The 126,584-nt window shown below is 52.8% G+C and overlaps 3 protein-coding genes and 1 long non-coding RNA gene across 5 annotated transcripts; 2 read left to right on the forward strand and 2 right to left on the reverse strand.

The window, feature by feature from the left end:
- Nucleotides 1–292: 292 nt before the first annotated feature.
- On the reverse strand, nt 293–50,457 carry SMIM35 (small integral membrane protein 35). Its single transcript, XM_042906010.1, has 7 exons — nt 50,419–50,457; nt 50,108–50,360; nt 6,283–6,399; nt 5,272–5,305; nt 4,735–4,789; nt 4,482–4,614; nt 293–3,818 (listed from the first exon to the last, which is right to left on the reverse strand). The coding sequence occupies exons 1-7, from the start codon at nt 50,455–50,457 to the stop codon at nt 3,757–3,759; spliced, it is 693 nt and encodes a 230-aa protein (XP_042761944.1). The 3' UTR covers nt 293–3,756.
- On the forward strand, nt 43,347–45,397 carry LOC122199464. The gene is made up of 3 exons (XR_006193516.1): nt 43,347–43,628; nt 44,344–44,486; nt 44,960–45,397. It is a non-coding gene; the product is annotated as an uncharacterized LOC122199464 (long non-coding RNA).
- A 5,448-nt stretch (nt 50,458–55,905) lies between the features above and the next one.
- Nucleotides 55,906–96,814, forward strand: TMPRSS4 (transmembrane serine protease 4). The gene is made up of 13 exons (XM_042906417.1): nt 55,906–56,119; nt 71,118–71,151; nt 74,690–74,803; nt 77,294–77,446; nt 78,546–78,675; nt 80,704–80,805; nt 81,721–81,761; nt 83,926–84,085; nt 84,836–85,002; nt 85,782–85,880; nt 86,067–86,209; nt 87,371–87,520; nt 96,599–96,814. The coding sequence occupies exons 1-13, from the start codon at nt 56,096–56,098 to the stop codon at nt 96,674–96,676; spliced, it is 1,395 nt and encodes a 464-aa protein (XP_042762351.1). The 5' UTR covers nt 55,906–56,095; the 3' UTR covers nt 96,677–96,814.
- A 5,098-nt stretch (nt 96,815–101,912) lies between these two features.
- Nucleotides 101,913–117,793, reverse strand: SCN4B (sodium voltage-gated channel beta subunit 4). Of its 2 annotated transcripts, XM_042906684.1 has the most exons (5): nt 117,726–117,793; nt 109,581–109,753; nt 108,361–108,589; nt 105,843–105,972; nt 101,913–102,322 (listed from the first exon to the last, which is right to left on the reverse strand). In XM_042906684.1, exons 1-5 carry the CDS (start codon nt 117,784–117,786, stop codon nt 102,229–102,231), a joined length of 687 nt encoding a protein of 228 aa, XP_042762618.1. In that variant the 5' UTR covers nt 117,787–117,793; the 3' UTR covers nt 101,913–102,228. The 2 variants fall into 2 exon arrangements, with proteins under 2 accessions (XP_042762618.1, XP_042762619.1); XM_042906685.1 differs by lacking the exons at nt 108,361–108,589; nt 109,581–109,753 and having other exon boundaries at nt 117,726–117,786.
- Between the last annotated feature and the right edge of the window lie 8,791 nt (nt 117,794–126,584).

Genomic DNA, 126,584 nt, shown 5'->3' on the forward strand with positions numbered 1-126,584 from the left:
AGAGACTGGGAGGCCCCCACGGTGCCTGGCACAGTTCCTGGCCTATTAGAGAAGCTGTGTGAATGAATGAATGAATGAATGAATAGAAGGGAATAATCAATAATTCAGTTAAGGAAGCCAGAGAGTATTTGTAATTAAATTTGAGAAGACAACAAGACCCACCAGTGGGGAAGTGAAAACAGAGCTGGCATAAAGAAGGGGCAGAATTTGATGATTTGGAGGCTGAGGTTGGAGGCTGGGGTGGGGGGGGGGGGGTGTAAGAAAAAATAAAAGGAAAACTAAGGAATGGGTCAATGAGAAGCTCAGAGCTGAGGACAGGGCCCTTTCTCACCACACCAGAGGACCCGGGAAAGAGATCAGAAGCTAGTGGGAGGGGCCTGCTTCCTGGGGGACCAGGGACTCAGGGAAGCTGCCAGCTTGGACGGAGGCTCAAAGTGGCTGACAAAGGATTATAAAGAAAATACATTCTTGCTTGGCCTTAAGCAAATCCTTTCACCAGACCCTGATCCTCTGTTCCCTCCCCTGTGAGGATGAAGGGAGATTGTGCGTACAGAGCCCCTGCCCGCCCTCACAGGTGCTCAGCAAACATTAGTTTGCTGATAAAGAAGTTTCGGTTGGGAATGGTCCAGTCTTAGATGCTGGTCAGAGGCTGAGTAATATTTTGGATCCTAGACCACTGGAGTCTAAAGGGGCTACAGGAGTCACGTTTTACCACCCACCTCCTAAGTTAGAAAATCAGAACTATATACTTTGTATTTGCATCTTTTATTGAACACCTACTATGTGCCAGGTCTCACGCTAGACACAACACAGAGAGAAAAGCAACAACAAAAACAGACGATCCTTTTGCTCCTTCAGGTAAGAGAGCAGAGCCTTAGAGAAATAGTCCGATCCCTCGATTTCCAGATGCAGAGACACAGATCCATGGTGAAGTGACGAGCCCGTGGCCCCACCCAGCACGGCAGGGCAGGCCAGGGCTGGACCCTGTTCGACAGTGTTCATTCGTCAGCCCACTAAGCCTGTGGGTCAGGCTCCATCTGTGAGGCCTCCAACTCTACTCAGGCTCCGGGACAGTCAGCAGCTGTGCAGCCTCAGGTAAGGCAGGCTAGCTCTCTGAGCCTCAGTGTCACCAGAGGCAGTATGCGGCCACTGCTAGACTCCCCACGTCACAAGGCTGCCACAGGGTTTAAGTCGCAGCGACGCGCGTGAAGATAATTTGTCCTCTGCACATTGTGCTGTGCAAGCAGTGCGGCTCTTCCGGTCACTGGGCGTCTTTCTCTAGGACAAGGCAGCCCTCCGGAGCCACACTGGGGGGTTCCTACTGTATTCTGGAGCACTTCCTACGTGGCCTATTTCCGGCAGTTACTAAAGACCTATGGGACAATAACCCTGCCCACAAAGGGCTCACCCTGGTTGGGGAACAGCACAAATGGAGGACACACGGCCACCTCCCATCAGGATCTAACGGGTGACAATGAGCCGGGAATCCTGAAGGAAGCCACAGGGAAGAGGACACTTGAGGCAACCCTGGAGACTAGCTGTGGCTAGGAGGGGGTCACAGGGAGGGAGAAGACATTTCCGGAAGCCCTGGCAAAGGCACTAAAGAGGAACAGGGTGGCAGAGGGACCGGGAACGGCCAGCCCATAGAACTGCTGGCTCTCCTGACTGCATCCTGGCTCTTGGGGCTGGCAGAAAGGATCGTCAAGAGGAAGAGGAGGCTGTGGGGGAGGCCCCGGCAGGGCCATGGGTCTGAGTGCCCAGCCCACCCGGACCAGTAGCCAGGTTTCCAGGCATCTGTTCCCTAATCGTTCCTGAATACGCTGGAAGCCGCCACTTCAGGGCTCTCAAAAAATTCAGGGCAAATCCTTGGGTGAGGCCCGGGGTCAAGGCTAAAGCTGTGTTAGCCCCGAGGACTGCGGAAGTCAGGAAAACAAGAAGGAGGCAGAGGGGACAGGGAGCACGTCAGAGGACCCTAAAAGAGGAAGTAGCCCGGTCTCAGTTCCCCTCCCAAGGATGGGAAATACCCTCCGTTCTCCCAGCCCTCAGCAGCTGCTCCTGCCTCCCTACCTGAAGCCACCAAACCTGGGGCAGGACCGCCTGGGCCCCGGGCCCCAACCTTTCATGTTTCCCCAAAGTTGCTGAGGTTGCTGAGGCCCTGAGCACATTCAGGGACCTGTACGGGCTGCAGACCCAGGATCCATGCTGAGCAGGGCATTGTCGAGAGTGTTCTTGAGGCTGGACACCCCATGAGTTCAGGAATGGGGCCCAGCCTCAGAACTGAAACCCAAGAAGGATGTCAAAATCAGCCCATCCAAACCTCCTCACTGCTCTCCCACCACTCTCCCAATAAAGCCCTCAAGGGAGAGAGGGACACAAAGCCTGTGAAGGCTCTACCCGACTCTCACCAACTCAGGGATAGGAGAGTTGGGGCCCAGATCAAGACCTCCAAATCTAGAGATCTGGTTTACTAAGTCAGAGCTTGGCTACGCTGAGAGCATGGCCCCCGGATCCTGGCAGGGAGGGAGGGCACAGGGGCTGGTAATGCCCCCTCTCCTTCCTTCCTTCTTTCTCAATCGGCTAGAACCCAAAGCAAGAAAGAAACCATGCCCTGAGGAAGCAAGGACAGGAAGACGAATAATATGACTTCTCTCCTCCTCGCCTATCACCGTCCTGGGCTCCGGCATCGTATTGGCCTTGGTCCTGGGACGTCGGCAGGTTGTTTTCACTCAGGTTTCAGCACTGGCAGGGCCTCTCTCGGGCTCTGCTCTGTCCACAGCTGCCCCAGGAGCTCAGTCTCTCTGGATTGAACGACTCTGCATTAAAGGCCTGCTAAGAAGACACCCCAGGGCAGCCTCCACCTCAGGTCGAGTAGGGCACAGACCAGAGGAACAAGTAATGACTCCCAAGGCAGACAGCTCTACCGTCCATCAGCCTACACTTGGTTCGTGACTTCCCTCGCGCATTAGCTGGGTTTTTTGTTTTTTGTTTTTAGCCTCGCCTGGTTTCCTCCCCGACTCCTACCATTTCTGGTCTGCCCTCCCCATCACAGGTCAAGCCTTGCACAGGAAATGCAGAACACAGGGAGAGTTCTCCACCACCAACGCGTGCCCACCCATTGCAGGAGCCTAGAAAATCGAGTAAGATCATGTTTCTAGACTATTTTAAGTAGTGACCTCCAAATTATTTGGGAGGCACGGTGGCTGGTCAGCAGCAGGGAAAACAGACCCAGGTGGCGGACAGGGGCACGGGAGGGTTGAAAAGCACCAGAACTGAGCACAGAGCGGGGAAAGGCAGGGCAAAGGCCAAGCTCAGCCTTGAGCTGTTAGAGGAAGTTGGTTTATGGTAGGAAGGTTAAAAACAGTATCTGGAATCACCTCCACTCCCACATGACTTTGCCTGTTGAAGATCTGACTGGTTTTCCGGCCTCTGGAGTCAGCCCTTTAAGGGGAAGTGACTGGGGACGCCCCATGCAGAGCACCCTTCTGGGTCTGCAGGCCCTGGTCACACAGGGCTGAGCTGGGAGGGCTTTGTTCTCCAGGACACCTGGAACCCCTCCACAGGCTCAGGAACCCCAGGGACACCTAGGAAGGAGTCTTTACTCTTAGGCAATGCCTGCCATTTTGGTTTGTATGAGAAAGCCACTGCTACTCTACCAGACTGTCTCCAGAGCCCAGACCCCTCTTGGGGGTTCTCCCAGGTGCACCCAGAGTGACTCCTCACTGTCCACAACAAGGGACCAGGCCAGACCTTGAAGACCTAGGAGGGTAAAAGTAGCCCGGGGACCCCGGAGGAGCAGGTGCTGAGCCGGGAGCCTCCTCCTGCAGAAAAAGCAAAGGGAGAGCAACAAAGAGATGAGGCTTGGGAAGAATTCCTCTAAACCACTGCACCAGGCGAGGCTTTTCCCAGGCAGGAAGAGAAGCTGAGAGAAAAAGGGGGGGGAGGGTCCATGAGGAACTGCTCGAGGGAGAAGGTGGATGGGAAAAAGCAACTGCAATGTGGAGGGGGAGGGGCTTGAAGGCAGGCGGAGGGAAGATGTGACCCAAGGGCCAGCCAGCTACGAAGCAGAGATGGCTCCTAGGCATTCAGTTCAGAAATGACACTCTGGAGCGGTGCTTCTTGGAAAGAGTGACCACCTAGAACCTTTGGCTCAGAGCAAAGAGTTGAGATAGAAAGCCTGATTCTAGAAGCTGCCATCTGATTAGAAACAGAACCTCCCCAGGAAGGGAAGGCAGGACACGGGTTGAATGCACAGGTGGAAAGGAGTTGTCTGGTGTTGGCAGGTGGTGGGGACAGTGTGACGCTAGGCCTTGGTTCCTGAGGTCACCTCCCAGAGACCCCACCCCTCAAGAAGTGGGGAGGGATGAAGACAATCACCTCTTGGTTTCCGAGCAGTGCTTGGTGCTAGGCTTGGGTGCCTGGACCATCTGTGGAACTGACCAGGACAGGAGATTCACCCAGGAGCTCACCAACCTTCCACTCACCTCTCCAGGGCTCCAGAGGCTGACACTCCCCCATCAGACTAGCCTGTCGGAGAACTTCACGTAGCTGCCATCTGAACTGCTGACGTGGCCACTGATGGTGAAGGGTGGACCCACCTCCGGCTCCTTCAGGTTCCTGAGAAAGATGATCCGATCGGCTTTTGGGGGCTGAGAACCTGATCTCTCCTTGGGACCACAACTCCCTAGACCAGCGCATGGGAAGAACTTCCCGGCAGTGACTCCCAGACTGACTTACGTTCCAGAACAGGAGTAGGACCATTACTTGGGGCCAGAGGAGGAGGAGGCCGGCCCTGTGGCAGAGAGTGGACAAGACGGCTCGGGAGGACTTTCTGACCCCCACTCCCTAAATCCCTGGTGGTCTTCATTTGTTCCTTTCCTTTGACGTCACACTGTGCCCGAGGTTATCTGATTTGTAGTCAGGCCTGTGTCCACCACCAGCAGTGAAATGGCTGAAGACAGAGACCACGCTCACTGTACCCCTAGACACTAACTCCACAGCCCCTGTGACAATAGATCCTTCCTGAATAAATGATGAGTGAATGAAGGAATGGATGACTGGTTCCTGCCAGGGGGTAAATGCTAAGAGGGTCACCATCAGCATGGTCTTACATAATCCGGTCCAAGTTCAAGTTTTCATTCGTGACACTTTGTAAACAGACCCTGGCTCCTTCCTTTTCTCTGGTGTGCTTAGGGGGATGGGGAAGGGACAAGGAAGAGAAACCCTAAGTTTTGGCTCCGTACCTAACCCCACCCCTGCCATGGATCTACTTACCGGATCTGATACAAGTTGAAGACAAAATTGGGCCCTAGGAAGACAGTCAGAAAAGAGAGAGTTAGTACCTCCAGGGAGATCTGCCCATCAGCTGTCTGAGAACATCTGGTGCTCCCTCACCCCATCTGGGAGGAGGGGGGTGGCTGGGCTGGACCTCAGGATGCTGTGGGAGGGCCCCACGCCCATTGGTGCACCCCATCTGCCCAGACAGAGCCACCAGTTTTGGGGGGCAGATCCTGCCGCTAGGCATCCCCCCCTCCATTACCGGTACTGATTATCCTGGGAAGGAGACAGTCCTAGCTTAGAGTCCAAAAGAAGGAGAGCTGGGCTTGAACCTGGACTACGCCTGTCTCTAACCCTGTGACTTCGGCCCTCCACCTCGTCTATAAAAACCAGAGACTAAGAATCCCATCCTTACATGGAATTTTAAAGAAAATCGTATTAGGCGAAAGCGCGTTGGCACATAGTAGGTGCTCAACAAACATTTATGGACGCTGTGGGCATCCGCTGCAGACCTGAGAAATGTTCTCTCCCTCTGGGGATTCCCGCATGCCCTGCCAACTCTCCCCGGTCCTGTGGGAAGCACAGATGTGGCTCAGAGCTGGGGGTCCCGCAGCAAATTCCAGGAGACTCCCAGGGAAGCTGAAGCAAACTCGGGAGGGGGGTGCCCAGGACCCACGGGCAGGGGAAAAGAGACACAAGGAGCCCGAGTGGGGCCCCTGGCCTCGGGCCCCACACGGGCCTTGGGGATGGACTCCTGTGGGCTCTGAGGGAAAAGAAAGGCAGCTACCCGCTGGGTAGGAGGAGCCCTCACTCCCTCAATAAAAGCCCAGTACCCCACACCCCCCTCCTCAAGCGCTCAGCCACTGCCACTCAAGTCTTCAACTAATGCAGCCACCACAGGAAATATCTTTGCATGATGCCACGCTGAAGGGTGTGCAGCCGCACCCGAACTTGCCCACTGCGACAGGAGAGGAGGGGCTGGGATGGCAGGGTCCGGCGCTCACTCACCCTCCCAGCAGTACCCACGCTGGTACCACTTGGCCAGGCTGTAGCCCAGGACGGACACGAGCAGCAGCGAGAGCCCCACACCAAGGATCAGGCCCAGGGTGCTGATGGAGTCCTCACCTGCAGAGACACACACGGCACCCTTGGTCGGCTGCCCAGAGCCCTCTCCCAGTCCCCCGCCCCATGTTCCAAGTCTCCTCCCCTCCCTCCCCGCCGCCCCCTAGGAGTCTTGACCTGAGCTAGCTAGATGAGCCAAGTCATACTAAGACAGCAGAGTCTGATACTGGAGATTTTGAGAGTTAGCCCGTTTACCCAAAGGAACAGCCCTTGACAACAGAGACAGTATGGAGCTGGGAGGGCCTCTTGAAGCCACAGGCCTTCTGCTTGTTGGAAAAGGCACTGCTGTTTGGGGGGAGAGGCCAGGAGGTCTCTGTTCAGCCTCACTGGGCGGTGGAGAAGGACAGCCCAGAGACCTCAAAACCTTCGGTACCCTCCCTGCAAAGCCTGTGGCCCCAGTGGCAGGGTGTTTACTTTTAAACTGTGTGCTGCTTATACTTATCGCTTCTTCTTCCCTTTTTGTGGTATGAGCTAAATTTATGTTTTATTTGTAAAGCCAAACCCAAGGGAGAAAGGGAAGAAAGAGGGAAGGTGGAGGGAGGGGGGGAAGGGGAAGCAGGGAGTGGGGGCGGGAGGGGGGAGGGGGGAAGAAGGACCGGACACCTCCCGGGAAATGACGTGGGCCTGAAGCAGAGAGGGACGCCAGCTTTCCAGGAAGAGGCTGACAACAGGAGCACCATGGAGAGACCCGTCTGCCCGGCCAGGGAGGGACGAGAAAGGCCAGTGCCATTCTTGCTGGATGAGTGCCAGGAGCGTGGAAGAATCAACCGACCCCCCCATCTCCATGGCCCCGGGTCCCGAGGCTCCGGTGGGGGGAGAGGGGCGGGGTGCCAAGGGGCCAGGAGGTTAGTGGCTAAGCACAGCCTTCTGCACGGCAGGCTTGCTTCCGAAGCCCAGGTCCGTTATTTGCCAAATGTGGGACCTGAGCAAATCCCTTTCCCTCACTAGATTTCAACTTGCCTTTATGGGGAAAAAAAAAAAAAAGGCATGAGAACGTATACCCATGGAGTCGTTGTGATGGTTAATGGAGGCATCATACGGACAGCACTCGGACGACTCCGGTGAACGTTAACGACAACATTATTGTTGTCGGTATTATCGTCACATGGCGGGACTGTATTTTTTAAATACTTCACGATCTCCCCTGCCCTAGCCTTTCCTTTCTCCCATGCCCCTTCTTTCCAGAAAAGCATCCTGGTTATTACCAGTGAGCATCTACTCAGCAAAGAGAAAGGGAGAGCCCAGTGCAGAAAGAAAGGGCCCGTCCTCCTAGTTTTAGATTTCAAAAGCCCAGGCCCTTAGAAAGATGGGACGGATTCACAACTTGGACAGGAGATGAGCCAAAGCAAGACGGCCCTCCTCGCCACACCAGGGAAAAAAGTCTCCAGCCTGGGGGAGGGAAGGGAAAAAGCGAGATCCAGAAAAGGGGAAAAAAAGCACGGGAAAATATTGAAAAGATGTCAACAGGGTCCCAGAGAGAAAGTCCTTGTTCCCTGAGTCAAAGGCAATAGAACGTCCAGGCAGAGTTGTGGGATCTGAGAGCCAGAACTGTGCCCCAGAAAAGACAAGAGCCCAGCAAGGAAGAGTTTCGTGGAGCACCTCGGCGGATGGAGCCTCAGACGGCCTTGAAGTGTTGCTGTGTCCCCTCGTGGCACGGGAGCAACCAAATGGTTTGTGTGTCCCCAGGAGAAGCAGAGGGGTCACGGAGAGACCCCCTCGAAGGAGTGGAAGGAGTCACACAGCTGGGATCTCAGGGATCTCAGGACCCCACACAGCTGATACTCAAAGCCCAGTGCAGGTGATGGCCATTGCCACAGGTGCCAGCATGAGCAGATGGCACCCAGGGCAATGCATCCTTCCCCCAGTCTCTAAGTTCCCCCAAAACGGGGCGACAGGGATCCCCAAAGCCACTAACGGCACCTTCTCTGTGCCAGGCTCTTGTTCTAGACACTTATATTCTTTTCAATGTTTATTTTTGAGAGAAAGAGAGAAAGCGAGCACAAGCGAGCAGGGTAAGGGCAGAGAGACAGGGAAACACAGAATCCGAAGCAGGTTCCGGGCTCTGAGCCGTCGGTTCGAACACGCGAGCCGCGAGATCACGACCTGGGCCGAAGTCGGATGCTTAACCGACTGAGCCGCCCAGGCACCTGTAGACACTTGTATTACGGCAATAAGTAAAACGTAAAAATCCCTGTCCTCAAGGACCTTATATTCCCGTGGAGAGAGACAGACAATAAACAAAGTAAATACATAAAGTATAGCATACCAATAGGTGGCAGGGAGAAGGAAAGAAAGCAGAGGAAGAGACGGAAAGATCTGTGGGGATGTGAGTACAGTGTTAAATAAAGCAGTCAGGGGCAGGCTCGTGAAGAAGGGGACAGTTGAGGAGAAGGTGCCACAGAAGCTGAGGAAAGGAACACGCCACGTGGGTAGCTGCAGTAGAAACACGCGAGGCAGAGGGGGCAGTGGATACAACCGAGGCAGGGGCACGCCAAGCAGGTTCCAGGAGGGTCGAGGGGGCCCAAGTGGCGGGCAGGGGCAGGAGTCACCAGAGGATTTGGAGCAGAGAAAGGACACGACCTTGTATTAAAAGGACACTCTGCCGGCTACCGTGTAAAGAACAGACCGGAGCGGGGTGAGGGGTGTGATGATGATGATGAAGGGAAACCAGTCAAGAGGCCACCGCGAAGCTCCAAGCAGGAGACGCTCATTGGAGGAAAGTGGTGCGAGAAACCCAGAGGCCGAAGTCGGAGAGAGGCCATCCGAGGGGACAACAGAGAACGTGACGACGACCCAAGAGCTCCAGTCTTCGGGAGCGAGGGGGAGCGACCCAGAGGTGAGTGGATGGGTGACTCAGCAACGTGGTGTTCGTGGAAGCTGAGATTTGCAAGGGTTTCATCACAGAAAAGTACCGGGAGGAAAGCACCAGAAGGGAAATCACAGGCCTTCCGGAGACCCAGCTGGTGAGGAAAGGAGATGCACCAGCTCCGTGGCTGCGATTCTGTCCCCACCAACGGTGCCTTCTGGCTTAGGTAGCTTCCAGACACAGTTACCACTCTCTTTCACTTCTTCATCTCTCTGGGATGCTCTGGAACTAATATTCTGTACCTAGTCTCCCTTTGGTGTACCTTTCCATTTTTCTTAGACTTCGCGCACACAGAAACTGCACAGAATAACATGGTGAACTTCCATGGACCTCCTAGGAAGCTTCAAAGAATCCTAAAGTTCTGCCATTATGGTCTGTCACCTTAATTTCAGAGTAGCCTTCTCCCACCTCTCCCTCTAAGACCCCGTTCTCTCAAATTTGATGTTCAGCTGCCCTAGGCATTTTTTATGCCGTTTCATTTTTTCCCATTAAATGTGTTTGTGTCTGTGTATCTATCTGTATCACTGTTCTGCTTTTCAAACTTTACAAAAATGATGGTAGGGTTACTTCCACTTCTGGCCGTGGCAGAATAAGAGAGACCGGATTTACTCCCCTCCGCCCTTAAATCACTAGAACACCAGACAAAAGTAGGTAAAATAATGGAGAAAAGGTCACGCCAGAGGATGGTTCCCAAGAGGCAGAGATGAACTGAGGTATACTCTGTGACTGCCCAGCTTACTGCCTGGGGTCGGCTCCCACCTCCAAATACCGGGAGGTGAGACCCAAAGAGAGTCCAATAGTCCAGGCTGAGGGAAAAAAAAAAAAAAAGCTGGCATCCAGGAGACCACCACAGTTCAAATTTATGGGACCAGAACACCAGAGAAGAAGGCTGGCTGCAGAGAGAGATCTCCAGAAGTCTGCAAAGGGGTCCCCTGGTGTCTCTGGCTGTGATTTGTCCTTTAAACTTGCTTGGGGGGGTGGGGGTGGGGGGGGGGGAGCGCCTGGGCGGCTCGGTGAGTTGCGTGTCCAACTTTGGCTCAAGGTCATGATCTCACGGTTCGTGATTTCGAGCCCCACATCGAGCTCTCTGCCGTCAGTGTAGAGGCTGCTGCAGATTCTGTCTCTAAGAAATAAACATTTTTAAAAACATAAAAAACAAATTTGCTTAGGGCAGAGTTGTGGTTTTCAAACTCTTATTTAAAAGAAATCCATCTCTGCTCCAAGGCCCCTACTCCTTAGTTTTCTACTACAAGTTTTAAAGTTACGTTTTTCACAGAACAGTAATCTGCCCGGAATTCATGTCTTTGGCTACATTGCAAGGTAAGGATCTAAGTTTTATATGGAAAATTATTTTTCCGTACTTTTCCCTAATGGTCTTCGCTGTTGTCACTTTCGTGTATGAAGTTTTCCGTACACGTATGTTTCTTTTCCTGGGCTTTCTGATGCCTTCTATTGGTCTGAATGTCTATCACATTAACACCCCTACCTTATCTTAATTACTACGGCTTCAGAATAAACATGGAGGCCATTTCTCTCAACTCCCCACTCTTATCGATAAGAGACAGATTTGTGTATGGCTCAGTGGCCATATAGTCAAAGGCTAATAAGGAGTCCATATTACAATATTTTATTAGTCTGATCACACAAGGACCGTGGGGCTCTAAGGAAAGAGATGCATTCAAGACTACCCTTGACATCTTCTTTTCCAACCTACTTTACTACCCCCTGAGTCAGGCTGACCGGCCCAAGTTCCCTACTGGGCTGGGTCAGTGAGTGCCAAAAGACCATGGTGATGGCTGTCCTGCTCCACTTCCTCCTTCCATGTGTCTGGAGCAGTAAGGACCCAGTCTATCCATCATGCGTCCCTCATTTAGGCTCAGGCACTCTCCTTACAACAGTTCCCTGTCCTTACAGGCCAGAGCATGCTAAGATTCTGGATTTGGATTTGGATTTGGATTTGGATTTGGATTTGGATTTGGGTAAGGAGGAGGGGGGAAAAAATGCCCCAAGCATCTTCAGCCAAGTTCCCACCAAGTTTGCAAGTTAGACCGGTGGGGACTTAAGACACAAAACCTCTAATATGATATTACTTTATCTTACTTTAACATGTACCTCCCGTTTCTTTATGGACATCTTGGAGATTTTGTGTCATCTGTGGTAGGGCTTCTGTATCTCTGGATATGGCCAAAAAGTCATCAATTCCTTAAAACGCCTTTTAAAAAACCTGTACACGCTGACTTCACAAACAAGCCTATGCTTGTCCTTATCTAAAATATTGACCTAGGAAACTCAGGTTTTTGGTAAGGAAGAAAACTGGCAGAAAATATACTTGGAAAGGTGAGGAAGAAAGAGGAAAAAGTGAGAGAGGAAAAAAGAATCTGGGAACAAAGAAGAGTGAGAAGTATTAAGGAGGTAGGGATGGAGAGAGAAAAAAGAGAATTAAGAGAAGATGAAGAAATGAGTGAATATATAGAGTTTGGGATGAAAATCGTAATTTCCCTTTTTGAAAACAGAATCATGATGAAGAATACAGTCAGCTGCCATTATGTCAGACAAATATAATGTCGGGACTTAGCCACCCAAATCAACGGCATAGCAACCACACATGCAAAGCGTAGCATAAGTATATAAATGAAACCAAATGCAAAGAAGGGACCAAAACCCCAACCTAGAACAGAACGTTACTCAAAAAGTAGGATGAAACTCTTCAAAATAGTTTCACTCTTTAGAAGCACTTACTAAAAGCATGCATTAAAATAAAGGAAGGTTACAGGGGAAGAAAGATTAAGGAAACAAATTGAGGACCATATAAGATCACAATGGAGATGATATATTCAACAGAAACAGCAAGGAATAGAATCGATATTATTAAAAAGCACACTGGGGCGCCTGGGTGGCTCAGTCGGTTAAGCGTCCGACTTCGGCTCAGGTCACAATCTTGCGGTCTGTGAGTTCGAGCCCCGCGTCGGGCTCTGGGCTGATGGCTCAGAGCCTGGAGCCTGCTTCCAATTCTCTGTCTCCCTCGCTCTCTGCCCCTCCCCCATTCATGCTCTCTGTCTCAAAAATAAATAAACGTTAAAAAAAAATTTTTAAAAAAACTACATTACTGACATAGAGACAACGCCTAAGAAAAGTATGGAGGTTTTTGGACACTGACCCTTTATCTGATATGTCATTTGCAAACTCAACACCCAAAAAAACAATAATCTAGTGAAGAAATGGGCAGAACACATGAATAGACACTTTTCCAAAGATGACATCCAGATGGCTAACAGACACATAAGATGCTCAACATCACTCATTATCCAGGAAATACAAACCAAAACCAAAATGAGATACCACCTCACACCTGTCAGAATGGCTAAAATTAACAACTCAGGAAACAACAAATGTTAGCAAGGATGTGGAAAAAAAGGGGAATACTTTTGCACTGTTGGTGGAAATACAAACTGGGGCAGCCACTCTGGAAAACAGTAGAGAGTTTCCTCAAAAAGTTTAATAGAACTACCCTACAGCCCAGCAATCGCACTACTAGGTATTTATCCAAAGGATACAAAAATGCTGATTCAAAGGAGCACATGCACCCCAGTGTTTATAGCAGCACTATCGACAATAGCCAAAGGATGGAAAGAGCCCAATGTCCATCAACTGATGAATGGATAAAGAAGATGTGGTACATATATACAATGGAATATTACTCAGCAATGAAAAAAATGAAATCTTGCCATTTGCAACAACGTAGATGGAACTATAGTGTATCATGCTAAGTGCAATAAGTCAGAGAAAGACAAATATATGATTTCACTCATTTGTGGAGCTTAAGAAACACAACAGATGAATACAGGGAAAGGGAAGGAAAAATAAGACAAAAACAGAAAGGGAGGCAAACCATAAGAGACTTTTTTTTTTATAAGAGATGCTTAAATACAGAGAACAAACTGAGGGTTGCTGGAAGGGAGGATGGGGGGGGGGGGATGAGCTAGAAGGGGAATGGGCATTAAGGAGGATACTTGTTAGGATGAGCACTGGGTGTCATATGTAAGTGATGAACCACAGGGTTCTGCTCCTGAAATCAATACTAAACTTAGGATAACTCACTTGAATTTAAACAAATTGAAAAAAAAATTAAAGAGAAAGAAAAAAAATAGAAAAGCATGGAGGATGGGGAAGAAAAACTCAGAGATTAAAGCAATTAGAGAAAAAGCTAACAGTTATGGAAGACAAAGATAACCCAATCAAAGGAAAATTGGTAATTCTGAGGTTGAGCACCCAATAAATTAAATAGAAAATATTTGCAAAAATAGAGGACACAAGAGGGGTGGCTGGGTGGCTCAGTCGGTTAAGTATCCAACTTCGGCTCAGGTCATGATCTCACGATTCGTGGGTTCGAGCTCCGTGTCAGGCTCTGCTCAGAGCCTGGAGCCTGCTCTCTGCCTCTGTCTCTCTCTGCCCCTTGCCCTCTTGCCCCCTGTCTGTCTCTCTCTCTCTCAAAAACGAATAAACAGTAAAAGAAAAAAGGTTTTTTTAAAGGACACAAGAGAATTTCCCTGAAAAGTCTGGGTAGCATATGAAGACTGAGAGTATACTAGGCTCCAGGGAAAAAATTGATTGGAAGCACTCAAGATCAATGTATATTCTAATTAAAGTGCTGTTCCAGTTATTAAGCTATCGTGTCTCAACCTCAAGGCCAGTCCCCACATTCAGCTTTGTGACGATGCAGTTGGGACCCTGCAAACCACATTTCTCCTTTGCCAGCTGGGGCAGGTTCTGCCAATAGGGAATGATGGGAGGAGACTGAACGGCTAGGGGGTAACTACTTCCCACCTGTCTCCTTCCTGCTGCACTGTCCTGTCTGCTTCTCACCGTCTTCTCCTGGAGTTCCTCCTCCTGTCAGCACCACCCACCGCTGCCTCATCCCAGCTGTTTCTTCCACAAGCCACTGGGTCTGCTTTGCAATTTTTCAAATTCATAAAACCAGCCTCCTTTCTCCCCACCCGCCACTCCAGAAACATGAGCACCAGACTATCAAAGCCCCCTCCCCCCGAGGTCTGAGGTTCCCCTCAAAGCTCTGTTTTAACACTTCCAAGTTCTTGCCTTTGGTCTCCCAGTCAGTCCAGAGGGTAGCGGCTGCCTCTTGTGACTGCTACCTCCGTGACAACTTCGCGTTCTCTACCTGCCGCTTCAGTTACCTACTTCGCAATCCTCTGGGATAAACTCTGTTACGATACTTGGTGTGATTTCTGTTTCCTTATTGAACCCCCCCCCCCCCGACGGGCAGAAATATAAAAATCTCTTGGGGGAAGAGCAAGAGGATAGAACATCGTTTAGGCTGACCTCAGACTTCTTCACAGAAACTTAGCCCACACCAAGTGAGTTGAAAAGTCATGATGGGGCAGCCCGACAGGAGGCGTCAGATCCCAAGCAGGGTGATAAGAGGATGGGGACAGACAGCGGGTGGGTAGCAGTATGAGCAAGTGAATACATCCAGGGAATTAACCAAATAAATAAACATATTAATAATCGAGGCCGGATTTCTCACTCTTGGATAAAGGAGTTACACACACAAAAAGGGAGAGATGTAACATCTCTCAGCACCCTCTGGTGCTGTGCTGAACTGGAGCTATTGATACAAATTCAGATTTTCCACACACGAAAAGACAGAGAAATAAATGGAAACGCGTATGTATGTAGCTCGGTCCTCTAAGAGGGCTTGAGAACAGCAGTGCCCCAATATCAATGAACACATCTATCACCAAAATCTTGGTTTCTAAATACCAGTCTGTGCTCTAGGAAAGCAGGGCTCTTTGGATAAAAGGCTGATTCCAGGGCTGGCATGCAAAGCACAGGATGAACTTATAAATCTTCTGGTCTCCTGCTTCCCCACAAAAGAAAAGGGCCTAAAGAATAATTGGGACGTGTCAAAAGGACCTGGACAGGGGTACCCGACTGACTCAGCAGCAGCACTTGCAACTCTTGTCCTCAGGGTCATGAGTTCAAGCCCCACCTTGAATGTAGAGCTTATTTTTAAAAAAGGGAGGGGACACATAAGCCAGCTTCTACTGGCCAAATCGTGAAAACTTGAGCATCAAAAGAAATAACAGCAGTAACAACCCCTTGAAAAACATAGAAATCTACATCCATATAGATATTAACTAATTAATTAAAAGTTTAGTGCATAACAGGATATGTACGCGGTTTCAAAGTCCCTCCTCACAAATACTTATTAATTACAAAGAGAAAGAGGAGTAAGTTTAAAGAGGGGAAGCCTGGCAAACACCACTCTAATCAAGCGATAAAGCAAACATCATCAGCAATCTCACACACACACACACACACACACACACACACACACACACACAGTGCATCCTTCCTGCCAAAGATGCGGAGCCGGAGTCTAATCACAAAGAGACATCACACACAAACCCACATGGAGGGCATTTTACCCAAGAGCTGGCCTGCAATTGTCAAGTGTAACAGTCACAAAGTGCAAGAGGCATGCTCCGGACTGAAGCAGATTACAGAGACAGGACAGCTAACCGCACCCTGTGATTCTGAACTGGGTCCTCCTGCTATAAAAGCCATGGCTGAGCAACAGACAAAACCGGAATCATCTGACAAAAGTAATTAATACTGATACTACTTTTCTGATTTTGATCAATCACTGTATCATGGTTATGTAGGGCAGCATCTCTGCAGGAAAACATACTCTAGAGTGTTCAGTTGTGACGGGGGCATCAGGTCAGTAACTTACTCTCAAATCATTCAGGGAAAAAGTTGTGATTTGCTTCATATGTCGGTATATTAGTTTCGACTTTCCTATAAGCTTGTAATCATGTCGAAAAATAGTTAAAATTTTTGAAAACACAGTTGGCCTCTATTTACTGGTTTATAAGATGGCCAAGGCATTTTAAAAATGAAAAAAGCAAAACTTAAAAGAATGTGGCATGTCTATGTATATGTCTCACACGTTTGTACAAATATATTTATATATTTTGATTTTCAAAGGAATATATTTTTTCTTACGTGTGTATACTTTGTACATACATTTGCACATATACATTTATATACTTTTGGTCTATTTTTCGCAAGAATATATTTTGTTATGCAGGTACACACAGTTTTTCTGGAGAGATGCAGAAGAAAAACAATGGGGTGACCTAGTGGAGAGACTGGGTGATGGTGGGAAGATGCTTTTATTTTTTATATCTTCCTGGATGGTTTACCTTTTATTACCATATTAGTCTAATTTAGAAAAAAAAAAAAAACAACAGCAGAAGTCTTCTGGAAAGTGAGATGATGCGCCATTTTTGTTTCTATTTTTTATGCATTCAAATGAATGAATAAATATGTTAAGCACTGGCACGCATACACTTTTAAAAGTGTCTGTAATTAGGGTGAAGTTTAAACAAGGATCAGACATCTTCAATTAAGTCAAGTTTTGAACAATTTTGGCAGCAGAAAGACTTTACCCGGTGTTTTATTTAATTTTGGCTTTTTAATTTAGAGATCTATCCGAGGAATTTCTCTCAGTGACCAGTTAGCAAGGATTCTAGAACGTGAGGACTTCAAGGCAGTTACCACGTTGCTAAGAAAAGAAGCCTCTTTTTTTTAATTTATTTATTTTTGAGAGAGAAAGACAGAGCCTGCGAGCACGGCAAGGCAGAGAGAGAGGGAGACACAGAATCCGAAGGAGGCTCCAGGCTCCGAGCTGTCGGCACAGAGCCCGACGCGGGGCTGGAACCCATGAACCGCGAGATCATGACCTGAGCCGACGTCGGACGCTTAACCAACTGAGAGCCACCCAGGTGCCCCAACCCTCTCATTTATTAATTTAAGTCTGTGCTTTCACTGATTATCTCCCCAAAACCTCATCCTGTAGATAGGGTTTCAAACCTACCCTCCTTTTGGTTCTAAGACCTTTGAGAAGCATTTTCCCAACTTAAAAGATTTTAGAGGTAGTCAGTTTAAATAGGGCTTAGATGAGACAAAACCCCTGCGTGTTCTCTTCCACCTTTGTTTACGTGCTGCCTTATTAGTACAGTCAAGGGGCTTTTCCTACTGTTTTTGTTGTGTTTGGCTTCCTGATAACGTCCGTGTAAAATCAAGAAAGTCTAGAGTAAGAAAGTCTACTCAAACACAGAAAGCTTCGAAGAGATTTTAGTTTTCAATGATCTCATGATAAGAGATGAAAAGAAAACCTCCCTCTCTCGAGGCACTTACAGGTAGAAGTTTCAAAAGGCACTTCAGATGAAAGTTCACATAAGTTTCAGGAGACCGTCAGACAGCAAGAAATCACTTACAGAACTCTAGAATCCCTTGGCAATACAGAACAGAGGTTAAGAATTTGACTGCTGGTGCCTAACAGACATGAGTTTGAATCTCTACTCATCATGTGTCTTTGAGCCAGGTACTTAATGTCTCCAAAATTTAGTTTATTTATCTACCCAATGGAAATAAAAGTGCCTACTGCCTGAAATTAATATAGATTGCTTTGAAATAATATATGTCTATCACAAAGAGCACACTTAAAAGTAGCAATTATAGTTGTTGTTGTTGTTGTTGATTACTTTTTTTAATAAAAATCATCACTGTCTCAATCTATATTCCCTACCTCACGATTCCAAATCTGAGTTAAAGCAGGCTCAGGGACCACAGTGTCAAGGGTAGAAGACCCTGGGTAAGACCAGGTTGCAGTCATGAAGGTAAGTGGCAAGGAGCGTTCTTCTGAACTTTTCCTCTGGTCCCCTATCAAGCTCCACGTCAAGCCCCAGGACCACCCTCCCATACCTGGCATTCTCCGCCCGCATACAGCATTCATTCCCACACTCAACAGTATTTATGGAGTCCCTACTCTGTGCCAGGGGCACTGGGCATAGAGTGGTCAAGACAGACAGGATCCCTGCTTTCACGAGTTCGTGTTCTACAGGGAAGACGTAGGCTAAATAACCATCCTAGTAATCAGTTGATCAAAAACACACATTCTAGGAAATATGGTGTGTCAGAATGCCATCAGAACAGGAGGACCTGAGCTATTCTGGGAGGTGAGGGAAGCCTCCTCAGAGGAGGTGACATTCAAGCAAGACTGAATCAGAAGTTAAGAGAAGCTGAAGGCAAAGAGAACTCTGGGTGCAAAGGGCCTGAAATACAACACAGCAAGGGAAGTGCGCAATAGAAACTGGAAAGGCTAGTTGTGAGACTAGAGTATGTGCTGGTGTGGGATGGGGGGAGAAAAGCAGCAGGAAGTGGGGCACAGAGAGAAAGGGGCACAGGAAGAAATGGAAGAAATAAATGGGGTCTTGTAGTACACGGTAAGGATTTTGAACTTCAGTGTTAAGATGGGAAACCAATCAAACATTTAAGCGGTGTAATGTCGTAACCAAATCTGTCCTTTCTAAAAACCATTCTGACTGATGTGTGCAGAATAAATTAGGGGAGAGCAAACAGACAGGCAGGGAGACCAGAGAGAGGGGGGCTTGAGTAATTATCATCTCGGCTATGGAGTACACGGAATCAGGAATCCGAACACCCAGCAGTCGAACAGGTAGCTTTGCTGGAAGAGGTACAGTATTAAGGCTTATGTTCAGTTAATTAGGAGACTAGATTGGGCCAAAACAGTATTTGATTGCCTTGGTCCAGGAGCTCTGTAGCAGCCTCTTTAAGGTTGTTCCAGAATAAAGAAGTTAGAGACAGAAAATTCTAGCCTGACAGCATGAGAAGATCCACTGATCCTTCTCCAACGAAACTGATGAAAAACTAAAACAACAACAACAACAACCAAAAACATGTAAAGCTCTGGAGATGGTTCTAAGGGCAAACAGCCAAGGACGAAACACCTACGCAAGAAAATCTACGAAAATTTGGTAAGAAAGGCAGCGATATGTGCTATTTGAACGAAGACCACTGCCTCCCTCCCCTCTCTCTCGGCTCAGCAGACACTCCAGACCCGACTGCTGCATCCAGAAACATAGGGCTCCCTCTCCCATCGAGCCCAGTTAGAGGGCTTTCTTCCCAGGAGGAACAGGACCTCAGCACTTCTCATCCTGTCCCTAGCCACTGTTGCTGAGGCTAAGTTCTGGGTGAGTGCAGTTGAGAAGTGGACGGGCACGACATGCTGAGAATATGGGGGGGTGGGGCGCCCTGATGAGGAACAATAAGGCAAGCTGAGGGCCAAGCACAAGCTGGCATTACCCCTACCCCCCGGGCGGGATATGTGTGACATCCCTCAGGTGCTCCTGGCTGCCCAAGGATAAAGGAAAGGACCGAAAACAAACGGTTAAACTCCAGTCTCCACCAGTTTACAAATGCCTCGGCAAATTACGAGAAAACAGCAATCTTATCAATAGCCTAATCTCCAGAAACCTACAGACTCAATTTCCTGGGGCCCCAACATCACCCCTCCACAGTGACAGGGGGAACAAAGGCAAGAAGGAAACCAGCAGGTAAAATTCAAGTTTCTTATAACCTGCAGCCCCGTTGACAAATACTTGAGGCAAGTATGGAGTGGAACATTTCTCCAAGGACTCCCCACTGTCTTAATGTTGTTAATGCTTTGCTAGAGGGAAAAACCACCTGAGCTTGACAACAGCTAGGCCTCCAATCATCTGTAAGTCTGTAGCCTATGAAAGACTCTTTGGAAACTTCTCTTTTGACTTTACTTCCCCCAAAGTCCACGGTAGGTAACCAGCCATTCTACACAACGCCAGGGCAGCTCTTCCTGCCCACGGGTCCTATCCCGGTGCTTTAATAAAATCACCTTTTTGCACCAAAGACATCTTCAAGAATTCTTTCTTGGCCGTCAGCTCTGAACCCCATGAACCCCACCGTCTCCCCCAAACCTCATCCCCCCGATTACTCTTGGCTCAGTTTTTGAGGGAGAGCTTCCACACCAGGAGAGGCAAACCAAGAGGACCTCAGGCTGCTGGTGCTTGGCTCCCAGAGGCAAGGTGGCGCTCAGAGAGGGATCTGCCATCGTCCCCATCCCCAGCTCCATAGCCTTGGCTCAGATTCTCCCCAGGGGGGCGGGGGCATAAAACAGCTCATAGTATTCTGCCCACAGGAGCAGACTTCCTTTGCAGCAGAACCTGATGGGAGTTCAAACCTAAGATCTGCTCTCTACACAAGTGGAGTCCGCAGAGAAATGCCAATGGAGAGAGATTCAGGGACTTACTGAAGATAATACAGCTCGACTGCAGGCTAGCTAGCCTGCAGGACTAAGACAGCTGGGAGAAACCTTTGCGGGGCCCAACCATATTTCAAACACAGACCTCAGACACTATTCCTTCCAAGGAGCCACAATTTGATTGGATTCATTTGTAGGGCAATTTACACCTCTGAGCGTGTTGAAAACAATAGAGCCATCAACTAGCCATGAGTGGAGCTGAACAGTTGGGCGTGGTCAAGAAAAGCGAGGAAGAGAGCGTTATAAACACCAGTCATCCCAGGGTAACTGTGGTTGTACTCGAAGCTGCGTCTCCCTGAGGAGCAAATGGCATCAGAGGCTGGACGCTAGCAGGGAAAAATAGGCTTCACTCAAATAATCCAGCCAATCACTAAGAAATAAAGAAAGAAATAGGGACTCCTGCAGGTTAAGCGTCCAACGCTTGGTTTCGGCTCAGGCCACGATCTCACGGTTCCTGAGTTCGAGCCCTGCGTGGGGATCCTTGCTGATGGCGAGGTGCCTGCTTGGGATTCTCTCTCTCTGTCCCTCTGCACTTCACCCAATCTCTCTCTCTAAATAAATAAAACTTTAAAAATAAAAAGTAAAGGAAGATATAACAATGCCCCACAATATAGAGAATACTAATAGGGCAACAGAAACTATATAAAAAAGAGTCCAACTGAAATTGTGGAGGTGAAAAGTACAAAAACTGAAATCAGAAGTTCATTAGAAGGGCTCAGCAGACTTAAACCAGCAGAAGAATTAAAGAACTTGAATCGCGAGATTGGTAGAGATTACGCAAACTGAAAAACAGGAAAAAAAAAAGAAAGAAGAAGTATGAACTACGCCCAGAGAAATAGAAGACACCAAAAAGTGCATCAACATACATGTAATAGAAGTACAAGGATGAGAGGCAAGAAAAAGCAAAGAAAACATTTTTTTTCACAATGGCAGAAAAACTTTCCAAGTTTATTGAAAAATAATCTATACGGCGCGCCTGGGTGGCTTGGTCAGTTAAGCGTCCGACTTCGGCTCAGGTCATGATCTCACGGTCCGTGAGTTCGAGCCCCGCGTCGGGCTCTGTGCTGACAGCTCAGAGCCTGGAGCCTGTTTCAGATTCTGTGTCTCCCTCTCTCTCTGCTCCTCCCCTGTTCATGCTCTGTCTCTCTCTGTCTCAAAAATAAATAAACGTTAAAAAAAATTAAAAAAAAATAATCTATACATCCAAGAAACTCAATAAACCCCAATATGATAAACACCAAGTGATCCACAAATATGCTATGAATAAAAAAAAAAAAAAGGCTGTAAGTCAAAAACAAGGAGAAAATCTTGAAAGCATCAAGAGAAAAATGACTCGTCACCTGCAAAGGACTCCCAAAAAGATTAGCGGCTAGCTTCTCAGTAGAAGCAATGAAGGCCAGAAGCAGTGAAATAACAATATTCAAATTGTTCAAAGCAAAAAAAGCATCAGCCAAGAATCCTATATTTGGTAAATCTATCTTTCAAAAATGAAAGCCAAGTAAGGATTTTCCCGGATAAACAAAAGCTAAGACAATCTGTCATTAGCAAACCCACCTTACAAGAACTATTAAAAGATGTTCTTCAGGCTGCAAGGAAATGATCCTACATGATAATGTGACTCCACACAAAGAAAACAAAGGTAATTATGCACGAATAAAGGTAATTATGTTTAAAGTATTAGTGCACATTTCTGTCCTTCCTTCTTTTAACTAATTGAAAAGCAACTGTAGGAGTTAACATGTTGGGCCTATAACATACAGAAATGTGATATTTGTCAATCACAACACAAAGGAGATGGGTGGGAGCAAAGCTATATTGGGCTAAGGAGATGACTGCAATTCGTAAAGTAACATGACAACATATACTTGGGTTTGTAACGGTAATAGATGTGATGGGTATAACAATAATACACAAAAGTGGGGAAAATGGAATACAGCTATATAGAAATAATATTTCTATGTAGTATGTAGAAATGTACTAGGTCACTACCATTAAGCTAGTGTAAATCTGAAACTGATTCTGGTGAGCTAAACTGTGTATGGCCAACCCTAGAGCAACTACTTTAAAAAACTGGAAAAACAGGGGCGCCTGGGTGGCTCAGGTAAGCATCTGACTTCGGCTGGGGTCATCTTACAGCTCATGAGTTCAAGCCCCATGTCAGGCACTGCGCTGACAGCTCAGAGCCTGGAGCCTGCTTGGGATTCTGTGTCTCCCGTTCTCTCTGCCCCTTCGTCACTCGCGCCTCTATCAAAAATAAACATTAAAAAGAATTTTAAATCGTGAAAAAACATTAAAGAAACTAAAACGCTACATTAGAAAATATCCATTTCGTGCAAAAGGAAGCAGTAAAGGAGGACTAGACAAGCAAAGAGACACAAACCACACAGAAAGCAAAAAGTGAAAGGGCTGACATAAATCCAACTGTCTCAATAACAGCATTAAAGAGGAGTGGATGAAACAATCAAAGAAAAAGGCAGAAATTGTCAGACTGGCTTAAAAATACAACATGGTTCAACTGAATGTTGTCTACAGGAGATAGCATTTCGATTTAAAGAAAACAAATAGTGGAATACAGAAGGATGGAAAAAGATCGTACCAAGAGCAACTAAAAGAAAGCTGAAGTAGCTATACTCATATCAGATAAAACAGACTTAAAAACATTACTAGAGATAAAGAGGGACATTGCGTAATGATCCAAGGGTCAATCTATCAGGAAGGTATAATAATTATAACAGAGCACCAAGATACATAAAGTAAAAAACCGGAAGAAATGAAGGGAGAAATGGACCACTAAACAGTAATAGTTGGACACGTCAACGTCCTACTTTCAATACTGGATGGAACAATTATTTATGAAAATAAAGACACAACATACCAAAACTTATGGGGTGCAGCGGAATCAGTGATTAGAGGGAATTTTGCAGTTGTAAATGCATACTTTAAGAAAGAAGAAAGATCTCAAATTAATAGCTTAATCTTCCACTTTAAGACAGTGGAAATGAAGGACAAACTAAACCTAGATCAAGCAGGAGGGAGGAAATTCTTGAAACAGAAAACAGAAAAATAGACATTGTAAAGGAAACCAGAAGTTGGTTCTTTGAAAAGTCCAACAAAATTGATAAACCTTTAGCTAGATTAACCAAGAAAAAAAAATTACTCAATTACTAAACGCAAATGACTAAAATCAGAAATGAACAAAGGGACAAGCCCAAATATCTTCGCTTCAGAGTTAATAACCGTTCTTTACCAACTCTGCCCCAAAAACAGAAGGGAAGGGAATACTCCCAACTCATTTTTTAAATTTTTTCAATGTTTATTTATTTTTGAGAAAGAGACAGAACGTTAGTGGGGGAGGAGCAGAGAGAGAGACACAAAATCCAAAGCAGGCTCCAGGCTCTGAGCTGTCAACACAAAGCCAGACGTGGGGCCCGAACCCACCAACTGCAAGATCACGACCTGAGCTAAGTCAGACGCTTAACTGAGTCACCCAGGTGCCCCTCAACTCATTTTTTAAAGCCAGTATTACCCTAATACCAAAACCAGACAAAGATATCACAAGAAAATTACAGACAAATATTCCTTATAAACATAGACACAAAAATCCTCAACAAAATACGAGTAAACTGAATCTGGCAACATATAAAAAAGATTATATGCCACATCCAAGTGGAATTTATCCCATGAATGCAAAGTTGGTTCAATATCTGAAAATAAATTAATATAACACATAATGTCAGTAGAATTTTTAATTACATGATTATCTAATAGATGCAGAAAAAGCATTTGACAAAATCCAACACCATTTCATGATAAAAGCACTCAACAAACTAGGAATAAATGGGAACTTCCTCAACTTGAAAAAACCCTTTATGAGAAACCCACAGCTAATATGAGATTTAATGGTAAAAACAACGAATGCTTTCCTCCCAAGATCAGGAACAACACAAAGATGCCCATTCTTACCACTTCTATTCAACACTGTACTGGAGGTACTAGCCAGGGCAGGAAAGGCAAGGAAAAGAAATATAAAGCATCCTCGGGGTGGCTGGGTGGCTCAGTCGGTTGAGCATCCAACTTCAGCTTAGGTCATCATCTCGTGGTTCATGAGTTCGAGCCCCGCATCGGGCTCTGTGCTGACAGCTCAGAGCCTGGAGCCTGCTTCCGATTCTGTGTCTCCCTCTCTCTCTGCCCCTCCTCTGTTCATGCTCCGTCTCTCTCTCTCAAAAATAAATAAACGTTAAAAAAATAATTTAAAGAAAAGAAATATAAGGTATCCAGATTGGAAAGGAAGAAACGAAACTATCTCTGTTCACAGATGACATCATCTTACATATGAAAAAATCCTACGGAATCCACTAAAAAATTATTAGAAGAAACAAGCTCGGCAAAGCTGCAGGATACAAGATCAATAAATAAAACTGTTGTATTTTTATACACTTGAAATGAAAAGTGCAAAAACAAAATTACAGGGGTGCCTAGGCGGCTCAGTCAGTTAAGCATCCAACTTCAGCTCAGGTCACGATCTCATGGTTGGTGGGTTCCAGCCCTGCGTCAGGCTCTGTGCTGACAGCTCGGGGCCTGGAGCCTGATTCCGATTCTGTGTCTCCCTCTCTCTCTGCTCCTCCCCACAGCTCTCTCTCTCAAAAAATAAACAAACATTAAAATTTAAAAACAAAAACAAAATTACAAAACCCATCATTCACAATAGCATCAAAAAGAATAATGCGCTTTGGATAAACTTAATTAAAAGTAGTGTAAAACCAAACTCTGAATATTCCAAACCACTGTTGAAAAAAAAAGAAAATCTAAACAGATGGGAAACATCTCACGTTCAAGGAGAAGATTTAATTCATTGTTAATGGCATGTCATGGCAATACTCCCCAAACTAACCTACAGATTCAACACACACTATCAGAATTCCAGATGACCTCTTTGTAGAAATTGACAAGTGGATTTTAATATTCACACGGAATTACAAGGGACCCAAAATAGCTAAAACAGTCCTGAAAAAAGAAGAAAAAATAAGATCCATACTTTCTGATCTCAAAACTTACTATAAAGCAATGCAGCCTTGCACAATGATAAATATATAGATCAATGGAATATAGCTGAGAATCCAGAAATAAATCCATGCAACCATAATCAACTCATTTTTTACAGAGATGCCAAGACGATTTAATGGGAAAAGAACTCTTTTCAACAAGTTGTGCTGGGACAACTGGATAGCCACATGCAAAAGAACACAGTTGGACCCTTACCTCACACCACATACAAAAATTAACTCAAAAATGGGTCAAAGACCTAACAGAGCTAAAACTACACAATTTTTAGACCAAAATGAAGAGGTAAATACAACCCTGGATTTGGTTAAGGATTCTTAAATAAGACACCCAAAGTGTGAGTGAGCATTTCATGAGCTATGAAAGAAAAAAATTGGACCTCATGAAAATGAAAAACTTTTGTGCTTCAAAGGACACCACCAATAAAGTGAGACTACCCACAAATTGGGAGAAATTATGTGCAAATCATCTATCTGATAAGGGATTTGTATCCAAAACATATAAAGTACTCTTACAACTCAGGGGCGCCTGGGTGGTTCAGTTGGTGGAGTGTCTGACTTCGGCTCAGGTCATGATCTCACGGTTAGTGAGTTTGGGCCACGCATCAGGCTTGCTGCTGTCAGCACAGAGCCCTCTTCGGATCTTCTGTCCCCCCCCCCCCACCCCTCCCCTGCTCATGTTCTCTCTCTCAAAAATGAATCAGCGTTAAAAAAAAAAAAAGAACTCTTACAACTCAACTATAAAAAGGCAAACAAATCAATATAACAATAAGCAAACTATCTGAATAAATATTTCTATAATGAAGATATACTCAGGGCCAATAAGCACAAGAAAAGATTTTCTCAACATCATTAGCCACTGGGGAAATGCTCCTCAAAATCACAGAGAGATACCGATTCACATCCCCTAGAATCACAGAGTCAGGTTAGTGTTGGTGAATTCGTGGAGAAATTAGAAAGCTCAGGCAATGCTGACAGAAATAACATGGTGCAGCCTCTTTGGAAAAGAGTCTGGCAGTCCTTCAAAGCAGAGTTACCACAACCCGGCAACCCCACTCCCAGGCAGAAGCCCAAAATGAAAACATAACATACCCACACAAAAATAGGTACATGAATGGTGACAGCAGCCCTGTTTCTAATAGCTGAAAGACATTAACAACCCAAATGTTCATCAACGACACACGGAAAAACATAATGTGTTATATCCATACAATGGAGTACTATTTGGCCATAAAAAGGAATAAAGTACTGATACATGATAAACTACTTGGCTGGACCAAGGGAAAGGAGGCAGTCACCAAAGTCCATATTATACAGTTCCATTCATATAGAAGTCTTGAATAGGGAAATCCACTGAGGCAGAAACCAGTCATTGGTTGCTTAGGGGTACGAGGTGGGAGGGACGGGAAGGTAAGGGGGTTTATAGATAAAGGATATGGGATTTGGTGGGGGGGGGGGTCTTTTGAAGTGATGAAAACGTTCTAAAATCGACTGTGACTATAGTGGCAGATACGTGTGAATACACTAAACATCACCGAGTTACACACTCCAAAACAGCGACTTGTATATTATGTAAATTACATCTAAATAAAGCTGTTTTTAAAAAATGAAATGCCAGCTTACATTTATCTCTAATTATGCCCTCTCGCAGCTGGAAAGAAGAGGTCCCTAAATCCTTAAACTCGAAGAAACGCACTAACATGGATTTTGTATGATCCAGGTATCGTGCAGGCACGTAACATTTCGAGCCCACGCAAGAGGCTGAGGTGCCAAAATCGTTACAGTTAGGGTCCCACCTGTTCATGTTCTACGAAGAGGCGTCCCGGTCACTGGGAAATCCGCCAGGATTGGGGAGACGCAGCTATGACTCTTTATGCAACACAGTGCTCCCTAAACCACGCAGATGAATCGACCCAAAGCCACCCAAGTTTGCAAATGGTTAGCCCACCCACCTACACCATGATTTTCCCTCCAGATTCTCCTCCAACTCCCAGTTACCAATTTATTTTGACCAAAAAAAAAAAAAAAAAAATTCCAATTTGATCAATTAGTGGGAAGCTCTAACAGGTAGTTGGGTCTCTCTAGGTTTTAGCTTCCTGTGGCCAGGGGCTTAAAAACAAACAGTAAAATTAGCAACCGCATCAAACAAAATCAGACCGAAGAGTTAAAATTCAAAATTTCGGTATAATGAACCCTAGTGGCAAGACCCAGGCTTCAGTACTCGGATTAACGGTGAAAGCAGCCACAAAGGGCAGCCAGGGTACAGCTTTGGCAATAGAAAACGAGATGTTTAGACCTCCGTGGACTTTTGGTAAATCTGGTTCCCTTTGCTTCCCCATACATCAAGTTTTGTGTTTTTTTTTTAATTTTTTTTTTAACGTTTATTTATTTTTGAGACAGAGAGTGACAGAGCATGAACGGGGGAGGGTCAGAGAGAGGGAGACACAGAATCCGAAACAGGATCCAGGCTCCGAGCTGTCAGCACAGAGCCCGACGCGGGGCTTGAACTCACGGACCGTGAGATCGTGACCTGAGCCGAAGTCGGCCGCTCAACCGACTGAGCCACCCAGGCGCCCCCCCATACATCAAGTTTTATGGAGCCTACACTTCGCAGTTGGAACCCAGAGTGCCCCCCACTTGTTTTCATTGTTCCTGTTATCAAACAATGCTATAAAATGATGCAAACTTCAGCTCTTTTCTCTCCATCTGTTTAAACTCATTCTGAACTGTGAACCCTAAAATTTACACCCGACCCTTGAACAACCTCAGGGCTAGGGGTGCAAAGTATCATTTTTGACTCCCCCCAAAACTTAATAGCCTATAGCTGACCAGAAGCTTTACCGATAACATAATTAACACGTGTTTTGTACATGTGTTATATACGTACATATGTATATACATATATATGCACACGTTGTATATAACACGTATAGATTGTATTCCTACAATAAGCTCGGCTTAGAAAAAAATATGTTAAGAAAACCATAAGGAAAATACGTTTGCAGCACGGTGCGGCAAAAAACAAGCAAACAAATCTATACAGACAGTGTGACCCTAGGTCCCTCAGGTCTGTCTCTTGCTGCAACAGTATTTGGACGGAACCCATCCAGGGACATCCCTTCTTCCAGCCTCCAACCACCCACCAACCTCCTCCATAGGAGCTACCTTCCCGACCACCTTCACTGCCCCCTGCCTCCGGGACCAGCCAACACCAGCTTTTGAGCTTTGTCCCTTATCTGCACCAGCTACAAGAGCTCCCAGATTTGCAGAATTATTCCACCCAAGTGCCAGCCATGGTCAGCCCCAGTCTACCTGCATCTGCGGGCCTCCTACCCTCCCTCCCTCCCAGCTTCTATTTCCACCGTGACGGTGTGGCTCTGGAAGGCTGGGGCACTTCCTCCGCCAGTGGGCAGAGGACCAGCGCCAAGGCACTGAGAGCCCCTCGATCCCAACCCCGCATCGCGGCTGTGCCCTCTTCCAGGACGAGCAGAAGCCTCCCAAGACTGACAGGGCCAAACCCTGAACTCAGTGGAAGCCGCCCCAACCCAGGAGAAAACCCCCAAGCAGGCCCTTCTGGATCTGCAAGCCCCGCCCACACACACTCTGGGTCTTGCAGGAAACCCGGATCCTAGAGGAGCAGGTGAACCTCGCCAGGAAGATGGGGTGCACTTGCCTGAGCTCCGGGGGCCGGGCTGCGCAGCGTCTCTTCCAGAGACTCACCCTCCTGCCCCCTAGCAGCCTCCGGAGCTCACGGCTTTTGAGGGGCCCTTCTGCACCCCCTGGCGTGGGGGCTTCTGCCAGAGCCTCTACCCGCAGCCTTTCTAGCCCTGCCCAAGCCATTAACCAAATGGAAACAGTATAGCTTTTGGCAGGAGAAAAAAAAAGAAATCTGCATATAAGAGGACAGAGGCTGGTCAAACCTGTGTTGTTCAAGGGTCAGCTGTATTTCTTTTTTACTTCAATTACTCCAAATTAAAGCCAAATTAAAAAGACAATTCCATTTTTAAAAGACCAATCCAAGTCACAAAAGGATACATTATGATCCTATTTATACACACACTGGTGCGCATGCACACACAGAAAGGACACTCTAATTGTGTGGGAGTGGGGTAGGGGTAGGAGTGAAGAGAGATTTTCAACGTTGCCTTTGTATTAAGTGAACCACATAAAATTGCCATTTTTGTAAGTTAAGAACAGATATCAGCAATTTCATAAAATTTAATTAAGAAAAAAAAAAAACACACAATGATACGTTTACTGCCCCTCAAACTTTAACCTTTCTCCCATTCTTTTGATCCAGTGGCCCGAATGAGCAGACAGATTTCAGATGGCTCTTCCTAATTCTTGGCCACCAGAGTACTCGCTCTAGTGATATGACATTATGGCGTGAGAGCACCAGGCCATCTGCAGAGTGAAACATTGTTACTTTGAACAAGATCAAGTTTCAGTCCTTGCCTGTATCAAAGTGGACATAAAAATATTAACTTCCAATGGCTATTGTGGAGATTGAAAGGAGGTATGTGGGAGAATGGGAGGTAGTAAGATACATACACGTACTGATACCTAATAGATATTCAGTATGTTACTTTCCTTCGGAAGGTCAAATCTGGAACAGCATTAGAGTGAGCAGCTTTGCACTGATCTATCTTTGCATTTGACCCCCAGGACAGAAATCAGCTAGGCACCAAGCCACATGAGCCCACACAGCAATCACCATCTGACGACATTGTTCAAAAGCCTGCCTTTGATTCCAATATAAGAATGAGGGTAGGCAGAAATGGTCTCCAGACGGATCACCATCTCACAGGACCTACAACAAGGCTGAGTGGTGGGGCCCTTGCTCTTTAAGTGACGCCACATGATTTGATGCCACTCTTAGATTAGATGGATACAGTCTCTTTCCAAAGCACACAGGAAGATAACCATCACCCTTTATGGTAATGGTAGGGTTTATGGAGGAGGAAACCTCAACAGCTTCTTAGTCCTGGTAACCAACTGCCCAGGCAGAAATGCAATCTTGACATCAGCTGGTTCCCTGCCTACTCAGCCCTGGGCCTCAATACACCCCTGTGTAACAAAGACCCCAGCTCAAGGCTTGAGTCAAGTTTTCTCCAAAATTTAGGCAAGCCAGGGCAAGTGGAGAGCAGATGCCCCCAAATGCTTCAGAGTCCCCTAAGGATCCTTCCAAGAATGGAGCTACCTGGAACCCATTCCAGACCTGTCTACTCAAACTCTGCAGAGTGGGAGCCCAGGAATCAGTAATTTTCAATAAGCCCCCAAGGGAACTCTCTTATAGGCAGACTGCCACCATTTGGGTGTGAAGGACAGCGCGATGGGTCCACCAAAGTCTATTATATGAGGGCATAGGGGGTTCCCAAAGAAAATCGTTCTGGTTACTTCACACCGAAGAGGAAGAAGGTGACGAAGTCATAGTGAATATACTTAAGGTTGGACACAAAGAGGTTTAGGTTTGTAAATGTATTGTTTTCAGTGAGCCTTTAAGATAAACAGCTATTTAGGTTTCTTGATAGATTCTAGTCCCAAGAATACTTGGTTTTAATACTTCTCTGAGCAAGATAAAGTCAATGAGAAAGTTAGAAGCCAGCCCCATTTCTAATAAGCGAATGTTACGAGCACACAGACTACTGAGAGCTAGCTCCCACTTCCTCACGTGGCGATCTTGAGAGAAGGGATCCAATGGGTATCTGATGACAGAGACAGAGAAAACGTAGACGGAGCCCTGGCCCTGAGCTAGGGTGGTAAGGTTGACATTCTAGGGCCTTTGTGACAAATGACACCCAGAAGCTCTTGTGGTCTGAACAGAGCCTTGATGGTGTCCCAGTAGAGCCAAAACATCATCTAGGGGGAGGCATCATACATCTGCAGCCAGTCTCAGCCAGTTTGAGGTATAAGCTGTGGTCACTCACCTTAGGGGACTCAAGGCCAAGGTGCCATTACATCAGCTTAAGTAAATGACTGCCGTGAGCTGGGGATCACTGTAGCCCTCCACCCCCACCCCGGGGCACCAGTTTCAGTGCCTAAGGTTTGCTGGACAGGGTCTGTGTCTTGGGACGTGTGGAATGGCGACAGCATCCCTGAGTGTTTCAAGACTTGTCAACGGTGTTCTAGGAGGTGGCTCTTGGGTTCAGACGGAACCTGGCCAAGGATTTCCCCACCGCCCCACCACATCGGTCTTCCCCAGAGCATGGGTGCACCCACGGGCGATCAGGAGGGGATTATGCCGGTACCTGGTGCCATGTTTTTAATAGTCGTGCATGTATCTTAATGTGTTTAAGAAGAGAAATTAACACAGCAGGTCTGGATTTTGTGGAGTTCGTGACTTAGGACAAGTTTCAAGAAACAAGAGATTTAATTCTTGCAAGTGAGCCAGGTTTAAGAAAAAAAATGAATAACAGTACAAGTGGCTTGGGGGTAAGGCACAGGTGACAAAGTGGCTGGAAAACCACAGCTCTGGATTAAGCTTATGAGTAATGGCCGAACACCAGGCCAGCCCAGAAGACAGAGAGATGCCCTCTGGGAAGGAAAATGTCCTCAAGGAACAATATGCCACAGGCCCTGGGTAAGGTTAGGGAGGGGAAACCACCCCTCACATTTCCTTCCGCCCACAACTCATGCCTGCCTCCAAGCTGAAGAGCTGCAAAAAAGAACAAGTAAAAACCACAGCAGTTTTGTCAATAATCATAACGTGCTACTTTTGTAACAAGTATTATTTTAGCTTTAAAAAAAAAAAAAACAACAGTGCCGTTTCACTCAACTTTCCATGGGACATTGCAAGCAGGAGCCGTTGGGGCAACAGGAGACAAGTGTCTCCCTGATGCTGTTAGCAGGCTCGGGACATGAGAGCCCTACCTCAAGGGCAGGAGTGTGGCCACTGCCCCGGCATGAGCTGCAACGGGGATGACGCCACGGTGAGCCAGAGAAGGGAACAGCTCTGGCGGGGGGAGGAGGTGGCCGAGAGGGCAGTCCACAGAGAGTGAAGGTAAACCGCCCTCGCCCTCTGGGAGCGTTTCAAAGGAAGCTGTAATCCTGTATTCTTGCATGTTTGTCCCATCTTTCTCCTGTGGGTGTGTGTGCGTGTGTGTGTGTGTGTGTGTGCGTGTGTGTGTGTGTGTTGTGTGTGTGTGATTAATGGCCATTTATACTAGAGCATAATACAAATATAATTTATAAATACATAAATATCCAAGCGTATACTCAAAATGGCTTATGGGTGGGAGGTGGGATCAAAAACCGGGCAGGATCTAACTCCACCTGCCCGGATTGCCGTCAACACTTCCTCTGCGTAAACTGTATCTCCCCGACCAGATGCTGAGGGAGGGAGGGAGGGAGGGAGGGAGGGAGGGAGGGTGGGTTTGAGGAGCTGTTGGGGGCACCCGTCCCACTGAGTTCACACTACCTTCTGCTGCATCAGGGTCTCTAGGGACTGGAGGACCCAGGCTTCTCAGGAGCAAAGGGTTTAGGGAGGCTCTGTAAAGTCCATTCAGAGTCCCAGAAGGAGCACAGAGCTTACCTTCCGAGGGAGGAACCCTGGAGCCCCAGCACACACTAGTGTGCAATCCTGGGTGAGCCACTGGGAACTTCAAGCTCATCTTCCGTCAAATCAAGAGCTAATAACTGATATATATATACCTTGTGGCACTGTTGAGAGACTCATACGAGGGAAGACAAAAGGGCTTTGGGAAATCACACAGCATTTTCTTTCTCCCAGGTATTATCCTAGGCATGGGGTGGCCCCAGAGGTCCCAAAGCTCCAAAGCCTGCAAAGAGCAGGTGCTGCAGGGCCAGCCAGGGGTACCTGCGCTGAGGCCCCTGCCCAGACAAAGCCAGGCCCCTGCTCAAGTGGACCAGAAGTCATGCACAGCCCAGGCGAGCTAGAGCACTGGCTCTCAGCCACTCATACCGACCATCAGCCACCTCTGCTGTCTCCAGGCTCCCGCAGCTTCTGGGAAAGTTCAAGGGCAAGGAGGCTTTCGCTCTTTGACTCTTCTTGTTGATGTCTGCCAGATGTTTAGGGGGAGAAGGGAGGAGGGGAGACAGCTGACACACACACAGAGGCAGGTACTCATTCTGAGCACCCCAGGGGTCCTCTAGCCTCAGAGGTGATCCTTATCACCCAAGCCTCTTGCTTCCTGGCCACAGCACAGGCTGAGTCATGCATGTTGCAGAGAACACACTAAACTTGGGCTGTTTTGTATGGTTGCAGGTTCGGAGGCTTTGGGGTTTTCTGCATCTGGCCTTGAAGCATCTAGAAACACTTGAATCCTTGGGTGATCCCCCCCCCCTTTTCTCTCTCTTGTAGCCCTACTCACCCTGATGTGTACGAAACCCCACACCAGAGGCTCCCAAACCTTTGTGCAGCCTTTGGAGAAAATGTCTCCACTGACCTCCCCTGACCCATTCCCATCCTATTTCCTTAAGTCCCTGCCAAAGAACTCGTCCAGGAGCAGAAATACACTTGCACTCCACATACTTCACCATTTCTGATCCTTGCCATTAGGGGAAGCAGGAGAGAGACAGAGCGAGGAGGCTCTACTCTACATTTTTGTGACGATGGTCAGAGGCTCATCTCTGCCTGTGTCTGGGGCCAAGAATCAGGGCAGGTCAAAGCCACTGCTTTTCACTACAGCTGATGGCACGAGAAGCAGGGAAACTGTCCTTCCCAGTTTTGTAAAGATGACGTCAGGCCTTTTCCTCTTCTCTGCTGACACCCTGAAATACTCCGTGAGCTTCTCGTGCACAGACACACGGCTGGCTGCTCGTCCACGTTCCCGTCTCCCCGCCCAGTTCCGTACCCGGAACAGGCAGATGCCGGAGCGAGCCGCGAGGACAAGGTGCGGCTGATTCAGCTCTATCCTTACGGGGCTCGCACAGTGTCTAACACAGCAGATGCTTCGTACTGCTTGCTTGACGAAAGCCGCTGGAATGAGCGGCCACCCCTCTCCTGGCCCTGCCCTGGCTGAGACGCCCAAATTAAATACAGGCTTCAAGCCACCTAGGAAATCTTGCAAATCAGTGCTGAGTCTCAGAGACCTGTTGCACGGGTGACAGCCCGAGATGGAGAGGTCACCCAGGTGTGAGCGCTCCCATCAGCCCAGGAAGGGGGTAAAGGTGAGAACGTGCTCTCACCACCGTGTCGACACAGACAGGGTCAGAAAGGCGGTCAAGCTCCACCCTACCTGTGCGTATGCCTTTACCATCAAAACACAGCAAGACAGGAGAGTATCAAAGCCAGCCACATCATTTGTGGTTTCACTTCCATGGTGAATCATTGCCCTGTGCAGGTGCCCAAGGAAAGCGATCTCGGGGTTAAGTATCTGGTCGAGCTGACGGCGAGCCAGAGGCAACAGGGTGAAGCAGCGAGGGCTCCGAGCATGAGGTCCACCCGCCAGGGTACAGCACGCCAGGTATCCTTGGGCCAATCATGAGCCTTCTGCGGCGGGAACGGTTTACCTGCCCTTCACCCGGGTGCGGCGAGGTGTGAAAAGTGCTTGGGCCACAGAAAATGCTCCACACCTGTGAATTATTTAAGGTGTTAACCTGGACGGAGTTACAGACGCCCCGTGGAAAAACTGTGGGCCACTATTTGCATAGACTGGGTGTGAAAAGCCATCCCCAGCCCCCTCCCCCAGCAGAGCAGTGCGGCCTCCCTGCCTCCAGGAGAGCCCCGGACTCTGGTTTCCTGAATCTGGTCCCGAACCACCGCCGGAGGCTCCGGGGCACCCGCGAAGGGAGGCAGAAAGCAGAAACTCTTTGCTGCCCGAGGGAAGCCAGCTGCTGAGGGCAGGCAGGAAATCTAAAAGGAAACAGGGAAGATGTCGCAGATGTGTCTCCCACGCACAGGGGGATTTTCCATGCAGCTAATAAGCTTAAGCCTCAGATCTCTTGCTTATGTGCACCCTTCCAAGCCCCTCTGCCCAGCTTGGTGTTCATGTTCCAAGAAGCCTCCAAAACCTTAAAGCTTCCGGCCCCACACAACCTGGATCTGCCCAGACTCCCTCCCCATCTCGTCCCCAACCCAGTAGCCAACACCCTCTGCCAGCCAGCCTCCTCCCAGCGGACATTCACCTGCCTAGCCAGCTTGGGTTCCTGCCTCCAGGCCCCGGCTCACGACATTCCCCTGCCGGGACTGCCTTTTCCCTAACTTTCTGGCCTGATGAACTCCTACTCACTCTTCAAGACCCACAGCAAATACTACCCACAGTGGGAAGCCTTTTCCCAAGTCGCAAGCAGAATCAACACTCGCCCCCACTGCACTCGGCATGTCCCTCTGTCACAGCACAGACACGCCACACGGAGACTGCAGTTTTGACGGTCAGACTCCCTGCCCAGACTGTCTGCTCCCCCACAATATCCACGTGGGCTTGTCTGACTCTACCTCCCCAGAGCCTGCTGGCTCAGAGCTGGCCCCACCTCCACCCCAGGTTCTCGGCAAATGCTTCTTACAACAATGAACCCACGAATGGCCCTCGTGCTAGGGACAATGACAGAGTGATTCTGAAAGGTGAGAGTTGAGTCCTGCTGTCCCATCTGCAGCCAATGCTCTCACATCTAGCCACCCCTCCTGGACACCTTATTGGCCAGCCCTGAGAAACCGTTCCTGGAGCCTGTGCGCCCTCCTGTGGCCGAAACGGCCACCAGCACCTCCTCTACCAGCATCTACACAGATGCCTGATCCCCACCCAGCGCGCTGGGTTTACCTGCGTCTTACTCACATGGAGGCTCAAGTCTGTAATTCCTTGGCCTGGAAGGGACTACAATAGGACTCATCTCACCCGTGGTCTCAAACACCCTGTCCGCCTTGGAGCTGGTTCCCCCAACAGGGACGGTGGGCTCCATCCATTCAGGAAGGCTCAGAGAAGAAAAGGGAAGGCCGTGCCTGCTTCCTGTGTCTCTGGTCCAACATGCCCACCTGTGGCTTCCGGGGCCGGCCCGGCAGCCTGCGAGTGAGCACCTCCAGGCCCAGCGCCTCCAAAACACCTGGGAGTCGTGCCAGGGAGGGTGGGCAAAGTCACACCCCACCTGCTGGTTTCTGAAGGAGCCCGCCAGTGGCTCTATCCCAACTGCCTCCCTCCATCTGTACCACACGGTGCCACCCCCCCACCCCAGCCCTGCCACCTGAAACCAGCAACAGCAAACCCCTGTGCTTTCTCCAGACTGTGATGCCAGTCACTGAGGCGTGCTTTCTGCCGGTGTCCCCCACCCTCCGTCCCGCCAGTTAAATATAGTCAGTTCTCTATCTTCCCTACTCCTGAAGAAGTCAGAGTCTGAGACTACCCACCCACCCCCACACTCTACCCAGTTCACTTACATCCTCCTTTTCGCACCATTTTATGGCTGCCTACAAAATGCCACTTAACAATCACCTCTCCCAGGAAGTCCTCCTTGATTACTCGATAATCATATGGCATTGTTTTGATGCACAGGAATAAGAGAGACAGCCCCAGACCTCGGTGGGGGAGACAGAGGGGCGGAGGTGATATTACAGTGGTTATTACAGGGCAGCTGGTGCTTTAAGAGGTGAGCAGGGGGGCTCTAAGGGCACTGAGGGCTGCACAGACCCGGTTCGAGGGTGGTTTCACAGAAGTGTTCCTGGATGAGGTGACATGTGCAGAGTTGGAAAGGACGACTAAGTCATCAGCTGCCATGCAGAGGAGGTGATGAAAGAAGGCGCTCTAACCTCAAGGAAACGAGAGGCAGGAGAGGCGGACACTGAAGGTTTAGTGTGGTCAGAGGCTTTGAGGGTCAAGTCGTGGCCAAGGGCAGGTCACCAGGGGCCTTGCTGCTGAGAGAGATGCTGGGAGCCCGGTCCAGGGCAGGCAAGGTGGGGAGGCAGCCCAGTCTGGCAATCAGCTCCATGCAAGTAAGGAAGGGGGGACAACCCTGGGATGCTGATGTGGGCAACAGGGGACGGCAGTCCGCTCACAGCAGAAGGCAATTTCGTTCTTCCCTGTTGGATTCCAGGTACCTTTGGACCTTCAAGAGAGGTCTCCCGGGCAACGGAAATACGGATTTATCGCTTGGGACAATTCTCTGGACTAGACAACTTAATTCGGGAGAGAGCAGCACCCAGGTGACAGATGCAACCTTGGAAGTGGACGAAGTCCCCAGGGAGAAGATACAAGCAAGAAAGGCAGGGCCACAGTGGGAGCCCGAAGGAATGCCAACCACCAGGTGGAGGAGACAGAAAAGATCATCCAACCAGGAGGCGACGGGAATCACGGTAGCAGAAAGTCTCCGGGGCGGCAGGCAAACTCTGCAGAGAAGCGCGGCAAGGCCATCGTGCACTTGGCAGTGGTCACAACACCAAGGACGTCAGGCCTCGGCGGGAGCAGTCCCGGCGGAAGGAAGGAAGGGAGCGAGGCCAGACCACGTGGGTGGCAGCAAACGTGGGCAGAAGGGGTGCCCGAGGGCGGGGCACCACAGAAAGACCACGTGTTTCCACGAGAAGAGGGGGCTGACCTCTCTCCCCCTGGCTGAGCAGTGAGGGGAAGGGAAGCCACCTGGCAGTGGTCAGAGCTGGACATACAGAGTCCAGGGAGTTGACAGGAGGAGGCCTGGATGATGCTACACGCCGTAGAAAGGGGTGCTGGAGACCTGGATGGCTAATTAATGTTTGGAGAGAGCGGTTCAGAAGGCTTTGAAAGGATGAAGAACTTTCTGCTGCACCCGAAGGAAAGATACAGAGGGTTTTGGACACAGATTCGTCTGTGGTTGTGCGAAGGGTGAAGAGAGGCAAGGAACCGAAGGTCGCTACTGCCCCTGTGCGGTCCCAACATTGGTTGAGAGGATTGGGGGAGCGGGCAGCATGCTGGGGAACCTGAGAGCCCTGAAAGTTCGACAGAGCCACCATGGGGAGAGTGCCGGTCATGGATATGGAGAGGGATCGTCGGGGGCGGGGACAGGTCAGCCGGGAGGTCGGAGACAATGCTGTTGCTGTGGTCACGTCCCCAAGGCTGAAGTTTTCCAGCATCCCAGGTGCAGGCGTGAGGAGGTGGAGGGCTGGCATTTGGCTGGCCAGGTGTTGGCAGGAGAGAGGTGTGCTGAGGGCACTGGCCTTGGGGGCTGGGTGGGGGAGGATAGAGGGCAAAGCCAAGAAGGGGCTGCCAGGTTGAGAGAGACTGGACGGTCCGGGAGCTGGATCTTTAGGACACTGAGGAGCAGGCGTGATGAGGACGAGGGAGTGGGAGGGCGGGAGGACAAGAGAGTAAGGCGGGAGGACGGACAGCTGGCGCCTGAGTTTCACCAGGCCAAGAAGACACCGAGCCGCGGGCAAGATGGCGGGCAGTGGGGCTGAGGCCTAGGTGAAGGTTTCTCAAGAATTGGGGAGGGGGGCGGCTAAGGTGCCAGTCAAGGAAGCATCCGTTCACGTCACCCAGGGAGGGGGGCTGGACTCAGAGACGTCAGACTCTTCCTTGAAAGAGTGACGGGGTCAGCACTGGGAGACACGACAGGAGGGGCCACGGATGGTTCTGCCCAGAGGCTCGAAGTCCCAGACGCGAAAGGGTTTTATTTCACGTGGCCTTGGGAGGTGGAAGTGTTTAAGCAGTGACAGCAGTGAGCTGGAAGAATACTGCCCCCTCGTCTTCCCTCCTGCCTCCTCGAACACGACGAGCGGAAGACTAACCACTGGCTGTGGACAAAAAGCAGCCAAGGGTCCTCAGGTTTGAGTTTGGGAAAGGAAAGCGGTCTTTCAGAGAAACGTTGAGAACACAGAGTCTTTCTCCCAGAATGGAGAGGAGGAGGAAGGGGAGGAGGAACTCAGAGCAGTATGGAGAGAAGAGAGCTGCGGTCAGCCTGCATCTAGCACTTAAATTTGGATGACGGGGACAGAAGGCCAGGGGACAACTGGCCAGAATCTAACTTCAGAACAGACTGAGGCCCCTGAGGACAGAGGCCTGGGAATGCCTGCCGGACGGCACACCCTTCCCATGGGTTTCTAAACTGAACGCGCCCGGGAGAGGTTACGGCCCCCACCTCCCCCAAGAAATCCCAGTCACAGGTCTCAGGACCAGCCAGGCTCCAGCCCCCCGTGCCTAGAACTCCAAAACAGCAGCAGACCAAGCTCCTGGGGCCACCCGTGCCTCTCCAGAAAGAGCTGCTGTTGCCCAGCTGGATTGTCCATCCAAGGGAACGGCCTCCCCATCACTCCCCAACCACATCCGGGTTGCATGGAACCTTGATTCGCTCCACCCCGCTCCTCCCCATCCAACCTCAGACACACACACGTGGGTGCACACACGCACACACGCTCCAGTCAATCCACTTGGCACCAACTTCCCCCCCTCCCTTGCCCTCCCGGCAGTCTGAGGGCATGCCGTCACTAGGATGATTAAGAACAGAAAAGGAGATGAGCACTCACCCTGGCGAAGCACAGGGCTCAGGCCTCCCGCCCGACTTCCCACTGCTCAAGGCACAGAGACCTGAAGCATCTATGTCTTAAAGGCAAGGCCTACACACGCAGCCATCCGTCAAAACCAATGGTCCCTTGCAAGGGGCCAACCTGTTGGAAGGGAGGCAGATGTGAATCAGGCCCGAAGTCACTCCGATCTCCCTTTTTCCAGTAATCCCCCATAACCTCTGCTCGGTGGCGCAATTTTTGTGGAATTAAACACGAACGGCTTCAAAATAAATAATTACATTTCCGTCTTCAGCTGATCCAAGCTGATCGTTTGACAGCTGGCCACAAGAGCGGAAAGATCACAGGCAGGAGATTAAACGCTATTGACCCTATGGCCTAGCTGGAGGCTGGTTCTCCCCAGTTAGAACTGTTGTAATGGTTTTTAAAACTATCTAAGGCAACTGTGCCCTGGGGGGCCAGCCACTCTGCTATGGGGGCTGTTACACTGGAGGCCAAGAGAAGAGGGCCCCAGAAGCAGAGGGGCCACCCTCCTGGGCTCCCTTCTGCCAGGTCCCTCTCAGGGCTTCCCTGTAGCCCCCAGGGTGGTGGTCCACTGCCCCCTTTCCTAGGTCTTCCCCTCCTTCCATTCAGGTCTCTCTCTTCCTAGTCCAATCTCAGGTTTAGTGTTCATCCCAGGGCCAGGGCTGGAAAGGGACCCATGGAGGAGGTGACGCAGGCCTGGGCACCTGTGGGCAGGGTCTGGCAGCCATGACATGGGCACAAGGAGAAACGACAGACCTCAGGAAGGGGTGCCCAATGTGTGGGTGAGAGGTAAGGGTCAGGGACCAAAGTGGCATGAGTGCAGAATCCTGGAAGAAGGGCTTGAAATAGGGACCAAACCAGAAACCCACTTGCAAGAACGTGAAAAAACTCACACATTGAGGAAACTCGGGTATAGGCATGTCTATGAAAGAGAGTCGGGGAGGGATGCCTGGGTGGCTCAGTCAGTTAAGCGTCGGACTCTTGATCTCAGCTCAGGGCATGATTTCTTGGTTCGTGGGTTCGAGCCCCATGTTGGACTCTGTGCTGACAGTGCGGAGCCTGCTTGGGATTCTGTCTCCCCCTCCATCTGCCCCTCCCCTGCTCTCTAAAGAAATAGATAAATAAAACTTGGGGGGGGAAAAAGGGACAGAGTTGAGGAGCCAAGAGTGGGGATTCTCTCTCTCTCTCCCTCTTCCTGCCCCTCCCCTGCTCTCTCTCAAAATAAATAAATAAAACTTTTAAAAACAGAGAGAGAGTTGGGGAGCCAAGAGCTGGGGTAGGGGTAGGGCTGGGTCCACCTCAGACTCCAGGACAGTAGTACAGTGTGTGTTCTGCCTCCGGGCGAGAAGGCTCTGGAATCTGACCATGAGCCCAGACTTAGGGACTTGGGGAAGAAACGGGGTGTGGACGCCCTTCTGCAGAAGAGGTACTAATGACTTCAGAGTATCCCCCCACCCCCAACTTCCCTGTCCGTAGAGCAGAGAACTGTGCTTCTGAGGTTTCACTGGTAACTCTAGGGAAGCAGGAGAGGTCAAAATAAGGGACTTTACAATTTGAACAGACATGTCGCCAGAGGCCCAGGCATCGTTGGGGTGAGGCTGCTCTCACGGGGCCAGGTCCTTATCTCAGAGGCAGGGCCCTCCCAGCGCCAAACCCTCAGACTGGTTTGGGTCCTGGCTCTGGTACGTACTGGGGCATCACCTCCCTCATCTGCGTCAACGAGTGGCCTTAGAAGGCCCACCTCACGGAGCGCTTTAAGGCTTAAATCAGAAAACCTGTGGAAGAAGTTTGCCAGCTGCCAAGCACTGCACAAACGTTTGCCCCCAGTGATGAAAATATAAAAGGGGCATCTGGGTGGCTCCGTCGGCAAAGTGTCCGACTTCAGCTCAGGTCATGATCTCTTGGTTCGTGAGTTCGAGCCCCGCGTCGGGCTCTGTGCTGACAGCTGGGAGCCTGCTTCAGATTCTGTGTCACCCTCTCTCTCTCTCTGCTGCTCCCCAGCTCATGCTCTGTCTCTCTTAAGAATAAACAAACATAGGAAGGAAGGAAGGAAGGAAGGAAGGAAGGAAGGAAGGAAGGAAGGAAGGAAGGAAGGAAATATAAAAATAGGAGTTCCATTCCCAAGACAAGCAAAATGATGGGCCTTTGGGTGCACCGGGGCCCATCGGGATGCCCCAGTCCCCGGGCCTTCTAGATGTAGTTCTAGCTCTATTCCTTGGCTGCTCTGCCTGGAAAAGCAGTCTGGATGGCCCCACTCACTTCGGGCCCAGATGAAACCTTGAAGTGTCTTTGGGAGCCTCTGGATTTGGGGGCCCAGGGGGAGGTGCTCAGCCCCTGCTGGGTAAGATGATCAGTGCCCGCCCCCCTCCCTGTCTGGCAGGGAAAGCGGAAGGGGAATACCGGCCCCATGAAGCAAGCGAAAACCCTGCAGGCCCAGAAGGTGGAGAAAAATGCGATTAGCATTTTATCTCTGCACCCCGAGCCTGGGAGCCGTGTCTGCATGCCCGCCTCTGTGGGACGAGGGGCAAACGCAGCCAGGACCTTGTCTGTCCACTCCGGTGCCTCTCCCCGGGGAGCCTGCCTAGAGTCTGCGCCCAGAGCCCAGACATCTCCTCTCCTGACCGCCCTGCAGAGCAGGGAGGCGGAGGGAGGCTGAGGCTTTCCTCCAGCAACAGGAGTCCCAGCCCCTTTCCGTGCTCCGAGTGCGAACACCCTCTCCCACTTCCCCCACAGCCCTCTTGCAATTAACTCCTGGTGCCGATGACAGCCCTGGGAAATGTTAAAATAAGATGTGGTGGCTCTGGAAGGCATGAGTCAGGGTTGGGCAGCAGCCAAAGCTGCCACCAGTCTCCCTTCCCCAGCTGCCGGCAGCCCCAGGAAGCATTCGTGGTGGAGACCCAGAGGTGGCTGCCTCACTTCCCTCCCAAGCTTAGGGTCCTCTGTGCCCCTGGGTCCCAGGTGGGGCAAAAGCAGCTGCCATTGGCTGGCTGGAGCCCCACCCCCGGGCCTACAGAGGGTCCCTCTTTTCTTCACCTCTAGCAAATCCCCTTCTCCCCTCTCTTCCTCTGGTTCCCTGCCAGCTCCCGGTCCCCTGGAATGCTGGTTCCAATCTGGCTTCCAAATCTCCTTTCAGCCAGACACCGGCCCTCACATCAGCTCCCCTCCTGCTCGGCTGCCCCCATTCTTTGGATCCCTAGGCTGACACTCCCGCCGGCCCTTCATCTTCCCTTACTGATCCCAGAACGAGGGACGGAGCGAGCACCTCCATGCTACAAATCCAGCCCCGTGTCCTGCAGATGCAGCGGTCCTGGCTGCAGGTTTGGGGGAGTCCAGCGGGGAGGCCCCCGGGCCAGCAGAGCCTCCCAGAGATGCCGCCCCCCCCCCCAACCCCGAGAGGCATTGGCCGGTGCCAGCACGTGGCCCGAGCCCCGCTTGTCCAGACCCGGGGCTTCTCACACCGCCTTCTCAGGGGCAGACGCACACCGCCCACGTCCAGTGGGGGTGACTCAGGCTGTACTTGGGCCCGGGCTCCGAGCCCAGCATCGCCCCCACCCCCTCCGAGAAGAGAAGGGTGAAGAGACCGGGCTCTTGGCCTCCAGAGCCTTGCCGCAAACCCCGGACCCGAGCCCGGCTTCCCATCTACGAGGCGGAGGAAGGAACGCCCGCCTGGCGAGACCGCTGGCAACGCCGGGTGCCATATTCACGCAACGCGTTCAGCAGAGTCTGGTAAGTTCTCACTCGACACGTAGCATTTCTTGCTGCGGTTATGCCAACGTATTGATTTTTTAAAATAGTTACTCCAGGGACCAGCGGGATGAGTCCCCACCTCAGGTGACCTCCTTCCTGGCATCAGGGTCCCATGGAAGCCAAATCAGTAACTGGGCACCAAATGAACACACAATCAGATCAAGGGAAGGGGGTGGGGGGGGGGAGTGTGAGGGAAATTTTCTCTCTGAAAAGGCCCCACAGCCCCCACTAGGGCTCCACCACAGTTCCTCTCCATCAGGAACCTACCAGCATCCCCCACTCCCAGGCCCTGTCCTCTGACCTGGGTTTGTTCAGAGCCATGCAGCTTATTTCCTGTGCACCCGGGATCCCCCCTGTGACGACACCTTCTCTGTCTAGACGTGTGTCACCGACTCAAGCCAGAGTAGGCCCCTGCTCCCCAGGCCTCTGAGATGGCATTTCTCTTCCCATTATGAGTTGGCTTCAGAAAACCAGCCCTCAGTATTCAGAGGCTTCACCGCTTTTGCAGCCCACGGCCCGGCTGCCAGGGTGCAAGCGTGTGCCGCTTGCCACGCACAGGGTGTGACGGTTACGAAGGGCTTCACCCCACGCACTGCCTCGGCCCCGGTTTATTATGACCCAGTCTTCCCGCTCTGCACTGTAAGGTCCTTAGTGACCACCCGGCACGCGGGCTCACGGTTCTGTTCCATCGCAGGGAAAAGCAAGTCGAGAGAAGCAGCCAGGAAGGACTACTGCGTGAAGGCAGACACCCCTTTGGTTCCCAGGGGCCGGGACCACGGGTCAGCCTGGCTCCTCTCCAGACCCTGCCTGAGGGCCCCCTGCCCAGCAGAAGCAATGGTGACACCGCCTCTGACCCCTTCCCGCGGCCCGGCTGGGGGGTCGGGAATAGAGACCGGGCAGCTGGCTGGGGCTCTGGCCCCTTTGATTCTGCAACTGAGAACCGGGCAGATGGTGGGGGCAGAAGGAAGGCGGGGCCAAGTGCTTTATCCAAGCAGGCCTCTCTCCATCCCTCCCTCCCTCCGCACCACCCCCCCCCACCCCTCGCCCTCTGTCTCGTCCACATCTCCGTGCTTCTGCCTTCTCACCGCCTTCTGTTTTCCTGTCCATGGCCCTCACTTCCCGTCTCAATCCTGATCTTTCCATTTCTTTCAGCGGGGAAGGAATTTCCTAGATACCTTTCTTCTCTCCTTCTTGTTTTCTGTTTCTCTTCCTCTCTCCTCTTCATTTTTCTTCCTTCATTCCTAACTCTGCTTCATTCTCTTGCTTCCCCCCCCCCCCAATCTGTTCTTCTCTTCTTTTCCCTGCCACAGGAAAATACTAAAACGGAAGAAGACAACCACGAGCCTCCCGTCCACGTCACACACCCTGCCCCCCAAACACACAGAGCCCGGGATCCCACCAGAGGGCCAAGCTGGTAGTTCCACATGCCGTCCTCAGAGGCGTCACCGACAAAACCACTAGCCTTCTCCGTGTCAAGCCCCGGGTGGACCCTCAGACAAGCACATCCTGACCGGGGACAGCCCAGAAATTGCAACTCAGAAATGACTGGACTCAGAAATGATGCCCCCCCCCCCCCCCCCACCGCGGAGCCTCAGTGACCCAACACCTATCCCAGCCTTGGCACCTGCTCGGCACCCACGCCCCCTCCTGCCCCACCAGGCTCCTCCCCTGCCCTTCACTTTGCTTATCTTCGCACCAGAAGATGAGAGCAAGGGCACACCCAGCCTCATCAGGCTTTCCCAATTACTTTTGCCTGAAGCCCCATGAGTAGGAGCCTGCCCACAGCCTAAGACGGCTCAGAAGAGGAAGAAAACAAGGGGAACCTACACTTTGGGTGGTTCCCAGAAATACGATATGGAAAAGGTCTGGCCCCTGGGAAGGCTAGAGACTGGACAGGAGACACCAGTACTGCCTTATGAACTCATCACGTTTGAACTCATTGCATTTCCTTCAAGCACTCACTCACCTGGGCCCTGCCTGGGCAAGGGGTGCCCGCAGCCCAAGACCCCCAGAAGCCTGACCAAGCAGGATAGCTCCACCCACCGCTCTCACGGGCATCTCTGACTCAACCTGCTCGAATCCAGACTCTTTATCTCCCTCCCCACACTCACCCCTCACTGCCATCTGCCACCTCGGTCAACGGTACCACTACCCGCCCACAGTCACTCAGAGAGCCGGGGCTCACCCTGGATCCTCCCCCTGCCGTGTTTTCCAAACTTATTAGTCACTGAGTCCAGTTCACGTGTAGAATTTCCCTCTCCTCTCCTGTCCCCTTCACCTGGGTTCAGGACCTCATCCTCGCTCACCTGGACTTCTGCAAAAGCCCTTCTTACTCGCTCTTCCCCAGTCTCTCATTCCACCACTGCCAGGGAAGGGCTTCCGAAATTAACCAAACAAGTCGTTGTCCTGCTTCGACAGCTTCCACTGGCTCCTTACTGCCTAGAGCCAGGATGTCCAAACTACTTTGACTGCTGTGTCTAATCAAACAGATGCTGGTATCCATCCCTAAGGGGTGTATTTTTATCTATGTGTCTGGGCACTCACATGTGCCATCATCCCGCGGCAATATCTAAAAGACCACAAACCTTTAGGGAAAGAATATTACTGACATCAGGAGATTTGAATCTATGTTGCCAATTACCTTGGTAATTTTGACTATTTCTGGTCTGGCTTCCACTGGTTACAATTGGATTGTTACCACTTTTAACTCAGGATGGAAAGAGGACAAGGGGCCCTTTGAGAGCAGGCTGGGGTGGGGGAGGGAGCAACAGCCTTGCCAAGTTCTTGCTGTCTGGCTTGCGCTTGGGTGACCCACCCTCTCTCCAGCCCCCAGTGTCTTTCCAGGAAACTTGTTGAGACCTTGTCCATTGTGTGAGGGTCAGCTAGTTAAAGTCAGATAAGAGCACCCATAAATCCACTGCAGGAACAGATGTAAATATGTTACAATGTGCTAACAGTGAGGGAGGACGGCAAGGAGCCCTTGTCGATTTCATGGAACCTCTCACTCCATTTCCCTCCCACCCTCCCTGACGCAGGCAACATGCACGGCATAGGGGCTAAGTACAGGCACCAGGGTCAACGCGTACAGTAAATATTCGAGAAGCTCCAATTCTTTTTTTAAAAAAATGCTTATAAATAGAGGCTTCGATTTTTTTTCCTCCTCTCCCAGTGGATCATCTTGCATAATCCCAGGGCTCAAAAACCCTAGTTTGAGAACTTCTAGTGTATACAAAAGGTCTGCGTCCAAATTCCTCATTTTGTGTAAAGGTCCCCGCCAAAGAAGATGTCTTGTAAATTTCTCATAATCGGGGCTATGGAGGATTTATGTTCCCAGCACGAGGCTGGCGTGGAGCAGGTGCTCAGTAAATATTTGTGGAATTAATAGCTGGTTCCCCAAACGCATACAGTCTCCTCTCTGGGCTGTGAATGTTCTTTTCCCCCTTAGAGCCCGGACTCTTTCACTTAGCAAGTCCCTGTTCAGCCTCATAAGCTCAACTCAAATGTTACCTCCTCCGCGGAGAGTGCCCCGACCTCGGGCTCTGTTTGTTCTTTCAGTACAGCATCTTCCTGCGGATCAGAGGGCGAGGTCTGGGCCAGGTCACCCCCACCCACCCAGTCACTCGCCACCCACCTCTCCACCCTGGTCAAGAGATGTGGAGGCAGGGAAGGCACTTCATCTGAGTGTCCCCAGTGCCCAGCACACTGTAGGTTCTCAGTCAATGTCTGATGAATCAGAGATTCACAGAGCCAGGAATGAGGTCAAGGGATGGTCCAGGCCAGAGACTTCCAGGCTCAAGAACTTTGGTTCAGGGCAATAGGCAGGGAGAGGATGAGGGCCAAGGGAGATGGTGCGGGGAACATCCAGGACCATGTCTGCATGGTGAACCTCATGAAGTCTGCTCACTGATGGCATTCCATGCGAGACACGAAGCCTACTTGGAGAAGTAGGGACCCCGGGCGAGGGAGTGAGCACTGGAGGCACCGTGGCGGCACCTGCAACCCCAGGGAGGCCAGGGAGCCTCAAGGAGCCAAGCAACCTCTCCCCCCAAGCATCGCTCTGCGGCCAAAAGCACTCAGTCAAGGGAGAGGCACCAGCACCATCAATAAATGATGGAGTGGGGGACCTGCCAAAGCCCGGACAAAGGCAATCTAAAAGCATTCCTGCTTCCAACTGGGTCAACCCAACGAACTCACTTGTTAATGGACCCCCATCCACACCGGCAGCCACACAGAAGCCTCAGCCACCCCCAACCCCTCCCCCAGGGGGCCCTTCTGGTCCTGCGCCAGCATCCTGCACCAGCTTGGGTCCCAGGCCGGCCCGACCGGTATGGGCTGTGGGCTGTGGGCTGTTAGGCCAGTCACCTCCGTTCTGCAGCCATCATGGGAACCGGAAGACGGAGCCTGCAAGGCTCTTAGGACGACAGCAGCCACGGTACCCACTGCAGGCAGCACAGGGCAAAACGCGAAGTGCAAAGCCAGAGAGAACAGGTCTCCTCCTTTTCTCCATCCTCCCTGGCCCTGTGGACCAAGCAGTGATTGAGGCTTTCTCCATGTTTCACCTCAACTACTACGACCAATTCTTCCCCACCTCCCTCCTCTGCCCTGTGCGGCTGCCAGAATCATCCTCCCCTGTAGCAGGAGTTGTGTTTTCAGCTACTTTTACCCAAGCAGCATTTAAGCACCTTTCATGTGCACATGCCAAACTGGGGCTGCAGGTATAAAGATACACGCAGCCCCTCCTAGGAAGTGCTGCGCAGGGTCCCTAAGTACTTAAGGCTGTTGTACAAGGTCACTAAGCTGGGACTCGAACTGGTCACCACCCCATCTCCATCGCCCCTCGCTTGCCCCCCTTCCCTCCCAGCCCACCTTCAGCACAAGGACTAGCAGCAGAAGTCCCAGCATAAAAAAGGCCGTCCAGGGCGATGACAGAAACAGGCAGAGGATAGGACTCAAACATCTCCAACCATCTGGCTCAATGGCTTTGGTGGAGGAAGTGCCTTTTGAGGGGGCAGGGGGGGTCACTTCCCTGCTCAATATTTCCCTTTACGTAGCAGTGTGAGCAAGCTCAGAGCCTCCCCCCGCCCAGGAGGGCCTCCCACCCCCCACCCCCCCCCAGCAGGCCTACCTCAGGAGAAACCAGCCCAGGACCCCAGACAAACAGCCAGCCAGTACCGGTCCAGCCTGGACTTGAAGGCCAAGAGCAAGAGCCAGCACAGCCCCAAGCCTCCAGCCTGAGACCACCAGTCCCAGGCTGCGAGAAAAAAAAGCCCGCTCCCAATGCGCGATGGCCACATTGCCTACCCCCTCCCCCAGACATCATCTCACCCGGATGCAGGACGCTTGGTGTAGCTGGCGTGGTACAAGTTACATTGGGGCAAAAAAAAAACCAGAGCCAAATAGGAGTAGACAAGTGAATTTGCTGCAATAAACGTAATCTAGGTCAAGGATCAAAACTCCTGTCCACAGAGGACACGAGCTGCCAGGACTTAGCTGTTCTGTGTGTATAATCCTCAAGGACACAGGGCAACTCTAGAGGAAAGAGGAAGAACACAGAGAAGAAAAAGACACAAGCCTGGGAGCTGCCGCTGTGTTCCTTTCCTGGCGCGACAGTGACAAAGGCCCACAAATGAGGTGGCTTAATCGATAGAGACCTAGGGTTACATAGTTCTGGAGGCTGGAGGTCTGAAATTAAGATGCTGGCAGGGCCAGGCTCCCTCTGCAGCCTCTGGGGGAGGATCCTTCCTTGACTCCTCCAGCTTCCGGTGGCCCCAGGTGTTCCTCCACTGTGGCTGCACCTCCCCATCTCTGCCCACCCCCCCCCCCATATCAGTCTTCCCCCAATCCCTCCGTCTTCACATCTTCTTTCCTCTGTGCCTGTCCATCCCTGTCTCTTCTAATGAATCGTGTTGGATTCAAGGCCCATCCTTCCCCAACAGGACCTAATCTTAACTAACAACATCTACCTACGCGGACCCTGCTTCCCAATAAGGTCGCATTCTGAGCACGCGGGTGAACATGAATTCCTAGAGGACACTATCCAACCCAGCAAAAAGCTATCCCGCCCGGTTGTCAACAAAAGGCAGAAGAAGAAAGTACCATGTGAAGGGGTTTGGGACGGGTCAGTTCCAGGTGGACGTCTTAGTGGCCCCGGCCAAGTCACTCCGCTTCTCTGAGCCTCAGTTCTCTGATCAACTGCACAAGGTCGTTTTGAAGGTCACGTAAGAAAAAGCTTGGTTACTGCAAAGCTCTGTGCCGGGAAACACGGGTGATGTTTCCCTCAACAATGCCAGGTAAGACACCACAGGTACTCCGCCTGCCTCCTTTCTAGGTCCACGGTTTCTACATTCCAGAATACCCTCTGCAACTGTGGGGCCAATCTCGCATGAGCCACGAGCCGGCTCCCTGGGTGAACTGGGAGCACCTGTCCTGATCACACGAACAAGCCTTTGCCAACGTACCTCTGCAGAAAGTCAAAGCTGGATCATGTTGTGATTCAGGGCTTCTAGACGGCACCCTTAAGCAACTGGGCCACAGGGAATCGGGGGTGTTGTCCTGTGAAGCCTCCGCCTGCTTCACAGAGGCAGTGAGGTGCAGAACGAGCCCAGAGAAGGAGCCCAGCACAGCATGAACAAAGCCCAACGAAGCTCTCGGAACCGAGAGGGGGCGCAGCTGCGAGATAGTCCGGCCCTTCCCCGAGCGGGGCGGAGGGATCTACATCCGGGTCCTTGAAATTCACAAGGCCTTTACTCAAGCTAGTCACTTACCTCGCCTGCCTGCGCTCAGGGGTGGGCGGAGCCTCCCGACCCATGTTGCTCCCCCAAGTTCCCCACCCGCGTTGCTCCCCGGTGTTCCCAGCCACCTCGCAGGGCAGACCGTGAAGAGACTCACAAGGGGTAAGGGTCCCTCCCTCACCCACACAACTGGCAGAAGATGCGGCTGGAACGTGAGTTACCAACTCGTACTGTTCATGAAGCTTTAAAGAATGAACGACGTGCACAGAATACAGGGCCCACGGTAATCAAAAAACACATTCTAAGGGTGACGATTCATTAACCCACAACTGAAATCATCCTCATTTTCCTTCACCGGCAGTATTTCCATGGCACCTACTGTGTGCCGCGTCCTGCCGTAAGCACTGTCTCGATGTTAAGTCACAACCCTCACAGCCGCCCCAGAAGGTGGGGCTTATTTATTGCCACCCACTTCAGAGATTTGGAAAGTGAGACAGAGAAGGGTTAAATAACGTGCTGAAGGTGACATAGCTGGAAAGTGACAGAGCCATTAAAGTTAAGATGTAACGCCCACAAGGGGCTCCTGGGTGGCTCAGTCGGTTAAGCTTCCAACTTCGGCTCAGGTCATGATCTTCCGGTTTGGGGGTTCAAGCCCCAGGTCGGGCTCTGTGCTGACAGCTAGGAGCTTGGAGCCCTCCTTGGATTCTGTGTCTCCCTTTCTCTCTCCTCCTCCCCTGCTCACTCGCTGTCTCTCTCTCTCTCCTTCAAAAATAAACATTCAACAAAGAAAAGATTTTAAAAAAATGTAACACCATACATGGTGATTATTCCGTGTACAAGCTGGGAATACAAATGTAATAAAGTTTTCATCTATACAATTTAATTTCTAACCATGCTCTTGAAAAAAAAAAATCATGCAAGTCCTATATGTTCATGGTCTCAGATGCATAGCAGTTAGGACGAAAGGCAATGTCGCCCACCCCATCAGCCTCCCTATTTCTTTCAACCACAAGCAGTTCCAGGGTAAAGTTCAGAGCATCTTCTAGAGACACCTGAAAAGAAAGGCTGGACTCAGCAATAATGGGAAATTCAGTCTTTGCCTAATTTGTGGGGAGAAGGCCAAATGGCAACGTATTTTTCTGAGACCAATTTCAAATACATGGGCAATGTGGAAACTGTCCCCAGGGATGGCCCAGAGTTCTGGGGCAACGGGGGCGTGAGTGGCTTTTCAAGGGCCCTGGAGAACTGCTGAGGCCCTTGCAGACCCTCTCCATGGCCCATGCAGGACCCAACCATGCATGAAAAAGTGGAAAAGGCCCAGGTGTCCTAGGTGACACAAGCCTGGGGCACAGCCCTCTCTGGGCCTCAGTTTCCCCCTTTGTAAAGATTTTTTTAATGTTTGAGAGCAAAACAGAGCACAAGCGCAGAAAGGGCAGAGAGCGAGGAAGACACAGAACCTGAAGCAGGTCCAGGCTCTGAGCTGTCAGCACAGGGCCTGATGCGGGGCTTGAACCTGTGAACTGTGAGATCATGACCTGGGCCGAAGTTGGACACTTCTGACGGAGCCACCCAGGCACCCCTCCCTCTTTATAAAACGGAGGTAACGCAAGCACCCACATCCTAGGGTGGCCCTGAGGTCTGAATAAGGTAATGAAATTTCTTTACACAGGCATAAAAGCCTGGCACACAGGAACACGTTACATATTAGCGATGTTTTACTTCCGCGGCTTTATTGAACCAAACATGCCCTGTTGTTCTGTCAGATACTCCTGTCTGCCCCCACTCCCTACCCTCAGCCTGAGGGGGATTGATCCCAGCAAGGACCACAAGACAAGGTCAGCTCCCACCCGAACACATCAGCCACAGTTAGGGATTCTCGATGTCCCCGGTTCCTCTTTGGTGCAGACATGTGAGGCTTCGTTCCACAGCGTTGGGGCCTAAACCATGTCTGGGAGAAGGGTTGGTTAGCAGTGAAAATCCTCTCCCAAAAGTGAGCGAATCCACAGAGAGCCACACTTGCACACCTCACGGTGAGCCAAGGCGTCCCTTCTGTCCCCACAGACACACACTGCCTCCCCCATCCGCCTCCTTTCAGAGCCACTTGGCTCGGATGCTATGGGCCGTTGCTGGCACATACCCACCGTCTGCGTCCTTGTCCACAGAACTTCCCGGGAGAGGTCCCAACAGAAGGGTCTGTCGCTGAAACCGAGCTCAAATTACTTGGGCTCAGAGGAAAGAACCATAGGCTCTGCTGGCTGGAAGGAACCCCAGAGGTTCATCGATGGCAAGCTCCAGTCTCTAAATTCAGCTCACTCCAGAAATAACAGCCTCTACCCACTCCCAAGCGTGGGAAGAGATCGGGAACAGCATTTCTGAAACTTCAAGGTACATACGAATCTCCCAGGGATCTTGTCATACAGATCCTGAGTCCGTAGGTCTGTCGGGGCAAGGGGGAGGAGGGGTGGGGGTTCTGCCTCTCTAACAATCTCCCAGGTGATGCACGGATGCTGGTGGCTCCACAGACACACCTGGAGCAGGAAGGATCTGGAAGGCCTGCTGCCCTCAGAAGCTCCTGCTTGCATAGCAGGCGTGCAGGGCGTGGGCAGACTGAGCTTCGCAAGGTACAAGCTATGTATTTTTTCCAACTACAGATCGAACCACAGTGCTCTTTACCACCACAGAAAATAAGTGTTGGATGGATGAGTGGATGGTTGCCGATACGAAGGTCGAATGTGCCATCAGAACAACTGGCAAATTAATACATTGTCCTAAAAATTGCATATCCAAGTAAAAATGTCCTGGGGGAAAATGAAGGAAGAGGGAAGGAAGGCAGGAGAGAAAGAGAGAAAGAGGGAAAGAGGGAAAGAGGGAAGGAAGGCAGGAAGGCAGGAAGGCAGGAAGGGAGGGAGGGAGGGAGGAAGGAGGGGAAGGAAGGAAGGAAGGAAGGAAGGAAGGAAGGAAGAGGGAGGAAGAAGAGGTCGAGTGGGGAGCTAAGGCTGCCCCTGGACGAATGGGGGGTGTCCAGTGGTAGCCCCCTGCCTGGGCCCTGGGAGGTGTGGGCTCCCTGCTCACTCCAGCCTCTGTGCCTCCCCCTGTAGATTCTGCAAGCCTCTTCCCCAGGTATCACAACATCCCTGTCTCTCCTCGGGCTCCCAGACCCACCTGGAAGCTGGGCCCAGAGCTGAGCCAGCAGGGTTGAGTAATCCTCCCTCCAACACATCACACCCAGCAGCGCTCTTGTGCAGCGCTCTTTCCTGTTCATCACCTGAGTGCCCGGCAAGGCGATTCAAAACCTGGGGCCAGATGTTTAGACTGGCATAGAGAGGATTCCAGCCCAGGGAAAGCCTGTGCAGGACGGCCCATCGGCCCCTCATTGTCTGACTGTGGAAGTTCTTTTGAAAAGGGAGGCACCTGCCTAGGTCTTTGCAGCCTGTCCCTTGAAGCCACCTGTTCTAAGGTCATAGCCACTTCACTCCAAACTTCCAATTCTAAAGCCCGCTGCCCTAACATGCACCCCAATGTTTAAAGCAGCACTAGTGACAACAGCCAAAGTATGGAAAGAACCCAAATGTCCATCGACGGATGAATGAATAAAAAGATGTGGTACACGTATACAATGGAATATTACTTGGCGATCAAGAAGAATGAAATCTTGCCATTTGCAACAACATGGATGGAACTAGAGGCTATTATGCTCAGTAAAATCCATCAGTCAAAGACAATATCATGTGATTTCACTCACGTGTGGAATTTAAGATACAAAACAGATGAACGTAAGGGAAGGGAAGCCAAAATAATATAAAAACAGGGAGGGGGACAAAACATAAGAAACTTAAATACAGAGAACAAACTGAGGGTTGCTGGCGGGGTGTGGGATGGGGGGGGAAGGACTAAAGGGGTGATGGGGCATTAAGGGGAACACTTGTTGGGACGAGTACTGGGTGTTACGTGTAAGTGATCAATCGCTAAATTCTATTCCTGAAATTATTATACACTATGTGTTAACTGACTTGGATTTAAATTAAAAAAAAATAAATAAAGTGGGGTGCCTGGGTGGCTCAGTCAGTTAAGCGTCCAACTTCAGCTCAGGTCACAATCTCGCGGTTCGTGGGTTTGAGCCCCACATCGGGCTCTGTGCTGACACCTCCGAGTCTGGAGCCTGCTTAGGATTCTGTGTCTCCCAATCTCTTTCTGCACCTCCCCCACTCTCTCTCTCTCTCTCTCTCTCTCTCTCATTCTCTCAAAAATAAATATAAAAAACCCCTTTAAAATAAATAAAGCATAAAACACTCGTAATGAATGCATGAATGAATGAATGAATGAATGGCTGGCTCATTGCCCTAGATGGGAAAAGGGCTGGTGCCATACTGGCCCAAGAGACCCTCCAGACCAGCCTTGGGTCTCTGCCGCTCAGAGACAAGTCCAAGGCCACACCACACTGAGCAGCGGTGGTGGAGCCATCAATCAGTTAAAACTATCCTCCCGCTCAGACGTCACTACAGTCATCCAGGCGCCATATTTCCCCAGACCGTGGACTTAGGGCCTCAGACACTTGTACTACCATCAGCCCGTCCACATGGGGAACCAGATTCAAGTCCCAACTCTGCCAAAACCTCGGTGTGATTTGGGGGCCGGTCACTTCATGTGCACGAGCTCGGATGTCCTCGACTGGCGACACAGAACGTCCCTCACACGGTTGCACGTAGACGGCAAGCGTGCCATCACTGGAAGGGACGAGGCACATGTCCACCCTGGACTGGTCTCCAGGAGGCATTGAGCGTCTGGATTGGTTCGGAATCTGGCGCTAATTTACCGTGGGATCTGAGCTGTGTGGCTTCGCCTCTCTGGAATTTCGTTTCCTCACCCACAAAATGGAGAGATGGGAGAAGACAGTCATCCAGGTTCCTTCCAGCTCCCTGGCTCTGTGGGTCAAGGTTTCACCTTGTATATCCCCTGGCCAGGGGCCAACTCAGGCCAAGATATTCAAATAGGTAATAACCGGTGAGGCGGGGCGAGAAACCCTTGGGAGGGATGCTGGCAGGGACGTTGGGCATGAGTCCCGCGCGGGCCAGGTCCGCGCCGGGGGTGGGGGGGACAAGGGACGGGGTAGAAACCGCCCCATGGGCTTTCTGATCCTGTTGCTCCACACATGGCAATGAGCCAGTTCCACTGAGCGCCCCACTCTCCTCCACCTCCCCGCAACCCCAGTCAAAAGCACCCACACATGGAGAAGTCACGCAACCTGGAGAGAGAGAGCGCGAGCGAGGGAGCATGCACGCCTCCGAACATCTCCGTCAGCCAGCACCCGGCTGGGGGGGGGCGGTGGGGGGATGTCATTCAGGCGGGAAGGCTTTTTGCAACATCTTAGGTGTGTCACCTGCTCTGGGGCCAAAGGCCACGAATGACTCCAGGTGTGTCCCAGCCCCTACAATGGGTGTGAGGTTACAAGACACTTAATCATTCCAGTTTGGCAACTTCACCTGTAGGGTTGTTTTAATCAACTGGCCAGCAGTCCCCAAATCACTCCTGGAATGCAGCGGTGGAGGCAGCGGGGTGCTGAGGGGAGAGGGATGCCTGACACGCGGGACCAACGCCTGCCCTGCACTTAGGCCTCTTCCGGCCAGTGCTGCCCAGGGCGGCTCTGACCCGCGGACCAGCCAGGGCCCGATCCAAGGAGGTCCTCCTCCCGACCTCAGCTCCGGCCTGTAGAGAAATATGGAAGATCGCAGAACCGGCATGGTGAGTGTGGGGGTCCCCTGCTCCGAGTCCTGCGGGAGGGCAGGTCTCCCCAGAAAGGGCCCTTCAAGCAGCCTGAGAGTTTTGTAACACCTTCCTGGTTAAAAAAAAAAAAAAAAAAAAAGAGGGGACAGTGAATCACCCCCACATGCCAGCCCTTGCAAGTCTCCGTGCCCATCTGCCCTCCTCTCCCTTCCCTGCCAGCAGCCCCTGCACCAGCACCGAGGATGCCGGGACACAGAGGCCAGGCTTCCCCTCCCTGATCCTCCTCCTAAATCCTTCGTGCTCTTTTGTCCAAGGTCTCTTGGTCTGTTGGCTGGAGGTTGGCACTGTTTTTCCAAGGGCAAGGGGCTGTTTTGATGGCCCTCTGCCGCCTCCGTGGGGAAATGGACTCCCTTTCTTCCTACAGAAAACAAGGGACAGTTGCCTCAAAACAATCTAAGGTGTTTGTGGAGATCCACTTGGCCTCTTTTTAGACCCTGCCCTCTCTCCTCCTCCTCCGAACGCCCAGAGCATCTGCACTGTCTTGGGACAAAGAGAATCAATCCCATCTCTCAAGGACATCTGAGGACAGGGAGGGGAAGAGATCATATCCAAGTCTGAGGTGGAACTCAGGGAATCTTTCCATCTCTAATTCTTGGCAAAGATGCTGCAGTTACCCAAAAACCAACACGAAAATGAAAGGGGAGGGAAGGGGAAGCTTTCCGTCCAAGGGGAACAGAGGTGACCTGCTGGGGCCCCCCCAAGTGGCATTCTCCTGGCGAAACTCTAGACCCAGGGCTGGGGTAGCTGAGGATCAGAGAGGGGAAGGGCTTGCCTGCTTTCCTCTGCGATCCAGCCAGGATGGAAGCACCAGCTTCCCACAGCCCCATCCAAGGAAGCACCTAGAAGCCGAGCCTGTGTGCCTAGAAGCTGCATCCTGCTGGACTCTCAGGAGAGAAAGGAGGCACTGCCTGCCTGCGCGGCTGTGAGCTGCTTGTTGGTGACACCGAGGCGGTCTGAGTGCCTCTCGAGGGAGTGACGTGAGAGAGGGCAGTTTCTAACGCACTTAACCAGAGCACAAACTGTAGAATCAAAAGGTCGAACAGCCAGCTCCCTTCTTAGCGTATTATTCTTGAGACTTTGCTCTTCCTGAGACTCATTTTCTTCCTCTGTAAAATGGGAATCTTATCCATGCTACGCCTATGCATGCCGACGACTAGTGGAACGATTGGGCTAGTAAGCGTAAGGATGTGGGGCCAAAGAGGAATCCCCTCCAGGAAGTGACAGGTGGGCGGCATGGCCCGACTGAACTTCACCAGCCAGGCAAGGAGCTGGGCGTTGCTGGCAGTGGCATTGCCGGGGTCCCGGTTAGGACCAGAGAGCTTCTGGCCCCTGAGCCAGCCGTGAAACCACCTGTGCCTAATAACCCAGTCATTTCCCTCTAACGAGGCTGGGAGGGCCATAGCGCCCAGCCCTGGGGAAAGATGAAACAATTCATGCTGGGGCCCAGCCCTTCCTTCCCCCTCCCCGCCTCTTCTCACCCCTGCCAGCCCCGCCCTGGACAGACAAGTCCTGCACAGTTACTACCTCATAGCAGTGGGCAGAGGTCTGAGCCCCATCTCTGTCCCCGAGGGGAATGTTTCCCTTGATATTTCAGCTGCGGCTGAGGCCTGGAGGGAAGCCTGGGACCCTGGGACTGGCCATCCTGGTCTTGACTCCTTACTGCCCACGAGGCCCCAGACAGACCATGAGCCACCAGAGTAGAGTGTTAAACACCCGAGGTCAGTCCCAGCCCTCTGGCTGCTCTAGAGGAAGCAGGTTCTTCCTTCCCTCTCCCCTTTTCCAGCTGGTTCAGACCAAGGAGTTTGCTAGGCTTGGCCAGGACTCAGGAATGTGCCAGGTCAGTGGGCCAGCCTGCGGCAATGGGGGGTCTAGGAGCACGGGCAGGCCCACCACTCAGCCCTGGTGATGCCCTCCTGGGCTCCGGAAAGACCCTAGAGGGCAAGCTCGGCAAAGAAGGGCTAAGGCCCCTGCCTGCTCCCCTACCTGTGCCCTCCCTACCTGGGTGGGGGGCTTGCTGCTGCTGTGACCCCCGAAGTAGCTCCCTCCACGTAGCCATTTAATCAGTCCCTACAACTGGCCAGCCTCCAGAAGGCAGCAAGGGGGGCACAAGGGTACAATGCCTCAGTTCTGCCCTGGAGCTTGCCCAAATCCAGAGGAAGGAGAGCTCCTTAAGCCAAGGATCCAAAGAGGCTGTGGCAAGTCCAATACCAGAGGTGATGACAAGGGACCCCTAGAGCAGAGAAGGCAGTGAATCCTCTCCAGGGTGGTTGTGAAGTTGTCCCAGAAGAAACAGTATTTGCACTGGAATTTGAAGGATGAACAGGCTCTCTCCAGGCAGATAGGGTGGGAAGCGGCGGGCGGGGAAGAGTAAGGGGGAAAATTGGGGGGGGGGGGTGTGTGGAGACATGAAAACAGGTCTCAGGAACTCTGGACAAACTTTCCAAAGCCCCAGAGCCAACCCGGGATGGCAAGAGACAGAGGCTCTCAGGCCTGAGAATCTGCGTTTCACATTTCCCAGCAGCTCCCCCCGGGGCTTCCTTCCTGCTCACATAAAAACATCTACCCAGTAACACCCCTCAAATGCCCAAGCAACCATCCCCAAGACGGCGAATTCCTCACAACCTAAAATGCATTCCGCTGCCACGTTTTCATGTAAACGTGTGGCCGCCAGACTGGGAGCTTCTTGAGGACTGGGTTTTTCCCACTTTTAGCCCCAAACCTGGCACAGGGCCGGACACACAATAGCCACGTGATGAATGCTTGCGAGTGAATAACAAGTAAGTGACAAAAGACTGGATTCCCAGAACCTGCTGATGTATCTGACACTGATAACAAAGTCAGTCAAGTCCGACTGGAAAAGATGCCAGAATCTACCAGGGGTGTCACCAAAGTGCTTTCATCCCAATCAGGGCGGGGGGTGGGAGTCGTGGGGGGCAGGGGGTGCGGAAGTGGAGAGAGACAAGCCCAAGCCTGTCTGGAAACCCCAGGGACTGGAAAGAGAGCCTGAGCAGAACCAATGTGGCAATCCCTCTGCGACGTGCTCGACCCCACCTCACAGCCTGCGGCTCTGTCTTGATTACAGCAGAGAAATCTGTAAACAAGCCTCAAAACCGCAACACCCCTCCCCTACCACTCCTTCCCAAAGCAGCTTCCAGCTCCCGGGCCTAATCCATGCACAAGCAGGGACGCGCACAGGGTAGCGGATGAATGGAACGCTTGAGGGAGGGGGGCGAGAGACTGAGACGGCACCTGTCCAGGGCGGCAGCGGTCTCCCGTTGTGCCATGTCCCGCACATCGGTCAGGCTGGCCTCTGCCCGCTGGTGTGGCTGAGCTCGCCACAGGGTTAGGCACTTCCTGGGATCTCAATTTCTCCTTTACAATACGCATTCACTCGTTCGTTCGTCGCGTGTTCCTCAAGCATCAACTGCGTGCCAGGCACTGGCAAGACTCCGGAAGGTTCAGAGAAGAACACACCCAAGCGAAGCCCTCGGTTCCGTACAGGTGGAACAGAGGCAGAGCCGAGTGCTGACCCCACCCCAGGCAGAACAGGCCACTTATTCACCCACAGACCTCAACACAAAGAGGATGATGCAGCTGAGGTCACCCCACCCCAGCCTACTCTCACCCTGACACCGGGGCCTTCACTCATGATCACGTCTCTGATCCCCAAGGAGGAGGGTACCCCACCAGGCCATCGGGAGCACCTCTCCCGGTGAGTAGGACTCGCTGAATGTGTCACCCCTACCCGAACGCAGCAAGTGCAGCCTGAGAAGCACGTTCACCTCCCGAATCTCCCCGCATCTTACACCAGCCGAGACATCATGACCCTCGTTCTAGAGATGAGAAATGCCAAGACTCAAGAGGCTCATGACTTGAAAGGGTCACTCCGCCAAGATCTCTACGTTCTGGGACTTCAATATCAAGTGCTCAGATTTTTTCATAATGCCCTCCTTCTCCTCCCAGATGTGAACCCATAGACCTGAACTTGAGAATAGACCTCAAACTTGAACTTGCAGTGGAAACTGCAGAGCCAGGGAGCCCCGTATCTCCCTACCTAGAAGCTGATCAACTTTGTAATATAAAGTGTGCACTGAGTGAAGACTGCATCAGCTGGCGTGACCAAGTGGAGGAAAGACAATGTCCTTTCTGTCCAGAGACCTTCATCCCTCACTACCCTGCCAAAGGTCACTAGGAGGAAAAGGACACACGGCGAAGGAAACCAACGGACAGAATTAACTTAGACTTTCAAGAATACCAGGAAAAAGCTTCATACCCAAAGCCGCTCGGGAAAAAAACACGCAAGTTACCATGAGATCACTGAGGATAGAAAACTAAGTGAGAGAGAGGAAATTATAAGTAAATCAGGCTTTGAACTAGTCTTCTCTGTGGGAGGGGGCAACAGAATCTGCAGGCTAACATCAAGCGAGCTCTTCGGAGTCACAGGCCCTCAGGAAAGGACCTTAGAGGTCTTCTTGGTCAACGTTTTCCCCAAATTTGTTTCAGCCTCAGAGCCTGTTGCCCAGCAAAATCTAACCTAGAACCCCCACATGGAAAACAGACCCCCACCCACTCCTGCCCTGCCTCCCTCCTCTTGCAACAACCTCACGGGTCTCCATCAAGTCCCCAGGGGTGCCACAGAGCTCTCATCTGGCCTTGCCCTGTCTACTGTGGACATCTACATGAGCTTCTACTCACACACCTTCTGTTGCTTAGATGATCTGCCCTTCACTGAGAGAGAGAGAGAGAGAGAGAGAGAGAGAGAGAGAGGAGAGGGAGGAGAGGGAGAGAGAGAGAGTGAGGAGGGGGAGAGAGTGAGGAGGGGGAGAGAGGGAGGGAGGGGGAGAGAGGGAGGGAGGGGGAGAGAGGGAGGGAGGGGGAGAGAGGGAGGGAGGAGGAGAGAGGGAGGGAGGGGGGAGACGGGGGGAGAGAAAGAGAGAGAGAGAGAGAGAGAGAGAGAGAGAGAGATCTTTCCTTTCTGTAATGTCCCTCATTCATCCTGGGCATCCCTTTGGCCACTTCCTTGACACAGCCCTCCACATGGTCAAGGACCACGTTTGTGCTACCAAAGGTCTTTGCTTCTCTGGCCTGAAGCCTCCTCCCTTTGTTCATAGAGAGGTCAGGTGACATCTCAGGACACCAAACTGCCCTGGCGCCTCTCCACCCAGTGCGCTCCACTGCATTCATTGATTCCCTCCTGAAGGCAGGCCTCTGGGCCCAGGGAAATCACAGAAATGGCCACCATCTGCCCAGCACCCGTTACGTGTGAGGCCCCCTGCCAGGCTCTTCCCGCTAATAACTAATGATTTTTTAGCATGGGCTATGCCAAGCCCTTACTAGCTTCTATAGTAATAGTTCTATGGTGATAGTTATTAATTACTTATAAGAAGTAACGGAACATATGCTTCATGGGCACAAGGACTTTGCCTTTTTTATTCACTGCTGTATAACCAGCCCCCAGAACAGGGCTTCACTGGATGGATAAAATAGTCTTGTTGTGGTTATTTTTATTGTTACTGACATTTATCGCATTCTTACTGTATACCAGGCAATGCGCTATAGGCTACGCATATTTGGGTGTCATTAAGACGACTTAGAATCAATCTCTCTGTCGCACGCATGCACGCACACATGTGGCTCCCAGTGCCTAAATAACTTGCGTAGCCAAAGGCAGACGGGAGAGGAAAATCTTACGAAGCCTCACTGAGTTACTGAGTGGGCAGGAAAGGTGGTAAAAGTGGTAAAAGGGAGCTTCGGTTATGTAATCCCCAAGCACTAGCTGCAGAGAAGTCACTGGAACACCACGGCAGCACTCTTTATGGGATCACGAGTTCGGAGTTCACAGGAGAGACCCAGGAGTCACTGCAGACGTTGGCCAGGAGACGGCGGCGGCTCTTTGCTGCTGCAGCAGCCAAGCCAGCCCCCTGGGGCCGCTTCCCCGGGAGCATCCAGAACACTCAGTCCTGCCCTTGAACAGCACCGCCATGCACACCCTCCTTGAACGCCATGTGGAGGTCTGCTCCCCAAGCCTCCAAGGTAATTGGAGCTGAGGGCAATGCCCAAGCACTAAATTTAAATTTGTCTCTATGCTGAGCATCTCACCAGGGTCACTACCTTGTTCGTCCATCACCCACAACATCAGGAGGCAGATCACACCCTACCCACTTTACAGATGAGGAAACTAACGTGTCAGAAGCACATGAGTGGTCAGGGCCAGAGCTGGACTCAGGCCAGAGCCCCCGACACAGAGCTCGGAAGAGCAGACACAGGGTCAACCCTCCATCTGCCCAGAGCAGCTGAGACCCCTCGAACCGCAAAGACCAACCGAGGGCGACCGTGAGGAAGTCTGTGAAATCATGAGAGGACCAGACAGGGTTCCTGTGACCTTGAAAACGTGCGTCATCACTGGCAGGTAGAACCCCTCCCACAACCTCTCTCTCTCTCTCGCTCTCTGGTCTTATCATCACAGGTTTATCACACCCACTTCCAAAGGCAGAAACGGGGTCCGGGAGATGTTAAGTGATTTGCCCAAGGTTGCTGAGCAGGTAAATTGTAGAGTTCGACTTTATGACCCCAGAGCCCCTCTTCTCACCCCACTACTTAAAGGGCAATTTGGAATAAGCAGAAGAGAGCATGATTTTTCAAATGCAGTATAAAATTCACGGGATTCTTTTATAAACGCCAGACTCTACCTGGGGTGGCAGCTCTTTAGTTCAGGTAAATTGCAGTGTTTGGAAACAACCCTCCCCCAAACTTCAGGCTCCATAAGCACCACCTGAAGGCAAACCTCCAAGAGTCCCCATCAGGCAAACCCCTGGGGTCGTCTTCGATCTGAGCAGCCTGACTCCTGATGGCTCTCTCATGGCCCCTTCAGCCACTGCCCACGCAGTGCCCTCGGGTGTGCAAAGGTCCCCCTTTCCAAGAGACCTTCCTGGGAGGGAAGGCGGGGCAGGATTGGCCCGCCACCCTAGGGCAGAAAGTAAGTAGAATGAAATAGAATGGTGGAGAACTCAGGCTGCAGAGAACGGGGCTACTTCCCCACCCCTGCACCACGAGAAGGACCTTGGAGGGATTGGTACCCATTAGAGTTAACAATAGCATCACCTGGAGGCAAGGTCAACTCAACCCAACGGGCATGTGCTAAGACCTCACTCTGGCACAGCACGTTGTCTTGCCACGTGACCCGGGGAGAGACAACAGGACGAGTCCGTGCCTCGGTTTCCCCATTTTTGAAACAAAAAGAGCTGCTATACCTTCAACCTCGCCCGTAACCCCAGCTGGAATCAAGACCTACGCCTAAACACAAGGTCTGATCCGCAGAGGAGGGCAGCTGAGCAGCAGGCTGGCAGCAGAATAATGGCAGGTCACCCGACACCTCCCGGCTGCCCCAGGCCCCGCCCTGGAGCCATCGTGTGCCGCCGTGGGGGTCGAGGTGCTCAGCTCAAATTGCCAACAGGTCAGCACCTATGTGGCTTAGAACAAGGCCCAGCGGTTTCTCATGTAGCAGCCGAGGCGGAGGTTAGCCCTGAAGGAAAACACGCCGCCGTGGGCACCTGGCACAAGGCAGAGCGAGTGAGAACGCTCGCAGAGACCCCTGCAAGGGAGAGCTTGGTTAGTCACCTGTGTGTGGCCCCGGATGGGTGGGGGCGGGGGGGACCTGTCTGGATAGTTCCGAAGGTCCTGGAGAGCCGGCCTGATTTTCCATCTCTGAGAACTTTCTGTACACTCAGGGCTGCCGTGTCACAGCCAGGCCCATCTCCAGAAACCCATACCCCCTCTTGTGACTCACAACCGCCCAGCCCTCGTGGCCCCACTCCTCGCCTTACCTGTCATGGCTGAAGCACCCAAGACAGAGGGTACTTGCTCAGCCCCGGTCAAGGCATCAAACAGCCCTATCTCTGCTGTAGGTGGAGAGCTCACAGCCACCTGCTGCCAGGTCGGGAGCGGGATGTGTTTTCGGGGTCAGGGAACCACGCAAGGCACCCTCGGAGCAGCCCCTGAGCCAGCCAGTGGCTGAGCCCTTCTCTGCGAGCAAAGAGCAACCTCTGGGTCTCCTGGCACACCCGAGAACTCTCCCCACCTGGTCCCCTGGGTCGCCCCTGCTGCCGTGTCCCTGACCTCAGCAACACAGCTGCCACCTGCTAGAGCCACGGAAGGCCTGTTTATCTCATCACCTAGCAACAGAAGCATCCCTGCCTCTAGCCTCTAGGTGTTCCCCGGGAGACCGTGGGAAGCTGGGGCTGGAGCCCCCAAGGGAGCCTGAGATTGTCACACACCAGAGCAGGGCCAGAAAGCCCCTCACCGCGGGCCTCTGCTTCTCTCCCTTCCTCTACACCTGCGGTCATCCGAGCTCTGCCCCTGTGGACTTCTTTCCAGAACAAAGAAGCTCAGAGTCAGCGCTGCAGAGAGGAACAGAGAAATAAGGCCCAGGGGCAGGCCGCCTGGCAAGGAGAGCAGACAAAAGAGCTGGCCAGGCTTTCTGTTCCCTCGGCCTCTACGAGCGGTCACCTCCGCTTCCCCTCATTATTAGGCTGGTGGAGCGCCTGCCTGTGTCGGCGTGTGGTTATTAACCCTCTTACCCGCTTTACCATCCCTCAAAGAGAGTTTCCAATCACCCTGCGGTCCAGAGAGGTTGAGGGGTGTTCCCAAGGCCACACAGGGAGTCACAAGACAAGGCAGTAAGAGAACTTCTACTCCCCGGGCCGGTCTTCTGGGTCGCCTCTGCAGCACACTTAAAAACAAGAGCTGCCTGGTGTCCGGGTTCATCACCTCTGAGCTGGAAGGTTAAAGCCGAGCTAAACCCCATCAGGATTCTCCAAGATCTGCAACACCAGGGGCTGAGGGGAAGCGAGGGGAGGAGGAGGAGCAGAGAAACGTGCAAACCTGACGGAAGAGAGGGAGGAAGGGACGCTGAGAACAGTGAAGTCCCTGCTATCGGCACCAAGCAAGGCAGCGCCTTCCCCAGATAAGGGGACTTCTGACCCTCGTTCTTGGAAGACTCGGCAGAGCCAGGAACCAAGCAGACAGGGGTTTGCCTTCAAACCGATGAAGGGCGGAGGAGATGCCGGGGTGACCTCTGCACGGCAACTGCACGCTGACTATATGCAACCAGACTTCGTGCCAGGGAGTAGAGAACCGAAAGGACCCAGTGCCAGCTAATATCACTTCCCGAAATAGGTTTCTGCAACTGGATAGGGGAGGTGGGGGTGAAAACAATAGTCCACCGAGTCCAAAACCCTGGCCCCAAGAGCTGGATCGGTTACTTACTTGCTCTGAGGCTATAGCAGCCACTTAATCTACATGGGGCTTGCTTTTCTCTTCTGGGAAATGGGGACAGTTTCTCAGAGTTGTTTTGAAGATTAAAAGGGACAGCACTGGGGTACCTGGGTGACTCAGTTGGTTACGTATCCGACTTTTGATTTCAGCTCAGGTCACGATCTCCCGGAATGTGGGACTGAGCCCTGCGTTGGGCTCTGCACTGACAGCACAGAGCCTGCTGGGGGTGCTCTCTCTCAAAATAAGTATTTTTTAGGGGCGCCTGGGTGGCTCAGTCGGTTAAGCCTCTGGCTTCGGCTCATGTCATGATCTCGCGGTTTGTGACTTCGAGCCCCGCGTCGGGCTCTGTGCTGACAGCTCAGAGCCTGGACCCTGCTTCAGATTCTGTGTCTCCTCCTCTCTCTCTGCCCCTCCCCTGCTCATGCTCTGTCTCTCTCTCTCTCTCTCTCAAGAGTAAATAAACTTAAAAAAAAATTTTTTTAATATTTTTTAAAAAAGGGACAGCATTTACGAAAGATACCGTAAGCTCTGTAATAATCCCCAAATGCAGTAGTTAATTGTTCTGCCTCAACCTTTGGGTTTTGGATTAACGTCTTTCTGTGACCAGTGACCAACTGAAAAACAGGGAAAGGTGATTCTCTGAGCAATGAGGCAATCAATAGGTGATTTTTCTGCCTTCTAACACCCGCCTGCTAACTTCTCCTTCCCCACTCCCCACCCCCGCCTTGTCCAGTCCAGCACTCCTGGGCTCTGGGGGCCCAGGCATTCCTGCCCTTCCATTGTAATCCAGACAGCAGGAGCTTCCTTCCCAGATGAACCCCTCAGTCCGACACCGGTTGGGCTGGACCCATGAGTCAGGGCTCTGTAGCAGACTGAATCAACACAGCAGACAGGCCTGCCCCGCCAGCAGCCCCAACAACACGGGAAAGGCCGGTGCCTTTCCTAGGGTTGGGCTGGGCTTGGACTGTGGCAGTTGTGGTCTGAGGCTGAGTTCAAGTTGGAGATAAACTGAGACACCTCCCACAAGGCAGAAGGCAGCACAGTTGGTCTTGGGTGGCCTCTCAATCTCCTTCCCTCTATCAACTCCAGGGCTAGGCATCTCCCCCATCTGGCCTGTTATTGGAAATGAGGGAGTTGCCTGGGATGGTCCTCAGAACCCCTTTCGGCTCTGTGCCCTCTGATCACGGCATGGACTCACCCAGTGATGGGGGATGGCCAGGCTCCTGAATCTTACCTGGTGTCCTCGTCTCTCGGCCCCAGCTCGGGATGGATTCTGGACTGAAAGGCAACACAGCTACCGTGCATCCCCTCCCATCTCCACCCTCCTCAGGAAGGTCATTGACATGGACATTCCCCAGTTGCCACTCTTAGACCTAAGTGTGCCCACCTCCCTGCCCATGACCCCGGATGCTTGTGACCTTCAGCAGCTCCCCTTCCCAGAAGTTTAGCAACCCAGCATCTCTGATCTCACTGTGTCCGAGATGTGTGCCAGAGAGGCTTCCAGAAAGCCAGACAAAGAGCAGGCCACTTGACAGAAGAACTTGGGCAGCATGAGAGTCAGAGTAGAGCTCTGGAGGATGGGAAGATAGGAGTTTGTCTCCTTAACCGCTCAGCACAGCCAGGCGACTGCTTTCTTATTTTCTCTTTGAACCTCAGGTGCACACCACAGGACAGATCCTAATCCTGGATTCATGCCATTTTCTTTTTCCACTGTCGGTCCCTGCAGGGCCCCCTTGTAACTCTCCAGCTCATTAGATGGCTCTAACAATGTAAGCCTCCATAAATCCACCTCCCCAGACAAAAGCTGCATCTAACCATGAGATTCCCCTGCGCCCCCCCCCACCCCAACACACACATTCCCTCCCCTGCTCAGGTGGGTGGGCAAGTCTGATGTTTAATAATTCAGCAAATATTGATTATACATCTTTGTGAGGCCAGGATGCCCCCTTGAAAGTAAGCACCATCCCCAACCCCATGTTGATCCTTTCCTTGCTCCCTTATGAAAAAGATTCTGTGTTACGTGTCATCTTTTGGGATTTGCTTTTTCCTCTGACATTAAATTACTAATGCCGCCCGTACTATTCTGTGGCCCCATGGTTCATTTTGACGGCAGTATAATATTCCATTGTATGCATGTGCCACCGTCAGCTTCTTCAAGGCTGGCCTGGGACTGAGCCCTGAAACCAGGATACTTTCCTTAAGTCTTTCGCTCAGCAAATATTGATTAAACGCCCACTCTATGCCGGGCATCGTAGGAGACACCTGGGATGCCATAATTACCGATTAGTCACAGTCTGTAATTCAAGCTTGTGGTTTTGATTTAGTTTATTTTCTGTTTTCAAAAAGGTGTGGGATGTTTTCTGTGCAACCACACTGTTCCGTGGGCCACAGTCGAACACGTATCAGCTAAAGGGGCACTGAGGTCACTTCCACTCACAGACGAGGAACCAAGAGAGCGCAGACCGTAAGCCTCTTTTGTTCCCTCTGTGTCTCGGCCTCCAGCACAGTTCAGGGCCCGTCAAAGGCATACAGTCAATATTTGCTGAATTAATAATAAACAAAAGAGACTCGCCCTACCTACCTCAACTAACACAGGCATGTAAGCACAGGAAGACTGAGTGAAAAAGAACGAGCAGACAGGGAAGGGCCACTAAATGGGTGTTCTTGACCCCTCTAACCTTCCCCCCCCCCCCCCCCCGCCGCAGCCCTTGTATCTCAGCAAATACCCTCCTACCTGCTCACTCAAGACCAAAGAGCGTCCGACCCACTGGCCACGGCTGCCGCTTTTCTCTTCCAAACACACGGTGACTTTCCCCACCACCACCCTCGTTCTCCTTCCTCTTGTCCTTGCTGATCTTCTGTCCCTCCAGTGTCAACCTTGCTCCTCCCTGTCATTCAGATCTCAGCCCGGAGGCTGCCCCTAACCACCCTGGCCCCTTCCCTAGGCCTCCGGCCCTAAGCACCCACCAGGCGTGCTCTCCCATGGCCCGCTTCACTCTGCATGGCACCTGCCACTCGGGCTTCATCTGTTCACACCTGCCCTCCCCCTGCCTCCCAACACCCTCTACTCCCGATTCCCCAGAGGTGAAGGCACGACAGGCCTGGCCCGGCCTGTCTGGGCACCTCTCCCATCCTATTGTACTTATTTATTTGTCTTTGAATCCACAGCCCCTAGAGCAGGGCCTGGTCAAATATTTAATTGAACACTTAACTACCCGTACTGGTTATCAGACAGCTGGTATCCTTTGCACCCCTGAACTTGAACTGAGTCAGACAAAAGAATCTGGTGAAGCGTTACACGCCAAGATGTAGATTAAGTGCCGTTGATGTTATTGTTACCCAACTCTGCAGCCACAGCAATGCAGTGGTGCAGGATTTGTGCTCATCTGTGTCCTGGAAATAGTCCCCACCCAGGCCCTGGAGACGGTGGAGGGGAGGTGGCTGGGAGTCATCCACAGGACAGAGCCCAGAGTCCAGTTCCCTCGAACAACCATTGATCCGGTCTTTTGCTGGGGACGAGCCCGGTGCAAAATTCTGAGGGCACAAGGGCGACAAGGGGGTGCCCAGTGGGAAAGTGCTGCAGCAAATGCCAGGGGGCCCAGGAGGGAAGGGAGCTCCCACGCGTGAGCCAGCCCCTTTCCACTCCACGTCTCACTTTCAGCCTCACGGTAGCATTTCCGAGTAGGTGTCATTTCCCCCACTTTGAGGAGGGTGAACGTGAAGCTCGGAGAGGTTAACCATCTTACACCCAAGGCTCACACGTAATAAGACGCAGGACCTAGAGTCCAACTCAGCCCCTGCAGACTCCACAGCCTGCTGTCTCTGCTACGTCCCCCCGCAGCCCGAGGCCCCACGTCACCGAAGGGCCAAGCCAGGCACGTCCCTCCAGCAGGTTAGAGAGTCCGGGAGATAAGGAAGGGGCTCCCTCTCCCAAAGAGCATGTCTGCCGCGCTCAGCCATGGCAAACACCAAGGGACACGCACACACCCCCACCAGACCTAATCTGGGACCCCCACAGGGTTAGAAGCAGCCCGGTCACTCCCAAACGGGACTAGAAAAACTCCCAGGCGGAAGTGTTCGGGGTCCTGCAACTCTTCCACCGGCCAGTGGAACCGTCATGACCTCAGCACAATGGGCAGACCGGTCCCAGGATGGAGACCCAGACCTCAGGCAGGCCCGCCGCTCCCCCGGCCCAAGGACTCCAGATCCTGTACCAGCTGGAGACGGAGCAGAGAGGAGAGATTTCTGGGAGGAACAAGAGTGAGGCATGAGCCTTGGCAGTCCCCCCGTACCCACTGCTTCCCCTAAACCTTCGCTTTGCAGGAAAGGGGGTGTATGGACTTCGTATGTGAGCCCTGTGTGCGCGGCGCCTGTGTGTGTCCCTGTGTGGCTGTGTGTGCACTGAGTGCACACGTGAAGTGGTATAAGTGGAAGAACAGAGGCTTGTGTGTATTTGGTGATGTGCATCAACGGTGACCTAAGGCGACACTTGCATAAATGCCGTAGTGCTCTCGTATGGCTTTTTGTCTGTTTGTAAATAACTGACGTCATGATGTCATGACACGCATTCAGTAAAGTACTCGGATCTAAAGTATCCCCCCTCCATGAATGTTCAACATATGTACCCCCGTGTAACCAACACTTCAATCAAGACCTATGTGTTTTCTAATATTCCGGAAGGTTCCATCGTGCTGCTTCCAATAACTGCCCCACCCCCCAGTGGTAATCCCTATTCTGACTTATATGACCATAGATTAACTTTACCTTGTGAAATTCATACATATGAAATAGTGAATATATTCTCTTGTGTCGCATTTCTTTCCTTCATCATTATGTCTATGAGATTCATCACACTTAGCACTAGGTTATGCTTGTCTATTCTTGAAACACATTCCATGATATGAATATACCACAATTTAGGTATCGATTCCCCCAATGATTGACGCTGGGTTTTGCCAGTTTTTAGCCATTACGAGTGCAGTCACTACACCCATTCACGTACAGATATTTTGCTAGACACACACCCACTCGTTTCTCTTGGCTAATTCCCGGGTCACAGAACCGTAGAACAGTCATACAGCGTGAGCAGATTCAGCCAAACCATTTCCCAAAGTATCCGTGCTAATTGATACTCCCAACGACAAAGTGTAAGAGCTCCAACTGTTCCACATCTTCGTCAACACTTAGCACTGTCAGTCTCTTGAACGTTAGCCGTTCTGGTGTCCGTGGGGAGCGATCTCATTGCGGTGTGAATTTGCATTTTGCCTGGGCGAGTAAGGATACCGAGCACCTTTTGGCGCCGACTGGCCATCGAAGTATCCCCTTTTGTGACGTGTCCAAGTGTTTACAGAACTACAACATCGACTGAAGTAGACAAACGGTGGACCAAAACAGCAGAGCAGAGAATCGCCCTCAGAGACTCAGCAATACAACAGCCCAACGGCCAGTCATTTCTACAGTTGCCGACTAGTTGCTACAATTAGTAAGCGAGTTGTACCAGGTAATATAGATGCATAACTGAATTTTATTTTTTGAACCGATTGGGTATCACAGAGCCCTCCCCACTTAGATTCAGCAGGAAAAAGGGGATGGAGATAAGAACCAAGAGCCTCCCCTGGGCTCTTGGCCCCAGCTTGACAGGTTCCCTCACTCAACTCACTGACTGTTTTTCCTTCAATTACAGGATCCTGGCAGCGATCAACCCCTGAACAGCTTTGGTAAGCTCAGGTCCGGCTTTCCCTTGACCACCTCAGCCTCCAAGTTTCAATCAGTTACCAGATAGGTACTAAACCCCTCTTGCATGGCCCTCACTGCCACCACCAACGGCTAAATGGCATGGAAGATATCCATCCACCCACCCATTCATCATTCAACAAAAAAGTATGAAGCAACTCTAAGGTCCAGGATAATTCTAGAAGTAGGAAGCAAATAGGAGAAATAGGACCAACAACCCCAAAAGCAGTTCTTCTCCAACTCATTCGTTCAGTTTCTGCTTTTCTTATTCATTCAACGACACTGTGGGTGCCTGCCATGTGCCAGGCTCCGGGCTAGGTGCTAGACTAAAGCAGGAGATAAGACAGCCAAGTCCCTGCCCTCGTGAAGTTTACACAGTCTGACCATGCTGCCACGGAACAAGCTGGACAAAGCTATTTTCTCTGCTAGACTAGAAAAGTATAGTGTTTGCCTGAATAACTTAAGAGATGAAGTGTTCCCAAATTTAGGGGGCTTTTTCCCCTCCCATTCCATTTTCTTAAACCATTGACAGCTACTCCTGATAGCCCACTGTATCAGCGAAACAAGGGAGCAAAGAACAAATTAATACGGCAGATCAACAAGGAAATAACCGATCCCACTTCCTTCAACAATTTCGGGGTCCCAAGTTAATAATGATCGGAAACCACACAATCTCCCCCAAGTAAGATGGTACCTACTTTGGAACTGGATATAGCAAAAGACCACAGTGTCCCCAGAGAACACCAGACATCCAAGCGCTCCGCCAGCTGAGTAAGCCCCAGAACTGTCAAACCAGAAAACAAGTTAAATTTGCCACCAACGTCCGTGTGAAGGGAGCTCGAGAGCGAGAGATTAGTGCCAAGTGATCAGAGACCATAGCGTCGTGGGTCGGGCGAGCTTTGACGAAGTCCCCACGGGAGTAAAGGATCAGAAGGAAATGATGGGGGTTTCAGGGGCGGAGGAAAGAACAGGTGCCAAAGTTCAGAGGGAAGAATGACCAGGGCATGAGTCGCCTGTGTGGCGCCGGGGGCTGGCGAGGATCGGCAGTGCGGAGTCCACGTGATGAAGAGAGGGAGGCCAAATCACGCTGGCTTTCAAAGTCTGGCAAAGAGTGTGGTCTAGAGACAGAAGCCATGGAGGGTTCTCAAGCAGGGAAATGACAGGACAACAATATTTGGGGGGGCTCTATCTGGCAGCAGTGTGCAGGGCAGGCTGGAGGAAGGAACAGTGGCAGGCGGGGAGGCTCTTCATAGCTCACGGTGGCTTTGTTAACCTTAAGTATGAAACGCAAACCAGGAAAACTCTACCCGTCCTGGTGATGCTCTCCCTGAGAACCTCAGGGAGGCAGAGACAGCAGGACCTGGACACGGGAACTCATTGAAGGGCTCCCCATAGATGATTCACCTCTGAGAAAACAAGCCCACCTCGTGTCCCCAGTGGTAGGTGCTCAGTAAAGAAATCATGCATGAATGGATGCGCAAAATGTCACCAAATCCACGGCCACAGGAAAGAGGACAGTTCTGCACACTGACCACTGGGACTCTAAAACAACATCTGCTAAGATTGATAGCCTCCTCCCCTTGGGGCGCCCGGGCGGCTCAGTCAGTTGAGCAACTGACTTTGGCTCAGGTCATGATCTCACAGTCAGTGAGTTCGAGCCCCACGTCGGGCTCTATGCTGACCGCTCGGAACCTGGAGCCGGCTTCGGATCCTGTGTCTCCCTCTCTTTCTGCCCCTTCCCCACTCATCGGTCTCTCTCATGTAAACAAACATTTAAAAAAATTAAAAAAAAAAAAGATTGATCGCCTCCTTCACCCCAGCTCCTGGGGCTAACAGGCAATACCCGTCCACAGCCCCCAGGGCCTGCGCTCTGTGTCTAAGGTTTAAACTCTCCCTTTGGAGGAAACACAAAGTTTTCTGTGCTTTCCCTTTCAACAGATTCAATGATATCAGCACTTACCGGGCACCCAGCCTCTGGCTGGGCGCCATTCTCTGCTTTTGAAAAGCTGAGGAAAGAGAGCAAGACAGACGTAGAACTAGCCATCGTTCAAGCCAGAAAACAAGACCTGTAAGAAAGACGGAAAGGATATACTTACAAGATCAAGCCAAGAACAATTCATGTATTCTCTCAGCAAATATCTGTTGAGGCACCAGGGACTCAGCAGTGAACAAAAAAGACAAAAACCCCTCTCTTCGTGGAGCCTTCACTTCAGAGTGTGTTAGAGTTGTAGAGTTATAGAGCGTGTTAGAGCTGATGGGTGTTTAAAAAAAATAGGGGAGGAGGACAGGCAGTTGGAGAATTACCTTTGAAAATGGGAGGTCAAGAAGGTCTCACGTGGAAGGTGACATTTGAAGGATAACTGGAAGAAGATGAGAGAACAAGCCATGGGAGGTGAGGGGCAGAGAGCTGACCTATTGTTTTCCAGGGATTCTCAGGGTTGCCACACTTCCTGCCCTAGCTCGCCCCGGAGGAGAGGTCCCGAGGCGCCTCCTCCAGCTTATTGCCTGCAAGATGGGGGGGCGTCAGAGAACCAATCGCTCTGGGAAACTTCCTGAGAATTTAACTTTTTCAAATCTTTGCCCCCGCACCACCTCCTTGGATAACGATATGAAATGGACGGTCATTATGGCTTCCGTTTTAGGCATCTCCAGGCTCCTACCTGTAACTCCTAACTCCAAACTCTTGTTCATCTTTCTAAGCGTTAATGGGATCTTGTCTCTCTGCTGCTCAAAAGCTTCCCCTAGCTCCACACTGCCTTCAGCATAAAATCCAAACTCCTGGCGTGGTATTCAAGACGCTCTACAAAGCGACGAGGCCAGTCCTGCCTCCACAACATGCGTTTGCCCCCGTCACATCCCAGGCACGTGGGGAGCTCACGGAGGCCCACCCCCGGGCCTTTGCCCAGCTGGTCTAGCCCCCCACCCACCCATCTCCACCTACAGAGACCCATTTAAGAGCTCTGATGATATCTGGGGTTAGCGGCAACTACGTCCTTGTTTGCTTCTTCCCCCAAACCTCCATCGCCTTAAAGACAAGGACCGTTCTAGGGACTCACTGGTTTGTTGAGTTGGAGATGGAGGCCATGAGGACACATTCATTCACAAGTATTTATTAAGAGCTTCAGGTCCCTGCCCTCCTCAAGCTTCTAGTTTCATCAAAAGAGAAGTCAGAAAAGAGGATCAAGGATAGGAAAGTGAGTACCCTGGGGCAGGCACAGGGCAGACGGGACAGGGTGAAACACCCCCGAAGAGACTAAGTCAAGACAAGGGAAGGATATCATGGTCTGGAGGCTCATTTGACGGGCGCAGGTGAAAGATGGGTAAGCCTGGGTAAGTGAAGGAGGTGAAGTGACCCTGTGCCACTGAAGCTAAGCCCAGTCTGCAGGAAGAAACCGCCAGTGCGAAGCAAAACCGTCCCCAAAGCATCCTGTGGCTCAGCACCAGGGCCAGAGGGCAGGGAGGCTGTGGGCCGTGGCAGGGGCAGTCTTCAAGTGCTGACTGTAGGCTCTTCCCGTCTCACAGATGTCACCCCTCTGCGCAAACCCCGCACTCCCCTGGAGACCTTCAAAAAGGTGGGAGTCCCCATCATCGCAGCACTGCTGAGCCTGGCGACCATCATCATCATGGCTGTCCTCAGTAAGTGGCCGCCCCCACCCGCCTCTCTGAGCACAGTCCTACCCTCCACCCTTCCAGCCAGCAGTCACAGGCAGGTGATCTGCATAAAGCTTGTGTGCTTTGCATCCACCCCTGCGCTGAAGGGAGTGAGAGGGGGAGGTGAGCTCAGCCCCCACCTACCCCCAGATGATCTCTGCCACGGGGAAAACACAGCAGCACATGTTACAAACCCACGCAGGCCACTGGCCGGGCCGGCAGGGGAGGGGGCGGCCTGCAGACCCCTGAGCAGCCCTCCTGGCTAGAGCAGCAGAGAGCCCCCTGGCTTGTGAGATAGACACTGAGAAAAGACCCTGGGGAAGCCACCCCCTACCCCACCCCCGGGGCAGACAGCACACCATCCCTGCCTTTAGTGCTGTCTTCCTCTCGGCCAGTGCCTAGACCCAGTGTGATCTCCCCCAGGCACTCTGACAGAGTGACCCGAATGACCTGTGATGCCCGCAGTCCCTCCTCGCAGCTCCCACTCCTGTGACTGTCTTTGCCTTCACCTCCCCATACTCACACTCAGGGTGGGGAGCAGGGCACGGGGGGCCTTGGCAATGGGTTTTCAGCAGCAGCAGAAGCAGACTTGCTGTGGTCCTGGGTCTGTTCTATGGAGACTAGTAAGAAGGAAAGCTTGCTTTCTCTGCACACACATCCTGCCACACTGGAGAGGGACAAAGGAGCCAAATTCCTCCAGGGGACGCCAGGCAGGCAGTGGTGCCAGAGTAAGAACGGGGGTCTCCCCGTCCCACAAGGCCCTGTGGGGCTTCCATGCCCTGGGCCCCCAGGTTCTGCAACCAGAGGAGGTAACCCGAGCCTCCATCCCAGGCTAGGCTCCCTCAACGTCTTGGTTTCTGGGGTCTCGACGGGCGACATGGTGTCCTGGCTTTATCCCAGGAGGCTGGAGTGATCCTGCCTTACCCTGGCTCCGGACCATGAACCCAAGTCTGAAGGTCTAGGAAATACTCAGCCTGCTCCTCCCTTGCTCACTCGCACCAGAGCCACCAAGGCCAGTGGATCTCATCGCGAAACCCCTCAGGAAAGGTGTGGAGAGGCAGAGAGAGAGCGAGCTTTGGAGTTAGACCCTGGCTGGGATCCCGGCTCTCACCTAAGTGCTGTGTGGCCTTGGGAAATCAACCCTAACTCTCCATACCTCAGCGTCCTCACTTATTTTGTTAAGTTTATCGTCAAGTTAGCTAACATAGTGTATACAGTGAGCTCTTGGTTTGGGGGGAAGGGGGTAGATTCCCATGATTCATCGCTTACATACAACACCCAGTGCTCATGCCAGCAAGTGCCCTCCTCAATGCCCATCACCCATTATCCCCCCTCCGCCCTCAGTTTGTTCTCTGCATTCAGGAGTCTCTTATGGGTTGCCTCCCTCCAACTATTATTTTCCCCCTTCCCTTCCCCCATGGTCTTCTGTTAAGTTTCTCAAGTTCCACATGAGTGAAATCATATGATATCTGTCTTTCTCTGACTGACTCTTTCCACTTAGCATAATACCCTCCAGTTCCATCCACGTGCTTGCAAATGGCAGGATTTCATTCTTTCTCATCGTCGAGTAGTATTCCATTGTATATATAAACCTCATCTTCTTTATCTATTCATCAGCTGATGGATCAGTGTCGTCCCTTACAATGTGAGTTCCTCACGGCACCTGCCTCCGAACTTGTCAAGATTACAGGAGGCAGTGCAGGGAAAGCTCTCAGCAGTGACAAGCAAGGCCATGGTCAGACCGAGGACCGCCACTTGTGGGGCTCGCCAGGAGTGATGGTGGACTGCAGGGGGGGAGCTTCGGGCCAGGGGAGGGTTTGGCTAGGCGAGAGGCTCTCTTCCTACCAGGAGACCTTAGAAATGTGTTGAGGTATCTGTTCCCTGAAGAGTTACAAACACGAGACTCATTCCCATCAGCCCGAGACAGCAAAGGAGCCACCGAATTCGAAAGCGGCGGGCAGAAGACCCAACAAAACACCAGCCTCTTCCTGGGTCCTTCAGTCCCAGATAAAAACACCCAGTTCTAGAACTGCACTTAACAGTTACAAGACACTCACAACCACCAGCTTGCCAAATGCCGTCGACGACCTCAGCTCAGATGAGGCCACGAGGCCCCAGGAGGGGAACTGATGGGTCTAAGGTCACACAGGAGGGGGCAGGCCCCATGCTGTCTTTTCGTTACCAGCACAGGAGAGCAGGAGGCCAGTGGGGGCTGTTTCTAAATTTCTCCCACACATCCTCTCGCTGAACTCCTCACCCATCTCACAGGTACAGGACAGATGTTACTTGACATCTAAGGAAACTGAGGCTCAGGACCAAGTACACAGACTACCAAGTGGAGTAACTGGGTCTGGAACCCTCATCCGCCTTAGAGCCCAGCATATTTTTAGGGGACACACACAGCCTCTCCCGCCCCCCCTGGCTGCCTGCTTGACTGTCAGCCCTCACAGCCCCCTCCCTGCCCCTGCCTTCCAGTCAAGGTGATTCTGGACAAATACTACTTCCTGTGCGGGCAGCCTCTCCACTTCATCTCGAGGAAGCAGGTGTGTGACGGCCAGCAGGACTGTGCCTCAGGGGAGGATGAGCAGCTCTGTGTCAAGAACTTCCCCGATGGGTCCCCGGTGACAGGTGAGTCCAGGGGCGCGGGCACAGCAGGAAAGCAGCTCAGGTCCCCTTGGTCCACAGCCTAGCATCTGCCAACTGGTCAGTTCCCATCCTTATTGTAAGGTTCTCAAGGACAGGACCAGGTCTTGCCAACTAGATCCTAGTACTTACCATGCAGCAAATACTCAGTGAATATCTGATAACAAGTGGGGGAACCAGAGGGGACAGGAAATTGCAACACAGTCTGTCCCATTCTGCTGCACCGGGGTGGAACTGAGGCAGGGGGCTGGATTGGATGACCCTGGGGAGTTTCCTCCTCTCTACAGGAGACCAGAAAGGGGAGTAGGAAAGTAAGGTCAATAGCCATAGCCATTGACTAGCTATTGATTCCTCTATCCGTTAGGTAAGTGCTCACTGTAACATGCTATACAACGAGACTGAGCAACAAGGACGCTATGCAACAAGGACTGAGGTCCTTCAAAGGAATAGGGGAGGTTTCATACAAAAACTCCTATTCTTTCTTGGATGGGGCCAGCCCGGCATCATCCATCTAGTACTTGGGCTCTGGAGAGAAAGGATAGCCCAGGAGATGGGTGTTGGGGCTTTTGAGGGGCAGGACGAAGGGACTTCTTGCATATATCCTTTTTTATTTTTTTTTTTAAATCAGAAGTCAAATGCATATGGGCACCTGCCATTCTACTGCCAATAGTACTTCCCTCTCAACCCCTCCCTCTGACCTCACGTGGAAAAAGGAGCTAGGTTCCCCACCGAGAAGTTCCCTAGGCTGGGCAAGCTGTGTGTAACCATGAGGAGAGCCACAACCTATCACCAAAACTGATACCTATAAGAGCAAAAGGAAAAGTTATTAGCAATTGTCCCAGGACAATAGGTCAACATGGAGGTTGTTCCCAGGACATCGGGTCACCCTAGCTACCATCAAAACGAGGCTCAATTGGACAAAGCCAAATGGAAGAAGTTCCCTTGGGGCTGAAAGGGTCGGTGTTCTATGATGCTCCAGGGTCTGGGTATAGGGAGGGTGTGCTGGTCTCATGATGAATGCTGAGGGAGATGGGCCAGACGGGCCCCTGCCACATGCAGCTGACCCAATTTCTTGCCTTCTCAGTCCGCCTCTCCAGGGACCGATCCACTCTGCAGGTGCTAGACCCGGCCACAAGAAGCTGGGTCTCTGCCTGTTTCGACAACTTCACAGAAGCTCTGGCCAAGATAGCCTGTGGGCAGATGGGCTATGACAGGTACCCAGCCCAAGCCTCCAGAGGCTGTCCCCTCACCCTTAGGACCTCCTCCCTGCCTCCTCCTTTCCCAAAAATATAGATACTGGAGTCAGACAGAACCAGTCTTGAATCTGAGCACTTTCACATACAACAACATGAAGTTCAATCTCATAAGCCTCAGTTTCCCCAAGAGTCAATTGGAGAAACCTCATAGGATGCCTGGGAGGTGCAGCGAGAGAAAGTAAGCCTCACCATGACCCCCAACACACAGTTCCGGCTCCTTGCCAGCTTCGCTCCTTCTTGGCTCTGCAGGAGGCCACCCTGTCCCAGAATATAATTTACTTATTCAATGTCCCATCAATTAAAATCTCGTTTAAATGATCCTGATTTCATTGAGCCCCATCAGCAACCCCAGCTCTCTCAGCAAATTTCAAAAGCAATTTCAAACCTTCGGTGGATGAAGAGTTATGTAATCATAACAAGGGTATCTGCATGATGAGTTTATATTCGTTTGATCCTGGCAAAAGCAAAAAGGTCGTTTTCATTGTATCTATTTTAGAAATAGGTTTGGCGAAAATCAGGAACTTGCTTGGGTAGGAGAGGCCTGGAATTTGTGCCCAAGACCCCTGAACTCCTGGGCATCCCGAGTTCCAGCAGCATCTCTGTTTCTAGCTTGGGTCATTCTCTCCTCTCCCAAGGTTTTACCTGTAAAGGGAGGAGAGGGGAGGCCACTGACCAGAGAGCCTAACCAGAGAGGAGGAAAAAGAACCCGTTTACTCGGCTGCAGAGTGGGGCACCCGCTCCCTGGCAAGCCCCAAGGATTCTAAGAAACTGGACCCAGAGTGGAGGCAAAAATGAGAAATGCCAGGCAGACATCATCAATCAAACACAGAGCCCTCTCCGGTCGACCCTTAAAGCAGCCTCAAGGTCCTTCTTACAATAAATGCTCCAGGCAGCGTCACTGATCCATCAGATCGTTTCGCCCCCTCTGCTTCCTGGTTACCAGGTTTTTGCTGCTCCCCGCTGGCCACAGTGCACAACCCCGGACAGGACACCTCTGCCTCCTTCAGTTCTGAGGCGAGCTGGAAAGGCACACCCTGCCCCTGCTCTTCCCTGGGCTCCTCCAGCAGCCACCCAGCCCAGCCTCCCCGGCAGCCAGCCCCTCCTCCCCCCTGCAGCCCAGCCCACTGCGGCGTCAGCAGCAGGAGCGCCCGGCCCTGCAGGCTGCTGCGGCTGGGTTATGCAACCAAGGTGTCTCCGGGGCTCCTGAAGGTAATAGGTTCCTGGAGTTTCTGTCCTTCCAGAGTTCACTAATGCACCAAACCAGCCGGCTCTTGAGTTCTACAAAATCAAAGCTGGTCGGTTATTCATTAGAATGTAAGCGGTGAACAGAGGTCAACTGTCCTGAGACTGTCCATTTCCACCCCCGTCCCTCCTTCTGGGTCTAGATCTCTCTACTTTCCTTCCTCCGCCTAGACAGGAAGCCCTTCTCGCTCAGGACCGTAAGACCCTAGATGGTTCAAAGTGGGAGGGGCTCTGGAGAACATCAGGTCCACCTATCATTTTACAGAGGGAGAAACTGAGGCTTAAGGAAACCCGGAGAAGGGTGTGTGTGACCTGTCAAGGTTACCCATCAAGCTAGTCTCAGAGCCAGGACAAGAACCTCCATCTCCAGGGCTCTTAAACCCAGCACCAGGGCTCCTGGGTGGCTCAGTCAGTTAAGCACGTCCAACTCTTGATTTCGGCTTAGGTCATGATCTCACTGTTCGTGAGTTTTAAGCCCCGCATCAGGCTCTGCCCTGACAGTGCAGAACCTGCTTGGGATATTCATATTGTCTCTCTCTCTCTCTCTCCTCCTCTCCCTCTGCCCCTCCCCCACTTGCCTTGCTACTGGAGAAGCAAGACCACATCCACGCTGTGCCCAGAGCAGTGTCCTGGGGCGTGTTCTTTACCACCCCCGTCTCCTGGGAGTGAGGGCCGCTCCCAGCACCTTCTAATCTCCCACCCCACCTCACATCTCTCTCCCTCCCTCCCTCCCGACATGAACAGCAAACCCGCCTTCAAAGCTGTGAGGATTGGCCCAGACCAAGATCTGGATGTTGTTGGAATCACAGAGAACAGCCAGGAGCTTCAGGTGCGAAACCTAAGTGGGTAAGTGAGAAAACGCCTTCTGGCCCACAAGAGGCTCTGGTAACAGAGGTTGCCATCAGGGAGGCAGCCAGACTCCCCTGAGCAGGTGCAGCAAAGGGGGATGTAAGCCAGACAACGGGACGAACTCCAGGCCATGCAGATGGTTAGACAGAAAGGGCTAGGGAATCAGATTACCAGATTTCTGAGAGGTTTTCTGGGTTGACTCCCTTTTTTATATACATAATAGAGAGCAGGACAAAGTGTGCAGTCCACATGTCGGTGGCTAAAACCAACATTTTTCCTACTGCTTTATATTCCCGATTAAACCCAATAGGCAAGACTCCAAAGGCCACTTTGTCCTTCCCAGACACTCACCCAGGCCAGGGGAAGACCTCTTCATACTCCCAGCTCTCCAGAGAAAAGACTGCATGGCCTTCGGCAGTGGCCTGTTCCTATGCCTCACTGCCCTGCATTAGAGCCCAGCAGCTAGATAAAAATGGTCACAATGCAGCAGAAAGCCTCAGAGAGGACGCGAGCTTCTTAGCGTTCAAGGATGCTGCTGAGGGCTGCTTATTCATCAAAGAGTGAATCTTAAAAAGGACCAAGATGATAGCAGAGTGATCCTTTGCCTCTAATTCCATTGTAATCCCCTCCCCCCCCCCTTTTTTTTGGTCCATTTGGAAAGCCCACAGTCCAACAGGCACTGTCCCAGGCTCTCCTCTTCCACTCCAGGCTGCCGAGAGCTCAGGATGGGCTCGGACACAGGCAGAACTGTACTAAGTGGTCAAGCCATCTCTATGCAGTCCCCCAGTATGTGGGTTCCAGATTTCCCAAGTGTCGGGAGGGGGCTGGGGTCAACAGTGTCAGGGGACCCGAGTCCTCGCCTCCCATCCAAGGGAGCGACAGAAACCACAAGGCCCCGTCTGTCCCTTCCAGGCCCTGTCTCTCAGGCTCCCTGGTCTCCTTGCACTGTCTCGGTGAGTACTCCCCATCTCTGAGGGTTTGGGCCCTGGGCCAGCAATGAGCAGGGAGACATTCAGCCTCACTCTTAGATCTCCCAGACTAAGTTTCTCTCCGTTTCGTCCCAAACTTCCTTCTTCGGCCCTTGGGCTTGTAGGTCAACGCTCCTTCAAGTGGGTGACATTAAGAACTCTTCCACACCATCCACACACATCCCTACAACCTAAGCAGAGAGCCAGCAGGGAACAGAAAACTGGAAAGGACGGAACGGGGCCGCCCCATGCTCCCTCCCCAGTCACTGGGTCACAGTCTGCCCCGTTATCCAAGATCAAATTATCCACATCCAGTTTAGCAAAAATACACTGAACACTTAGACTGTGTCTAGCACGGTCAGATGCTGCTGAGCAATAGAAAATACCTGACCAGTAAAAGAATTGGCCACTCTCCTCAGGAGCTTACGTCTGAGCAGAGAGCGAGAGGCAAGGTTACACGTGTGGCCCCCAGCTGAGTAGTGGTCACAGCCGACATGCCACAGAGAGAGCTTCGCGGAGGCCAGGAGACCCACTGGCTTCCAGCGTGACCTTGAGTAACGCACTTGACCTCTGTGAGGTCCCACTTCCCAAGAAGGCCTTTCGTCCAACGGCCCAAGGGGATCCTGGGAGACTCCCTGCTCTTATAGAGGAGATCAGAAGAGACAACAAGTGCTGTGGTCCAGCTCACCCAATCAGCCTCATGGTAGACCCGAGCAGAGCCTGGAAGGATGGCCAGAAACTGGACGGGCTGAGTAGAACGAGGTCATCATCACTGCTTTTGCAGTCGGGCAGTATACATGCTTCCCCACTGGGTGTTAAGACTTTTTGTCGTTATGTGACACCCACGATCCCTGGCGTGGGTGGGCTGACGCGTGGTGGCTAGCCAATGACCGAACCGTCACGTCATCTGATGTCTGCGCTGAATGCCACTGAAGTCACAAAGAGGTTTAAGTCACAGACCCTCCCTTGAGTCTCACTGGGAAGACTGAGGCACAGCCAAAACGAACGTCTGGCCGACACCCAAGACAGGCTGCGGAAATTCCAAGCCAAGAAAAATGCCCAGGGGTTGGGTGGCCTGGAGGTGGTGCCCAGGCCGAACCTTGAGCTGTAGGCTCCCGGAAGGGAGAGACCACATCTGTTGGTCTGTCTGGTCCTCTGCTCTCTTCCCTGCATCCTTGAACACAGTAGGCACTCAATACAAATTTGCCGAATGAATCAATGGTTTAGATAAACAGCAAAGAGGACAGCATCTCAGGGACAGGGGCTTCCTTGAGCAAAAACAGAATGACTCTCTAGGGAGCTATAAGCAGATCAATTCGGCTAGACAGAAACCTGATAGAAGGACAGCAGGCAGCTGCCGGAGGAGGGACTTTAAACTCTACCCTCAAAAGAGAGATACCTCGGGGCTCTGAGGAGGTGAGGTGACTCAGAGAGAAAGCAGAGTTTGGAATAAGAGGTGTCCAAAAAGCCCCTGGCTAGCCCAGGCCCCGAAAGTATAGCAGGCTTTTTCTTTTCCTCTGAGAAGCACGGCTGTGGCAGTGACCTCCAGGACTGGAGAGGCGGAGAGCAGGTCAGGGAGGTGCGAACGGAGGCTTTTACAAGAGCTTGAGGGGCACGATGGAAAAGCCAAGGACGGTAGCGTGGGAAAGAAAGGTGTCAAACTGGGAGACTCACACAGCGTGGGGGGGCGGGGGGGGGGGGAAGGGACTTCGGGAGCGGGGAGTTTAAGATTGGAAGATCCAGTGTGTAGAACTTCCTTCCCACTCTCCCAGGACGGTTCGTGGGCATCTGTTTGCCTACACTCAGCAGCAACGGCTGGGGACACTCCACCTGGGCAGGACTTTCCTAATTCTGCATCCCTATTTGGTTTGAAGGTCGTGAATTCCCAGCACACGATTCCCACGATAGAAACTCTTCAACACACCCAAAGCTGAACAAAGGAGGGGGGAGATGGGGGGGGGGGAAGCCTATGGTCTGGAGATTCTCACAGCCTTCCTACGAATAGCTCAAAACTGGCCTGGTCCTCCCCACCCCTCCAGGCCCCCGTCATCAGGGCCCTGTTCTAAGGGGACAGACTCTGGGCTCCAAGGGGAGGCCATCCCCTCCAGAGCCTGACTTCTGATCTCTCCCTCCTTCCTCCTGCCTCCAGCCTGCGGGGAGAGCCTGAAGTCCCCTCGGGTGGTGGGCGGGGAGGCGGCCTCCGTGGATTCTTGGCCTTGGCAGGTCAGCATCCAGTACGACAAACAACACATCTGTGGAGGGAGCATCCTGGACCCCCACTGGATCCTCACCGCAGCCCACTGCTTCAGGTGAGGCCCACACTGCAAGGAGGCCTTGGGGGATCAAAGCCTTGGAGGGGCCGGAGTGCCTGGGTCCCCTGTCTCCAGCCTGTGTTTCGATGCCCTCACCTTTCCTTACAGGTTAGCAGAGCCCTGCCCACACCTCTGGGGAAGGACTACTCCCAGGCCCTCTTCACTTCCTTCCTTTCCTTCCTTCCTTCCACTCAACGTCAAATGATGAGTACTGTATTATGTGCCCATGTGTGTGAGATCCCATCAGTGCCTTAGAGGAACTCACAGGGTAGGCCAGTGATTCTTAACCTTTTCTGGGATCTGATGAACTCCAAGTTCTTTCTTGCAATCCCCCCCCCCCCCGCCCCCACACACTCAGCGGGCAGGAGTTTCTGGAGTCAGGAGGAAGAAAGCCAAGTACGTAACGCAACTGACAAGTACCACGTGAGTAACACAGACCGTAGAAAGCATCGTGGGAGAGAGTGCCAGGACCCCAGAGCTCAGGCACAGGGAGCAGTTCTTCCCCAGGCCTCCAGTTAGAAGCTTCCTTGGAGAGGTTTCACCAGGGGAAAGGATCAAATCCCCTTTTAGAATTGGGCCTTTGGTAGGCGATTCCTCAGACCCGCTCCTTCTCTGCCACCCCTGCCCCCACCATCATTGTCTCCTAAAGCAGGGACATGCGGCACCCCAGTCTCCAGGGCCCTGAGGACCCAGCTTTTGGCAGAGGCTGCACAGCGCAGGCCTGAACCCTGCCGTCTCTGCCCCTAGGAAGCATCTCGATGTACCCAACTGGAAGGTGAGGGCTGGCTCGGACAAACTGGGCAACTTCCCATCCCTGCCTGTGGCCGACATCTTCGTCATTGAGCTCAACACCACGTACCCCAAAGAGAAGGACATTGCCCTCGTGAAGCTGCAATCCCCGCTCACGTTCTCCGGTGAGAGGCGGCATCTGGGAACAGACCCCCTAGGGCAGGTTATTCTCCCATTCTGCCACTCGTTCACCAAGTGGCCTCGGCACCTCACTTGTCCTCTCAAGCCCTCAGCTGCGCATTTGTTTCCCGTGAATATACCAGCCTAACATCAGTGATGCCCTGAGGCCCCCTCAAGCCATCAGCTCCTGCTGGGTTCTTTTGGGGTCTGTTTTCTCCATGTGCAGCACCTCAAGTGGGAACCGTAGATTCATCCGATCTTGGAGTCGTGAGGGACCTAAAAGATCGTCTAGCCCATCCGCCACCCCAACCAATGCCAAGAGCCCGCACGATATCTCTGCCAAGGGGTTGTGCCCATCTGGTCTCCCCCAGGGGTGGGGAGCTCATTACCTTTAGGGCAGCCCGTGGAATCTTTGAACAGCTTGGTAGATGACTCATGCTTGCATAGTATTTATATCAGCACTTCTAAATGTCATTCCCACAGGACACTCGTCCCTCGGGAGAAAAGAGGGCTCTATTCCCCAAGTAAGTTTGGGAAACATTTTTATAGCAGAGCTCTCTTCTTGGGCCATACTAGTGTATTAAAGATATGGTTTTTTTTTAATATTTAATTTGCTTTATTATGTCTAACCCCTATCTCCTCAACTTATCTGACCACAGAACTTTTTTCCTCGTGCCATTTTTGTTAACGTCCTCTGGAACATATGTCCTAGAAACCCTGCTGTCAACCTTTTCAGAGGGCTTAGCCACCAGGCTCTCCCCCTCTTTCTCTCTGCTCCTGGCAGGCACAGTCAGGCCCATCTGCCTGCCCTTCTTTGATGAGGAGCTCCCTCCAGCCACCCCACTCTGGGTCATTGGATGGGGCTTTACGGAGCAGGATGGAGGTGAGTCCTGGGCTCGGGACCACAGGGCTGAGGGAGCAGCTCTTGGAAGTGATGGGAAGGAGCGCCGTGCTTCAGAAAAATCATCCTGGAAGTCCAAGCAGCAAGGTGCCAGGCAACCCAGAGAATTGTCCCGGGCTGGGGGTAGAAGGCAAAAATGGGAACGTGAGTGTGTTTTCAACTTCCTAGGAAAGATGTCTGACACGTTGCTGCAGGCCTCAGTGCAGCTAATCGACCACGCTCGGTGCAACGCAGAGGACGCCTACCAGGGGGAGGTGACCGAGAAGATGCTGTGCGCGGGCATCCTGGAGGGCAGCGTGGACACCTGCCAGGTGGGATCCCGAGGGAGTTCCTTGGATGGGATGTTAGTCTTGGAGAGACAAAGTCCAGAGGCGGACTGCCCCGCCTGAGGCCTTGCGTGCGGTGGGCACTCAATGTGCGAGGAAGGGGGACAGAGAGAAGGCAAGGATGGAAGGATGGAAACAAGCAGAAAGATTTCAAATGTGTATTTCGCATACCAAGATGGCGTTACCCGCCTCACCTGCTGTTACTTCCCTTCATCTTACTTCCTGTCACTCGAGGGCAGGAACACCGGGTCTATGTTCTCTAGAACCGTCAAGATGCCGAACTACACTAGAGAAAACCATCTGATGCTGGATAAGCCCTGGCGCAACTCCCCCCACCGACCCCACTGATGGGTCCCTGAATACATGTTCCCAGAGGATCTCCCGATCCCTTTGCATTAAAGCCCCTCGCCCTATTCCTGCCCCCATTCTCGGTCATTCAATTCCTCCACTCAAGAGGGATCTCTTGGTCATCTCTTGAATGCCAGGTAAATAGGTTTGGGGGACAGTGTCTTCTTCCCTCAGGGAGCTCACAGTGGTGGGGGAAGGAGCAGTCAGGCTATGGTGTTATTGGGGGGAGGAAGTCTCGGGGGCTCTAGGAGCTGGGACAGACACCCAAATAAGCACACTTTTCACTATCTGCCATGTTCATAATCTGTTTTGTTGTGTTTTCTCTCTCTCTCTTCTCCGCTTGACTCTAAGCTCCCCAAGGACAGGGATCTTTGTTCTTTTCATTGATCGAACCCCAGTTGTCTAGGACAGTAGGTGGCACACAGCAGGCACCCCAAGAGTAGCTAAATAAATTTGGGAAATGCTAGGTTAAACAAAGATAATCAGGCTTCTCACCGCAGAACCCCTTAGAGCCTTCAGTTTGCTAGTGTGTGTTGTGAATGCCTGCGAGAAGGCTAACAGCAGCCGACAACTTACTGGACCACAAACAGACCCTTTTGCCCCAACTGGAAGGCCATTCCAGGCTGCAGGAACAGCATGAGCAAAGTCAGTGAGGGCAGAACAGCACCGAGCACTGGGAAGCAGAGAATAGATGGGTCAAGGCCGGGGGGTGGGGGTGGGGAGCAGGAAAGAGAAGCCCACCCTTCCACCCCACCCCTGCCTGCCCCCTCCAGCAGCCCCTGTTCTGGTGTCTCACAGGGTGACAGCGGTGGGCCCCTGATGTATCACTCTGACCTGTGGCAAGTGGTGGGCATCGTGAGCTGGGGCCATGGCTGTGGGGGTCCAAGTACCCCGGGAGTATACACCAAGGTCACAAGCTATCTCGACTGGATCTACAGCGTCCGGAAGGTGAGCCTCCCTGTTGTGTCCTCCTTCCCTTCCTCTACCCTCAAGGTATCAAACCATCGTCAGGTTTGGTTCAAATGGCTCTGAGATAACGCCTTGCATCCTAAGTAATTTTCCCTACCAGTGACAGCCTGAGATTCCACCATGAAGAACTCAAAGTCCCTAGGATCAGAGATTCCCCTTCAATGCAAACCGCCTAGGGTACGGAACACACCCAGCTTTATCACTCTCTATTCCCTGGCAGAATGCGACTCTCAGAGAGTTTCCAGAGAACAGATTCTGCTGAGGAGGGTGCAAAGGCTTAAGAAACTTTCCTCGAAAATAGAGAGAGGAGCAAAGCGCTTCAGAAAAGGCAGGCTATTTTTGCACACGTCACCACCTTGTCCAGTTTCAAATCACCTGCCTCTCTGTTGGTGTTTCGTTGTAGTCTACACTATGATGCTTCCGCCCCTCCGTACTGCTGGGAGCTCCTTCCCCCCTGTCCTGCCTCCCTGGGGATCCCCCAGAAGTCAGACGGAGCAAGAGCCCCCTCGGGCGCACCTCTCTGCCCACAGCCTCAGCATTTCTTGGTGCAGCAAAGGGCCTCCATTCCTGTCAAAGACCTCACAGGCCACAGGCCCCCAGAAGAAAGTCAGCAGCCCCAGCCCGGCCACCCCTGGGGCTCCGGGCATCCCAAGGAGAAAGACTGAACAGGCCAGCCTTCCCGCCGAGGTCTCAGAAGGCATTGCTAAGCCAAGAAATTCTCCTCCTCTACTGAACGCAAGTAGGCTCTCTGGTGAGAGCCCAGATCACCAAGGGCTGGAGCGGAAGGAGGAGAGGTCTGAGCCAGCCCTCCCCTCCTCCACCCCTCCCCAAGCACACTCAGAGCAAGAAACCAAATGTAACGCAAGATGCACTGTCCTGCTGTTGACACAACTAACGTCACTGTTGTCATTGTTAGCCCCGTGGCTGCTGCTATTCAAAAGGCCTGCGAAGCCTTTGACACAGGCTGACTGGGCTGCGTGGTAAGAACTGAGCGAGGACTACTGCACCCCTACTGCATCATCCTTGGGCCGGGGCAGGGAAAGGTCCTGGGGAGCCCAGTGATTCTCAAAGAAGGAGAAAGGAGACCCAAGACTGGAGCTGCTGAGTGAGGGCAACAGTGAACTTGCGGACTGGGGAAGCCAGCGTGAGCACGGCTCCTTCCCACACAAGGCCGTCTCCCACTGCCCTCCTCCCGTTTCTCCTGCCTGCCCTACCCAGCCATGGGCCAGAGATAACACCTAGGATTTGGGAGGGAGGTAATTTAGGCATTCAAGGCTGAAGTCAATCATGGCTCCCCCAGTGGCTGCAAAGAGGTACTGCACCTCTGAGTCCTGCCTGGAGAGCCCAGGGCGTGGTTGCTTGGGACGAGAACTCAAACCCCAGAGCCAGTGCTCACAATCAAAGATCAGCCAAGATTTATCAAAAAGAAAACCCCATGAGGGACGCCCGGGGGCTCAATCGGTCTGCAGCCTAGGTCAAGATCTCACCGTTCCTCAAGGTCGTGCCCTGCATCGGGCTCTGTGCTGACAGCTCAGAGCACCGCCCAGAATGGTGCTCTGTCTCTCTCTCTCTCTCAAAAATACACATTAAAAAAAAAATTTTTTTTAACCCCACGGTGGGAATCATCAAAAACAGCAAATTGTCAGAAAACCAAGCACTTTACATGTTCGCATTACCGGATTATAATAAAAAACCCATAGGGTACCTGGGTGGCTCAGGCAGTGGAGCATCCGACTTCAGCTCAGGTCACGATCTCACAGTCCGGGAGTTCGAGCCCCATATCGGGCTCCATGTGGAGCCTGCTTGAGATTCTCTCTCTCTCTCTCCCCCCTCTCTCTCTCTCTCTCTGCCCCTCTCCTACTTGCTTGCGCACACTCTCTCTCTCCCCACAATAAATAAATAAACTTAAAAAAATAATCATCATCAAGAACGGATACCGTAGGATATTTCTATATGCCAGACACTATTCTAAGCACCTCACTCCATCCCGAGTCATTTAACACTCACCCAAACCTATGAGAGAGGTGCCATCCGTATCCTCTTTTTACGGGTAAGAAAACTAAGACGCAATGAGGCTGGTACCTTGCGTGAGGTTACACACGGGTAAGTTGAATAAGAGCATTCAGACTCCGGGGTGCTATGAACCGTCACACCGTAGGGCTTCTAATACAAGAGCTTATAAATCTTTCATTAAAAATGGGCACTTTTCCACATTTTAAAATATTTTTTAAACACTTTTAAAACACACATAAAATCTATCTTAACCACGTTTTAAGGATACGGTTCAATGATTTTAAGTCCATTCGCACTGTTGTGTGGCCATCAATCCCGTCCATCTCCAGGACTGTTTTTCTCTTCCAGAACTCCGTATCCCCTTCAACAATAACTCCCGATCTTTTCCTCCCGCCAGATACCGGAAGCCACCCTCCTACCTTCTGTCTCTATAAATTTGGCGACTCTAGGTCCCTCATGTAAGTGGAATCATATAGTATTTGCCTTTTTGAGCCTGGCTCATTTCAGCTAGCACACGGTCTTTGAGGTTTACCCATGGTTATAGCCATGTATCAGATTTTCCTTCTTTTTTTAAACAAATTTTTTTATTTAAAAAAAATTTTTTAATGTTTATTGAGAGACAGAGAGAGATAGAGCATGAGCAGGGGAAGGACAGAGAGAGGAGGAGACAAATCATCTGAAGCAGGCTCCAGGCTCTTGAGCTGTCAGCACAGAGCCCGATGCGGGGCTCGAACCCATGAGCCGCAAGATCGTGACCTGAGCTGAAGTCAGACGCTCAACCGACTGAGCCACCCAGGCGCCCCAGATTTTCCTTCCTTTTTAAGGGTGAATAATATGCCATTATTTATACCACATTTTGTTTCTCCATCCATTTATTGACGAACATCTGGGTTGCATCTACCTCTTGGCGATTGCGAATAAGCTGGGGTAAACATGGGTGCATAAATGTCTCAAGACCCTGCTTTTGATTCTTTGGGTGTATACCCAGAAGCAGAATTGCTGGATCATATGGTATCGGTTTTTCATTATTCATTGCTTTCCCTAAGGATCACACCATTTTACGTTCCCACCCACCGTGCACAAGGTTCCAATTTCTCCACATCCTCACCAACACTTCACTTCCTGTTAAAAAAAAAAAAAAGTAGGTATTTCCATAATCAAGCAAATGTGACAAGCAGATTTGAAGAAGAACTAAATGGAGCCCTTAGAAATAAGAACTATAATTATTAGAATGAAAAACAGAATGTTTGGGGTAAATAGCGTTTAAGATGGAGACCAAGAGAGGAGTAATAAACTGGAAGGTAAATTGAAGACGTCACTAAGGTTGCTGCAGAAAGAGATAAGGAGATAAAATATACACGTATACAAAAACAAGGCTATGGACAGTGGAGGCTAGAATAATAAGGTCTAACGTATCCAGCTAAACCCTCAGAGGCAGAGAGTGGAAGTATTAAAGAAAAATAATATCTAAAGAGATAATAGCAGAGACTGTCCAGAACCCAATAAAAGGTATGAATCTACAAAGCGTATACACATACAAGGTAGAAACATGCCAATATAACCCTCACCTAGGGAGGGTAGTGAAGCTTCAAAACACCAAAGATGAACAGAAACTCTTTAGAGCAGCCAGGGAAACGAGCCAGACTGTCTACAGCACCAGAAAGACGCCAGTTAGACTGCCAGCAGACTTCCCCCACGGCCGTAAGAGAAGATTCTGTCTTCGGTGTGCCAAGACAGTAGAGGTCCATCGAGAATTGTGAACCCCACAAAACTATCCTTCAAGAATAAAGACATGTTCAGGAAAGTGACAACCACAAGTTTGCCCCCCCCGCCCCCCCGCCAGGTCTTCTCTGAAGGAAAATCTCAAGTATGTACTTTAAGTTTTGATTTAAATTCCAGGTAGTTAACATCCCGTGTATATTAGTTTCAGGTGTACAATGTAGCGATTCAACACTTCTATACAACACCTGGCGCTCATCGCAAGTGCCCTCCTTAACCCCCACCACCGCCGCCCCCCCCCCCCCCCCCCCCCCGCTCTGGTAACCATCAGTTTTGTTCTATATGGTTAAGAGACTGTTCCTTGGTTTGTCTCTCCCTCTCCCCCCGCCCCGCTCATTTGTTTTGTTTCTTAATACATACGAGGGGCGCCTGGGTGGGTGAGCATTCAACTTTTCATTTCGGCTCAGGTCAGGATCCCACGGTCAGCCCCACATCAGCCCCTGTGCCTGCTTAAGCCTGCTTAAGATCCCCTCTCTCTCCCACCGCCCCCTCCTGCTCGTGCTCGCGCTCTTAAAAAAATTTTGTCTCCCACGTTAGAAGTGAAATCATATTTGTCTTTCTGTAATTTATTTCCCTTAGCATAATACTCTCTAGCTCCACATCATTGCAAATAACAAGGTTTCACTCGTCTTGATGGCTGAATAATATCCTATCGTGTGTGTGTATACACATACACATACACACACACACACACCACATCTTCTTTACCCATTCATCAGTAGATGGAGCCATGGGCTGTCGCCATAATTTGGCTATTGTAAACAACATTGCTATCAACATTGGGATGCATGTATCCCTTTGAATTCGTGTTTTTGCATCCTTTGGGTAAATTCAAGTATGTACTTTAGAAAGAAGAAATCTACCTTCAGGTAACATGGTGGCTCAAGGTGGTGAGGGGAAGCTCTTTACAGAAAAATGTGGCTTATCAATATAAGTGAATGATAGAAAATTTGCAACTTCTAATGAAATAATGGACTCAGGCAAGAATCCTCAGTGGAGGCGAAACCCGTTAAATGAAAGGTTTATGGAGACCTGGATATTTGCTTAACGCCCCAGTGTCACCCCACAGATGCCTTGCTGATCTCAAGAGGAAAACCTAACTTTAAAAATTAAGGAGGGGCTCCCGGGTGGCTCAGTCGGTTAAACATCCGACTTGGGATCAGGTCATGATCTCGCAGTCCAGGGGTTCAAGCCCCACGTCAGGCTCTGTGCTGACAGCTCAGAGCCTAGAGTCTGCTTTGGATTCTGTATCTCCCTCACTCTCTGTCCCTCCCCCCGCTCACATTCTCTCTCTCTCAAAAATAAATGAACAAAAAATTTTTTTAAAATCAAGGAATCGGGCTGCCATCACACCGCCCAGCGGAATAACCAGATATTATGCACCTCCCAATAGGAGTATGAATTATGCAGGTGACATCACCTAAAGGCACCTTATCAAAAATGCTTAACCTACACCTTTACATCTAATTTCCAGCTTCTAGGAAATATAAAAGTTGGAAGAACAAATGATACCACTTGCAAGCTCGAAGACAAACCCAGAAGGAAGGACATTCTACCACACAGGTGGCCCAATCTCTTCAATAAGACAATGTCACGAAAGGCTCTTAAGAGGCCTGACAACCAGCAGCAAAGGACATTTGTGCAAAGGGGTAACTGGGGCAACGTGAATAGGATCCGGGATTAGAGGACAGGAAGGGATTGTTCGTTATGTGTGACAATGACATTATACTTTATAAAAACATTCTTCATGTGTAGACACGCATGCAGAAGTATTTAGGATAAAATAACGTGAAGTTGTCATTTACTTTGGGGGAAAAGTAACAGTTGACACAGTTAGGACAAAACGTCATCGAGTGAAATCGAAGAGATACTTACGATTCTACTTTTCTGTACATTTGAAATGTTTCTCAGCAAATAGATTTTTTTTTTACTTATATAAACAGAACAAAAATAGCCCCAAAAGTGATACAACTCCAAAGAAAGGTCGATAAATGCACCATCGCAGAGGACGCCTGCAGTATACTTCTCTCAATTATTGATGGGTCAGGCAGGCACAGTATTAGTATAGAAGATGAAATAATCCGATTAGCAGGCTTCACAGACAAGTGTAGAACCTACCACTCAACCCTTAGAAAATAAACATCCTTCTCAAGCGCATTTGCACAAAGTTAACTATGTCCCAGGCCACAAAGTCTCGACACATTTCAGAAGTAGTATGGGCACCCCACACCCTGTTTTGTGCCACCAATCCCCACCCAGCATTGCCTGCGTCCCCCACGCTCCCACCTCTAGGCCCCACCTTCCTGCCTCGCGTGGACCCAGCTCTTTCGTGTCCATGGTTCTAGATACCTGGGAACTGCCATCATTTCTAACACCGCACCAGTCTCCCCACCCCCTCACTGGGGCCAGGGCCGGGCTTTGGCTTGGTCGGTCTTCATGGCGCCCACCATGGTGGGAGCCACGGGCAGCTTTAGCACCCAGAGCCGGCAGACTGTGTCCCCACTGGCTTCCCCAGGCCTGCCCGGAAAGGCTGAGTAACGAAACACGGAAATTATCACCTACAGGACAAATGTTGAATAATGGAAGATGAGACAGGATGGAGCCAGCAGATAAATTACTCCTCCTCCTTCCCAGGATGGAACTATTCAGAGAAGCCTAGCTCCCCAGGGACGGTCCTGTGAGTCAGCTTATGGAGCTGTGGTCAGCTCAGGAACACCTCACCTTGTGTTTGCTTTGTCTCCGTCCCTGCCTCCCAGCCCTTTCCCTCTAACTCCTGCCTCCCCGGGACGGAACCCCACGCTAAAGCGTTAAGTTGTACATTTAATTTAGACAAGTTTTCTAAGAAACCTAGGCTAAAACCCGTAATTCACCTGAAAGCCAGCTATCAGAGAGAGCGTGACAGAGGCCCGAGTGTGACCCTGACAGGGAGAGGGGGGTGCAGCCCATCAGGGCGGTGGGGGAGCTAAGGGGAGACCTGATGTGGCGAGCTCTGTAATCCAGGTGTGCGTAAATGCCCCAGAAGGCAGCATCTGAAGTAGAGCTAATGGCCGAATAAGGCGATTCCAGTTACAGGGAACAGCAGGAACAAAAGCAGGGAAGGGAGAAGCCCTGTGCTCCGAGGACAGGGCGAGAGAGGACAGAACGGGAAGGTGAAAAGAGCTCTAAGATGGCTTCGCAGCGAAAAGAATCTGGGCTTTAGAGGCAGGCACGCCTCCACCCAAAACTCCGTGCGTGTGTGCGTATTGTGAATGGATTACCCAGTTCTAAATAAGGCTGAAGGGTTCAAGTAAAGAGAAAAAGCTCCCCCTTCAATCCCCGACCTCCCTCCTCAGAGGCAGCCACTGACCTCAGTCGGATGCGTATCTTTCCAGACTCTGTACAAATACTGAGCCTCTCTGGGTTTCCATTTCCTCATCTGTAAAATGGGGCCAATAACACTGGTGCTCCCCTCGTAGGGTTTCGCCATCAGAGTTAAATAACCAGATCCGTGTAAGGTACTCAGAGAAGCCCCTGGTCCAGCAGGGGCTCATTGTAGGTCAGTGACGATCATGTCGTTATTACTTACAGACTTCTGTAAATGGCTGTCTGCTTGTTCTACAAAATGCACTGGCTTTAAATTCCAGTTCTGCTACACAAGAGTTACATCTTCGGGAAGGGCGTTTTTTTGTTTTTGTTTTTGTTTTTCTTTTTAACGTCGCAGTGCTTGGCTTCTATCACGGGTAAAATGGGGATAATTATACTTGCCTTCCAGGAATACAAGGACACTTCAATATGCTGTAGGAAGGGCACTTGGGACCCTAGGGATTCGATCCATATTTGCCTTCGTCATTACCACGCCGTGTCGAGGTCTCTCTAGCTTGCTCCCAGAGGCCTCCGCGCTTCCCGTTTAGGGCCAAAGGAGAAGAGAACACTGGGCAGGACAAACCCCCCGCTTTTTTTTTTCAATTTTTTTTTAACGTTTATTTATTTTTGAGACAGAGACAGAGCATGAACAGGGGAGGGGCAGAGAGAGAGGGAGACACAGAATCTGAAACAGGCTCCAGGCTCTGAGCTGTCAGCACAGAGCCCGACGCGGGGCTCGAACTCACGAACCGCGAGATCATGACCTGAGCCGAAGTCGGACGCTTAACCGACCGAGCCACCCAGGCGCCCCACCCCCTGCTTTTCTAAGCCTCTGGAAAGGCAGTGCCCAGGGCGAGAGACAGGTTTGGGCCAGGGACCCACACCTGTAGTTTTAACTAGGACTTCTCAAATGTGCGCGCAAGTCACCTGGGAAACTTGTTACGAAGCAAATTCTGCTTCAGTAGATTTGAGGTGGGGCCTGAAATCCTTTCTAACAAGCGGACTGGTGATGCTCATGCTGCGGGTCCCCAGACCGTACTTTAAGAAGCCAGGTCCAGGACCCCTGCCCCTCCCATGGCCCACCTGAAAGCCATGTCCAGATGCTCTGCCTTGCAATGTCAAGGGCTCCAACAACGGACCTCACAGTCCATTCTGGCCTCAAAGGGCTGCCTTCCCTCTGAGCAGACGAGACACGTCGTTAGAGACCCCAGGCCTCTCTGTAGATCCCATCCCTTCAAGGAAAGGGCAGGGGGAGGAATCTAGATTTCCCCCAGAGAATAGACATAGCTCTTGCTCCCATGGAATTCACATCCTAGTTAGAGAAGATACATAATAAACAAGTAAACAAACATAGGCCTCCTAGAGATAAATGCTTTGAAGTAAAATCAAACGGGTTAAGTAGCAAGTGTCTGAGCTGGTGGGAGGTATGATTGTAGATACGATGGCCAGAGAAATCTCTAAGGAGAGGACATTTGAGCAGAGACCTGATTGAAACAAGAGAATGACTCCTGTGGGTATGCGGGGGAAGAGCATTCCAGCAGAGGCACAGCATGTGCAAAGGCCCTGAGACAAGAGGACCTGATGTTTGAGGCACAGCAACGAGAACGATGAGGCTATGAGTCAGCAGAAGGAGAGTATTGGAAAAAGATATCAAAGAGGCAACAGGGCAGAACAATAAAGCCTTCTAGGCAGTTGTGAGGGGTAAAATATACCGGAAAGTTCTGAGCAAAAGAGATCTAATTTTTTGTGATTTTTTTTTAAGACGTCCTTTACGTGCGATAAAATTCATCCTTGTTAGTCTAGAGGCCTGCCAATTTTGACAACTGTGTACAAACAAGCGATCATAGCCCCATCACCCCCAAAAGACTCTCTTGCTATTTACAGCCTTCCCCACACCCACCTAATCTGTTTCTGTCCCTACAGTTTTGCTTCTCCCAGGATGGCATAGAACTGGAACAATATAGTAGGCGCTTTGAGGCTGAAGTCTTTCACTTAGCATAACGCATTAGAGATTCATCCACACTGGCACACGGAACTTTTTATTGCTGACGAGCACGCCACATATGGACGTACGATGGTTTGTCCACCCGTTCACCAGCTGAGGAACATTGGCGTTGTTCCCATTTTGGGCGATCACAAATAAAGCTCCTACAAACATTTGCGTACAGGTTTTTACACGCCCATAACCTTTCACAAATTTCTTCTGACAAAGACGGGGAGTAAATTCACTCTCCCCTCTGAAACGACTCAAAAGCTGGGGAAGTGATACACAGAACGGCTTTCCGACGTGGGACACGAGGCAACACAGGACAGTGAGCCCTGAGAGAGGTGCACCCTACGGTACAGGAGGGGGGCCCGGGCACAGCCTGGCAACCTCCAGGAGTCAAGGAGATGGGGGTAGGAAGCAGGTAGGGCTCACCTCGGAAAGTCCTGGAGCAGAGAGAGCTTCACGGCGAGAACTCTGGAGACCCACAGAGGGTCCCCTGGGGGTCTTTGGCTTCTAATGGGGGCCGCGTGTGTGAGGATATCACCCGGGACTGAGAAAGACCCACCGGAGAGGGGTGGCGAGAATGATCTGGAGCTCACACCGGCCCAGAATAGAAACATTGCCACCAACTGGCATGGGAAAACTTTGTAATTCATGGGAGATGGGAAGGGTATTGAAAGGTACTGCCACAGTAGTGGGGCGAGATCACCCCAAGATGAAAGGCTGCCCCGTCAGCCCCAGGGTCCTCACCCCCCTGCCTCTCTGGTGGTTCTTGCCCTGGCTTCACGGGGTCTGCTCCCACACCCCACCATGAGTATCAGCTGAGGACTCAAGAGGACCGTGGGCAGGTACCCGGCCCTGTGAGTCCTAATTGCCTTCACCTTCCAGTTTCTCAGCGCCTCTCGTCAACTCAGAGAAACACTCGGGCTTGGCCGAAATTCCCCTCCCTGCCCTGCAGCCTGGAAATCCTCTCCAGGCTGTAAGCTTGGCCGATAAGTAGTAGGGCCACCTCGCCTGTTTGTCCCTCTCGGGAATCACCGTCTTCCAATCCCTGTTGTCCTACCTCTGAAAACCACCATATCATAAACTCTTTCCAGTGTTGCAGCCGTTTGAGGTCCAAAGGTACAGGGTCCCCAAGTCTCTATCTCGTCTGGAATCTCAATTTGTGCCGAAAGGACCACTCGAGAGGGCAGATCAAGGACAAGCAAGGGCAGAAGGAGGAAGAGCGGTGAGGAAGGTACTGTAGTGATGCAGGTGAGAGGCAACGGTGGCCTGGTCCCGGATTGCACAGATGGCTGTGGTGACAGACAATTGAGTTCAGGATGTATTCTGAACATAGAGCTGATGAGATCTGCTGATAGAAGGGTTTCAGGTATGAGAAAAAAAAAAGTACAGAGTCATAGTAGACTCTACTCTGTTGGGTCCAAACACACACACACGACCCCCAATTCCTTCCCAGCCTGGCCTTATGCCCAGCAGAAACTCTTCTAAAGTCAGGAACGCTTGGGTAATCCATCCATGCTCAGGATAGTTCAAGATCAACAATATGGAATGTGCATGGGTAGAGGTAAAGAGCCTGTCCCCTGGAACAGCCAGCTGGAGGGACCAGCCAAGCAAAGCCCGACCAGAATCATCGCCAAGGTCGTCAGTATAGGGAGGGCCCTGGCAGTGATTCCAGTGTTAAAGGGTAAGCTTTCCAACTTCCCTATGAATGAACGTGCCCCACGTTCTTAGACATTTTCCACGTATGATCATACCAGGGCAGGTAACATTTCAGACCAGGAGACCGGGGCTCGGGAGGGAAAGGAACCTGTCCCCATTACAGCTGGCAGGTAATGAAACTGGAACCCAACTCCCCAAAAGCCAAAAATGGAAGCCCCAAGCCGTTTCTATTAAACATAATTTTTATTTCATCCAAGGCAAAGCTAAATAAAGTTCTACAATGCCAAACGTGGTATAAAGGCAAGAGAGTTGATTGCATCCATCTTTCTGTGCTTGGACACAAGTCATGGCTGGGGGTGTGCATATCCGTGCCTCCCAGAGGCGCCAACGGACCAGAGGCCTCCCGGACCCATTGCGGCACTGTTTTGATCTATAGTTATATTTAAAAAGTTGACTATGGGTATTGTCATCCAAGCCAGAGGAATAAACCATGCATAAGATAGTCAAAAGCTCTGAATATCAGGTGGGAGGGGAGGGACTCCAACCCGGGACAGAGTAAGGTGAAGCAAGCTGTAGGATTTTCTCGAGAAGTTCCCCTCCTTGCCCTCCCCACCCACCCCACTCCCCCACTCCCAGCACTCATGGCAGCTGCCTGCGACCGTGGGAGGGAGTCATGGGGTAATGGGGCCCAGAAGCATGGCTGCTCTTCCCCTCTGTCTCTTATCCTCTCTCAGCCTCCAGGTGGCCCAACAGCTATAGCCCAGGCCAGGAAAGATGACTCCCCAAATGTGCCGAGTCTCCCCCCATCTCAGGCACACTCAGCCTTCACACACACCTCCTACACAACCGCGCTTCCGTGCACAGCCCCTCACCCCCCTCCCAACTCCACGGGCACACCCTCACCTGCCACCATGTCAGGAGCACGCTTTCACACCCCTCCCTTCACACCCCAGCTCTGGTCAGCCAGCCAGGAGGGAAAAGTCTGCGCTCCGTCGGCCCCTCTCCCAGACCTCTCTAGCCTTACAGGTTCGTTCTGGCGGCCTTTTGCTCAATTCCGGCCCAGGGAGAGACGCAAGGCCTAGAATGCTGAGGTCCTCGTTTGAGGCCAAGGATGGGGAATTGGAAGAGACTCTCGTGTTGGGTCTCGCGGACTTTACTGTGGGCACAGCTGCGTGCCTCCAGGGCTCCCAACGCTAACTCCGTGAATGGCTCTCTCTAGCCCAGGAGCCCTGGAGACACCCTCACCAACCCCTGCACATCACCCTCTGAGATCTGCGCGCACTGAGGGACGGCCTGGGAACATGGCTTTGCCCGTCTACATTCTATGGCAAACCCATGCCAGTGTGCCTCCCGGGTGCCCTCTCAGCGCTGGGGCAGAACATTCTCTGTTGCGGGGACAAAGCTGAGCGTTCTTAGTCCCCACTCGCTCAATGCCCGTAGTGCCCCCAGGCACCGGGGCAACCCAAAGTGTCCCCCCTCCGGTCCCCATTCTACCCCCTCTATTGAAAACTCCCAAACAGAAGCCGTGGATAAGAAGCTTCAAGCATCAGAGCCAAGGTTTCTAATATTGCAGAGACTAAAATAATTCCAAGGGGGAGGAGTGGGAAGAGAGCGAGAGTGGGTGAGAAAGAGAAAGTGCATGCGTGCGTGTGCATCGACGTGGGTCTGTGTCTGTCTCGTGGGGAAGGGACACAGGTGAGGACAGGACAGACTTGGAACGACTCCTCCAATGATAAGGCCTGGCCTCCTAGATCCCTTTCCAAGCCAAAGAGATTTTTTTAAACAAAAACCCGTCAAGCCTCACAACAGTCCTGGGAGGTAGGTAAGTATCATTACACCCACTTTATAGACGGGAAAAGCGGAGCCCAGAGCAGATGCGTGACCACCTATCAGTCAGCAGTAGACCCCGGAGCGGACAGGATGATGCTTTTCCCCCCACCACCCCCCTGCTCTGGAAACCCTGGCCTCCTCTGAAGAGAGTAAGAGGAGCCCAACCGATTCGGATTCAGCTCGTTCAAATGTTGAAACCGGGAAGGAGAAGCAAGCAGCTTTCACGAAGGTGGCCACAAGAAGTTTTCCAAAAGGCTGGCAGTCTGTGTGTTCGCAAAGCCGCAAAAATCTGAGCCCGAGCCTAGAGTTCTGGGGGGCCAAGGATGGGAGCCCTAGAGGCAGATCAGAGTGGGACCCTGTAAACCCGTCAGGTGGGGTGAGGGCCACGGGTCACAGCCAGGCACCTGTTATTCAGCCCCCATCCCCTCCACCCTGGAGGAAGCCTGCGGCTGCTTTTGGATAGGGAGAATCTGGTGGCAGCCCCCTAACCTCTGGGAAAGGGGGCTACTCCCTTCCTATCCCTCCCAGGCCCAGAGGACAGAGCGCCAGAGAGGGGGCGAGCGGGAACAGATTGTGGAGGCCTCCCCTAACCGCACACGGCTCTCTTCACCCCTCCTCCCGCCCCATGGGGACACCACCGCCGAATTCCCTGTCAGGGACCCTGACAGTTCCATGATCCCATCACTGTCCAAGGGGCCACTGGTGGGCCCCCTCAGCTCCCTGGTCCCCAGCATGGTCTTGGGAGGAGGCAGCACTACACCAGAGATGGCCATCGCGTCCAGGCTGGAGACGGGACAGAGGGGATGAGCCGGGACATGAGGAGCTAAGGCACAGTCCAGCCCCACACACAGGGGGGTGTGCAAACCAGTTCTTAGAAAAGCAGAGAAGACTGCGAGAACTCTCCCCCTGCTCCTCCCCCACCCTCGGGGGGCGAGGGGGGAGGGTGGCACAGCTGAACGGGAAGCAGCCAGGAAACCCAAGGGCCCTCTCTTCCAAAGCGAGAGGATCCCGGAGGTGAAAGCAAGGCTTGACCCCAAGTTGGAGGTGAACAACCCAGGGCCAGGGGAGGTGTGATGGACGGGCACGGGTGGGGGAGTGAGCCCACGGGAAGGGAGGGTCTGAGAGTGCAACACCTCAAGCAAGATGATGCCACCTGCCGCATCAGGGAAAGAGGAGCAGAAGGGAGCCAAGCTCGGGAGTTCCCAGGGGCGGCCATGGTCCCGCCATGCCGAGGAGAAGGGGCAGCCCGCACTGGAGGTGCCGGGGCGGGCATCCCAGTGGCCGAGGGGCCCTGGACACCGGCTCGCCCACGTCCGCAGTGCTGGTTCCCCGAGAAGAAATGCTAGGAAAGGCTTCAGTAGCACCCCCAGTGCTCCAGGAAGGCCGGGACCCCCCCTCTAAGACCAAGGCGGTCAGCCCCAGTTGGGAAGGTTCACGGACTCCAAGCAGCAGTGGGGGACGGGGGGTCTGGGGGGGGTGGAGATGGGACAGGGGCTGTGGGACACCCTGTGGAGGGGAGGAAGCGCCTCCCCAGAGGGACCTGGCGGGTCAGGTGTCCATCAAAGCCACTCACGGTAGGACCCCCGCTAGCAGGCTCCCACCCCCGACCCTGAACAGAGGCCTGTAGGCCACAGCCACCACCGAAAGGGTTAGATCTCCACATTATTGTTCACTTGGGTCCAGCTACCGGGGCAGGCCTCACTGATCGCCCGCCAAGCCTCTCTTAAACAGAAATCTGGAGGAAAACCAAGGTGTTGCTCAATCAAGGTGGGGAGACTGAAGAAGACCGCATGTACCCAGGTGTTGGGGGACCCACCTTCCACACCGCGGAGCCTTCCTTTGCTTCCCTGAACTTTCCACAGGCCCCCTCCCCTGGCCGGCCCTCATCCCTGGGGAGCCCCGGCTGGGAGGGGGGCAGGCAGGCTGGCCAGGACCCCGGTTTCTCCCCAGAAAGACTACAGCTGGAGCCAAGCAGCAGGTGTCTCAGGCACGTGGGTTCACGGACACGGCTCAAGCATCAGTTCCATCATCAGAAAGTGAGGCCCCCGGCAGCTGCTCGGCCCCCAGCAAGGGCTCACACTTTGGTTGGTGCTTTCTCTTCCGCCTTAGAGCCAGGTAACCCATTCTCTGTGTTATCATTCCCTGAGGAACTCATGAGGCACTCTTTCCTGGAGAGGGAGAGAGCAGGAGAGGGCACTGGTGAGGTGGTGAGGACAGGAGCAAGAATAAGGGGTCAGCTCTGGAGAGAAGCGGTGGGCCCCACAACCCGCCCCAGGCCCTCTCTCTGGCCTTCCGGAGGGCACAGGTGGTGAGACGTCAAGTCATCTAACCTCTCTGGGCCTCAGTTTCCTCATCTATAAAATGGACGTAACGATGACACCTTTTTCGTGGGGGTGCCACAAGGCATCAACGAGTACCTGGAACGGTGCCCGCCACGTGGACAGGACCCGGGAAGGCTCACCGTCACCTAGTCGCCCCAATGTGGCAAAAGGCAAGAAAGAGTACCAGGCGCTGTTCCCAGGGGTCAGGGCTCCGGGGAAGCCAAGCCAGGTTAATTCCCAGGCTGGGCCAGCCCAGGGGAAGGGTGCAGGCCAGCGGGCAGTACGTCAAGGACAAAGAGCTCCTCCCCAGGCCCCCGGCGGGCCCTTCAAGGCTCCCTGAGCCGGCTGTGACCAGAGGTGGAGGAACACTCACGGAAGAGGCGGAGAGAAAGAGCAGGGCATCGAGGACGGCAGGTGTGGACAGAGTATGGCGGGATGGGGAGACGGCAGGAGGAAGGAGAGATGGTTACACGGGAAGACATCCCCCAGGAGTGCCACCACCCTGCCTGCCCAGAACTGGTCGTGTTCCAGGATAAGAATGTCCCACCTCAAAACAATTAAAAAATAAAAGGGGGGGGGGCCTGGATGGCTCAGTCAGTTAAGCGTCCGACTTCGGCTCAGGTCACGATCGCACGGTTCGTGAGTTCGAGCCCCGTGTCGGGCTCTGTGCCGACAGCTCAGCGCCCGGAGCCTGCTTCGGATTCTGTGCCTCCCTCTCTCTCTGCCCCTCCCCTGCTCGTGCTCTGTCTCTCTCTCTTTCTCAAAAATAAACAAACATTAAAAAAAAAAAAAATGCCCCACCTCAATGCCCGTACCCAGGCTGCATACGGCTCTCCAGAGAAGCCCTGACCGCTACATCACTCCGAGCTCTCTGCTTGTGAAAGCTTCCGAGGCTTTTTCATGGCTGCTGTGGCCACAGACTATCTTCGCCTCACCCCGGACTTGTGCAGCCAGCTTCGAGGCCTTCGGGAAGGACTTGCTATTTTGTCCTCATCGGTTTTGTCTCGCAAAATTTACTCCAGAGCTGCAGCCTACCGAGCTCCTCCTAGATCCCAATTCTGTTCTCTAATAGTCACTCGGTTCCTGGAAATTTGATATTCTTGGTGTCACTCAAATCCTAGTAACAATGAATAAGCAGGGCCCAGTGGCATACCACTAAAGACCTCTATTCAGATGGATCTATCTACCTTTTTGTCTATCTTTCTGTCTGTCTGTCTATCTATCTATCTATCTACCTACCTGCCTGCCTACCTACCTATCCCTATACCTATAGCCAACCAGACAACCACAATCTACCTAATTGTACTCCCAAGCACTCCAGATTTTTTTACTGAAAAGCCACTCGGTACCCAGCACTGTGTCAGGCTAGCAGGCGCTGAGTGCCTGCTCTCAGAAAATTTGCAGTCTTCCAGAGAATGTGACATTAAACACATGACCCCAACACAATGATAGGGTGAAGGGTGTGCTGAGGAGGGATTCCCCGAGGAGGCCTCCTCCTAGGGATCGGGGAGGGCTCTTTGGACATGTCACAGAAGTTGAGTCCAACAAAGATGAGCAGGAAAAAGGGAGGAGACATTCCAGGCAAAGGGAACTGCGCCTTTGAGGAGAAGCCCAGAATTGATCCCAAGATGCTGTCCCGCATCTCCCTTCTGCTCGGGAAGCCACGCCATCTCTGCTGTTAATGCAGGCTTTCCTGTACTCAGAGGACACTTGCAGGCTTCCCCGGGGTCTGAATCCCACCTCCAGCCTCCCCTCCCACCCAGTTCCCTGTGCTTACCGAGGCCAGACCCATTCTTCCAAAGCCCTCTGATCATGCCAGGCCCTGAGAGCTCTCACAGGCTCCAATGCAGCCAGAAGGAAAACCGATCTCAACCCGGACTCCCAGGTCCCCAGGGGTCTCCCCGCAGCCCCCTCTGCAGGCTTTTTCTCTCCTTCCCCCCGCCCCCCAACCACACGCCCCGCTCTCCCAACCAACAAAATGCCTTGTTCTTCAGACACATCCCTCCTCCCAGACTGTCCTCTTCTGCTCTCAGCAGTTCTGGAACACCCTTCTCCTGACCCTCCCCAGGGCTTAAATTACATCCATCTCGCAAGGCCTATCACAAATGTCCCTTTGGCCAGAAATCCTTCCCTAGTGTTCCACCCTCTCCTGAACCCCTGAAGCATTCTACTGCACCTCTGCGTGAAGTGTTACCATCTGCAGCAACCTCTTGATTTACCAGCGCCCTAGCAAGAAAACATTTGGTCTGCCTTGTCCTTGAGGAACCCCTGGTGGTTCCCGAGAACCACTGTTTTCTTTTCTAAATGCTTTTAAACCATATGCTGAACAGTCCGTTCTCCAATTTTGCTAACCGTCAATAGCAAAACTGGTTATTAAAAACAAAATGCGGTCCAACTCCATGCTCCTGGTCCCTCTCCAAACTCTCCAAAACCCTGGTCATGATGCAGGGAGACAGTCCAAGATTTCTTCATCCCAGCCAGTGCTGGAGGTGATACCCCGAGCCTCCCGCTCTCTACCCCCAGCGCTGTTCCCTTAATGTCCCCCCGGCCTTCAGCTTCCCTCCCTTCTCACCAGTACAGTTTCTGCCCTTTCCAGCCTAACTCCCTCTTCTCAACAAAGCGGAATGACGAGAAGAGAAACAGAGCAGTTCTGGGGCGCCTGGGTGGCTCAGACGGTTAAGCACCCAACTTCAGCTCAGGTCATGACCTCTCGGTTCATGGGTTCGAGCCCCACGTTCCAAATGCCTTTTCACTTTCTCCTCCTGCTGTTCAGGAGCCCGACACAGTTCTGGCAATTCCAGGCCCCCGGGGGCTGGGCTCGTACCCTCCCTCCCTTCCCATCCGTCTTAAACCTGAGCTCGCCCTGGGGTTTCCGGCAAGGCCCTGTCGGCCTTCTTAGATTTTAGTCTCCCCCGTGTGAACTTTCAGAATAAGGGTCTTCCCATTTTAGAGTTTCTGTACACGGAATCTCGCATTTTCTGTGATTCGACAAAGCAGGCGTCGTCAGTCCTCTGGTAAGACTTAGGCTGGGGAGGTGCACATGGAAAGAGAGGAGCTAACGGGACGGACAGGAAGACCGCTAGAGGAGAAAGAGCAGGCAGGTTGTATTCGTGTACTCGGGGAACTCAATAAATTCCTCCAGGAGGGAGAGGAAGAGGGGCTGGGAGGCGGGAGGAGGGGCGCAGGGATGGGAAGGAGGGGTAGGAGTGGGAAGCGACGATGGGGTGAGGGGACACATGGAAGGATGCAGGCGGATGGGGGGCAGACGGCAGTGGGATGACACAACCCCGGGAACACCCACGAGAGAAGACGGGACGGGGCGGTGGGCCCGTGGGGGGGACAGGAGCGTGCAGTGGAGCCAACTCACTTTTTCTCCTGAGTCTTCTTGATGACGAAGGCGATGAACTTCTTGAGCAACAGAATGCAGATGAGGAGCCCGATGACCCCGCCCACGACGCCCAAGATGATGAGGGTCACCGTGTTGTCCACTTCTTCCACTGCATGGCCAGAGCAGGGAGAGGAGGGGGTGGGTGAGGGGAGCGGGAGTCACCTGGAGCCCGGCATTATGGCAGCCTGGCGGCTACAGCCCTCCAACCCCGGGTCCGCGGCCCTCCCCAGGCCTTGCAGCAGGAAGTAGAAGCTGGAACATGGCGTCCACCAGGCTAAGGCACGACACGAAGAGGGCCCTCCCCCGACCCCCTCCGTGCACACACCCTCTCACAGGCACACACGCCGTTCTGGAATAATCCAGACGCGGGGCCACAGCGGCTTCTGAGCCCCAAATTGCCACATCGAATGTCACTGCTTCTTTCTGGGCCTCTTTTGTCCGTGCAGGAAAAATGAAGCATCTCCCTCTAACAACTTCTCTGCGGCAGGAAGTCTTCAGGGTCAGGTCGTCCGGATTTTAACTACAGGATTTCAACAGTCACTAACGAGCTGGTAACTGGAGCTGGTCACTAACCCTTCTACCTCATCTGAACTCCTGACTTCCGGAACCCCCTCCACTCCCTGTACCCCGACCTCCGTCGAGAAAATTCCACCCTTCCGGTTGTTTTGGCCAAAATGCTTGCAGTCATCCTTGACCCCTCCCTTCTCCAAACCCCACATCCCATTCACCTGAGAATCCTGATGGCCCTAACTTAAAAATCCCAGAATCTGACCTCTCAGTGCCACACTGGCCCAAGACATCCTGGCCTGGCTGTTTGTAGGAGCCTCTTAACCGGACTCCTTACTTCATCATCTATTCTTGGCCCTGCAGAGAGCTTGTTCCAGGTTAATTCTTCTACTCAGAGCTCTTTAGTGGCTCCCGTCTCCCTCAGGCCCCACACAATATGGCTTAATCTGACTCATTTCTAATTGCTCTGCTCCAGCCACAGTGGCCTCTCTCTCTTTTTTTGTTTTTCTTCCCAGCCACAGTGGTCTCTTTGATGTTCAAGTATCTGCCTCAGGGCCTTTGCCCTTGCTGTTCCCTCTGCCTAGACTATCTTCCCAAAGATATCCCCATTGCTTCCTCAAATGTCCTTCTTCTCTGTTGCCTTTTTGGTGCGGCCTTCCCCTCTTTCCTTCCCCGTTTTGCTTTTTCTTTACAACGCCAGCTATGTTCTCTTCGACGACCTCATTTTCTTCTTTATTTTGTTTACTATATATCTCCCCTGACTGGAAGGACGTCGCCAGAAGGGCGCAACTTTGTCTACCTTGTTCGTGCTGTGTCTTCGGCACCTGGAACAACGTCTGCCACACGGTAGCTACTCAATAACTATCTGGTGAATAGAGGAATGAAGGAGTCTATAAAAACGGAGAAAAGATCCCTTCAAAGGGACGTGTGAGGATCAAAGGAGCGAAGGTAAGACCCAGCGCCTAACTCAGGGTCTGGCACCCAGAAATGCTCCGTAAATGTGGCTTCCCTGCCTCTCCTCTTCCCTCATGGAAAGGCTGCGCACAAAGTGGGATAACATCCAAACATAGTAGAAGAGGTGATGCTCTACACAGCGTTGACCCAGATGGCTCCAGGCTCATGGCGAGCTGCCTGGACGGCCGCTGGCTCTGCCCCTGACACGGCCAACAGTGAACCCACGGGCATCTCTCTCTCCAGGCCCCACATCATCCGGGAGGGCAGCGAACCCCCAGGAACACAAGAAATGCAGCACAAGCAGGATCCTTGATCAGCTTCCCTCCCTTTTCTTCTCTGCTTCTGTGCCTCCTTAGCCTGGCAGACGCCCCATCCGCGAAGACCAGCCTAACACCTCCAGCCCCTTCTCTAACCACCTCTAGCGCCTGGAGTCATGTGACCACCTGGCTCCTCACCACCGGCTTCTTCACCGCCCAACCGTTCCATCTGTGCCAGACGGCAACCCCCAACTGGGGTTTAAGCTCCAGAGGGGAGCGATCGTTCTTATCAATCTCGGTTGCCTGTGCCTCTCCACGCTCCACCCCTACTTCAGGTCTCTGCTCACCCGTCTTCTGTCCTACCCTGAACTCTAAACTCCTCAAGGGAGACCACTGTGGATCAGTCGTAGCCCTTTTGGTCGGATACGTGGCATGCGACCAGCAGTTGCTAAGGGAATCCACAAGAGCAGTAATGATCGGCACACCCCACGAACGTCCCCCACCCACAAAACACTCCTAGCTCGCGTCTCTACTTCTCACGGGTACCCTAGGAGAACGCAGATTTTACAGATGAGGAAAACTGGCTCAGAGGAGCGAAATGTATATCACGAGCTGTTCAGCAGCAGAATGAAGTTCTCCTGCTCAGTGATTTGAGCTTCCAGATGTGACCCCAGTAACTCTCGAGAGCACAAAACAACAGAAAACACCAGTGGGGTCCATTTTGCCGTTTCAGTGTAACACTGAGTGGGGTATCCCTGGTCCCAGCCCCCACTGCTTACGTTTATCGACGACTTGGAGGGTGATGGTGGCCTGGTGATGAATATTTTTCTCCTTGGGGTTCCTCACATGACAGGTGTATTTGCCCGTGTCGCTGAATTCTAGGTTCCTCAGCAGAATGGAAATGTTGTTCATCTTCTCCTTAGTGGAGCCCTCCAGAGTGATGCGATCATCGTCTTTTGACTTCACCTTGGGGTCAGACTTCTCATTCTTCACTGTCCCGTCTATGATCTATAGGGGGAAGGAGGGGGGGAAGAGATGGCCGAGAAAGAATCAGAGTCCTCAGAAGTCACGGCATCACTTCAAGCCCATCCCTTAGGTGCCTCCCTGCCCAGGTCCAGAAAGAGCCTGCCGCCAGAGACGCTCCCCCCACTTGGTTTCCTCCCAATATCGATGACTCCGCCTGTCTAACCTGAATTTTGCTTGCTTCACGCTAAACCCATTTTCTGTCATTAAGGTCTCCCTGGAACGCAGCACAGCGCTTACTGCTTTCTTCTTAAAAGCCTTTTACATAATGACTCCGGCAAATCCCACACTCGTTTCCCTCTGTCAACACCCCCCACCCCAGCCTTTGCTGACGCCTTGTCCCCTGTCCATCTGAATTCTGGCCCTCCGTCAAGACCTGGGTCAATCCCAATCCTACGGCACTGTCCATCAACAGCCTCTGAGTTCGGCGTTTAATTACATCCAGAGTTGGTCTCTTGTGGCTTCCTTACTTACACCTTGGGACCCCTACCGGACCACGCGGTGACTCCTCCCTGAGCCCCTGTTGACTGATGCACCCCACCCCCAGCCCACAGCCCTGCCAGATACTCCTGGAGAGCTTCCTCTTGCCTCCCTTCAGGTACAGCTCCCCAGCCCTTCTCCCCTTGGCCTCTTCTCGTTTCCTCTCTGCAAGCCTTCCAGAGGTCTTTTCCCTCTCCCGTTTTTTAAATTATTTTCACACAAGCAATCCAAGTTTCAGGTATTCCTTCAGACCAGACAAGGACTCTAGCCAAGAATGCCAACAAATCCCCCAATTCTGGAAACACAGTCTAAGCATTCCTCCCATTGGATCCTTCTGGACAGCTCTGGGAAGAATGCTAGGAGCAAGGGTGACACAAGGTGGATCCTGGGGACCATTGCAGGGATGTCATTCCAGAAGGGACCAGTCCAGGGGAACGGGAGGCAGGGGTAAGGCACAGGGAGCTGAGCTGTCCCCTCCCCTCCCCCCACGACTTACAGTCCTGAATGTGTCACTGCTGTTGTACGACCACCAGAAGTAGAGGTCCTGGAAACCAAAGCAGCTGGAGAACGTGCAGGGCAGCAAGATCTCCGTGCCGTTGACGGCGTAGATGGTGGTGGCTTTTCCCACGGACACCTCCAGCGACAGGGACACGGGGAGCAGGAAGAGACCTGTGTGAGAGACACCACCCCCCTGAATAAAACCCCACGGGAATCCCCAGCCTGGAGCTCTGGAAGAGGACACTCGGGCAGGGAGGCGTGGCTTGGCCGGGCAGGGAGGTCTCTGTCACCCTCGGTATCAACTTGGGGAGGACGGTCCTCTTCACTGCAGCTCACGCTGCCTGAGCCACCCGCCCTCATTCATTTCTCCCGCCTGGCCCGGGCCGGTGAGCCGCCCTTGTGGCACACGGAATGACCACCAGGGGTCACCCCAACCCAAGAAAAAGGGGCCCTCGCCGCGAGTCGGCGCCCCCTAACCTGCGGGGCAGTCCCTGAAAGTGCCATTCCCGCACCCCGCAGGTGCCGGACGGGCTCGGCCTATTGGCGGTGGGAATGGCCCCTGGGACGCTGCGCGGCCCCCTCGTTACATTTCCCGGATTGGGGGGTGGGGACGAGGCGAGGTCCCGCGCGGGGAAGAAGGGAAAATGGGCAAACCCCGTCCCCGACACCGCGCAGCGGCCTCTTCGTCCTGAGCCCTGGACCCTCGCACCGGCCCCCAGGGGCTGAGAGGCTGAGGGCCACCTCCCGCCGGACCGTGCCTGCCTGGCCGGGTCCCACGGCCCCTGGACACCGGACCCTGAGAACAGGAGGAAGGCGACCCCCCGGGGCAGGACCGACGGGGGGGGGGGGGGACCAGGGGACCGGGGGAGGGGGTGGGGTGGCTCGGGGGCTCAGGTCAGGCGAATGTAGGAGGAAAAGGGAGCGGGCAGACCCCGCTGGAGGCAGAGTCCAGACGACAGGGATGCACGGGATACGGGCGGTGTGGAGGGTGCCGGACCGCTGTCCCCTCCCGGCCCGGAGTAGCCCGGACTGTCCCCCACACCCCACAGCCCCTCTCGGCCCTCCTTCCGGGAACGTTCCTCGAGCGCCCCCCCCCCCCCCCCCCCCCCCCCCCCGGTCTCTTTCTGCCAACCTCGCACCCACTACTCAGGACATCATTGGGCCTGGGAACCACCAGTCTCCACTCGCCTCTGGGACCCACCTCGTGGCCCTGGCCCTCCTCCTGTCCCACAGAGTCCTTTGAGGAGCCCCGCGATAGGGGGCGTGGGGAGGAGGGGCGTCAGAATAAGATGCCTAGCTGTCCTTGCCCCTAAGTGAAAGGGGCACCTGGGGTGGCCCTGAGCGAGGTCTCAGAGAGGGTCCTACTCAGGTTCCCAGCCATCCCCGGAATAATGACCCTTTTTTCCTGGGCCCAGAGCTCTGCTACAGGCCGCACGTGGGTGATCCCATTTCATTCCCAACTCACACCTGGAAGATGGGTATTTCTGTAAGACTGAGCCACTCAGGCACCCGGACGTCCGGCTCAGGTCAGGATCTCACTGTGGGTTCCACCCCTGCCTCCGGCACCGAGCTGAGGACTCGGAACCTGGAGCCTGCTTCCGATTCTGGGTCTCCCTCTCGCTCTTTCCCTCCCCTGCTCTCGCTCTGTCTCAGGGACCTCTTTGGTCTACCGTGATTCCTTCATGGTCCCTAATCAGTTTCCCCTTGCTTTGCTCACCGGAGGTAATGATGCACCTAAGCAGTGCTTTTTAAATGACAGCGAAGGGCTCCAAGGAGAGCCAACGGCCCCGCTTCTTGCACTCAGGGCTCCACTCAGCTTCTTCACGTCCCCTCAGCTGCTGAAGGCAACGTGGAGGGCTCTCACCTCGAAGGTCAGAAGGAACACGCAATGGTCCAGGAACCCATCGTGGCCCCTGCCAGTGTCGATCACAGTCGATACTTACTGAGCATGTACTGTGTGCCAGGCACATCGGATCTATACCCATCCTGTGAGCGACGTGCTATGATAAGTCCATATTATAGATGAGACGACTAGCACAGAGAGGTTAAGTGGCTCGCCTTTCGGTCAACAAGAAACATTTCCAGCATTCCAAAGCCCCAAAGCAAGAAACTCCTTTCTCACATCCTAGTAGAGAAGGGTTTGCCCGCCAAGGTTCCCATGAGTGTTGAGAAGTTAGCCCTCATTCTTCGATCAGCTCTTATGTGCCAGGAATTGTTCTAGAATGTGGCTTTCCAACTTGAGACAGCATGGGAATCACCAAGATGGCTTGGCCCACCTCTGGAGTTTCTGATTCAGTCCAGAGAGCCTACCGGAAATTAGAAATTTGCATTTCTAGGGGCGCCTTGGGGGGCTCGGTGGGTTAAGTTTCTGAAGCTTGATTTCGGCTCAGGTCATGATCTCATGGTTCCTGGGTTCGAGCCCCACATTGGGCTCGGTGCTGACAGTGCAGAGCCTGCTGGGGAGTCTCTCTCTCTCTCTCTCTCTTTCAAAATAAATAAACATTTTTTAAAAAAGAAATTTGCATTTCTTCATGTTCTCAGGGAATACTTTGGTCAGCAACAACACTTTGAAAACCACTGTCCTAGAGGATTTATCCATATTAACGCCAGCTTTTATTAGAACACCAAAAGGTAGGTATAATTTTTCTCATTTTACAGATGGTGAAACTGAGGCTCAGAGAGCTTACATAACTTGCCCAGGGCCACATAGTAACTGGTGAATCTGGGACTGAGCCCAGGGCATGTTATATGCCCTGTCTCATTTAATCCTCATAATAATCCTAGGAGGTAGTTATTTTTATCCTTAATATACAAAATGAAAGGAACAGGCTCAGAGAAAATCACTTGCTCAAGGCCACACACCCGGTGAGTGGACTAAGCAGCATTCACACTCTCAAGGCTAGCTCGGCTCACTGCTCCTGGTTTCCTTTTTCCCTCTGCCCCTGCCCTGCAACACACCTCCCCTAGAGATCTGGGACAGCAGCCAGACAGGAGCAAGCGGCCGACTTCGGCTTAGGTCACGATCTCACGGTTTGTGAGTTCGAGCCCCGCACCGGGCTCTGTGCTGACAGCTCAGAGCCTGGAGCCTGCTTCAGATTCTCTCTCTCTCTGCCCTTCTCCTACTCTTTCTCTCTCTTTCTCTCTCAAATGTAAATAAACATTTAAAAAAAAAATTTTTTTTAAAAGATGGCCCTTCTGTAGGCAACACGAGCTCTGCTTCTGACCCCCATTGTTCCCCCAAACCAAGGAACAGAGTGCGGAACTATGACGGGGAAGCCTTCAGAAGCTTCCTAATAACCACAGGCCTCCCTCGGTGCCCAAGCTCCAAGGACAGCCATAGCTCCAGCCTCCAGTGCTCACTGGCACCTCTGGCCAGGAACCCGCATCCTGAGGCAGATGGGGGGGAACTCAAGTCAAGGGTGACATCCCCTCCCCAACCCCCGCCAGAATGGGATATCCAAGAACACCAAAAATACACATCGAAAGCAAAATCTTTCTGACTGCTTTAAATAGGGAGAGGCCAAAAAGGGCAAAAGAAGAGTCCAGAACGGAGGACAGGCTATTTCTTTAAGGTCTAGCTCATGACAATGCATATTTCTGCCTGATTAGCATGTGCCTATGTGGATGACTTAACTCTAATACACTCAGGACTCCCACAGTGAAACATTGCCATTCCCAGCATAGCCTGGAGGGGACAAAGGAAAGGCAGAGAGGCTTCCACAGAAAAGTCCAAAGCCCTGCCCAAGTTCAGGCATCAGAGACGGCGGGCAAGCCTGGGCTCTGCACCGCACAGCCTCCCAGCGGTCTGGAAGTCCTGGCCGCTATGCCTGGGAGGCTCGTGCACAGAAAAGCCAGGGGCCTGTCTCCTGTGTTCTCCCATTGGCAATGCTCTACTGGGGGGACAGGAGGGAACAAGGGCAGATGTTGGTCCACTAGAGGCCCCCAGAAGAGTGCTTCAGTAGGATGACCAAGCCAGGAGCGGACTGGTCAGCAGGTGCCAAGCAGGCCCCACGCTGCCTGCTGACCTTGATAAAGTCAGAGACGCCACGGCCCGCATGCACACCCCAGACCAGGGACGCCTGTCTTTCCTACCTCCTGAGCTTGGTATAAAGACAAAACATGAGCTCACAAAGTCCAAGAAGGGCCTCGGTGAGGCCACCCCTCTGACCTAGGCACCTCGAAGGGAGAGGAGGATGGTATTTGAAAGGAGGGAGGGGGACAGGGCTCACCCCCATCACAGGTCTGGACGCGACCAGGGGACCTCTAGGTCAATGGCCGGTGTCAGCCGAAAATGCCCCCAGGCCGTTCGCACACTACTTTGTACTCGTGCCCTATATCACCACTTGGAGGTGATTGTGTCTGTGCGGCCATTTCCCCGGAGTGAAGACGTTGCTTAGAATTTCAACTGTTTAGAATTTCAGTGTGTGCCTGTATTTGGGACTGGGGGCCTCTTTCTGGCTCAGGGGTCGATGAACAAGGTCTCACCCTGTGGAATACCACCCTGAGCCCCAAATCTTTGCCTTTGCTCCCTGAAAGGCCCTGACTACCCAGCGACTCTCGGAGCCTCCATTTTCTTTGCCCTTCTGGGAAGCCTTCGGTCCCTCCACTCTCATCTGGGTGCTGCGGGTATTGTCTGAGGAGTCACTCGAGCTGCCCAAGTTTTAGTAAAGTAAAAAAAGCCCTAGGGGCGCCTGGGTGGCTCAGTGGGTGAAGCGTCCGACTTTGACTCAGGTCATGATCTCGCGGTTTGTGAATTCGAGCCCCGCGATGGGCTCTGTGCTGACAGCTCGGAGCCTAGAGCCTGCTTCCAATTCTGTGTCTCCCTCTCTCTCTCTGCTCCTCCCCTGTTGATGCTCTCTCTCTCTCTCTCTCTCTCTCTCTCTCAAAAATAAATAAACATTAAAAAAAAATTTTTTTTAAGTCCTTGGCGCATGCAGATGTTATCATTAAATATTCACACCAGCGGGAATCTTACGGTCACCATCAAACATTCCAAGGCAAATGCCAAGGCAGGAAATGGTCTGCCACCTCTCCCCAAATCCAAGGATCAATCACTCACTCTCTCTCTCACACACACACACACACACACACACCGCCAGAGGGGAGGGAGCAAAGAGGGGCAAGGTGGCATGGGCTCTAAGTTTAGCTCCGAGGGCTGGCCTGGCAGCACGGGAGGCGGAAGCGGGCTGACTGTAACAGGGAAGCTGATACGCTCTGGTCCCTGGCCCCGGGGGAGTCAGACAGAGACAGGCTCAAAGTTAGAGCTGAGTAGCAGAAAGTGGGCCGAGGCAGCAGGACAAGACCCCTCCTGGGGAGCAGGGCCCTGGGGACCGTGGGAGGCAGGGCTGGGCCAACCAAGGCCCCTGGGCCCAGAGACAAAGGAAAGATTTCAGCTCCCTCTCCCTAGGCAACCTGCCTACTTCCTGCCCACCCCCAGGAGCTTTGCTGAGACAGAAGTGTGCCCCCGAGAGAGTACTGGATGCTCAGCAAAATCAGCTTTGCCAACAAGTCCAAACAGCGAGCCTGCCCCCCCCCCCCCTTGCAGCCACGGAATGGGTGTGTGGGCACAACCAGCCTGCGGCTTATTCAGAGATCCCTGCACTCTCAGCAAGCGGTGGGAGTACCTGTGCCCAGGGCCTACCTTTCGCACTGATCCTAGCACTAGGGCGGGGGGAGGGAGGGCTTTGGGATACCCCCACGGCCCGCATCTCCGGAAAACCAGCCCATCACCCAGTCCAGCTCAAAACCAAGGGCATCTCTCCACTCCTCCTCTTTCCCGCCCTCTTCTCCGTGAACTCCTTACCTCACCCTTTCCTTTCCTTTTCTCTGAGCGGGTCTGAGCACCTTCTCCTTAATTGTGTTCTCATTAAACAAGCCCTTAATAAATACATACCAAGGGAAAGAGGGTTGTGCAACATAGCACCCTCACAAGTGATAATTAAACACAGATCACAGCAATTAAGCAAATCGGGGAACAAGGAAGGGGCGGGCAGGACAGACATATTACCAGTTACAAGCTCAGGAAGGGACTGGCACCCACGTAAACCCCAGCCGCAACAATACGACCTTGGAAACTGCTTCTCTGTTTAAGAGAGGGATGTGTTGTGGGGTTATGAGAAATCTGTGGTCTCAATAAGTGAAACTGAGTTTGACATGGGGTGAGGGGGTGGCGGGGGAGGGACCCCGGGGAGCTTACTGCTTTGTGCCCAGTCTCTGCAGGTGTCTGGGCCCCCAAGCCTCTATCCCTACAGGCCTCACCCCTTCTTCAGCTCAAGAGCACAATCCTGCTGACCTTCCCTCTCACCAGACTTTAGTCAACTGGGGGGCAAGTTGGGCTGACAGAGCCCAAGAGAACTCGATTCTGTCCCACTTGACCATCAATTGGCCATGTTGGGTGAGTCACCTTCCCTCTCTGGACCCTGGCTTCCTCATCCTTAGGGGAACTCTGTGATATGGTTTTCAAACTTCCTGCCAGCTCGGATGCTGCCAGGGAGCTTCTCAAGTTGGCTGTCCAGTTGCCCCTGTATCTCCCCCGCTGGACGGGGAGCAAAGATGGCGCCTGTGTCCCAAGTTCAAAGCAATGCCCTCTGTGAGGGCTCAGTAGTGGCCGCCTGGGCCGGGTCCAAGGAGGGACCCTGGTGGTCCTAAGTCTACCCAGCTGAACAGTCCTTGGGGGGAGGGGGAGGGGACGTTTTCCACCTGGAGCAAAGTACCAGGACTCTGCCCACCGCAGGCAGAAGGCGGGGCAGAGGTGTTGATAAGTGGGCTGGTTTAATGACTGTAGGAGTTTGACCTCCCCAGGGACCCCTTACCCCTGCCGTGGCCGCAGTGGGCACCCGGGCTGATCAGAGGCAAGATGGGGGTGGGGAGAGCTGGCACACAGCGTCCCCGCGCCCACCCGATGAAGAGGGAGCCTCAGGCCTCGCAGACGCCAACCTCATTAGGGTCACTGCGAAAGCAGCACAAACCTGCGCCCAAGGGACGAGAGACGACACCCGTGTCTTCTCGCCAGCTGTAGGGATGTAAGTAAATCGGTGGCTCCCGAGTGAAAGAAATACTCTACCCTCCTCCGCACCACGTGCATACACGTGGCCACCCAGGTCCGCATACAGTTTATTTACATTTGCACGCACAGCAGCGGCCGCCCTTAAAAGCTTCGGTCTCCCTGTTTCCGGCACAAACGCCTACATCATGTACCTAGCCTGACGAGGGGAGCTGCCAAAAGCCAAATCTGACAAATATAAACAGGAAGAAGGGCAGGTGCCAGAGATGGGGTCAGCTTACACTGAAATCCAGCTATGATTTATGAGGGGATTAGATTCTGGACTGATACCGTTCTCTAATCTCTTGGAGTTCGCCACTCAAAACTATCACGTGTATATTAATAGATATTAATACTCTCTTCCTTCGGGGTCCTCTGGATCTGTCTCCTCCGTCTTCATACTCATCCCAAAACGAAGAGCCCGGGAGCAGGTTAAACAGGTCCTCCCTGTGGTATCTCTTTGCAAGGAGAAGGAAAAGATCTTTCCTAAAAGGGGGCTTGAACGGTTCTCCCAAGTCCTTCCAACCCTCCCCAGTCCCTAGTGTGGGGCTGCGGGAAAGACAGTGGGCCCTGAGGAGATAGAGGGCAGAGACAAGCGGGAAAAGGGCCAGGAGGAAGGGGAGCCCCCCTCCACCCCCTCCAACTGGTGCATCCCGATGCCTGGGCATCAAGCCTCCAAGTTGCAAACAGCTCTGGGTAGGGGGAGAAACCACCATCCCGACAGTCACAGGTGCAGCCCGCCTGGCATCCCCCCTACGCCCGGGGCACAGACACCCTCCCCCAGCAAGCCTAAACCTCAGGACTCGAGAGACCCCTGCTGCAGCGCCAAGATGCAGCTCCAGAAGCCCGGAGCTGAAGGCGCCAGGGACAGCAAAGAACTAATCACGGGGCTGGCGGCCGTTGGGGCGGGGGACACGCACCGTCCCCAGAGAGCACAGCCGTGCGAGCCGGGCGGCCGGCAAGAAACTGGTGGCGGCGCTGCTCCTTCCGTGCCGCACTCCAAAGCCCACCCGGTCCACGGCACTTCTCTTCTAAGTGTCCCCTCCCCTGGGGGAACAGGGTGGAGAAAGAGGAGAAGAGATCAAGCTGGGGCTGCCTTACCCAAAAGCCCAGTGCCCAGCCATCTCGCCGGGGCCGCGCCTCGGTCCCTGGCCCCGGGCATCGTTCTGTGGTCTGCGGAGCGCGCCAGGGGCGCGGGGACGGGCTACAGGGCACAGCCGCTCGCGGCCCGCGGTCTGCAGTGGGCCGCCGAGCCGCCGCGAGCTCTGCGCCGCCGGTCGGGGCTCGGGAAAGTTAGCGGGGAGAGCGCAAGAGCAGGGGGAGGGAGGGAGAGGAGGGGCCGGCTGCTGGAGCCGCTGCTGAGGGCACCGGGAGGAGAAGGAGGAGCAAGTGGAGGAGGAGGAGGAGGAGGAGGAGGAGGAGGAGGAGGAGGAGGAGGAGGACGACGACGAGCAGGAGGATCGCCGACCGGGCGCAGAGAGGAGCGGCGCTGCGCCTCGGCTCTGGACGCGCTCCAGCCGCAGGAGGGGCGGCGGCCGCCGCGGAACCCCGGGCGCCCCCGCCCGCTGCGCACCCTGCCCCGCCTCGCGGGCCGGGAGCCCCGGGAGCGGGCCGGGCACCCCGCTTCCTCCCCAGCGCGGGCTGGGCGGCTGCGGCTCAGCACTGCAGGGCCACCCGCAGCCGCCCGCATCATCCCGTGCGCCGAGCTGCCAATTAGGAGGGTAGTTGGGGGTGGGGGTAGATGTGGAGCCTTTCGGGTGTTGGGAGGCTGTGTTGCTCTGCTTTGGGGAACGCGAGTCGGGCGGCGGCTCCCTCTCCCGGGGCCGCAAAAGGACCACTCGAACGTCCGCGGCCGGCACTGCCGCAGCGGGTGAGTGCGCGCGCGGGCTGGCCCACTGCGGACCCCCTGCGCCTGCGGCCCGCCACCCGCCGCCCGCGCCCCCGCCGCTCAGGGCCCGGAGAACAGAGCCTCCAGTTGCAAACGCCCCCCCCCCCCCCCCCCCCCCCCCCCCCCCCCCCCCCCCCGCCCACAGACCTCTCCCGAAATCGTGATGCTCCTGGCTGGGGAATCAGGCCAGACACTCCCTATGTGCGCCCGCTGCACCGTCCTTCTCATTTTGCCCACCCAGGCTGTCCCCCCCCGGAACCTGCTCTGTCTCCCTCCTCCAAGGGATTCCCTGAGTCTCCCTTTTGGGGGTGGGGAGTAAAGGAGCCCAGGGCAGGCCTCCCTGCTTGGGGTTACAGCCAGGTCGGAGGGCTGAGGTGCGATGGCAGAGGAGGGAGCCTTATCCAACCTGGAGGGACAAGCGAGTAGGGCTATTTGCCGGCCACCCAGACCCCCTCCCTCCACCACAGATCCTGTCCGCCTCCCTGACCCTCCAGTCCTTGCAGGTCTGGACACCTGCTCAGATTTGGAAGCCTGCTCCCATGTCACGGGCTGAGCCCTGCAACAGCCCCGTCAGTGCCCCCACTTTCTTAACCTGGGGGTCCCCGGCCGGGCTTTAAAGAGATCCTGGCCTCCTTGAGGTTGTCGGGAAGATGCTCTGTGTTTCCAGGAGAGAGGCCCACTGCCTTTCCTCCGTGTCGCTGTGACAGTGTTGTGGTGGCCCTGGGGTTAGGCGCTGGGGACTCCAATCCCAGCTCCAGCACGCACTGCTGCGTGACCTTGAGCAAGTTATGCAATCTCCTGCAGAAGCCTCGTCTGTACTTTGTGATAGTTACCTCGTGGGATGGTTAAGAGCAGTGCTACTGAGACGGAGCCACCGGGAGGGGCCTCAGGGCCTCGCTCTGGCCCTCCTGTGGCCCTAATCTCCTCACTGGAAAAGGAGTTCGCCTGTCAGAAAGGAGGGTGGTCCACGCACCTCCTCTTCTAGACCATGCTCCGGGTATCCGGGATCCTAGAATTCCCTGCTCAGATGACTCAACCCGGAGCCAGCCTCGTCCCCAGGCGCATCCCCTCAGGAGCTGACCGTGCCAGATGCACCCGCAGGCCCAGAGAGTGGGCAAGGGTCAGCTGTTTGCAGGGGCTGGGGAGTGGACAGAACCCGACATGCAGGGTGGAACGTTGCCAGGCAGACGTGAGAGCCCCCACCCCTGCAGGAGCCGAGAAGCAGCCCAGGGAATCCTTTTTGGACCTGGGCCTCAAATTAAGGCCAAGGAAAATTAATCCATTCGGAGGATAACAGATCAACTTTAACACTTTGGCATCTTGACATCTAACTTCCAGTTAGGCATAGACGTAATTTCCATTCGTCTACTTGCTCCAGGCCTTACAAACGTCAGAAGCGGACCTGACGATGAAGCCTGAATGAGATATTCTTTTATGCAAAAAGTGCTTAGCACAGTGCTAGACAGAGGGTGAGCGCACAGTACCTTTTCGTTCGTATTATTCTCAAAGAGGTCTGTGACCCAAAAATGCTCAGTCTCTTCCCATCTCCAGGCTCACCTCACCCTCTCCTCCCCACCCGAGATCCTGGACACTAGACCAGCAGGGCGGGCATCAAAGCTGCCCACTTTATTTTTACAGCAGGGGTCATGTTTCTCAGAACAGGAGGCTGAGGTGAGGGAGGAGGTGAGCCAAAGGGAAGGAAAGTGACCCCTGCCCAGAGAAGGGGGAGGGGAGGGGACAGAGCTCTCTGGATATCTTTAGATCCTGGCGACCGGAAACGGGGCCAGTGTCCCCGGTGCCCTCCGCGTCCCCCGCTGCCTCGCTGCTCGTCATTCTTCACAGCCCGGAGAATTCTTAGGAGACACACACATTTCACAGATGAAGAAACGGGCCCAGAGAGGTAGAGTGTGGAGCCCAAGGTCACAGAGAAAGCGAGTCTTAGAGCCAGGATTAGAACCTCCCCCACTATGTGATTCCCTCTGTCCACGCCCCCCCAGCTTTCCTTTAAAGAACATCAGGAGGGTTCCACACTTGGGCAGAAGAAGTGCTTGAGAAATGCATTAGTGGCTAGGAGATTTCTACATTTATAGAGCACTTTCCCGAACAATTCTCAAAACCCTAGACCATTGATCCAGCTTGGAGGGTCCTCCTGAGTGTGCTGGGGAGAGACTGACCCTTTGAAAAACGTCTCCTTGAGGAACCCTCCCTGATTTAGCCCCCTTCGCCCCGCTCAAGAGCCCCCAGTCTCTGGGTGGGGGACGTGATTTCGGCACTTGGCTCTTTTCCCTCCTTCTGCTGGAAATCCCTGGAGGGCCGGGATGGTGTCTTGGATATAAGCCCCCAGCGGCACCCTGGAGGCTTGATCCTTGCTGGTGGCTGATGCACACTCAGGTCCTGGGCAGCCTGCTCAGAAATACCCTGAAGAGCAAGTTTTCAGGGGTTGCAGAGAGGGAGTGGGCCTCTGAAGTATCAGGATGTGCTGTCATTTCTCCGGTGGAGGGAGGGAGATGGGGCCTCGATTTAGGGGGAAGGAGGTTGTCTCCTGGGTAGGGGTCACGTAGGTTCTTTGAAACAGTTCAGGTGCCCTATCGGTTCCTGCCCTCGGGGAGCTGGAGCGGAGCCAGGAGGGAGAGCATAGGAGGGAGGGAGGGTCGGTGTGTGGCTGGGGAAAGGGGGAGCCCCCAACAGTTCTGGGAGCAGAACCCCAGCCCCCGGTGCCCGGGAAATGCTCTCCCAAGCGAAGGAACTCACTCCAGGGGCGGTCCCAGCTTCTAGCAGGGCAGGCAGATGGGAGGCTCAGTCCCCTGCTAGTTCTTGGAAAGGTGGCCAAGACCCCGGCAGGGGAGGAGGGGAAAGGGACACTCCTATGAGGTCTCGGGAGCTATTTTAAGAGGAGTTCCTCCTAAGTAACTGGAGCCTGGCAGGGAGCCTCCCCCCGCTCCCCCCCACCCCTCCCCCCACCCCCCAGCCCCTGCGCTGGCTCCCCCATGCCCTTGCCCCAAGGCCCCTCTCCCCCTCCTCCCCCAAAGCCCCCCACAAGCGGCTCCTGGCCCTGGCCCTGGCCCGGCCTTGCAGATAACTGAGCTCACTGGCAGTGGTGTAGACTCGGAGACTCAGAGACCACGGGGCTCTGCGGGGAGCCCCCGCCCTCCCACCTCACAGCTCCTCTCCCACCAGCCTGGGGTCTACCCCCAGAGGCTGCTTCTCCCACCACCTTCCCTGAGCCGCCCCCGACCCCCGACCCCTCGCTTATAAACAGAGCCCCAACCTCAGGACGGCGGAACTGCAGGCGCCGAGATCCTCTGCCTGCATTAATTTAAAGTTAAATGCCCTCAAACCTTTCTGCCTCTCGGGTTGGGGCTGGGTGCACGCCACCCGCCACCCGCACAGACTTTTGGGACCTCCTTCCTGGTGCGCCTGGGTCTGTTCCCTGCCCGTCCCTCCCCGCCACTCGTTCCCTCCAGCTCCGAGTGCCCGCTCAGCCGCCCCCCGGCCGCTGGCTCGGCACCCACTGAAGTTTGGCAGTGCCGAGGGGGTTAACAGGACAGCACGCACCACGCCGGCCCGCAGGCACGTGGTCTAGCGGCCGGCCGGGAGCCGGTCCTGGCCACCGCGCCCCTGCTCCCCAAGCCCACCTCGCCCTGTGGAGTTGGAGTAGAGATCAGCTCTTCCTGAACCCTCCTCACCCACCTCCACTTTCTAAGGGCTCTGGGCACAGGCAGGCAAGGCAGCCACCGCCTCCATGCCACCCATCATCCTCTTTTTCTGTTTTCTTCCAGGTTCTATCCAAACATCCTTTCGGGCAAAGGGGGTGGGGAGCCCCAGACAGATGAGCTCATTGGGAGGAGGAGGGCAGAGGGAGGAGGGAGCTGAACCGTCCTGACCAGAGAGGTGCTCACCGGGCAGTCCCGAGCTGGAGAGGGGCGTGTGTGTCCACTTCCAGGAGCAGGCATCCGCTTCCCTGCGGCAGCTCAGAGATGGGGTGAGTCCCCGGCATCTCTTTCCTCCGGGCCACGTGGGGGTGGGCTGCGAAGCCCCGGGGCAGGGTCTCAGCTACCCCGCCCAGCACCCCAGAGGTTGTTTACTCACTGCTTCGAGGCTTGCCATGACCCCTGCCCTCCCGTCAAGGGAGCCGGGGGACTCGGGAGGGCTGGGGGCTGGGGGCATTGGGAAGGTTTCTCATCCACTGCAGCCCGGTTGCCCCTGGGACTACCTTGTCAGCTGGACGGCCAGGTGCCCTCCCGGACCCGAGACCCGGTTCTGCCCTGAACGGGGCGCTGAGACAGACAGACCGAAACGGAAATGTAAAGTGGTGTGGAGCCCCAGACGGGACTCCCTGAGTGTTCTGATGCGGTCCCCTCTGAACACGGTAGTGCAGGAGCAGCAGCTTTCGGGATTTCGCAAGGGGAGGGCTGGGAGGATGTGAGTAGGAGGGGAGAAATGGCAGGGGAAGAAGGTGGGGGAGATGGAGAGTCGGCTCCTTGGAGTGAAGGGTAACTTGGAGAAGTTGGAGTGTGACCCAGGCCCAGGAGGAGGGGTAGGAAGCAGGAGGCAGCTGCCCTGAGAGCGAAGAAGGGGTTTTACGTGTTTCCAGAAGCCTAGAGGAGAAGGTGGCCAGAGACCAGAGACCAGAGACCGGGGCTGTTGGCACAGAGCTGTGCGGTCAAGGGCCAGGCCACGGAGGACGGGGGTGGGGGGGATGTTAGGAGTCCACCGAGAAGGCTTTGCCTCTGCTTCCAAACACTTTTGCCCTTACCTCGTCCATGGTCATTTCGAGGTTGGCTCTGAGGCACCCTTCCCCCACTCGCTCCTCGACCTCTGGGCTGCGAGAGGCCGGTCCTCTGCCCCTTTCTGTCCTTCCTCGCAGTGTGATGTGACGCCTTTGGCATCGCTCTGCCCTGGGTTTGAGTCCTCTGCTATTTTCTAGCCATGTCACCTTGCGTGTAGACGTCCTAAGTATAGCAGAACCTTGGCCTCCCCATCTGGAAAAGTGAGAAAAGGATGCATATTTGGGGAGTTGTCCTGAAGATTCAGTCTGCTGACGTCCCTGGAATGCTTAGCTCGGGGCCAGACACAGGGTAGGTATTCAGTAAATGGCGGTTATTCTTACTAGTCTAGCCGACTCTCTCATCAGTTTCCAACCCCCCCCCACCCCACCTCCCCAGCTCTCTCAGGCTGGACTCAAACCCAGCCCCACAACCCTTCCACTGCAGCGGGGTGTCCACACGGTGTGAGTGGGCCACAGGGCAGGGACGGGGAGGCTGAAGCCTTTGCTGAAGCTGGGAGGGCCCACGGAGGAGAAGGCGGTGAAGACTGGCACCTTCTAACAGTCTTGGCTGGAAGGACAGGGGAAGCTTTGCCCTGGCCGGAGGGCCAAGGACACAATTTGCGCTTGGCCTGGTCTTTGGAAAGAAGTCCCCGAGGATGCTTGACCCCAAATCTCCACCTTCTCCCAGACTGTTTCTCACCGCCAATAGGCGCTCGCCACCTCCCCTCTCCCCACCATGGATGAATCAAGTAAAGATAAATAGGGTGAAGGGGCACGAGGGTACAGAGGCAAGCTGGGGAAGGCTGGGACTGAGTAAGTGGCAGAGGGACAGGAGCTGGCCCGTGCACGTCATGTTAATCTTCAGGCAAGCAAGAGTTAAGCCTCCTTCTAGCACTTGAATCTGAAAATGAGGCCTGAAGAGGGTCATTGTACTTTGGAGGCATCCAGAAGTATGCCCTGATGTATGAATCTTTCGACAACACCCTCAAGCTATGCTTGAATACCTTCCGGGATGGGGATCTCATTGCCTCCGAGAAACTCAACCCTCTGCACAGCTCTGACTTCCATTGGATCTCTGTCTGCCTCTGCCCACCAGCCCTAATGTGTCGCCTTGGGGCACAACGGCACAAGTCTAATCCCTCACCCCGTGGCCACAGACCTGGCCACCGTATCGGCCAAGAGCTGTGACACACGCTTCCCCTCCTGGTGGGATGAACCCTCTTCGGCTGCCCACGTGCCCACAGGAGGGGCTTGCAGTCTGTTGAGGCAAACAGCTCCTGGTCCCGTGCCACCTGTTTTACAGGCCAGTTGTCCCGGTTGAGAAGCAGAAGCAGCTGTGGTTGGGATAAAGGTGACTCTGTCAGGGCTGCGAGGGAAAGCCCCTCCCGTGGAATCCCAAGTAGCCCAGCTGAGCACCCAGTGCCCACGTGCCCCCTTCCCTAGCACTTCCTGGACGCTCAAAGGTCATCAATGCCAGAGAAAAGGAAGAAGTTACTTTCCCGGTCTTTCTCCCTTTTCTAGCCAGAGGCCTCCTCAGCCCTACAGGGGAGGGGGCTCGTAGGCAAGGCCACCTCACTTGGGCCATCTGAGAAGAGCTCCCGCAGCGCCCTGCCAGCACGGACCCTCTGAGCCCTCCAGATGCCACAGAGGAGGGCCAGGGACCTAGTGGGGGTTGGTAATCCTGTGCATCAAGCCGCCCAGCCCCCAGACCCCCAGGCATTGCCCAGCCCCCTCTCACTGATGGCTTTTAGATACCACCCCCACCCCCGCAATATGAGAGGGAGACAAGTCGCCTAAGAGGGGCCCACATACAAACCGACATGAGGCCAGTCACGCTATGGGGGTGAGGAACGCGACCCTGGGAACTGGAGCCAGGGGACGTGAGTCTTCGCGTCTGATGATGGGTCATCCTGGGGGAAGGCCTTACCTGGGGAGGAGAGACTTGGTTTCCCGCCCAGGCTCTGTCGCTAGCCAACTGTGTGACTCTGGGAGGAACACTTTCCCTCTCTGAATCTCAGTTTTGTAAACAGCCCTTACAGAAAGCGTGGGGGGCCTCTTCTAGCTCAACCAGGCCCAGCGGGGGAGGGGCAGTAGGCTCCTGGGCCGATGTGCCCAGCTGTGCCCAGACTGTGGGAAGAATGACAGGCCTAGACCTAGAGCCTGAGAAGAGATCCTGTCTTGTCCTTGACCCACCCCGTGGCCTTATGCCGATCACCGCCTTGTGGTCCTCAGCTTCCGCTTCAGGACAGTCAGGAGGCTTGGCCAGACGGTTCCCAAGACCCCGCCTGTCTCTGATGTTGTAAAGATCTAGTCTCCCTTCCCGGTCCTTTTGGCCTTCAGGACTTGCCCTAGAGACTCTGAAAGCCCTCCCGCCACTAGGTAGTCTCCTATTCCATGGCAGCAGGCCGTGGGCAGGAGGATGGGGTGCCTAAGCCCTGCAGGGGGCGCCAGCAGGAAGTGAAGGAGCCTTGGGAATTGAGAGATTCTTGCACGGGCACCTCTATCTCAGTGGGGGTGGGGGGGGAGGGTGCAGGGAGGGGACAGGAAGCTGGTGGCCAATTCTGAGCACGGGAGTGGGAGCCAGTCCTTCCCCCACGAGGCAGCTCGTTCTGCAACATCACAGCTACCTGCCCCCAGGCCCCAAGCACCCTGGGCTAAAGAACATCAATTTAAGGGAGATGCCTGAGCCAAATCCAACCCTCCCAGGAAGCAGGCCCAGCTCCAAAGTGCTCTGGGAGAAGAGCCCCCAAATGAGGAAGATGCTGACTCCACCCCAGAAAGAACCTGCCAGAATCCCCAGTGCCTTCTGCTGCTCCTCGGTCCACATCCCCTGCCTCAGTTTCCCTATTTGTTAACTAGAGAAGCACCCTCTCTGACATCCCATCCTTGGAAGGACCCAGGCGCTCTGAAAGACAGACATCCTTTTAAAGCAAGGTGTCTTTGGTTCTGTTAAACACCGGGCACCTCCCTTCTGGCTTCTCTCTCAGGTAGCAGCTGTAATCCTTGCCAAAGTTACAACTACCAATATCAGGATCCTTCTGGAATATTCTAAAATGCAGCTGACCACTAACCGCTGGCAAAGGCCTCCGGGTCAGCGGGGAGTAGGCAGAAATGACAAAGAAACCAGAAGAAAAGTAGGAACCAGCCACGTCAGCATTTCTTTGCCATTCAGAAAGTTGAGGCTTTTCTTATCTGGTAAGCCCCTGGGCATGTGTGTGTGTGTGTGTGTGTGTGTGTGTGTGTGTGAGAGAGAGAGAGAGAGAGAGAGAGAGAGAGAGAGATGCAGAGGCATAAAAACAGGAAG

This window comes from Panthera leo, chromosome D1, assembly GCF_018350215.1.
Source record: "Panthera leo isolate Ple1 chromosome D1, P.leo_Ple1_pat1.1, whole genome shotgun sequence".
NCBI classification, from domain to species: Eukaryota; Metazoa; Chordata; class Mammalia; order Carnivora; family Felidae; genus Panthera; species Panthera leo.

Excerpts from the sequence above, each read along its gene's own strand:
- TMPRSS4 (XM_042906417.1), top strand. The coding sequence starts at position 56,096 with ATGGAAGATCGCAGAACCGGCATG. Across the intron at positions 77,447-78,545 it reads CGATGGGTCCCCGGTGACAG|TCCGCCTCTCCAGGGACCGA; the intron begins GTGAGTCCAGGG and ends TTGCCTTCTCAG. Across the intron at positions 80,806-81,720 it reads CAGGTGCGAAACCTAAGTGG|GCCCTGTCTCTCAGGCTCCC; the intron begins GTAAGTGAGAAA and ends TGTCCCTTCCAG.
- SMIM35 (XM_042906010.1), bottom strand. The coding sequence starts at position 50,457 with ATGGGTCGGGAGGCTCCGCCCACCCCTGAGCGCAGGCAG. Across the intron at positions 50,361-50,418 it reads CCACCCCTGAGCGCAGGCAG|ATCCCTCCGCCCCGCTCGGG; the intron begins GCGAGGTAAGTG and ends ACCCGGATGTAG. Across the intron at positions 3,819-4,481 it reads GCCTCTGGAGCCCTGGAGAG|GAGGAGGCTCCCGGCTCAGC; the intron begins GTGAGTGGAAGG and ends CTTTTTCTGCAG.
- SCN4B (XM_042906684.1), bottom strand. The coding sequence starts at position 117,786 with ATGCCCGGGGCCAGGGACCGAGGCGCGGCCCCGGCGAGATGGCTGGGC. Across the intron at positions 109,754-117,725 it reads GCTGGGCACTGGGCTTTTGG|GTCTCTTCCTGCTCCCCGTG; the intron begins GTAAGGCAGCCC and ends TCTCTCACACAG. Across the intron at positions 105,973-108,360 it reads CCTCCAAGTCGTCGATAAAC|TGGAAGAAGTGGACAACACG; the intron begins GTAAGCAGTGGG and ends CTGGCCATGCAG.